Here is a 144179-nt window from a genome sequence, read left to right as displayed (position 1 = left end):
AGTGGAGAGGAGTTGGGATGGGTTTACACCTTCTTGCAATCACATTCATATAATTTAGATTTTGTACCAGAGGCGCTGCTTTACCCGCCACGCCGAGGGGCTGCCGCTGTGATTAGATCACTGCTCGCCGGCTCGCCGGTGTTGGGACCGGGCGGGGGGCACCCGATCCGAGCTCCGTGGCCTCCGACATACGAGTGGTAGCGTGTATGATGCGAGCGGCCAGCCGCTGTTGCAGCCGTGAAGAAGTCCAAAAGCCGTAGGCCAACGTAACTGTTTACTTCATAGCGAGAGGTGAGCCGAAGGCAAAAAAAACAATGCCCCGACGGGCGAGGTTACAATACAGGACTCGAGCACAGCGACAGCATGAATTCGCTGCTCAAACAGGAATGAATTACAGCGCTTGGGCGGCTTCTATTTATACCCAAAAGCCGTAACGGTCAAAACGCCAACAAGCGGCAACACGCCACGAACGTCACAGACACACACAACGCTCTTTCCAGAGTTCGTGACAGTCGGTAGCCTCGGCGCACGTTGAGTCCGAGAGAGGGGAAAGAGGAGGACTCCGCTGAGATCGCGGGGCCTCTGTGTCCTTGAACAAGTCTCGACGTGCCGCTGGCAACCGCCGGAGTTTGAAGCGCGTTGAAACGTGCCCCGCCCGGCCGGCAACCGTCCAAGTTTGAAACGCGTTGAAAGCGAGGCGTCTGGCCCGGCTTGTCGAAACTTGAATGAACATGCTGGCGCCTGACGGCTGAAAGGCGCACGCAGTGGCTTCGCCGCACAGCCGAGGAGTGATGCGGGAAGGTACGGCGGCGCTGGCCGATTCGTAACACCGGCCAGCGAGAATGGTTGTAAAGGGTCCCTAAACAGGGTAGCGAAGGCTGTAAGGCCTGGATCTTTCTCCCTTTCATCGCGCCTCAAAGTTCTGTGGATGCTACGAGCTGATAAGCAAGGAGCAAAACAACGTAGAGGCACTTGTCAGGGCTCTTGCGCTCCGAGGTACGCGCCGCCATTGGCTCTGCTCGGTGGTCATCTGGCTTTTCCTTTTAGCGGACGGCGCGCATGCTCCGCGTACTAGTGACTGCGCGGCACTGCTTTTCGCGTCGGCCATGCAGCATAGGGGAAACGAGTGTTTGAAGGTCAGATAGGGGGGCCGCAAAACAACATGCTGGCTCATGTCAATAACTGAAGATTTTCACCTACGACTAGCGGTCCACTTGCGTTTCTTGCATGTGACGCTGTCGCGGCGAACTAATGCCGGGTCACGCAGAAAAGATTAGCACCGGCGCAGTTATTTGTTCACCGTTTTATGAAATTGCGCCGACGACGATCCCCAGATCCCCAGCGCCGTCTTGTGTCCCCTCTTCCTCGTCGTCGTGTTGTCAAGCGCTGTTTAAGGTGGACGATCCCCAGCACAATCTTTCACCCAATTATCACCCCCTCTCACGCATTTGTAAAGTGGTTTTGAGCAATAGTCCGAATCTGGTGAGCGGCGACGAGTATTAGCTGAGGCGCTGTGCCCCGATCCGCGCGCGGTCCTTGTCCACCGTGCAGGCAGATGCTTGCCGCGGTCGCGCGCGTAGCATTTGCGCCTGCAGAAGACGCTCCGTCTTTTTCAGCGTTATTCATATCTTGTAAACGACGCGCTATATCAACAAACCGAGCTGAGCTCGTGTGACGGACGGTGATGATCGGCATTCGTCCCTATAAAGATACGTCATGCCGGAGTATCGCTCTCTTAGACGCCACCCGAACCGCCTAAACCATGGCGGCTTTCCGGAGAGCCGGAAACGCTGCCTGGCTGCAGCGTTTGATGGAACCAGCCAATAGCGGCGCTGTAGTATTAAGTGCCAGCTGCGTCAGAGAGGCTACGTCAGAGGCAAAAAGCTACGTCAAAGCACCATTGAATGGTGGCGAAAATTCTCATTTAGACAAGGGAAGAAAACACTTATCTAGCGATTAGGGTACCTTTAGGTTGACACACTTGTGGCGGTATGCACGCTACCAGAAGTCACCGCTCGTATTAATCACTGCCACTGTAAAACGTCTACCACGCACCTCCTTTTCCACTTGCACAGGCAAGGAAGGGCCAGCAGAGCCCAATGGCCCATACCAGTCGGTGAAAGCCACCGTACAGGGCGCTGATGGCGTCAGGAGGGTAGTGGCCAGCATTCCATGGTATCGTGATGAACATGACAAAGCTGAGAAAGCCAGCGGACAGGAGCCAAAGGAGAACTTGCGTTCCCTAAAAAGAAACAAAGCCTGTTTGACAACGAAAGTTCTCGCTCAGCTGCATCCAGCGACATCAGGAGGCGCCAGAAGAAGGGCCTCGTTGTTTTCGCCAAACAAGATTTCGAAGTATGCAAAAGCGGGCAGCTGAAAACAACTACTTGGCGGGACTTTTACTATGCTAGCTAATGCGGTGACCGAATTTTGACTCCATTCGAGAGATTGTCGGCAACGCACAGATATTTGTCCAGTTTTCTTTTTCTTTTGTTTCCCCACCATCTTCAAGGTTCATGTGCGCGTGTGTGTACACAGTAAACCCCGTTATAAAGAAATCCTGGGGGCCCCTGCCGGCTTCGTTATAAAGGACACTTCGAATAAAGCGATAGCTATTTTTCGTTGATTGTTTGTTCAGATTTAGCTTGGTTGTATACGTTTAGCTCTTTGGAGAATTCGACAGGCCCGATGGAGACGACGTCCACGAAGATATTATCGACAAGAGAATGCGCGTGTTGCGGTCACATCCACCATGATGGTCCAAAGCTTGCCGTCAACAGATGACGCTGTAAAATATCTGCTTAATCTAGAAGCAATGCCTCGGCCTGTGCTACACCATTATATGGGAATTAGTCACCGTCAAAATTGTACTCAAATGATGTTTTGAGGTCTGAAATTGATTACGAACGTAAAATAACGCTTTGTGGTTTAGGAGAAAACCGATGCTTGAAAGGCCACTAAAAAAACCGTCATGCGTTTACCTGAGACCTGAAGGTTATCGAAAAGAATAATACATAGCGTATATGTATCTTGTGTACATCTTCTAAATGGTACAAGGCAAACTTGGGGAATATGGATCGTCATATCTGAGAAAGCGCGGACTTTCATTCATGCTGCCTAAACCGGAGCGACAAAATTGTTCAAAGCAAACTTACAGCAGAAAATGCAAAACGACTCTACACTCAATGAATGGTGTGGACCACCATAAGACCCATAAAGCGGTATGCAACGCACACGAGAATATTAACACAAACATTTATGGTGACCCATTGAACAAAATATTATTGAACGGGCCTGGTTTATGATAGCACGCATTGTAAAATATGGTGCGTGCATACCAGGTACATAAGTTATTTATGCACTCGGAAATAAATTTAGAAATAACTGTAAATGGCAGAATCCAAATTATCTATAGACTTGATTGAGGTTGAGCAGACTAGCGTTCGAGCTATGATCTAGGGGAGATGAGGTAGACACAAGTTGGCCGATGTTCAACGAATGGTAATGTGCGCCTGCTAAAGCGGACTTAAGCATTAATCGTAGCTATTGGGGTATGCTGAGGTACAAAAAGCTTATGTGAGTTCGAGGTGAGGTAAGAGCTCGCGAGGTCATTAGCACCGAGAAAGTTAACTTCAAGGCTGTGGAGGTGACGAAAAGAAGATTAGAATGCTGGTGGACGAAAAGCAGAGAGGGGAATATTGCCTAGGACAGTTACCACCTGTAACAGGAAAAAAAAGTATTTTGTGCCCAATAAGCTTTTTGTGCCTGCCCTAAGGAGCGCTAGTATTAAGCCAAGAGTATAAAACATATATATATTATTCCTTTTTGGTAAGATGACACGTCATCACACCGTTACAAAGGGGAAACCAATAGCAATCATCAATCGTCATCATCAGTAGCATATCTCTGGCGCACGCAGCTGACTTTGTGGGCACGCTCGATCGTTAAGAACAAAAAACGGAACCTTCAGATACTTTAGATGCCCCTGCAGAATCAGGAAGCAAAAATTGTATACGGTTTTCCAAAATAAACTGGTTTAAAAATTGTTCAAAATAACACAGCGCCTATGTTATGGCGTATGACTAGAGCATTTGAGTCGCATGTGCACCGGCAAGCGACAAAGCTAGCTTATGTGAACCATAGCACTACTGTATAAAGTAACCAAGTGGGCTTTCTACAGGGCAAATTAACTAAGTGGGGCTTTCTGCAGGGCTAAGATGGGAGAGGCGATGACACGGACACGCATTGTATGTTCGGTATTGCTCTTTCGTGAAGAGCCACTGGGTTCATTTTACTTGCTGCGCGCTGACCTCAGCGAAATGCAGTTTTTGTTGGATTTGGTTCTAATGAAGGAATTCGTAAACAATAATTTGAAACTTTTTTTGGTAGCCCTTGATGCGGGTTACATAAGGCTAAGTCTGGCAGTTTAAATCAAAATGATTAATCATGGCCGTTTAATTGTTGCTCCCGCGTTCGACTGCGTTTCAGTTTTTTAGTATAACGAATGGCAGCACTACCTTACGTATATATTCGACTTATTTGGATGTCTGAAGAGTGGTCGGATATATGTTAACTTTTCGATTACAAACCTGATGACTTATGTGGAAAAAGCTTGAATATCAGTTAGCAGCTCTATCAAGCCGTGTAGATGGGCGATCTACACTAAAGCTCGGCTTCTACTGCGCACATGTACGATTAATAGATACCTGTCGCAGTGACGTCACCTTCAGGTTTCGGGCGACAGAGCCGCACACGACCCCGCAAACATACGTTGGAATGTGGACGAATGGCTTGAAGTGGATGTACTCCAGAGTATCTGCAAATCTCCTAAACACAACAACAAGAAAGAAATTCAGGAATGCTTGCACTCACGCGCAAGACTTGAATGACGAAGCGGTTGTAGGTGAGCATGGCTTCTAGAGAATGCGGTGGCTGTGGTGACTTCTCCCAAGCAGGGTGTCCTTTCATCTTTAGCATTAGCGCTAGAGTTTTTTTTTTTTACTTTTACATGCGTGGTAGCGCTTGATGACAGCAATGGTGTGTTTCTTTTTTTGCTAAAGCCACTGCGCGTGCCGAGGCCGCTCGGCGGTCGCCGCAAGGCACACGCTCACGAGAGCTGAGTATTTTCTTGGTATTTTTCCTGCAAAGGCGAACTTGCGGCCAGTAACAACAGCTCCGCTGTTAAAATTAAACGACATTCCTACGAAGGTTACTTGAAGGAGCGCGCGATACGGACTTGTTTAATCGCGTAAATATGGCGCAGATGATTGTTAGCCTCGCCTGATAACACGAGTTTGTATGATATGGCAGTGCAAATGTGGGCACGCGAACTAGCAGAAAAAAGTCAAAACTCCGGAAAGACAGGAGTTAGGAGACCTAAACCGCTTTACAATAGGACGTAATCATTGGTGGTGAAGCCATGGGCAATTTCCGCCAATTACTGCGTGGCAGACATGTGGTAAGCAGGCGAGTGCTTGTCGCTTTTCTTTAATTTAAATTTCCTTTAATGCGGGAACATTGAATGGGCCATTGAGCGATAAAGCGTCGGCGTCTGAAGCCGTCAAATGAATCCTGACACACCTGTATGGGAAGTTTCACACAGCGCAAGGCATTTCATAGCGTGAACCTAAACTCTATAGACGTGACGGGCGGCCGTCCACGTCAGTATACCGCAGACGGAGGAAGGAGCGGCAGAACGCATCCATATGCGTTCTGCCGAAACGACTCAAAGAAAGGGTTATGCGTACGCTTGGCATTCTAATGGAAAGGTGTTGCTAAGAAAACGATCTGGTGAACCATCCATCGCTATTCGAAGAGAGGAGGATCTGGCCAAACTGGGAATGTCGTAATGGCCTTCCCGTACTCTCACGTTGACTTGGTTGTCTTAGGTACAAAGGATGCCGCAACATTCAAATTTTTCTTTTGATGTTAATTTATCAAAGCATGAAAAACGTTTTTCTCTTTTTCATTTAAATACCAGGAGCCTCAGAAACAGAGGTGATGAGGTTGACTTGTTTTTGTCCGATTTAAATTATTCCTTTCACGTATTACGCTTCGGTAAAACCTGGTTTATGGGCGACGATGATTGCGTATTATTTTCGGGTTATGACTGTATAACAGCTTGCCGGGCACACAAACGTGGTGAGGTGTCGCTATATATGTCCGGTCAGACGTTCCTTATCAAGTACTTGCAGACTTCAAAATAAGCGATGACAACTTTGAGTGTATTGCCATCAGATGCTACGATGTACTCATTGCTGTGATGTACCGCACCCCATCTGGATCAGTGAGGGATTTTTTTCCAACCTTTTGAAAAACTTGTTGAGGCTGGTATTGAATTAAAACTTCATATAGCTTTTATCGGTAATTTCAACATAAATATCTGCCCACAAAATCAAACCTATCTAACTTTTGAAGAGCTGTTGAAATCATATGATTGTCACAATGCGATTAATGCCCTAACAAGAATAACTTCGAACTCCCAAACAATCTGAGATCTCTGCATTACTAGTTTTCCCCGTGACAATATCCTATCAGGTACGCTTGGATTCAGTATCAGTGATCACCTACAAATTTACTGCTTACTTCCTTCGAAGAAACCGTCGATGTCTAGGCAAAAAAGTTTTGGGAAGAAGTATAACAGAACATAGTGTTAAGGCGTTTGTTGACCGTGTCTCATGTTTGGAATGGGACAACGTCATACAATGTACAGATGCGAACACTTGCTATGAAACCTTTCTGTCGTATTTCCTTCCTGATTATAACGCGTCCTTCCCACTCAAAGTAATTAATCAATGTGGAATACGACGCCAACCATGGATTTCCGCAGAACTGTATGAACGAATAAAACACAGAAATGGGCTATTGAAAAATTTTCTAAACCCCAGAAGAGAGAGCGACCTAGTGAAGTTGAAAAAAGAGCGAAATAAGTTAAATAAAGATGTTAAAAAAGCAAAATACGATTATTGCATGGAGACATTCTCTGGAGCGACAGTAGATGCGGGTTTAGTATGGAAAACTGTTCACGAAATAACGTCAAAAAGTGCGGTGACAAGACAGTTTAACTCCCAACCACAAGGCTTATCCGGTGCTGATGTCGCAAATTTGTCTTATGATCACTTTGCAGCTGTTGGATGTCCACAACACCAGGTAGTACAAATACCGCGCGAAAACTTTATCACCTGAAATTGTTTCAACACAGTATATATGTACCCGACAGATGAGCATGAAATAATTAGCGAAATTTTGTCTCTTAAAGGTGGATGTTCTTCCGGCGCAGATGAGATAAAGCCGCGACCGTTAAAAGCTGTCAGTTCTATAGTGAGCATACCACTGGCGCACTTAACTAATCTTATTCTTTCCACTGACAATTTCCCGGATAAAATGAAACTGCCGCGAATAGATGCTATCCATAAAGGGGGCCCACCAGACGATTTAAACAACTATCGACCGATCTCCGTGCTCTCGATATGTCCAGAAATAGTTGAAAAAATTATAAATAAAAGAATCGTGGGGTTCTTGACTTCAAATAACTTAATGAAAAAGGAGCAATATGGTTTCACAAAAAATAAATCACTCGAGTCGGCTTTACTTGCTATTAAAAAAGACATTATTTAAAATATTGAGAAAAAGGCTTAACACTGGGCATATTTCTAGACTTGAAAAAAAAAGCGTTTGACAGCGTTCAACACGACATACTACTGAAACAGCTTCCTTGTTTTTTTCATCCGGGGCACTGCATGGTCGTTTCTAAAAAGTTATTTGTCTTCAAGAACACAATATCCGGTAGTAAACGGTCACAACTCCGAGATAGCAGCAATTAAATATGGAGTCCCTCAAGGGTCAATACTTGGGCCTATATTGTTTTTATTATATATTAATGCCATTGTGAATATACAAGGGAATGCTAAATTTGGCCTATACGCAGACGACACCAACGTATTTTTTTCAGGCGTGGACACTGATGAACCTTTCACGTGTGCTAACAATTGGTTGTCTGGCTTGAATACGTGGCTTACAGCTAACAAATTACAGCTAAACACCGCAAAAACAAAATACCTACTTTTCAGATCTAGATGACAGGCTGTACCCGCCAACTTCAGCCTAAAATTCAAGAATACCTATGTCGGCCAATCACAAACAATTCGATATTTGGGTGTTCTGTTTAACGAAACCTTGTCCTGGACGCCACATGTAGACGCCTTGCGGAAAGACCTTTCTCGAGCAGTAGGGGCACTGAATAGACTGCGAAATTATGTTCCGAATAAAATTAAACGGCAGATTTAATATGCACTTGTCCATTCTCGACTAAGTTACTGTAGCTTTGTGTGTTCCACTACAGCACAGACAACTTGAACTACCTTTTTTCGTTACAAAAACGGGTGGTGCGGGCTATAGATAACATATTGCTCCCGGAGAGTTGTATGCCCTACTTCGAGGTAAATTGGATACCAAATATCAGGAAACTATATAGGTATCGGCTGTCTTTAGAAATATATCGTAAGTACCAATGTGACAAACATAAATTTAACACTAAGTTTCATAAACCCCAAAGCCCATATGAATTAAGTACAAACTTAATCGCGAAACCGTATTCAAGGACAGGTTATGGGGAGCAGCGATTGGTTTCTCAAATACCCTGGTTACTGAATCAGTACCCTGTGATCTTAGACCTCTTACATACCTATGTTTCAAAACATAGTTTTAAAAAACTATGGAAGCTGTCTTCATTGCGGAAAATTGATTTAGTACTGTTCTGTTTTGTCTGGTTTATATCGAATGAAAACCTCCTAACTGTGGGGTCACCTTATGGTCCTTTGTGATTTCTGTTCTGCTTGTCTGTTTAGTTTTTGACTTGTTTGTGTAAATTACTTTGATTTTTCACTATTATGGTATATTATGGTATATTATGGTATATAATATATATAATGGTACATATAACTCTTTATTGCGTGCATGTTCTCAAAAGGGATTTCTCGCTGTGTTACTGTTGTAGTGTATCGGCATATTTTGTGCGTAGTTGAGCAATTTGCTTTCGTTGTCAATTTTTTTTATGCTCACAGTTAGTGCACAGCATGATGGGCTGTCTCCAGTTGCTGAATGGGTGTCGTGGCCCCGTCAGGCGTTAATTCTGCCTTTAGCCACGTCACCCAAGACAAACTTGTAATGAGGATTGTCTTGAATAAACTGAAACTGAAACTGACATAGAGCCAGCCAAACAAGTGAAGAGAGCCAGCGAAATTCACCATCGTCATCAACTCTCCCATTACCCGCTAGCAGGAATGAGCACCAGCCCAACGCGCAGAAGACAGACCGAAGCCATTCGACAGCATTAAGACGGAAGTAGATCTCGAAGCAAGCCGTCCCAAGCGGCCCCAGGACGAAGCCCTCCGACAGCGTGAGGACAGAAGCAAAGTGTCTCAGGCATTCAGTCGGGTGTTAATGCTTTCGCATTCACAACCCATAAAAATGCTTATGTATCTTCTGATCTTTTTTTTTCTCTTCTCAACATTTCAACGTCAACCGGGAGCCGTTGGCGGGTATAGGCGGCCATAAACAACCCGTCACAGATATTAGCACCACTTGAACTCAACTGACTCAACACCTCCCCCGCTCCACCCCCTTTTTTTCTTTGTTCGTGTTGTGCAGTTATATGGCCTCTTTTTGCTAGCTTTTAGCCTAGATGCAAGGGTATACATCATTTTTTGGGTTTTCACCCGTAAATCCCGTTCCAATGTGTATTTTACACAAAAACAACACTTTCTTCGTCGGTTATTTACTGACGTTTTTCTTGAATTGTATCCAAATTTTTCTTCCCGCTCACCTATACATGTACAAACCTTTCCACCAGTGCTGGTATTAAGAAAAATTGTTTGCCTACACACTTCTTCTTCATGCAGACTGCAAATGATAGGAGTGGTGATGCTAACTAACTCTGCTTAAAATCCCAATGTTAAAATATGTAAGTAAAAAGGACCACGCAATAAACTCGCCCTCAGTTTCCAAAAATATGTTGGCCACAGAAAAATACTGAAGGGGGCATAACAAAGAGAAGGTATACAGGGCCATTTTTCATCACGTTGCTCCGACCTACGGATTTATTGTTGAGGTTTTTGGACTCACCGCATTGCCTTCGAAATGTCAGTCTAGTAAATACCTTACATCGCTGTTGCCAAACGTGATGGCGTGAAATAGGTGCCAGTTGTAAGTCTGCACCGCGGCTAATGTTGCGAATGCAACTGAGATCACAGCAGCCGCGGAAAAACCAACTCTTCGATTTCTGAAGAACAAGAAGGGGTGTGAAATGAAACGGGTGCAAAAGAGAGGCAGAGTCACATCATAGGTCTGACAACAATGTGTTCCTATTCATTTTAATACGGCAGAGCAACTCACCGTTTCAGAAGCATTGTCAGTGGTAGGGCAATAGTCGCAAATATCTGCATGTCTGCAGAGACATACCACAGATGGCGCAAACACTGCATGAAAGAAGCGCTGATGTAATGAGCAGATAATCAACAAATGCGCCATTCTGTTCCACACAATCGGGCTATAATAGCGTCTATTGTGCAGTTCATGACATATATTTAACAACTGTAGGCAACGAGAGCCCAGAAATATGGCAAGGGGAAAGAAGTGAGCGTCGGGTTTTCCCCCATTGTCCAGTCGAGCTTGGCGTTGTTTTCAACCCATTCAGATACCAAATTCAGCCCATATGATATTACCAGCTTTCGTTGTGGTTTGCCTTGCGGGGCCCAGACAAACTTGGTTCACAGTGTGGGTGCCTCGAACATGCTAGCGTCGATGCCTTTGTCGTCTTCGCTGGCGTGTATATCTAGGAGAGTCACGTTAAAATCTTGAGTTCTTTAATTACGCGCCAAAGCTGCACCTGCAGCTACCAGGTGCAGCGTAGGTGACTGCTCCGAATTAATTTCGACCTGCTTTGACTGTGGAAGCAATGTGGCGTGCCGCGACGGCTCATTACTGCTATATCGCCTGTGTGTCACACTGGTTTGTCACACAACCGTCCCAAGCGGTCCAGTTGATTCTGGGAAAAATAAACTTGAATTAAATGAAAAAAACTTGAATTGAATACAGTGTATAGTTCGGAATATAGTTCTCGTACACGTAGTTCCCGCTCAAGGAAATTGGCCAATGTCGATGACAGCTGCCTTCAGAAGCTCACGTCCGATTCACCAATTGCCATTTCGCTGCGAACACAACATACCACCTCCTCCTTCCGCAACCCCAGCTGCCCACTCAGAGGTTCCGTGCCGTCAAGTTTTCGGGCGGAGGTCGCGACACCTGACGGCGCACCGCGACATTAGTGGGTCGGCCACGAAGCCAGTCGTCCGTACGGCCAAAAAAAGATTGGGCAAACTTAGCCGTGGGAATCCAACGCTGGGACTGCAGAATGGGAGGAAAGCCCGCGTCCCCAACACCACGAATTATCGGTGGCAATACATCATTCGGCACTGTGCCCCACATGCGCTGTGTGTGAGAATACAAAGCAGTTGCTGTGCATCGGTCGTCGATTCACCACTGCGCCAGCAACTACAGCTAGCTCCCTGTCTCGTGTGCGACGGTGATGCAGGCTAGAATTCCATCATTTTTGTACCCTGGGTCAACAGTGATGATCCTTCCTTAGCTTCCCTTCTCTTCCTGAGGAACTCTGAACTAGAAAACATTCTTTAGTTCGTAAACATTGCAAGTGATCCAAGATCACTTGTTCGGGCACTGATTTTCAGGCTTGTTCGGCCTCTGATGTCAATATTTTTCTTTTTCTTGGTTGTTGTTTTTCTTGGCAGTTTCTCCTTCAAACTTTGTTTGTCTTCCAATTTCCTTGTATCATTTTCCTGCATCTCATTTTCAATGTTTTTGGTTTGCCTTCTCACAACTGTCTTCTCAATGTCCTACATTTACCCCGCATCACTGTAAGCATACCCACCTGGGGTAGCAAGCCCTTCTGCCAGCAGGGCTGACCTTACCCGACCACGTTAAGCAGCTCTTGTTTCTCTCTTTCTCTCTGTGCGACGCCATAGTTAAAGGAGCCATGAAGACAACATACAAGTTTGTGTTATTCGAAAGATTTCGTGTTTTATAGTGCCCCCAGCGCTTGTACGAATGCAAACGATGCTTCATTCACTGAGAAATTAATTAGTTTAAGTTAAAATTTTTATTTTCCCGCTGAATCGTGCGTTTTCGTGGTCTGCAATGACATCACAGGAACCGACCTCTCTGCAGCCGATTGGGACACGGCCGGACTGGAAGACCGGCCGGGATTGGGAAGCCTTGTTTACCGTTAGTGAACGTAGATTGCGCCAACATACCGTGGCAAGCCGTTTTCTGCCTTTGGTGTGTTTTTGACCGTTTTTAAAGCTGGCTTGTTTTTGTTCAGGGAGAAAATAATCGTTTCGAGAAACATAGTGCTCGCTCGACAAATATGGTCACGTAAGACACCGTTGCTTGCGTCAATCTGCCAGTGTCGTCTGAGACAACCCCAAAGCCCCGCAGTCCTGTGCAGCTAAACCAAGCACAGTGCGTGCGGTACCAACAGCAGTACGCACCGGTACTTCTATGTTTACGTGTGCTTTCGTGACTTCCACTGTTTGTCCCACCATTCTTACGGCTTTAAAAAGCATGTGGCCTAAATTTCAGCCCATATAGCTCGTTCGGCAAGCTTATAAGCTCTGCCTAATTTGCGTTTGCTTTTACCACCCTCCGCCAATCTCTGAGCTGGCTGGTATGACATCATAGGTTCTGTTCCGGGAAATGAGCTAGTGGGTCGCATGGCCATTCCTTTTTTTCCTAATTATGTAGCTTATTCGAGCGAAGTTTATGTTAAAAGTGGTGTCAGTATGATTCTAACGAACCAATCTTTTGGATGAACCTAACTTGTGTTTTCTCTTCATGGCTCCTTTAACAAGGGTTGACCAAGGGTTGACCAAGGTGTGTTAGCGACATGTACTGAGGAAAACGAGGAATTTGAGAAGCCAGGCAAGTATCAAAATATGTTTTCGCTATGCTGGAGTGATTGACCACCTGTTTCAGACATAAGAAAAAAAAATACGCAAAAGCAAAAGGATAGTGAGCGTAATAAGAGATCACAGTTGTACAAGATGCGTACCGTGTAATAAGGAGTAGGGGCTTATAAGGAGGAGGTAGCGCCACTGTAGCCACTAGAGCACTGCACGGGCCTGATTTTAAGGCCCGAGCCCGGCCCGAGCCCGCTTTGTGAAGCCCGAGCCCGACCCGGGCCCGTAACACCGAGCCCGGGCCCGGCCCGGGCCCGGGCATTCATAAGTGAGCCAAGCCCGGGCCCGGCCCGGGCCCGTCGTCTCACGCCCAGGCCCGGCCCGGGCCCGTCGTCTCAAGCCCACGCCCAGCCCGGGCACGGTCTATTTTTTTTTTTTTGAGCCTAGGGAGGGCCCGCATGTGTGTGACCAGGCCTGGTCTTAGACGTTGAAGAAAATTTGTTTATTATATTTGGTCGAGTGTCTTCGTAGTGGGAAATCAGACGGAGCATCTAGTCTGTACAAGCACGCCCTGAATTGTGACGCAAAAAATAAGGGTTTAAAAGTACACGTAGTTTAGCTCACACCATCTGCAGTTCACGCCACATGGGAGTAATAATAGCTCGTATTCTTACACGAGAGGCACCATCACCCTTGATGACCAGACTCTAGGCAACTTCACGTGGTTGTTTCGGTCACAAGTTGGTGTTAATGAAATTTCTTGCTCTCCATTTGAATCCACGAGTATGTGCGTGCGTTAAAATATTTTCCCTAGAGTGGTTGTTAGGCGGTGGCGCTTCTCTACCACGCGAGTTTGATTTCCAGCCACGGCAGCCTAATTTAGATTGGTTCGACATCTAAAACACACGTACATAGGCATAGGTGCACAGCTCCAGGGTGGCTTAATTAATTCCTTCCCCGCTAGGACATTCCTTGTAACCGTATCTTTGATATGTTATACACGAAAATATAAAATCTTGATGCAGTACATGAAATGTCATTAAAGTTGCAGTATAGTGACTATCAGCCCTAGCAAAACGCGTTTTTAAAACAATGTGTACAACTAACATCAAGAAGCGCGTAAAAGTATACTCAGAATATTCAATTTTATGCTATCTTCTACACTTCACGTCGGAACTATTAACGGCCGGGCCTATGAATTCAAGCCCGAGTTCGGCCCGGGCCCGTGGCGTCGAGCCCGAGCCCGGCTCGGGCCCACGGCACTGAGCCCGAGCCCGGCCCGGGCCCGCGGCACTTAGCCCGGGCCCGGCCCAGGCCCGCCGATAATCGACTTCGGGCGGCCCGGCCCGGCCCGCGGGCCGGGTCGGGCCCGGGCTTTTGGGCCAGCCCGGGCCCGTGCAGTGCTCTGGTAGCCACCTTATCATGACTGTACGGAAATTGAGCGCGCTCCCTCTAACGCGACTTTTTTTCTTCGAATGTCCTCAGTTCGGTATCCACGACGACAGTCTCTGGACCGTTTATCTCAACAGCAGCTGTAAAACGTGGTCGCCCACGGAAATTCGGCATCTAATAGCACCGGAGAGGTGGAATGCGGCGAAGAGATACACTCTGCCATACCCGTTCGGCAACCGAAAACTAACGCTATTGCATTCACTAGATCTGCTTAAGTGTCGCAGAAATTCAAATACTTGAGCGTTCCTATTTGGTGTATTCGAGGAAACCCGGCGGTTCGTCTGTACCACTCATGGGTCGCAATTTTGCCATATAGAAAATGGTATTAATTAAAGACCCTAGCGTATTCACTTTCTCGTGTTAGACCGGACATATTTCCCTTTAAAGATGTCTTCTCAGCAATGCATGTGTGTACAGTAATGAATCCGACTTGAATGGATCCCGATGTGTAGCACTTAATTGGGTTGGAATACATGGGGCTTTATGGAGGTACTTATTGAATGGTTCTGGAGCCTTCATATTTCTACAGAAGGCCTCTTATGTTGCCACAAAAAAAGTCTTCGCAAGAATGCATTGGTGCGAATTAGTGAAGCCGACTTTAAAGGGGCTCACTTTGTATATCATTTGATAGGAATGCGTAGAGTGTTGAGGAGGTATTTATAAAGGCACAGAAGCCTTCCTACTATAGTATCGAACTGCTGATATTGGGCCTAAAGATTTCTTTACAGTAATACATTTGTGTATATTAGTGAAGCCAACTTTATGTATTCAGTAATTGGCACTAGGGCCTTCCTATCTTCGTATCAAACTGTTTTTAGTGTGCTTGAAAATGCCTCCGCTGCAATACAATACTGTATATTAGTGAAGCCAATCTTAACGAGCTTTTTATGTAGAGCTCAAATAACATGGGCTTTTATAAAGGTAGCCAATAAAAGGCCCATATCATTCCGACTTCCCTATCATGCTGCTTATATGTGGCCCATGAATAGGCTTCCTAGCAGTGCATTTGTGTATCGCAGTGAATTCGACTTTAATGGGGCTCAGTTTTATATCACATTTCTGTGAAATGACCCTCCAAGGGTTCCCAGACAGTTTATCGAACGCCGTTTTATCGAACGCCGTTTTATCGAAAAAATGCCCGTTTTATCGAACGCCGTTTTATCGAATGCCGTTTTATCGACCCACCTACGTCCGTTTTATCGAAAGTGCGGTTTTGCGGCTTGCATTGTAATTTTCGGGGTTTATTTTGTTTAACTGGCCATCGCATTAACCTAACCTGCAGTAACCTTCCTCCTACATTGTCTCTGCCGTGCATTACATAAAAAAACCTATCTATATATGTTGACGCGCCTTTACAGTGCTTTCGATAACCTTTGTTTTATTAAATTATTTTTACTTTTTGAGTCTTTATATTTCACTCAAGCATGTATGACCCCCTTGTTTATATTACAGAATTTGCCCCTATAGTACCAACCCGAACCCCGTGGGCAATATTCCTTAGATGTGTATCGGCGTGTTTAGGTTAGTGTTGAAAAATATATCCCTTGCGCCATGGTTCATCATTACGTGATCCAGAGTCTTGTACCCCACAATTGTTCTAGTCACGTGGTTTACCCGCGACTCCTACTCGGACCTTGGGGTCACACTGTTTGCATCTGGAGAAATGTTGGGCCAAGAACTTCTGAAAGATTAGTGCTATGTGACTGGAACAGGGGGGTTCCGACAGTGATAGTGAGACCCCAACAGAGGTGGTGGAGTCTAGGAGAATCGTCACAAGGGAACCTGTCACAACCAACTCGTCATAGGTGAACTCGTCAAGTAGCACAAATCGTCAGAGGTCATCTCGCACTAGGGAAACTCGTAAGCTAGTACAGCTGGACAATTGCCCATCCCACCACAATTTACGTTTTTTGTTAATCATGCTCAAAAAAAAAATAAAGGATTTCGTATAATTTTCTACTTTCGCGTCAACACTCTTAGCCCCTCTTTTGATTCACCAACCTTACGTTTTCGTGGTGGCCTTGGAGGAACACGCCCGACCAGGCAGCGCATTTTGTTGGTTTTTTGTGTGCCTTGTTGAGGTATAATCGCACGGGCCATAGTATTGCTCGTTCTCATTTTTTTAATTTTTCCATTTTTACTTAGAGGTAATCGGGTCACGACGCTGTATTTTGAGTAGACCTTCATGATTTCTCCATTTTCGGTGTTTACTATTTTGATCTTACTGTTTTTATGCCTTATGATAAAAAGGCAAGAGCATGCACCCCTGCAGACATGCTGGGGTGCAACCAGAGGGAGATGAAAACGAACCAACCTGCAGTACGGTGACAATTTTGTACCTAACGTTTTTCTCGTTAGTTCATGCAAGGCAACGAGAACAGTAGTACAAGGCTTGGTAACCTCTTAGCAACTGAACTCAGATCCCATTAAGAATTAGGAATGCAGAAATCGGGAGAGACTTTTGCTAGCGTTCCAGTTAGGTTTTTGACATTGGACCCTCAAGCGCCAAGAAGTGCTTTACAACATACGCGGCGAAATAATTAGATTATGTGTCGGCACAAAAGCGGTTTATACAAAAAGGTACGAAGCATATCGAGGCATTTTAATCAATACGCCACAATGCCGTGATATGCTTCGGATCAGAGGGGATAGAGACACAAGGAGATTCGTTATGGCAGTACCAGTTGCGCAATGAACACAGCAAAAAATTCTGGTGACATATTTCGCGCATCACAAAAACAAACGAAAAAAACACGCAGGAAATAAAAGTCAACTAGAAGACAGACTATAAATGTTTTTAAATAGGCCTGCTGTGGAGACAAGATTTGCAAATTACATAGCGAGGAGGAAATTAAAAAAACGTATCGCAAATTCTGTTACTCGAAAAGGCCGAGAAAAACACTTTCGATAAAACGGCTTCGATAAAACATCCGTCGATAAAACGGCGTTCGATAAAACGGCGTTCGATAAAACGACTTCGATAAAACGGCGTTCGATAAAACGGCGTTCGATAAACTGTCCGGATCCCCCCTCCAAGATGTATATGACCAAAAATGACTCCGCGCGGGTACGCCGAACTTATTAGGTGATTCTGGTTGACCAGTTTCAACTATGCCTAGTCTTCATCTTGAGTCAGATTTCGCTACAAATTCCGTCAGGAGACGATAGACCCCTGCCGCCCTTGCCCCGTAAATCCTTCTCCGCTCCCCCCCCCCCCCCATTTCCTGCCTCTCCACTTCCCTATCGCTCCTCTCATGATGAATGTCACGGAGGTTTGTACAATTCAATTCAATGTTTTAACACTGGCACTGGCCGCGAAACGTCGGTTGGGAACTTTTGTTTCTGTGGTTTTTGTAACCGCACGAGCGGACAATTGTTTTAGTGTTTACTTTTATCTTGGCTGTCTTTGACAACGTTTTTAAAGTGTTGTTTTTTTTACTTGCTCTCGTGAAACTCATGCTAACATCTATTTTTAATTAAAGGCACTCGGCCACTCTCGGATAGGTACTTATAATTTGCATCAAGTACACCTTAGGTGTTCTTTGCACTGAATAACGGGGGTTTGTATGAGCCATCGAGCAGTTTTAGTAGGTTGGAACGGTTTTTCCTATACAGTAGCCGACCAATTTTTCGGACCTGGAGGGGAACGAAAAATAGTCCGAATAAAAAAGCAGTCCGAAAAACCCGCGAGTCGCAAAAAGCGACTTTATTTCATTTATGTAGGACTGAAGATGTCATGAATTGTTCCTCGTCATGAATTCCTCCTTCGTGTGAAAACATCTACTTGAATCTCTGCAAGCGTCACGTTTTCTTCGCAAACATTGCCATAGACATCAACGCCAAAACGTTGGCAATTCTTACAATTGTGGTTGCGGGCGGTCGCGAGTGCCTTCGTCGGAGTCAGAGTCGCTTTGCGGCAACGCAGTCACTTTGCGCACGACTCGTCGTCCGTTAACTCAGCGAACCACACTATGTCGCTGTCCACTGCAGCAACAAGGCCAAAGTTTGTTACCCTGTGTTACGAATAGGCCAGCGCCGCCGTACTTTCCCGCATCACTCCTCGGCTGTGCGGCGAAGCCACTGCGGGCGCCTTTCAGCCGTCAGGCGCCAGCATGTTCATTCAAGTTTCGACAAGCCGGGCCAGACGCCTCGCTTTCAACGCGCTTCAAACTTCGACAGTTGCCGGCCCGGCGGGGCACGTTTCAACGCGCTTCAAACTCCGGCGGTTGCCAGCGGCACGTCGAGACTTGTTCAAGGACACAGAGGCCCCGCGATCTCAGCGGAGTCCTCCTCTCTTCCCTCTCTCGGACTCAACGTGCGCCGAGGCTACCGACTGTCACGAACTCTGGAAAGAGCGTTGTGTGTGTCTGTGACGTTCGTAACGTGTTGCCGCTTGTTGGCGTTTTGACCGTTGAAGCTTCTGGGTATAAATAGAAGCCGTCCAAGCGCTGTAACTCATTCCTGTTTGAGCAGCGAATCCATACTGTCGCTCTGCTCGAGTCCTGTATTGTAACCTCGCCCGTCGGGGCATTGTCTTTTTTAAGTGCGATGCACTTTATAAGCGACCCCAAACCATCCACCGCCGGCGGCGGCGGCGTCCGCAGCCCTGCTCTCCCTAGCAACGGCGCAGAGCGGAGAGGAGCGTCGGTAGCAACGGCGCAGTGACGTCACTCACCACGTGACGCCACGCCCTCACCGCTCCCTCGCGGCGCGGCGGTGTGCGCCGCGCGCATCCCTCTCCTCACCCGCGCCGTGACGTCACGCACCACCTCCTCTCCCGGCAGCTCCCGTGCGCCGCTGCGCGCGTCTCCCTCCCCCTTCGCTCGCTCCTCCTCTCTCCTCGCTGGCTGCAGCTGCGCGCGCACCCCTCTCTCTCGCGCGCCCGCCTTCTCTCTCAGCCACCTGGCTCGGCGCGCTCAGCGCGGCGTACCCCCCTTTATATGCAGCGATAAACCGCCAGACCTCCGTGGGTCGGCTCGCGCGCGCTCTCTCGCTACAGTCTCCTGCTCGCTCTGCTCCAGTTTAGACCGTTCGCTGGCTGGGCGCCTCTCAAGGCGATGTCAGAATTACTACGCCGTGTACTCTCGGCGCAAGAAATGCATTCGCACTTCCTCACGATTCCCTTCGGGGAGGTGGGGGCAATTTTTTTGGCTTCGGCTCTCCTCTCGCTATGAAGTAAACAGTTACGTTAGCCTACGGCTTTTGGACTTCTTCACGGCTGCAACAGCGGCTGGCCGCTGGCATCATACACGCTACCCCTCGTATGTCGGAGGCCACGGAGCTCGGATCGGGTGCCCCCCGCCCGGTCCCAACAACTGCTGGCAGCGGTGGGATGGCAACTTCGTAACACCTGAAGCCAGCGGTGTGAGACCCAATACCACGGACGTCAAGGCGGCTTCGGACTTCGCAGAATTCACGGCGGTCAAGGGTGAGTGCGGGACTTTTCTTCACTGAGTTTTACCAGGCTTCTGAGGATAGCTGGTAGAGCGTGTGTTTTTGCCGCGTGGGTTATTTGCGCAAAACATTTTGGAGCAGTGAGAAAGCAGTACTCTAGACCGGCCATGAATTTCAAGGCGTTGAAAAAACCGCAGTTGTTGGAGCTTGCAAAAGAGTTGCGCTTGGATGTTACGGACGCGCTGAGAAAGCCAGAGCTGATACAGGCTATACTCGCTGTTGGGGCTGACGATGACGAGCTGCCTGAGTGCATTGAGACGATCAATGGCAGGGAGACCGCTAAACGTCAGGCTGCAGAGGCAGAGGCTGTGCGCCAGCGTGAGGAACGCGAGGAAAGAAAGCGAGAACAGGAGATCGAGAGGCAGAAAGAGGAACGCGAGGATAGAAGGCGAGAACAGGAGCGACAGCATGAGCTGGAAATGAAGCGTCTAGACGTCGAGGCGTCTCGACCTAGGCGTGAGAGTGACAGCAGCGCGCCAAGCGTGCAGTCTGCGGCGACTGAGCGACCTACGTTGCGAATGTGTGACCTAAAGCGACCCTACAAGGTTGGAGAAGACATCGGTCTTTTTTTGCTCAACTTCGAGCGTACGTGTGAGAGGGCCCAGTTTAGCCGAGACTCATGGCCGCAAAAGCTGCTGCTTACACTTTTGCCAGGTGAGGCATCCGACGTGATGGCCCGCTTGCCAAAGGAGGAGGCGGAGGACTACGAAAAAGTCAAGTCGAGCCTCCTGCGTAAGTACAGGCTGTCAGCAGAGGCGTTTCGCCAGAAATTCCGTGAAGCCGAGAAAGCTAAGGGCGAGTCGTACTCGGAGTTCGCCTATAAGCTGAGGGCAAACATGGAAGAGTGGCTCAAAGAGGCAAAGGCTTTCGGAGAGCACGACAAGGTAGTTGAGTGCTTCGGTCTTGACCAGTTTTACCGCCGTCTACCAGAAAACCTGAGACTCTGGGTGCAAGATAGGCCAGGGGTAAATACTGTGGATCAGGCAGCTCAGCTAGCCGACGAGTTCGTCGCACGACGAGGTGCGCAGGGGCCGAAGGACGGCCAAAAAGAGTTCAGGCCGAGGTCTGATAAGTCAGGGCCGAAAGGCAGAGCTCCCCAGGAAGACGGTGGAGCAAGGGAAATCGTTGTCGTGGATAGAGAAACTGGCCACGATAACGAAAAGAGAGCAGCAGACGCTGAGGAGCAGCGCAGAAAGAAAGCTTTTGAAGCGCGCAGACAGGCTGCGTGTTACAACTGCGGCGAGACGGGACATTTCGCTGCCAGTTGTAAGAAAGGAAAACTCGTCTTTCACGTACTAGATCAGCGTGAGGACAGCAGGCAGTTTCTGAAGCCTTACGTACGTGAGCTTGTCGTCAACGGTAAACCGTGCCGAGTTCTTCGCGACTCCGCGGCGACGGTAGACATGGTCCACCCTTCGTATGTTGAACCGGATCAGCTAACGGGGCAGTGTGTTTGGGTGAAGCCAGCCGTAGGAGCACGAAACGTGCGCCTGCCGATTGCTAAGGTCAGCATCGCAGGTCCGTTTGGTGAACTTGTGACGCAGGCAGCAGTATCCCCTCAACTTCTTCCGGAGTACAAGTACCTATTCTCGAACAGGTCGGATCAGCTGTTAAGCGACAAGGGGTACAATTTCGAGAATCTGCCGAGTAAAGAACCAGCTGGGCTCGCTGCGAAGTGCTAGTATTAACTCTATGGAAGTGCTAATGTAACGTTAGTGTCGCCACCTCTGTGAGGAATGGCGAAACTCAGACAGACAGCGATGATTGGGCATTTCCGGAGGCTCACGACAGAGGGCAGCGTAAGTACACTGTGTGTAAGCAGTGTAAGGCCCCTACCTACTGTGAGCAGAGATGTTTCGTCACCATGTTCGAAGTGTTCGAATTCGCGGGAGGTCTTGAGAGCGGCTACCGGTCTGAACATGAAAATTTCGCGAGATAGCGAGGTTTCGCTGGAGTGCGTAAACCATGAGGCTACCGAAAGGCAACACGAGTCCGCTGAAACGGAGGTTGTTCCTTCGGACGGTAATGCAGAAACGAGCGACGTGGTGGGAAAGCCTGCAGTCGAAGCAGCCAACGGTTTGCAGGGTTCAGTTGGGAGTCATGACGATCTCGCCACTGAGCAAGCCGATTCCGTCCTGCCACCAGCTCAGGTAACCAACCTCGAGCAACGGCCAGCCGAGCTCGTAGAGATTCAGGTGTCACGGGCGGCTGAGCCGTCTTTTGAGACAGGGCACCCTGGTTGTAGTGTAGTTCTGGCAGTGAGGAAGGAGAACGGGAACACGCTTCGGTCTTCGCGTGCCGAGGCTGTCACTGAAAGCGCGAGGGACGACGAGGTAGTTACTGTTGGGAACTACAAGGTGTCTAAAGAGCTCGTCGTGCCCGTTTCACTCCCAGCTGATGCTCCCGATGATAGGCCAACATCGGCTGAGCTATTGAGGTTCCGGTGTCGCCTGTGGCTGAGCCGAAGTCGCGCACCGACCAGCCTAGAGGAGAGAACGCAAACGCGTTCCGATATTCGCTTGCCGAACGCGTTCGTAAAAAGGCGAGCAACGAGGAGATAGCAAAAACTTTCGCGGGTACTTGCGGCGCGTGTTTGAGTGCGGGCACGCCGAGGGGAAAAGCCGTTAGCTCGCATCGCGCCAAGGCAGCCAAGGGAACGCCGCCTCCAAGGAGTGCACGCCTAACGTATGAACGGTGGAAAATCCCGCTCGCTCCTCCGCGCGCTCGACTGTTCTCGAAGGGACCGGCCAGTGTCCTCTCACGCGGTCGCAGTCGCTTTCAGAGAGCAGCCACACCTAAAGTGCGGTACAAAAAGGGAAAAGCTCGGGCCAATGACGAGAGCTCAAATCGCAGTCCTCAGCGCGAGAAGTGGCCTGTAGACGCCTGACTTTCTCTATTGCGTTGTTTTTCCTGAAGCAGGTTTCGCCCTTTACGATTACGTTTCTTTTTGTGGGACATTTCCAATCACGTGAAATGTCCCCTTTCAAGTTTGTGCACTTGCCTAAAGTACTGCTGGGCTAAAATTTAACTAGTGTAGTTAGCTATTAGCGTATTTTATCGCAACTAAAAGCCTGGTAGATCTTCAGTGTGGATTTGTCTTCGCACTTGCCGGCGATGCGGTTTTGTCTTCCTGTGTTGTTCTGTTGCTTGCCTGACCAAGCCAGCGACGTTCTTGGGGAGCCACTACTCGTCCAGTGACTGGCCCTGTGAAGCTCCAGCACGGTGTCGTGCAGCCCAGGCCTGGAGTCGAGCGTCTGCCTAGCACTTCACTTCGAAAGCATCCCTCCGGACAACGGTTGAAGACCCTTATCCATCGGGATCTCGGACCCCCGGCGGAGAAGCTGTTACGAATCGACCAGCGCCGCCATACTTTCCCGCATCACTCCTCGGCGGTGCGGCGAAGCCACTGCGGGCGCCTTTCAGCCATCAGGCGCCAGCATGTTCATTCAAGTTTCGACAAGCCGGGCCAGACGCCTCGCTTTCAACGCGCTTCAAACTTCGACGGTTGCCGGCCCGGCGGGGCACGTTTCAACGCGCTTCAAACTCCGGCGGTTGCCAGCGGCACGTCGAGACTTGTTCAAGGACACAGAGGCCCCGCGATCTCAGCGGAGTCCTCCTCTCTCCCCTCTCTCGTGCGCCGAGGCTACCGACTGTCACGAACTCTGGAAAGAGCGTTGTGTGTGTCTGTGACGTTCGTGGCGTGTGGCCGCTTGTTGGCGTTTTGACCGTTGACGCTTCTGGGTATAAATAGAAGCCGCCCAAGCGCTGCAACTCATTCCTGTTTGAGCAGCGAATCCATACTGTCGCTCTGCTCGAGTCCTGTATTTTAACCTCGCCCGTCGGGGCATTCTTTTTTTTGGCTTCGGCTCACCTCTCGCTATGAAGTAAACAGTTACGTTAGCCTACGGCTTTTGGACTTCTTCACGGCTGCAACAGCGGCTGGGCGCTCGCATCATGCACGCTACCACTCGTATGTCGGAGGCCATGGAGCTCGGATCGGGTGCCCCCGCCCTGTCACAACACCCGGCGGGAGTGAAGCCGACCACCATCCCTTCCGCAGCTAGCCGGGTGGCTTAGAATTCAAAATGACGTCGTCCTGGGGCGGTATTCTCGTGGTTTGTCCCTTTTGTGTCCCTTTCAAAAATGTCCTTTTTGAGCGAGCCCTGATTGGCTAAAAGCAAACAACTGGATGTGACGTAACGCAAGCGCGGCGGACCTACTGCGTTTGACCGCGGCTTCTTCGAACAGGCGATTTGAATTTCAAACAGACGGTTTTTGGAAACAGCAGTGAATGCGCCGATTATCGCCGTGTTGTTGGCTCGCCGGCGGAACAACCGGTCGAGAAGCAATGTAGACGCGTTCGATATGCCCCGAGAAGCATTCCGCCAGCATTTCCGCCTCTCAAAGAGGACCGTGCGGTGGCTGTGCTACGAGCTCCGGGACAAACTTGGTCGGCGGACGCGCGGGTTCAGCGTCGAGGACCAAGTGTTATGCGCCCTTCGTTTCGTCGCTACCGGTGGCTTTCAGTCAGCGGCCGGTAACGAAGAAACGCTATCGCTGTCGCAGCCCTCCGTGAGCCTGTGCATCATACGCCGCCACCATACAGTGAAATAAGGGATCGCCTGCGAGCTAGCTAACGGTCAGTACGTGCAATGGGATAAACGATCGTCTGCGAGCTTGATAGCTATCGAGCAGACGAACAAAATTGCACAAGCACTCGGCGTGACATTTATAACTTTGTATTGGTACTTTACGAACACACATACCAGCTTAACGTTCGTAGACTTCGCGCGCAACAGGTACGTCGTTAAGAAACGAAAATCCTCCCCTCTTACACATTTTTTTCACTCGTAGAGCACCACAAAAATGTCAACGACGTAAATCACCATTCCAGGTCCTTGGAATAGCCCGCGTCGGCATGCCACAAGTGCGTCGATGCCAAAATACGTAACTGGACGGTTATCTTGATACACGGGCATTGTCACCGACCTCAAAACTGAGTCCAACCGCGAAAAACTGAGTAGCCACAGCATTGTTTACACTTCACTGTCACAAGGAAACAGCTGGCTGCAGCTGTCATCTGTGGACGCATAGAGTTTCATACTAATATATACTAGAGGGAAATCTGGCACTGCATTCGCGGGCTGCCATGGGCGGCGCCATTGCAGCTAGCGACGTTCCTCGCCTCCTTGGCTTGGTAAGCCACGTGGCTTCTATTTCGTCTTGAAGCCAAAATCAATAAAAACTGGTAACATTATTTTTTTGTTCATTTTGCATGAAGCTTCTAAATATTCCCTGACGAATGCATCTTTCTGGAGCTTTAATTTTATAATGATAAAACAAATTCGATTAATCTTCTGCAGTAATATTGTTGCATTTTTGCAGCCAGAGGCGACTTTCCAGCCTGTTCGTGAGCCATGCCAAGGACAAGTGGAACGTGCCTGCCCGGTACATGACGGCAAGCTCTCTTAAGCGCGGCTCCCCTAGACGGTGGCGCCAGATTTCCTTGTAGTGTATATTAGTATGAAACTCTATGTGTGGACGTTCCTCCCCTTGCGGTGGAAACGTTCAATGTCGTAACAAAAAAAAATTCATCGCATTTAGTTTTTCAAAATACGTTCACATAAACACATAAAAGATACTCTGATACGGTTTTAGTTCTTTAAAATGCGTTTGCAAGAACAGTTACGGTATTTGAATCAAAGGCCCACTGCTTAACCGGAAGTACGTCACGATGAAAGGGACTCAAAAGGGACGTTTTCTAAAGGGTCAGTTACGAGAATACCGCCCCAGCTCTGTCGCGGAAAATGTGGCCTAGAAAATCGAACGTATAGCTTTATTTTGTCCGAAATGTCCGTTGTTCGTATACATTTTTTCAATTGGAGAACTGGCGGTTCCTTGGGTAACTCCAAAATACCCAGCAAGTCCTAATTGAGTACTTCGAGTTCAAGTATTGAATACTTCGAGTTCAAGTATTCTTTCAGTTGATTTTTGGCCGGGCAGTTGATTCGAACAGACGCACCAAATTTTTTTCTGTTGTGTAGCCAAAGCAACACCGCCGTCTTTGAAAAGAAAACGCACGCTGCTAATACAGTGGTCGGCGTCCTTGCCGCGCCTTTAATCTCTCCGATCAGTACACCGGCTGGCGTGCGACCATCTACGACAACGCACGAAGCCCTACAATTTATTGTTGAGTCGGAATTGCATGTCCAGAAAAGACCTGAAGGACTGCGATAGCGCAGAGCTAGGCATTCCATCGTGGGAACAAGCGCTAAAACGAGTTATCAACTCAAGTGCGATAATTAAAAGGCGGGATCATGCCTGCTAAACGAATTTCAAGCGTCACACAATCTCTTCGAGACCTGTTGGCAAGAAAGCTCTAGAGTGCATTTAATGCACGGAGCAAGGATGCAAAATTGGTTTACTTTGCCTTTCACTAGCGTTTAGAACTAAAAGCTTTACTGGAGCAGCGAAGTGATTTGGGGCAGCGCATCAGGCTTCCGACTGCGTGGCGCATAGGATGCGTCACTATCACGTGGGTGCCCGTTGACTGATCCAATATCTCCGTGGTAAGACAAGGCTATTGTCTTGCGTCCTCTCCCTTAGCACGAAATGATCGCCCGAAGAGAAACTCCGGGGATACGTAAGGGCTTCTTGTGAACTGTAAATGCGGAAGCATTAGTGTCCAATCGAACTCACTAGGGACGACTGGGCGCCGAACGGATATGCCGGTATTGTAGGAGCCGCCATTTTCATCGGCATCGGGAGAAACAGAGGCCGCCGCAGCGCCGCAGGGAGTGCGGCGGTGCGCCAACCAGAGCGCTCTGAATCTATGGTGAGTCCTGCGCCTGCGAGGTGAGGCCAGCGCGCCCATTGTTCCCCCTCCTCCCTCCGCTGCACCGGCACCAGTTCAGCTGGCCCCTCAGCAACGATGACACTGTTGTTATAGGGCCGCATGACACGTCGCCGCCAAAGGGGAGGTTACGCCGGCATATGCCCGCATAACAACCACTAGGACTCCTTGTGGCCCCGTGTCCCTCATGTTCAAATTACCTTTAATGTCCTATCATGCGTAAAGTCAGCACAAAGGAGGGGTTCGTAGACTTAGTTCGTACCCAATCCCTGCTACGGTACCTCTGCTACAGACTCCACGCTTTTCTCTCAGTGGGGAATTTGAGGCTTTGGCACGGAGGGCGCAAAGCTGTGGAGTGAGCAAGTGCCCCTCCACTGGTGTTTTCTTGAAACTTACCGCTAACAGCTGCAGCTCACCAATTTTTTTCATGTTGACAACTGCAAAATACGCCGTCAGAAAACTAGGATCCCGTTCAATTCTGGTGTTATGGCCGGCATTGTTATTGTTCCGGTGTTAACGTTGCTCCCTCACTTTACTGTCTAGGTGCTGAGCGCGACGCCAGCAACCGGCAAGAATCGAGCAGACGCGGCATGGCTCCGATTTCGGAAGCATGGTAAGAGAGCTTCAAGTTTCAGAAATATCAAACAAAATTATCATTAAATAGGGGGACACTTGAATGAGTTAGTAATCAACAAAAGTCTCTGCATAGAGGATAGAAACTGCTGCTGCCAGCCAAAGTTTCATAAACTCCCACTAATCGGCAAAGGCAATCGCAAATTAATGAATAGTAAGAACACCCCTTAACTGCACTGAAAGGCACCATCTGTGTCACACACCCTGTCCATTGACGAGGCATTATACCTCGCACGGGATATGCATCTCAATGCGGTATTTGCATGGTATAAAGCTCCGCACGAACCCGGTGAATATAATAGAAACAGCGCGTATTTTGCTGGTATCTGGTACTAGAATTGCTTTCGTTTCATTGCCGGCACAAGACTGGAGAAAAACCCCAATGCGGCAATACATTCTCTCTTTTCATAACGAGAGGCATAGGTGCGTTAAGCTTTTCACCTTTCTTAAGTAGTGGATTTACTCGATTCTAAGCACCACATTTTTTTCCACGATGGCGATGGTCAAAATGAGGGGGGGGGGGGTGCTAGATTAGAAAAATATAAAAAGACCCCCCCGTACACACGCACACATATACACACACTTTTCGCGGCGGTATCAAGATGAGACATCCACAAGAAATGCTTTATACAGCACACAGTTTAAAAATAAGCACGGACAGTCAATCAACTGATCATGTCTGATTTTCAGCCACTCTCACTACCGCTCGAGTTTGTCGTAAGGTTTGAGCTGCTGCTCTGACAGCAGGTCGTTTTCTGTCCCCTCGAAGTGGTTTGAAATTCAACATTTGTTAAAATATGCGGCCACAACGTCAACTTAGACCCGCTTCCACGCGTCTGAATGCAGCTTGACGGTTTACGGGGAAGCTTTTTGCAACTTTCTCGTCGTGCTGTGTTTTCTGTTGTGTCGTGTTGGAACGCAGCAACACGAGACAGAGCCGACCAACCTCAGCGGGCGGGAGAGCACGCGCGCCCCCTCTAACCTGGCCGCGCACGAAAAGCCAGCGAAGGCGCCGCTCTGACAGATCTGGCTAATGAGCAGGGCGAGCAAGCGCTGTTGCCGGTTTGGGCAACACGCACTTTCTCGTAGAAAAGGGGGTGCTGAGATTGGCATGCAAACTTTTTTACTGATTTTTTTTTCTGAAAGTAGGGGAGAATGCTTAGAATCGGGGGATACTTAAAATCACGAAAATAAGATAAGCCTCGCGGGTCTTAATTTTGAAGAAAGGTTTAGAAGTGCATCAGACTATTATTGCTTCGGCTAGATCAGATTGTTGTCGAGATGAGCATAGTGCATTGGCTAGCGTATTGCAGCACCTGTGCAGCGATCATTTTAAAGGAAAACCATTCATGACTGATGCATCTCATTCTAATTCCCTACTTCTTTGGGGCCTTCCTTCGTTGCGCTCACCGTTCGGGGCCGAGGGATGAAGTCGTTGACGTGAATCACCAGCGACCACCAATTGGAATAGCAGCCACTTAGCTGCTCCGGTAGGAGCTCCCAGTCCGATGGGCCGTCGGCAAGTAGGGGAACGATGAAAGCCATGAGTACAACCACGAGCACGGGAAAAGTCAGCCTGGAAGAGAAAACGCTCGATAAGCGCCGTCCACCTGCCTGACTGATTTGCTCCGCATTTGTTTCCGTGTATGTGTAGAGGTCTATCTATCCTTGTTATTACTGCGTTAGCAAGTGATGATGTATGACGGCTAAAATTTTCTCTGTTGATCCAGGCACACGGAGCGAAGGAAGAACAGAGAACGAAAGAACGCATGGGGAATGGGTACATCGAGCCGAGCCGGAGGTGGCTCTCGAGCTTGTGTTTGAGATCTTGGCACTGTTTCAAAGCGTTGATGCGTAGTGTGAGATGGAACGTGGAGCGACTTCAGGGCCGAGTAAGAGGCAAACAAAAAAAAACCCGGAATGTGATCGATGGCGAGAGAATGCCGAAACTTCTGGACAGCGGAAAGAGCGGCAAGCATCCAATGTCACCACTAAGAGCGCAAATGGGACCACAGAGACTGCGGCACACCGCAAAGCTATCTTGGCACAGTATGTGGATTCGGCTTGTGGACGGCGTCCGACCCACGTCGAGTTGCGGGCTTCTAAAACGGGAGCTATAGTCTTTCGCGTGGGGACGATCCCGAAGTTCGCGAGGCAGACGCAGCTCTGAGGGCAGTGAGGCTAAGCCATTACTAGGAATCATTCAGTACCTCTTTTATATACGGTGTTACGACAATAAATGAGTTAAATATTTTTCTACTCATCTCTCACACCTACGTCGACATTCCCCCAGACATTCGAGACCAACTGGTAATTCACCCCCTCTCTAAACACATGCACCCGATTCATAACGAGGAAAGGCGCCGAGCGAGGGCGCAGGCTTTTCACAAACAACACTCCTCCAACCCACAAGCTGTCTACGTGGATGCTTGAGAATACCCAGGACACGAAGCCATGGCGGCGGTCGTAGTTAATTCCTCCCACGGAACACTAGCCGCCCTCTCCTTCCCTATCCAATTTCATGTCCAACCAATAATCTCCAACCATTAACCTCCATATCCAACCATTAACCTCTATAATAAGCGACTCCAAATCTGCCATTACCAATTACTCCAACTGGCGAGTTGACCCCAGAAGTTTGCGCCTACTCCTGCAGGCACACCAATTCCCAAAACAAAAAATATACATCGTTTTAGCACCGGACCACTCCGACCTCACTGGAAATGAATCGGCACGCGAGATTTCTCGAGAACTGGTCATCCGAGAGACCGGTGACGCTGCAGATCTCCTCAATGGTTCTCACATAGGAGAGAACCACCTCTTACCTACCTATCCGTACTCGATCACTACCGACTGTCCAGAGCTCGCTTCCCACCACACGACCGCTCCCTCTCCCGCCGCCACGCTGTAGTATGGCGCCAACTTCCAACATCCACATTTCCAACCCCTGCCCTCCTATCACTCTACTAGCCCGAGCTGCACTCTAAGCAATGCTGTTTTTGCCATCAATACGCAGACCTACCACATATGATTTGGTCCCTCGAAGAAAACCTCCTACAAACTCTTAAAAAGCACCCCATTTTATGCCAAATTAGGAATGCGGAGCAGTGGGAGGCCGCGGTGCTCAGCAGATTCTCTGACCCAGGCCTCATAAGCCCAGGTGGCCGAAGGCGCCGCAGAGTTTTATATGAATCCTGTCGTCGCCGGAAGGACACTGAAGTCGACCTGAAAAATGTACCACCTGTGGCAACAATAAAGTTATATCTGATCTGATCTGAGCTAACCGCTTCTCCGTTAGCGCAAAAACAAAAAGTCGCATTTTGACGTCTATTTCGCTCAACACCCAGAACGGCGACGGAACTTACATGCTTACTACGAAAACTAATGAAAACAATTTATTGCATACGTAAAAGCCGGCTGCTGTCTAAAACCTTGGGACCACTTCAAACGGCGACGCCACCTGAGTGGCGCCGCCGCAACAAACCAGCGATTTTTCTTCTGCCGCCAAATTTGGCTTCTTCCTTCCTGGAAGGTTTGTGCGTTTTGTTAGAAATTCCACAAGTGGCGGCGGCGTTACGAAGTTGTACGGACGTCTGAAATGGCCGCCAGCTGTCCCATTGGGAAAGTGATGTTTATTTATTTACGTATTAAGACGGTAAGTGCCGTCGACAATTTGGTTTAAACAAAACAGACTAAAAATCCGACCTCCATGTAAAGTTTTCGCCTGTACGCAGAAGCCGTTTCCCAAGAAAAATAATTTAATGGCCCTCATTTATCGTCGTAGCATCCTACATAAATATGCTGGTCCCTGTGCGAGGTCTATCCTCATAACAAGGTCTGTGGGTCTACCTTCTGAATTCAAACGTACAAACGAACAATGCGTGACACTTGCCTTCAGGGCACTGGGCTTTTCTCGGCTACACGTGCGCTCGGTGTCCATGTAAACTTACATCGAAGTACTTAGCTTGAGACCGAAAGAGACGCATACTACCTTCCTGCCGAACTATTCAACCATTTGCCCTCTGCTGGGTCGCACAAGAAATGTGTCCTGTGGGTCATGTTTTGCGGTCAAACATAGCATTGATATTGGCCTTGATAATTGGGCCACTACTTCTGGAGCACTCGCTGCCGCTCTGCCGAAGCAGGAAAGAATACCCCTCTGGAGTTCTCTTTCGCTATCGCTCGAAACCGTAATAAATCTGCTAGTAGTCTAATCATCTCGCTTTGTGAAAACATTCCTTTGAAGTGCTGCAAAGGGTTCGTTGTCAAACTAAAATATCATTCGAAAGTCGGTCTTTACGAGAAAAACAAGGCAATGGGTACCATGTAGCAAATGTTTCTTTGTTTCAGCTTACTCGGGTATCGGATAATGATTTTAGCTCATTGCCTGCTGAAATTACTTTTATCGTTGCTGTTTGGATGGTGCATGACGAAATCCCAGGAGAATTCACACCATAAGCGGGTTAATTGGGAGCAGTTAACACCGCATGTTGTTGTGCGCCCCCAACTACCCTAACTCATCTTGGACCAAGTTGGGAAAGTCAGAGGTGAGACAAGGAAGTGCTGTCGACTCTGGTTAATACGAACTCACTTGAGCCAATCCTTATGTAAAACGAGCCGATGGACGTAGCTCCCAAGGTTTTCCACTGAAATTATTTTAAAAATAAAGGTCCCTTAGCATCAATGGTTGCCCTGTTCGGCATTTTATATTAAAAAAATATTGCTGTACTTCAGAATACTTGCACCCTTTCAAATTGACAGTCGCTTACTGTATCGATGATCGTGCAGCGCTGGCAACCGACTTGAGAGGGTTGGCTGGATGAATTTATGAAAGGTAAAATTACTGTATTATTTTATCCTATAATCCTGTTCAACTAGATATTCCCTGACAAAGCGGTCTTAAAGACGAAAGGCAACTGGTTTCGCAACTGTCATTGTGCATTCATGTCGCTTGACATTTACAGTGATTTTAAAACAGTTACAACTGCGATGGTTACAGGGAAACTTTGAGCAGATATTGTTAACGCCATATACAGTCAAACCCGGTTATAGCGAACTGCAATATGCGCCATGATTAGTTCGATACATCGAGTAGCTCGAAATAGCCGAACCCGCCTACAACGAGTTTTTTGCTACGAGTTCCCAGTACGCGGGACCCCATCAACCCCACCCCTTCTTCCTGCCATCGCCGCATGCAGAAACGAACACAATAAAGTATGTCATTACCATACACAAAACTATCTATTTATTGCAAGCAATAAAGCTACTTTCCGCTGTAACTACCTACTTTCCCAAAAAGCGGTGATTCTTGTTTTCACTTTTGTTTTGGCGGCGTCAACTAGCACAGCATTCTGTAAATGAGACATCATTTGCATCAGTTGCAGTCTGTGTCCTTCAATATCGAAGCAATATTGGTGGAGCACATTGACTGCCGAAAGCGCTTCATTAAGCATCGGACGGCTTTCACTGGCGACATCCTCGGTGCCTCCAGCAGCGTCCGAGGGCGTCCGAGGGGCTCACAGTGAAGGAAACGTCGTCGTCGACACTCGGGCAATCCTTGAGGGCACTCCTTTCAGCACAACATCGGGAACGTTGACGAGCTCTGCTAACAGTTCATCGATGCAATGGGTACGGACTCCCTGACTGGGAGGGTTTAATCGTGAGTCAGGCGCGTCGTTAACAGTTACGGAAAGTGCCGGAAGTCACGTCGCTTCATGGGAGGCTCAACATCTCCATCGCGGCCAATCAACATCGTAATCGCCGCTCCGAGACTATGCATTTTGGCGGCAATTGTAGGCGCGCCGAGTTCGATATATCAGCTGTGAACTTCGTTATAAGAAATATGTTTCACGTGCATTTCCGTAACTTATCTTTTTTGTTCGATATATAGCATAATGTTCTCTATCCGGGTTCGTTATAATCTGGTTTGACTGTAGAACTATCCAGTAATTAGATAATGAAGTATAACAGGACGAATGACAACCCCGATGGTCTATCTGTAGAGTTTAGGGCGAAGAGAGCAACAGAAAGAGATATTATTTTGCCCAACCCCACGCATAAAATTCCTATGTGGCATTCGTTCACAGTGTGAGTGATTTAACCTCATTTATTGAAAACAGCAAATTAGGCCAACCCAGCAAAATTTCCTTCACAGTTCCGCTTAGCCGATGTGATTTCTTCAGTGCCGCTTTCCCTCCACCTTTTCTGGAGTTTATGATTATGGGATACGCTCGCTTATATACAGTCTATCGTGATGAGATTGTGCACTATCTATAAACATAAATTATCAGCTTGGTCAGCCACTGTGAGGAAGGTGCACAATACTGTGGGACTTAATTAGCATTCATTTTTACTGATTCTATTTTAGAAAAATGAACCCGTGGTGTGCTCATTCAGGTCATTAACTGCAATGTCGGGCTTCGCAGATCAACAAGGACAATGTCCTTATTTCAGCTCAGTAAAATAAAATGCTAAAATTGGAGTGTTTGGCCTTATATTTTTTTCTCAAAGTTCATTTGCTATACACCTTACTTTAAAAAAAAATAACTGAAATAAACGTTTTTCTCCCCTTAGGTATTTCGATCGATAACTGTTGGTTTTGCGCGCCTTGAAACAAATTCTTTGGTCGTGCGTGTTAGGGCCTTTAAATAAGTGTATAACACAACTGTAGCTCTCCTACGCACTTTAGGAAAACGCTGTTACCTTGCAGAGATTTTACATTAAATATCAAGCAAAATACGAACCACTACTAAATATACACCCCTCATTTAGCAAAAATACCTATAACAGGGGAACGTAGTTTGGTCTTAAAGCTGCCTTCCCTTCCAAATAATTTAAGCTACAGTGTGCTACTTAGCATCAGCGAACAAGCTATTTAGTTGCTTTATTCTGAAGGAATTATACTTTGTTCGTTGGACACTTCCCCAGCGTGCGACGCTATCCTTCCACTTGACCGTCTTTCGTTACGAGCGTCCGTCCTCGTTTCTTTATCGTCCTTGGGTGCTGGGGTACTGCTAAAGAAAGTATGGACCAGCTTGCATAGCAGTGTCTCTTTTCAAGGCTTTATACGTACCTGATGTATCGCCGTACAACAGCGAGCAAGAAAGCACGGACTGTAGGCTCCGACCCAGCCGTTGAAAAAGATAGGGCGAACCCGCTGTAGGAAACAAGTGACAAAGAGAATGTGCATCCAAAACCGAAGGGGTTTGCGCGCGCGTAAACGCTTACAAGCTAGTTGGAAATAAAATTGCGCTACAAGCACGGGACGACAGAAGAAGACACACCACACAGCGCAATTTTATTTCCATCATGTCAGACCAACTAGCCCGTCAGAATGCTTTTACCAGCTATAGTGTGCCAAAAACGGTAGCAGACAAAATCAGTATTTGAAAGCACAGCCGCGGCATATTTTCGCGCAAGTATGTTCATCCCATCGGATAGCGCAGTGGTGATTTCGTGCGGGAATGCGAACTTGCGCGTTTGGTAAAGGGTATACGCCTGCACAAACGAATGCGGGGCTGAAGAGCGAAATCATGGACATGGCTCACCACAGGCCTCAGTAAATAAACTGGTGACGTACCCACCGCTAGGCCTGTTGCTCGCAGTAACTGCTAGAGCGAAAATTTCCCTAGAATGCGGACTTGGGTCGAAGAAGATGATGCCTCAGATGTTTGATAACGCAACCTGAATACGAGCTCATTTTCGAATCTTTGTGCATGCCTCTTCTCCTTAAGGTAGTGCCCGAAAGACAAAGAGATGGACATTTATTAAATGCTAAATGTGTGGCAACTCATGGTGGTTGATCTTCTTGCCTTGAAAGTGGTCCTGATTGTCACTAAAATCAGGAAAAAACAGGGCGTAAAGCAATGTTATGCTCGCTCGATTGCGGAAGTAACCACTATCTGTACTCTGTCATTCGGACACTGACCGCAGAATCCAGGAACGATGAACAAACGTTGAAAATAGCGCATTAGGATGCAGTAAGGTTAGCATGAAGATATCCAGTTCACTCCAACCCTTCGATTTCTTACAGCAGCCATAACTTACGTTAGAGGACGTCACCATGTAACTGAAAGCGATAGCACTTGATACCTTTTGCCTATATACATTGAAACAAGCTTTTATGCAGTATGCCCCCTTTGTTGTTTGTGGTCTCTTAAAAATTGCGCTAATTGGCAAGCATGATGCAGCCACCGCACATGAAAGTTATGTGAAGTGCCGTAGCAAGCATTAGTTGCGTTCTTCCATCTGGTGCTCACAGCACCAGATAGAAGAACGCAATTGAACGTCACGGGGGGGCGATGCGCTGTTTCCTCGAATAAACTAAAGCGCTCCTGCAGACGTCAACTCGCAGAAGAGCTCACGAGTGAGTCAGTGACCAAACTTTATGCAACCTCAAGCGCGATCATCGGGCGCTGAAAAAAAGAGCAGAGCTTGCAAGGAAAAAGTGATACCCAGAGGACGATATCGGAATGCCATCCATGCAAACCATGTAGAGAACAACCAGAGAATAAACTTTCAGAATACGCGCAAGGTATGAGTTGATCATGAACACCGGGTGGAAAAATCTGATCAGTACTTCTTGCTCACTCCAAAAGCAAGTGCGCTGTGCCGACATCCACGATGACTCGGTTAGGCAGCCAAGCTCTGTTGATGCAACTGTAACTCCATAACGCGTTTGGAGGACGCTGTCATGGAGCCGCTGTTCAGACGCTAAAGGTTCTATTCCTGGTTTAAAAGAACTGGGCGCCCCAAAGGGTCCCACTTCGTGCATGAAGACCACGTATGTGCGATCATCAAGTGCAACGGTAGTAGAGAGCAATTATGAGCAGATAGCTATCAGCCTGTAATCCGCCTAGGTTAGCCCAAGCCCTGCTCTGAAAAAATCTGGCTCTGGCCTGACTGGCCGGAACACAGACGTGTTCTTTGCCAAAGATCGGAAGTAGGTGTTGGGAAGAGAGAAAGAAGCTACCACCCTCGTGGTGCGGATAACGATATTCAGAGGTAGAAGGTATGATGTGGCGGCCGGGGGTGCCGAGTAGCGCGGTATTAAATTCGAAGTTGCGCGTTGGCTGCGAAGGGGCGCGGCGTTCTATTCTGCGCGTACATGCGTGGGTATGCGCATACCTGATGATGATGAGAGGACTTCTTGTACATGTACAACTCGTAAGGAATACTAAGGCATCCCGATGCAAAGGAAAATGATGACCGTGATTATGAAACGTTTCGCGAAATCAACAACCGCAAAGAAAGTGGGACGGGCAGCACGGCGAAACGTAACGGTATCGCTCGCTAGTTGGCCTTAAGGGCGTCGAAGAGCAAAGATGCGACGAAATGAATCCTGAAGCTTCCATGCCTTCAGCGTCGTGAGCTCAAACGTCAAAAGGCTCGAAACACGGCTCCGGCTTGTGAGCACAATATACGCATTAGAGCAAAATGCAATCGCACTGAAAAGCGCACGCAGAAGCAGTGAATTGCTCTGCGTTCGCATTCACTACATCGTAAAAAGTGCTTAGGTGCCTGCGTAGACTTCCTTCTACTTCTCGCACAATCTCCGCCTAAAACCTTAAGGGAATATACGTTCAACTCGTTGTAGCAAAAGACGAGTACACATAAGCCTTTAGCCAAATTTGTGTATAAATTTATGAACATCCTCGATTAAATGACCGAGAATCTAGTGGGACAGAATTCTGAGTAGTGTCCGTTTCAATAATGTAAATACCACGTCCGTTTGAATTGTGACGCACATGCACTTGCAAGGCCTCTTCTCAATGACACGCACAGAAACGCAGGTACTGCCTCTCTGGCGCTGCATCACATCCCGGTCGTCTTCTTTCAGCTAGTCAAGGCTCGTTCGAAATTGCCAGTTGTTAATACGACATAAAATGGACAAAACTGAGAACTCTCTCCTTGAATGTATTTCAGTTTGACCACTCATTCGGACTTCAGGCAGAAACAATCAAATCTCAAGCAGCCAGCTTATGAAGTGAAGCACAATAATAGATTTTGTTCGGTCTTGTATTAATCTTACCTCATGTAGAAAAACGTGGTCACACTTAGCACACCATTGGTAACAAACTGGAACCATGGCTTCGACGACAATCGCATCAGTTCAAACGGACTATCTGAAAAAGAACGAGATAAGGACAGTGATTTAAATTGCGCATTTTAACAAACCCAAAAAAGTTCAATTGTTTTGAGACGATTTCAATTACGCAAGCTTTTTTTGGTCTCTGACACCTCCTCAACTCAGTCCCTTTACGAATGAATGCGTCAATTTTTTTAGTGCCTTTGGGGGTTTTAATTTTTCACAACTCGTTACTCGGCCTGCAATAGTTAGGTTCACAACGTCGAGTGTTTTAGACCTTGCACCTATTTCTTTGGCTGAAATCGTTTCTCCTAATACTTACCTACCTGGTTGTTGTGACCATTTAATACGGTACTTTACGGCGAATTTTCCTATTTGTTGTCGTTGTCGCACGAACCACTGCAAGCAAATCCTGGACTATAAGACGGTAGATTCTGTCGGATAAATCATGACCTTGCTTCCTTTCTCGACAGTTTTCTACTTGGCTTTGATGGTAGATTGGTTAATGACAATTGTAATTTATTTAAGGGAAAAGTGGCGTCTTTTTCACATCTAGGAGGCAGGTGCCTTGGTATAACAGGCAACTGAAAAGACTGCGCAACAAAAAGCAACACTTCATCCCATTCACAAAATTATCGAACTCGAACTCTGAATCCCAACGGCATGCATACAATTTACCCGCCGCCCAGCACAAAGTTGCACTGAAAGAGGTTCGTAGTTCGTTTTTCAAAACAACGCTACAATGTATGCTAGTAAATATTTCCAAGCAATTCTGCATTATCATTAACTAAAATAACGATAGTTCAACGATAATTATTAAAACTCCAGACGGCGTAACGGTTCCTGGTGATGAATGTGTTGGAGTCTTTAATGATGTGTTCGCTTTTGCGTTCTCCACCTGTACTGTCACCAGTTATCCGGCATAGCAACTTCCTCTTGAGGTACTTCCTATGGAACCAATTGTATTTGACATCTCTAGTATTTTACGCTTAATTGTAAAAGTTTCGTCATCATGTCGACTTGACAACATACATTCCAAATTTATTATCAACACAAAATTGTAGTGTTGTATATTCTTGACAAAAGTGTTCTCTCAATCACTTGAAACTACCTGTATTCCAGATGATTTGGGGGGGGGGGGGTAATGATTGGAAGGTCGGGAAGGTGTTTCTCTTGCCAAAGTCTGTCGTTAAACATTTCCCGCACCGTGTCATTAACTGGCATTATGTATGTAAACTCGGGAACGCGTCGTTTATTCTCACGTTGCAAAATTTTTGGAGTGCAATTTATTTTTCACTCATTCACAGCCAAAGTTCAGAAAATCATTAATATCTGTAACGTTTTACTCCTAATATCCACTCGGTTTTAAATGGCGGGTCGATTACGCACTGCATATTTCTTGATTTTGCGAAGGTGTGAAGGACTTTGACACTCTGCCACATGAATTATTATTTCTTTAACTTTTAAACCTTCACTTGGATACTATCGTGCTTGCCTGCAGGTGATGATGCTTCTTAACTAACCGCTCACAATTAGTTACCGTAAATAACTTCGATTCCCCTCTACATGCCATATTATCGGGTGTTCCCCGGGACTCTGCGTTGGGGCCTTTTTTTTAAAGTGAAGATTTAGAAGCTTTTAAAGTGAAGCTCACTGATGGCGTCTGTAACACGAATACGCCCTGCAGGGAAGCCAACTTTCAATGAGGATGATGATGATGGCGGACGAAGCGTAGCAAAATTGAAACGCTTCACTGCGAAGCATGGCGACAGCTCCGTTACGGCCCCTCCGCTAAAGGCTGATGCGCTGCAGAGGGGGGAGGTGACACAGGCGTGCGACAGCTCGACGTAAATAACGTCATGTTCTGAGGTGACCATCGACAGCTGTTATTCACCGGGCGACGACAGGCTGTAAGCCACAAGGCGTTAGGTCTAACTTCCCATATCGAGGTTTAGGACGGTAGGCCAAACGTGATATCTTGGGGTTTCACACCTACAACCGGCACCCACTCAAAAAATTTCTCACTGAACGCCAAGCAGTAGGTACCGATTAGCGCCGTACACCCCAAAGCCAAACATTACGCCTACTGAGTTCCCGCCCGAGAGTTTCTGTGGGTATTCTAGGAAAGTGATGCGTACCTCCAGAGTATACCACATACTCGGAGTGAAGGATTGGCCAACCAAGGGATTCATCACGAGAAAGCTTCGCGTTTAACCATCGTCGTCGTTAGACGGAGGGGTGGATGATTTTTTTTATCTACATCAATGACTTACCGACTAACATTTTCTCATCAGTCCGCCTTTTTTTCTAATGATTGTGTAAGTTATCAGGAAATAACTAGTACATCTCAGATACTTCAGTCTGCTACTAGTCAAGTTATGGGATTATGCAAGTTGTGGAAGAAGAATGCTTATATTAATACTTGCAATGCACGCACGTTTCTCCAATTCTACAGCACCGCACTACTTTCTTAAGAACGCCTCGTTTAAACTATCTCATTTATAAATACCTTGGCATCCACTTAACATCTGGCCTTTCATGGAAACTTGACATTGATTATGTCATTCATAACACGGCCCGACTCAAACTATCTTGAGCGGGAAGGGAGCGTGGGGTCTGGCCGTGCGTGGAAATAGTGGCGGTGACTGAGAAAACTTCCGAGGGGGAGGAATGGGGAAGAGAACTCACTACGCACGCATCCGTGAAATGCTTACTCACAACAAACTAATGGCGCTTCCTTCTGAGGCAGGCCTCTACTTATTCTGTAAATCATGCATGGAGCCGCATGTTTCTCACGTACGTGGCTACTTTTTTCCCCGGTGTTTGCAAGCAGCACATTCATTGGTTATATAGTGACAAGGCAGATAATTGAAATAACGATACTTTGTTAAACCAAAAAGTCTAAAACTGAAAAAATGAAAACAAAAAAAAATCCAATAACGGAAGAGAGAGAGAAGAAATAAATAACAACATTCGTCTTCAACGTATCAAAAACGCGAAGACAAAAATAAAAAAAAGGCCGGAGAAAAACGGCGGAAACACGAATAAAAAAATTTCCCAAACGGGCCAATCGTGCAATGCCCTGCACTAGCACAAAAATGCATAGTTGGCAGAAATACCGCGTTCAATCGTTATAATAGCATAAATTGAGATAACCATTTCAACGAATCTGAAAAACAAAGAAAAAAATTAAAAGGACTAAAGAAATTATACACTGCACTCCAGCAAGATACAACAAATTTGAAAAGAGAACCCACGTGGAGTTTTATAGAATCATTTTGCCCGCAAAGGTGCCTGGGACCATTTGTTCCGGGACCATAAGTTCCGGGTCCATTTGGTCCTACTTTCGAGTTGGGGCCATTTGTTCCGGCACCATAAATTCTGGGACCATAAGTTCCGGGGCCATTTGTTCCAGGACCATTTGTTCCGGGGGACCATTTGTTTCTACACCCTGCCTATCCAGATCGCATCCAACACGTCTCAAAGATTAAATAACAAATTAAGTTTTTCGCGCTTATACGGCTCCACACATGCGTGGAACTTCTCTGCGCTTCCTGTTTCAAATTTCAAATTTATTCAAAAAGTACAAGGTTGTATTGACATAGTGGGAATTTACAGGAGGAGGTCCCAAGGTTTCCGAACCGCAGGCGGGACCTCCTTCACTTGCCATTCACTTGTGGAATAGCCTTCCCGACAGCATTGCTTCCGAAAACAATCAGGAAAATTTTCGCCATCTCTTTCACGAGCATTCTCACAGTCTATAATTAATGCCATCATCTTGTTTCTGTCAGTACGCAAGAGTTTTTGACCTGTTTTCGATTTTTAAATGCAAAGCATTTCTTAGCCTCGCCTCTTCCTGCGTCGGACGGCGTCCACAGCTCCGCGTCCGCAGCAGGTGCGCCTCTCCTCCTTCCCTCCTCTCTCTCAACAGCAGCTGGCGCGCGCATGCGTCGTAGTCAGCCCGTTCGCTCCGTCGCGGTCTCGGCGTAACAGGTGCGTGATAGCAGCGCGGTGGGGCGTGGAAGGGCGCGCGCTGCTTGCGCATGCGCGCTCTCCCCCCGTACTGCTCTCCCTCTACTGTGCGCGCTGCAAATATAAAGCGGCTAGCGGTCGCTCGTGCTTCAGTCACTGCGTTGCTCCTTCCTTCCTTGGTTGACGCTCGCTCCACCCTAACGCGACTTTACTCTCCTCTCTCTACCCCAAACAAACACCAACGCAACTACGACCCAACTACCCACCCTAACGCGACTTTACGCGGCGTTAACGACCCCCAATGCTCTGCATTTACTCGTGTTCCCCTCGCGGGAAGGCGCGGGAATTTTTTTTTTCAATGTATGCCCTATTTCCTTGCTTGTATTCAGTTTCCTTTACGCGCGTCATATGTTCATTGTATACCCAGACTATGTTAAATTCACACTTTTTCTCTTCTCAAATTTTACTGCAAGCTTTGTATGTCTTCTTTGATTTGATTTGTCTGTATGGAACCATGATGTATCTTTGCGTTAATTTCCCTCATATGCCTACCTGGATTTTTTTGTTTCAGTTAAATTTGTCTGTATCGCAGTTCCAATTCCTTTGAATATCTGTTATGCCTTGCGTGGGCTGCTTGCTCTTTTTATGTTTTTTCATGTAACACCCCTCACTCAATGCCCTCGGGCCTGTGAGGTATTCCAAATAAATAAATAAATAAATAAATAAATAAATAAATAAATAAATGAATAAATAAATCCCGACAAAAACTTGGTAAGGAGGAGACGAAATTTTATTGCATTAACCCGAAAGCCCCTACTTAGAAGTGTAGAAAAAATTCTACTCACGTAGAAACTCTGGCTGGACCGCTATGTATTCGTGGTCGAGGAGAACCCAGTAGGCGCAAAACACTTTCAGTCCACTCATAAATAGCAGTGAATTATTCAGCCCCGTATGGCGCGTTTTCAGCAGGGACCTCGTGTTGGATATTGCTGAGAAGAACACCAACACATTCAGAAAGCGTGCTGTCAAGAGAAAAGAAGCGGTAATTTCAATAAGCGCACTGTCAATCCTGCGCTTTCAGGGTACCTTGCTGATTTTAGCGAGATAATTATGTACTGTACACCGCATCCTTTGACTTACAGGCTTTTGAGAAAGAATTGTCAACGTCATCAAATTCTTACTTGAATTCTTGAAAGACATTGGGAGGGGAGCCAAGGCCGAACAGAAGCAAGTGATTTAGACCACCGGCTGTGTGTCCGGTCGGTAAAATAGGAACACGTGGGAGCTCCGGCGGAATCGGGGGGACAGCGGGTCGCGGCTTCAGAGGACACCGAAGGCCGGCTTCTCGGAACCGCGCGGCCGTGGCGGTGCGCGCGACTCAAGACCTTCCGAGGAGAGAGAAACTGGAGAGTCGTCTTTGGGCAGCGGTAGAGAACGGCTGTCCACGGAATGCTCGTCCGGACTACGAAAGGCCGGGGGCCTCCTTCGTTCGGATGTAGCAAAGAATAAGCGTCCCTTTCATCGTCACCGGTCCGCACTCTGGCCTACCTCGCAACAATACACGCGTTATTGTCGTTTATAAATACAGTCGTTTATATATACAGTCGTTTATAAGCGAAATGTGTCGCCAAACAAATACGCATTGCGGCAAACGTTGAATTTCACGCAGGAAACAGCAGCGACCGCTGTCGTGACGGTTTTAATTGCGTTCACTGAAGGGTCTACTCAAAATTAGCGATTAAAAACGGCTTAATGGCTTCAAAATCACCAAGCCCGTAGCGGTGAATTACTTCTCTTATAGCTGATCTAAGATATTAAAAAACACCCTTCGTTCCTACTAAATCTTATTTATCAGTGCCGAGAGTAACCCTTCCGTTCACAACAATTGGTCACTTATTAGCTACGTTGAATAATTTGTTCGCTTCAGCATTGGGCATTGTTTCCTGCAAAGTTTCCTTACTGAATAACAGTCTAAGCGAAAAGTAAAATCAGCAAGTATTTTTTGTCCGAAAATCAGGCTGCCAAAATTTTCTGCCCGAGAAACATGTACTGGACGCATCGAAATTGTGTTTTCCGGGAAATTTTCTTTTTTGTTCAAGACACACAGATTCACACACTCGCGCAGACATATTTACACATGCTCGCTCGCACGCACGGCACACACTCATTCGTATATATGTGCACGAATTGCAACATTATTCCGGCAGACCATTACAGTTTGGAGAATGGAGTGTCTATGGGACCTGTATCCCGCTTCTGACCCACTCAGTAATGACGAGCACATACGCTTTGTATTGAAACCATGCCTAAACAATGCCCAGGCTGCAACTGGTGGGAGAGGTATTCATTTGCATGTCTATATAATGGTCGCTTAGTAGAAAAGATGGTAAGGTGCCTATAGTAGCAGCTTCTCAGTCGCCTGGATACCCTGTGCTGAACAGTTGGGTAAGTAGGCAGGATCGTCTACACACTCGCAATTCACGTCATCTTTGCAACTGTGTACTCGGTCCGGACGTGTTGTCAGTCCCGTTCTCGTGGTTTTCGGTTTGCTGCGCGTTTTGTGTTTATTTCAATTGGGTGAAAACGGTGGCCTATGTAAATCATATACGGAAACCATACGAAAAATATTGAAACGTTGATGAGAAATAGCCCGAGATGATGGCACAAAGGAGACAGAAAATGGAGCGCACATAGGGGGGCAGAAAGTTTTGCGAAGACAGTACCGACAAGAAAAGTGCCAGCCAGCAGGAGGCCTTAGTAAGAGCATCGGCCGTACCAAGAGCGTCCGCATAGACCATACAAACTGGGACGTAGTCCTCGCCATAGTCACGTACGCTTACAATGTTGCGTCACTTTTTTCCATGGGCTTCTTGCCGTTTTTTTATTCTCTACGGTCGTGACCCGACTTGCCCCATATGCACCATTCGTCGCTGCGATATACCGTTCCGAGATAGGTACAAGCCAGGTACTCCCAGTGCGATTCAGAACGTTAATTAAACGTATTGATATGACGCTCAATGCACTTAACCAGATCTAAAATACAAAACCACCCTTATTTACAAAAAGGAATGCGCAGAATTGAGCCAAGAGAGCATTTTACAGTAAAATAACAAAGGTGCGGGTCTCACAATCGTTGTGGCACTGCTGGGGCTCGATACGAGGCCGTCCGCGTAAAAACCCGTAATCCTACCCCCAGACTACCGAGGACGAACAGCGGGGCTCATTTAACAGTTGCTGAAAACCGTAGAAGGAGTGTTCGAAGCAAAGCAGCATTATTGGCGCTGGGTGCTTACAGTAAGTGGCGGGCTTGTATCCACAGCGGAACAGAACCTTGATTCTTCCGCACCGAGCGGACGCCACTAAGTATTCAACGGTTTTTGAGCTCTTTGTACGGTGAAGAATGTGGTTTACTTCACGGCTCGTTTAATTCCGAGGATCGATTCACGCAAAAGCACCGCCTTGAGAGCTGCGTGCCAGCCGTGACATTCTCGCCCGGTTCTCATGGTAAGGCTGTGGGTGCCATCCACACACCCCATCCACTCTGGCAAGTTGCTAACTATGACGGCCCATATGACGCCCTCAAGCGTAGGTCACGCTACATCAGTGGCGTAGCCAGAAATATTTTTCGAGTGTGTTTAACGCCGCCGGTAAAAACACAAAATGAGGAGCTCCTGCGGCCCAGCACAATTTTAGTCATTTTTCGGGTTTAATAAACCGACACCCTTCTTTTTTTTTTTCATTATAATGCATCGATTCGGTGTGTACATAGGATAGGCAAAAAAAGAGCGAAATGAAGTGGATGGAGGGATTTGACGAACAACACTTTTGCTCTCTTGTAACGTGCAAAATGCAAAAACTAACCTCTGAAAATGGCCATGCTGACAAAATATAAGTTCGCTTTATTCGAAAGATTTGGTGTTTTATAGTGATTTCAGCGCTTGTCCGACACCAAAGGATTATTTTTTCTTTCTAAGAAATTAAACAATTTAACCAGAGTTATGATTCTCCCAATGAATCGTGTGTTTCGTTACGTCTGCGATAACGTATCCAGGGGAAGTACGGAAGCGAGTGTAGGTATGCGGACTGGGTCTGAAGCGAACGGCGGAACGCCTTCTTTGCTGTCAGTCCTTCTAGATACGCTACCATAGCGCTCGGGACCGCAGCACACCATCGTCTTCTTTTTGACCGCATTTGGTCCTCGATAATGTTTGTTACGGTTAAAAGAACTCGATTCGTTAAACATTGGGCATGCTCGACAGAATCACAGAAGACAATGTCGCTTATACCAGTTGGCCAGTTAGCCAGTGTAAGCTCAACGCGCCGGACAGCTGTGCAGCAATAACCAGCACCGTGAACGCAGTACGCACTGGTGCTTCTCTGTTTGCGTATGCGTTCGCAACTTCCCTTGTTTACCCAACCATTCATACTGCTATATAGAGAATATGCATTAAATTTAAGCCCAAATGGCCCGTTCTGCAAGCTTATAACCCCTGTTTAATTTGCGTTGGATTTTTCCGTCCGCAGCCCATAATAAGTTATAGGTTCTAGTGCGGGAATGAGCTAGTGGATCGCATGGCCATTCTCTTTTTTCCTAATTGTGTAGCTTATTTGAGTGTAGTTTGCGTATAAAGGTGATGTCAGTGTTATTCTCACAAGGCACTCTTTCGAATGAACCAAACCTGCATTTTCTCTGCATGGCCACTTCAAGATAAATTTCTGATAATACGGACGAATTTTCACGGTCACTTCCACTACGTCGTAACGGGAGTTTACTGTATATATAACCGCCGTAACACGTCGACTTATAACACTGGTTGCGCACTTAAACTGTTTTCAAATTGAAGACAAGAGCGAAATTTAAACTAGGGTTGTTCAACGTACAATTGAAGGTTACAGCTAGGCCCAGTGCCAAAATTTTTCTCCCTTGCTCGCCTCGACTCAATCGTTCAAAACAGCGAATAAGAAAAAATACAATGACCGTGGTATTCAGTCAACTACAGGCCAATTGAGTCAGCAATGGTAGCAGTGGCGTTTACATTTAAGAAGAGGTTGTGAAGCCGACTGAGCAACTTACCTGAAATTTGAGAGCGACCCATGCGCCACCTTTCGGCCGCCGTGCCCAGTAGCACCAGGCAACCAAGGGTGGAAAGAATAGCTCTGCGCAAAATTGGAGAGAAACCATTATGAGCGACTGCGTTCTTCTTTTGCGGGCCCACCAGTGGTTCTTTTTGGTTCGTTTCTCACATTGACAGAACTTGAGCCCAACTCCATTTCTTGTCTTCTCCCGACCTGCAACCTTGTACTGTGGCTTCGATTCCGTACTGCTGTAAAACTAACAACCACAAAAAGGATTGATTTAGTACAAATCTAAATTAAACTTTTGGCAGATCCTGGTTGCGTTAGCTATCCCAAGAGCAGTACACACAACGATGTGACACGCAAACACTAAACACAATAGCGATTTTCCCCTCCAAACGCAGCTTCAGCCGTTCTAAGTTCTCTTAAGTAAATGCGAGGCCATTTCGGACCATATGACTAGCAGCATACCGGTTGTATTATTGTAGTATCTTCAGCTCTAGGTGCCAGTTGTTCTACTTTCAACATCTGTTTTGCTTTATTTGTTGTTGCCTGTGAGGCTGTGGCCGGGTGTTTTATCTACACTGCGTCGGCAACAACAACAAGCCAGGCAGGCAGGCGACAGGCATCCGTTGTCAAGCCTACTTAGGGAGCTGTTGCCAAGGCTCCCACCGCCGTGAACGTCAGCAGTCTGGGACCAGCCAGCCTGGCCTCTACAGAGGATAAGGTAGGCCTTACAGTAATGGATACAGATGACAAAGAATGCAGTGAAATGGTTGAGTACGCCAGTTTGCACATGCATGCATGCTCGAACGCACACGCACGCGCCCGCCCCCGAGTACACGCACCCACACACGCACACACACGCACAAATGCACACGCCCACAAAGTTGGGTGTCGATCATAGGCGCATAAGTTGTGGTAGAGGCCGCAGATTGACAAGCAATGGGAGGGGCCAGGTATATAAAATTTTCGGTGTTTTTCTGCGCCGGTCGGAGGAGGACTGCCTCATCGTGAGTGTAGGATGCGCTGAGGCGTGTACATCGTGCGCTGCGCGCCGGAGGCACCACGGTATGCGGGCTAACGGAAACGTGGCTGTGCATAAAGTTTAAAAGGTGCTGGTCGGGTGCCCGGTAATTAGTCGCTCGGGCCAGTGTATGTGCCCGCTCGTTTTCTGGCAAACCCTCGTTGCCACAAGTCCAGAAGAATGTCTTGGATGAGGCGGAATAGGCGTTGGTGCAGGTCCATGGAGTAAGGTGCAGGTCGTTGCAGATTGAATATATGGGTGTTTTAGAATGAGCAGTGTGGGTTGCCGTGAACTTCACGGTTCTAGCAATCGAACGAGTTTCCAGGTCGTCGATGGCGTACGCATCTCGTTCCAGAGGGACAAGCTCTCTTTCTCTCTCTCTCCCCTTCCTCTCTCTCTCTCCCCCCTGTCTCTCTCTTTCTCGTAGTTCAAAGGTGCGAGGACCGCCTTGGTGCTGGTAGCTCCCTTGCCTTCCCAGAATGTGCACGTCAACGTAGTACGAGTGGTGCACGGTGTCCAGGAGCCGCAGAGTTCTGGCGTAGACGTTGGCTCTGCAGGCGGCGCCGTTATTGAGCGCTCCTGTCGGAATCTGCGATTATATAGGCAGGGGCCAAAGGTGATTCGTGCTGATGGTGATTCAGTTTCCACGGAACTTGGCTTGTAGTATGCTGTTAGCAACGCAAATTCAACTCAAGTTGCCCTTTTGATATAGATATAAATCATTTTGAGCATTCTGTTATCAGCTCGCGGTATGTTTTACATGTTCTGCTCCAGAAAACACAGACATATTCGAGTTTGGGAGGCAAGCAATTGCCTGCGCCTTTGAGATAAACAAAATTGGACTGCCTGCGTACCCGACACGGAACGCTAAGCGAGCCCTGTAATTTCTGTACAATGTGAAGAAAAGCTGCGCTACAATAAAGCCGCGTTAGAAATACATCAAAACAAATTCCCTCATCAAAACAAATCATTTTCCTTCTGCGTTCTTATTTAGATATAAATGGCAAGTTTGTTTCGTGTACGGGAGGGTCAAAAGGATTCTACATTCTTATGGAGAGCACAGCGTTTGGGACCCGGGTAAATTTGGTGAGTTCGGAAACTGACAGCAAAAATACCCGTATGAACGCACGGTACATTAGTAGGTGAAGCATAAAACTAATATGTGTTGAAATAACCTATTTAATGTCCATTGCTGCTCCTACACAATTGATTCAAAGGTTATTTTGCCGTCTACCGAGTCTAGTACCGTCGTCTGTATAGTAGCCTGTATGGCTGTCATGAACGATAATTTAACTTTGATTGCTACTAGCCCATAGTGAACAGAATTCTACCCATTCATGTGAACGCTGGAAAGCTCCATTACGGATAAACTACGCAAAGCAGGGGTAATTGATGTGTATACCTTAAGGGCCTGCAATTTTTGTATGAGTATTAGTCACAACCTACAACGTAAAAAGCGTGCAGAGGTCCCAGTAACAACACACAGCTGGCCTCTTTCCGGAACAGATTTTTTTTTTTTTTTTTTTTGCGCAGGGCATGAGACTTACCAGGTTGGTTTTCTCATAACACCCGGAAAGGATTACGTGCGGCTCATCACATAGTTCCCATGCACCATGACCCAAACTTGTTCTTTTTTAGTTTTGGAGGGGAAGCTGGGTGAAATGTTTCCCATTCAAGCGTGCGAACACACATTGGCAACTTCTCAAGCATTTGTCGAATACGTTATAGGCTTAGAAGATAATACCGCTCGATGCGAGGATGCTCAAATCGGTGTCCGTGCATGCGGATGGCGTGCAGATGCCGAGGCGTATGCTTTGTCTTCCATCCTTGTTATCCGCAGTTGCTATGAGTGGGCTGAACCGACCCTGAAACAGTTTAAATCAGACTCTTACAACTTCAGCATTATATTTAAAACGGAAGGAAAAACATATCGTATAAAAAAAGCTGCATAATGCCAGTGATTGCTAGAACATGAAAAACCCTAAGCTCTATTTACGTAGCAGGATAAGCCCAGGCTTCGTTGAGCATCAGTAATTATACAAATACTTATACCAATAAGGAGAAATAAATAAGCATGGTTGCGTAACTATTAAATTACACGGATGTAACTGTGAAGAAACGTGGGCGTGTTGATACACTAAGAATAACACAGAAAAAAAAACGTTCGCGTTAACCCAAGTGACGCAACTATTCAAGAAGTTTGACAATTTAATATTTAGCAGACTATCGAAGAACATTCAGTTTAAAATTGTCACCCTATGTGTATACCAATGCGAGGAACACTGCAACGCCGAAGCCTGAATCCCCTTGTGGTGGGACAAGGATGACATAGCGTCGGTGCAAGATCAACTGTGCAATGCATGCATATTTTCATTGCTTTTTTTTTCGTCATTACATCTTTTCATTGCGCTGCAGGGTCACCGCAGGGTCACCGCAAGGTCACCTTGCGGTAACATATTCAGTGCCACCTCGGCTGACGCCTGCGTCTATGGCACGATGGCGTTCAACCACTCCGGTCATTAAAACCCAGTCACCAACATTACCACCACAGCCACCACCAAAATCAGCATAGTCGTCATCATCATCATCCGAACTCAAGAACCCGTAGTTCCTCTGAACTCATTGTCATCACGTGCCGTACGGGGCTCAATAGGTAGTGCTGCTGTTTTCCACGCATACCACCGCAAGTTCGGTTTCCTGTGTGACTCGTTTTTCTGGGCCACAGACAGACAGACGGACAGAGAGACTAAAAATTTCACCATTGCCTATAGCCTTGTCTATAGCCTAAGCAAGACGATCCTCATGAAAAAGAACCTTTCTGTGTTCATCATGCGTAAATGAGGGGACGGCGGCGCGTTTTCCAGCCACGCGGGGGAATAGCCCGCCTTGGTTCAGGCATTTATGATGGCGTCTGTTAACCTTGCTCCTTAAAAAAAACGGAACAGAGATGCTCCTTGTATTGCCATCTGCTCTGCACTCCACGAGTCAGTATGAGTTGCTTTTCCGCTGCACGAAGGCTCAAACTTCTTATACTAAAACCTGACTGTAGCTACTAAAGGGAAGAAGACGCTCCCTGAAAGCTGATGCTTCCAAAAGAGTTTGCAATTTACGACCATAGTCAACTAATTTATGGTCAAAGTATCTAGCTAGTTCACGAACTATTGAATGCATTGAACTATTGCTGATAGCTGGAGATAACGATACATCAATAACGATAACGATACAAAGATAACGATAACGATGAAGATAACGATACAAGCTCCCTAGACTGTGATGAAAGACCAGGTCGTTCTTTAAAATAGCTTGCTGGCCTCACTTCGCTGAAGACACTCAACCGAAGTTTCAGGCTGCTCACGGGCCTCACTCTTTTAAGAGAGCATTCATTACTCCTGTAGAAATTCTGGATATTTTCCCTCGGGTCTTTTCCAGCCCTTGTCATAACCGCAAATTTAATTATACTCTTATTCATCTATTGACACTTCGCTACAAAATTCAATGAAATTAGCAAAACACCATACGTAGCGACAAAGAACGGACGGAATCTAAGCCGACATCGAAATTGGGGCATAAAAAAACAGGTCCTTGCCTGGAGGTCTCCTTGCTCATTAAAACGGCCAACAAGTTCAACCATGAACTGGCGGGGTGGCCTCAAGAAGAGCGAGCAGTACTGGCCTCGTATGCGCGCCTCGCCGTCGACGTCGCGGGAGCTGGTGTGTAGGCACTGCTCGTATCCTCCGAGGCTCACAACGCCACCTTCCAGAAGGTTGCTGGGCAGAAAACCATTGGAAAGTAGCACTGCGTTCAGCCAAAGCGAAGAATTAGGAAGCTTGATGGCGACAGGCACGTTTTACCGGTCACTGCGAAAAGCGACAGAATTCAACTACACGTGAAAGGTATGGCAGTTATCCGTATACAAAAAAACCCTCTGTGATGTCCAACGCAAGCATAAACTAGGCTGCTTTGAAAAAAACTAGACGATGGTACAGTCCGCATACGGATGGACAAGTGTATATGAAGGCTGCACTACACGGTCAAACACAAAAATAATATGATCGGAGAGACCAGAAACCAACCACTGAAAAGTTTATTTCCGTAGGTTCCGACGCATGTTTGCAGAGACCCTTCTTAGTTTAGTAATTTGGAAGCCTTTATCATGCTCGTGAAACTGGCCATAACTGTAGAGGAGCGGAGAGACACAAAGAGAGATGCCAAGTCCTAGCCTTTGGATACGCGGCTTTAAGTACAGCATGCAAGTATCAAGTTGGCGTGAATGTTCGCCTGCGAGCAGCCGGAACACAAAGCGAGAGAGAGGAGAAGCAGGCGGACCAATTTTTGTTTTGGGTAGCCCATAATTGCGAGTTTAGGCGGGGAAGGGTGGGCTTTTTTTTGTAGAAAACCGAGGACCACAGAACCCACGCACCCTTACTTGGCGCCATCCTGTCACAAGAAAGAGCCCATAAAGAATGCATGGGCTCTGAGCTCCTGCGTTTTCCACGAAAAAAGCCGTGCCACAATACAGAGCCCATTAAGGATGCGTGAGTTCTGTGCTCCTGCGTTTTCTACGGAGAACAGACTTTCTCGCGGTGAATGCAATTTACGTGCTAACTTGCGCTGTATCACACGACCGAAAGCATATGGCATTACAACTTGAAAATTGGTTCAATCGATTTATTACGAGGTTTAACGCGCCGGTGCCTAATTTACCGAGGTTTAACTACTTTTTTAACCGTTAACACACCGGGTGTCGTTGACGACTATATTTTCAATCACGAGTACTTGAACGCATTCATTAACATAAGTCCTGGGTGTACAGTTATGGAAAAATCGTAAATGAAAATATGTGAATCCTGTGTGGCATATAGCATGGCATTTTCTATAGAGCTGTAGAAGGGCTTCGTACTTTGCTACCTGTACATCTAAGCGCCAACTTAATTTCACTACCATTCACTCCCGTATCGGCTAATATTACGTGAGCAATAGATAAATAACTTCGGCAAAATGTTTTGCCGTCATTCTGCGGACAGATAATGGCAATGCGCCAGCGGGGAGGGTGACGTCAGCCTAGAGGGCGGCGACATTGGCTGTGTGTGACGCTTAGTTCGCACCTTTGCCGACCCAGTTGCTAGGGGGACGTCGAGTGGAAGCACGGCTCGTCCTCTCCCTCCTCCTGTCACGTGGTGTTTTTACGCGTCCTGTCACCACTTGTAAGGGTTGTAAAATGGAGTGTGCCGCAAGTATGAAACCGAGTAGGCCGCAAAAAGAGAACTGTATGGGAATGACGGCGACGAAATGCTGATGTTCGCGGGCAACAAAGGGAGCAACCGGCAGCCAATTCTGCGGCTAAGGCGACCAAAAGTGACCACAAACACGGTTACAACGATAAGCACAGTTAGCATGGCATGCGATGCGCTCGCAAGATACGCCGTGTTGCGGGCTACTGAAACCCGAGCAAGGCGTCCGCATTGCGCAAGGCCTCAAGTTCGCGATAGGGAGGGATGAGGTGTTCACGCATTTTTAAATATTGTCGACTACATTTTCCATTATGTTTGCCTGCTAGTGCGGGGTAACTCGTAGAAATACAACAGTCAAAGACTTCACACCACGGGGAGAGAGAGCAAGAGAGAGAGAAAATTTTATTATGAACATATCGTTTAAGAAGAGGGGTGGGAAAAATTTGTTTCGTACTAAAAATAACCGTGTATGAACATACGTTCCCCTACTTGTGACTGCATCGCGGAGGCGGGCAATTCATTACGTATAAACATTTTCACCTTCTGAATTTTCTTTCTTTTTTTTCTCAATTAGAACGGACCGCGATCTAGTTTATTCAAGCTAAGTGGATTCTGAACGTCAGCGCGGCTTTAGGCATAATGTTAAAAAGAAACTGAGAAGCAAAACGAAATATGGCGAAAAAGTTTGGCCTGCCGGTACCTAATATTTTAAGCAACAGCCGGAGCTCATTGACGTGATAGATGAACTACCGACCCCACGTGTACTTAAAAAATACTTAACAGTTTCCCAATAGCATGCGATACTTGCCCTTTTCTTTATGTCGGTTAGGGTGTACGCAATGGACACGTATATCAACCTTTTTTTCGTCCTTGTTGATTGGCTGTGCGGTGCCTTGTTTTCCAAAACACGTATAAAAACGCTTCTGTATACCTCAAAATAGTCATAGTTGATGCGGCAGGCTTGGGAATGGTGCAGTGAAAGGCTTGAAGCATTTTGGATTTAAAGAACCGAAGCCATTTCGGCATTCTGGGTTATGAGGTGCGTGATGTGCCGTAGTGTATAAGGCTAGGCACAAACCACGCAAGTTTCTTTGACGTACGCCGAACTGTCCGGCTCACGGTCATTTCCATACTTCCCCTTCATCACAACTGCGGCCATGTATCGAAGCTACGGTGCACAAGTTCGCACTAAGTGGCACAATGCCTTACCAGCGCGCCACAATACGCCGGATCTACAACATACGTAATTTCGTCGCATCATCTGCTTTCCCGCACTGCACATTAATTACGAATCGCTGCCTCCAAAAAAGCAACTTTGACAAATGTCAGGCGCAATGCTGGTTCTCATCCTTGGTTTGCAGTTGAACCTGGATGTAACGAACATCTATGTAACGAATTCCTGGATTTAACGAAGTTTTTTCAATTCCCCATTGCCAGTCCCCCTGAAACCCATGTGTTTGCGACCTCTATGTAACGAAGGCGTTGCGACGGTTAAACTCGACGTAACGGTTTGGCTACGCTCATAAGGCATTGCTGTTTGCACTTTTTCTGAAAAAAATTGGCTGGAGAAATGCACTAAATTAGCGATCTTCGCCCGCACCGCCAACTACGGTGTGTCAGTGTCAATGTGGTGTCGGTTAGGTGCTAGGCCTGCCTTTCGACGTGTAGTCGCGAGTCTCCACTGCTACCTGTGGTATCGGTTCGTCGGTGATGAGTTCCGCTGCCAGAAAACGAAAAGCTTTGTCTTTTCAAGACCAGTTCGCAATATTAAATACCGTCGCCCCCTGCGAGGAAAAGTGCGTCGAAGCCCGGTACGCTACCCCAGCTAGCACCATCTCAACAATTATGAGTGCGGAAAAGAGCATCAAGTCCCCGAAAAGGCGCCCTTTAAGCACAATTTTGGTCCTTGAAACGGGTTAAGCCGGCGAAAATTGTCAAAAGGCGTAAGTGATACTTAAGCTACGTTTTTGAATACGGGGGTAAGTGACCTCGCTCCTTTGGAGTGTCGTGCAGTGACTAAGTTCGCGGCAAAGTAGCAGGCGCGAATAAGGCAGTTTTTACTGTATTTTAAGGGTGAGCTCACCATCACTGAAGTCTAGCATTTTAGTTTGGTTTCTGCTTCATTCATGCGAGCCGTAACTGGAAACCTGCATGTAACGTGCGAATTTTTGTCAACTTCGCTATATCCCAGTTAAACTGTATACTCTTACTCGCCCCGTTTTCTAGCAATTATTGCCCGTCCAGGCGTGTCGGTTGGAAACACATGTGTCTTTGGGGGGCTCATGGTAGGGGGGGGGGGGGGGGGTACGCTGGAAATTTCTCACTCCTAATACAGAACGCACATAATTCTTGCGTAAACCACTTACTCTTGATGAGCCACGGTTCTTGTCTCTTCAAAGCGAGGAACATCTTGAACAACGCAGACGTGCACGGTACGCTGACGTTGTTCCCTGTGGCTGCTTCGGAAGCAATGGGCCATACCGTTCTTAGCAACAGGTCCGACACATGTGCAAGGTCTCGGGTAATATTGGATGCATACTGCGCTTCAGGCGGAACCGGGGCGGAACTTCGCAGCGGCAGCTGACCCATGATAATAAGCAAGACCGCCAAAGTCGCCATCACGGCTTTGTCTGCCGTTGGTCGCTGAGCTCCCTGAGTTCTGAGCCGGAAAACCTTGCGAGCACAGCCAGGAAGCGGCGACGTCTATTGCTTCGCACACATTCATTGTTTGATGAAGCTTCTACGATCAAACACAAACCTTACGCGGGACTGTAGTGTAGTTCTGAAATTCTCTCGCCGTGTTTTTTTCTGTTTCAATTGCGCGCAATTTGTACGGGCTCCGCGTTACGGTTTTATTAACTAAATAAAGCCAAAAAGCTTGTAGAAAAATGTGCCGCAACGAAAAGTACTCAGATGACTGGAAAAAAGGCTTTGGAAAGCTCGAAACAGGGAATTAGTTGTTTGTAAAAAAGCTCAAAATTAGCCATATAATCTAGAATATAGTAATATTTATCGAGCACTAGTTGATTGTGAGCTTTACCGCGCCGTCGTTACGCAGGCGACGAGGCGCGCCGTAGTGGAGTGCTCGGGATTAATTTTGACCACCTCGGGATCTTTAAAATGCGCCGAAATCTCGTACACACGCGCGTTTTTGCTTTTCGCCTCCAGCGGAAACGCGGCTACCGCGGCTGGGAATCGAACCCGCGACCTCGTGATCAGCAGCACAACGCCCTAGCCGTGGACCTTCAAGGGCCGTGCTGCGCAAGCGCGAGGAGCATTTAGTTGGATTGGATTGGATTTGGATTGGATTAAATTGTATTGTATTGTATTGTATTGTATTCCCATTTTGAGTCCAGGTGAGTAGAGAATTGGGTCTGCACATTCGCCGGTCTGCGCATTCCAATGGAGTGACGTCATAGCCGCGGCCGACGCACTGGCGCCGGCGCGTGCCCAGCTGTGCGCCTCAGTTGCGCAGTAGCCAAGTCTGACGGTGCGCCGGAGCCGCTTGATAGCCGTTTCGCGTGGCTCCTGGAGAGCCGTGCTGCGAATGCGCGAGGAGCAGGGACTGGACTGGACTGGACTGGACTGGACTGGACTGGACTAGACTAGACTAGAGTAGACTAGACTAGACTAGACTGGACTGGACTGGATTGGATTGGATTAGATTGGAAATCGTTTTCAGCGTACCCGCCGCGGTGGCTCAGTGGCTAAGGCGTTGCGCTGCTGAGCACGAGGTCGCGGGTTCGTTTCCCGGCCGCGGCGGCAGCTTTTCTGATGGAGGCGAAAAGCAAAAACGCCCGTGTGTACGAAATTTCGGCGCACGATAAAGATCCCCAGGTGGTCAAAATTAATCCGGAGCCCTCCACTACGGCGCGCCTCATCGCCTGCGTTGCGTCGGCGCGTTAAAACCCTCAATCAATCAAATCGTTTTCAGCAGCAGTATGCAGGATAATAAGCTAATCCTAGGCAACAAGGAAACCTTAGAATAACCAGCTGAACCTTAGCTCACGCTACGTATATCCTGGCATAGCCGAGCTAAGCCACTGCTAATTTTTTAGTTGGCTGCCTGGCGCCAATCATTGTTTGCCGGAAAGAGCTTGCGATTGTGTCAGGTCAGCGAAAACATTCAGGTTATTTTAAAATTCGTGTAATAGGACGCCATACACCCCGTGTTGTTTCGTGTTGGGACACACTTTAGTTGGTTTCTGGTTGCAATCTAGGCTTTCTCTTGTTTTTGCGAACCTGGCGTTATTCTTTTGCCGATGTTCTATCTAGGTGACACAATGTTGCCGCCAGCGTCATTTTTGGTCGTCGGAGAGGTGCTTTGGTGGTGGCGTAAGTTGTGGGCATGACTGGCAAACGTGTGTGTCAGCATGCGTCTACACAAGACGCCTAGAACTAATTTCAGAGCGAAGCGCGACGCCTGCTCAAATGGCGTATCCTTTCTTTTGCTTCGGCCGCAGTATCATTGTCCGCCTTTCCACAATCTAATTGCCTCTCCTCAGCATTCCCGATTCCGGCGAGCCCTCATATCTGGCTGCCTCAGCTGTACCTTCCTGTTGGCACCGATGACTTATTTCTGCGGACGCTTGATGAGAACGGCTGATACTAGCGCACGGCTAGGAGCCACGGCAAAATCCCAAAATAAGCTTCTTAACGCTCAAAAGGGCATCTGCGCAGGGACATATTTAGTATTTGTTACCCCAGTATTTATTCCAGTGCAGCCGATTTACAATACGCCACTCCGGTGCTCCTCCTCGCCACCGCCAACCCCTCTTTCACAACTTGTATTCCCCTCACCACCACCGATGCCTCTTTCACTGGTTGCGCAATCAGCTGACGACAACGGTACCGCCGTTACCAGGAGATTGCTGAGAATCAACACAAGCGCGCATGGGCGTACAAAGGACCGAACGCGGCCGCTGCCGAGCATGCAGCCGCCGCTGTTGCCGCCTTAAACTCCACATCGTCGAGTAGCTCGAATCCCGCCCGGTTGAAGAGCAGCTTTAGCCGTTTGGTACGCCGGCATGAGCCCATAAGTTTTCTTCAGCTTCAAAAGCTTTCCGAGCCACATTTCCACCGTGGTATATCACGCCGAAGTACGCACCCATCACCGGTTGCTGTGTGCGCAGGTCGGGGGCCAAAGGAGAGCGGCGGGCGCGTGCAGCTGGGCTTCATGCCTTTACCGACAACATGCCCATTGTGCTGGTGGGAGATTTAAAAAGTGAAGACTCAAGGCTCAAAGCGCACTGTCCGCTGTCATCTGCAATCTAGCGATTTGGGTCTGGGTTGGTGTGAAGAAAGACAGTAATATGCCTACAAGGGGGAAAGAAACGGAGAGCGGCATGTTTGTGCGCTAGAATAAAGCTCGAGGCTTTCCAGGTTTTAACTCGCTATGGGCCGGACGTATATCGTTCGCTTGTAGGAGGAAGAGCGGGAATTGAAGAAGGAGCCATAGCCGAGCTAAGCCACTGCTAAGTTTTTTAATTGGCTGCCTGGTGCCAATCATTGTTTGCCGGAAAGAGCTTGCGATGGTTTCAGGTCCACGAAAACTTTGAGGTTATTTTAATACACCCCATGTTGTTTCGTGTTGGGACACATTTTAGTTGGTTTCTGGTTGCAATCTAGGCTTTCCCTTGTTTTTGCGAACCTGGCGTTAACCTTTTGGCGATGTTCTATCTAGGTGACACAATGTTGCCGCCAGCGTCATTTTCAGTCGTCGAAGAGGTGCTTTGGTGGTGGCGCAAGTCGTGGGCATGGTTGCCCGAACAGAAGCACGAATGGGCACAAGAACTACGCAAAGCCGCTGTAGTCGCCATTGCCGCCTCAGGTTCCAGCTCGTCGGGTAACTGCGAAGCCCTCTCAAATGAAGAGCAACTTGTTCAGCGCAAATATTACTTGTTCAGCGTAAAGAGAACTCAAAGCGACATTTTTGATGGTGTCTTTCACTTCGAAGCATGCGCACATAACCGGTTGCAGGTTTAGGCGTACACCGGTTGAGGGCAATAGGAGGGGCGGAGGCGTGCACGCGCAGCTATTGGTTTCATGCCATTTCTGATGACATGTCTGTTGTGCTGCCGGAACATTTAAACGGGGACGTCAAACGGCCCACGCTGACCTGTCCGGTGCCCTCAGTGGTAGAGCGCATTGGGTTGGTGTGTTATACAAACAACCGGAGAGAGACAACAGACGGATAATGTTTGTCCGCTAGAATAAAGCTCGCTTCATTCCAAATCTAATTCAGTTAATTGGGTAGGAAGTATGCTAAGTTCCCAATCACAAACCAACTTTCTTGTTTCGTGCACACCGGGGACTGCGTCCAGCTTCGCCGGTCATCCTTCTTCACAGAGTGCAAGGGCACTAATTTTTATATTCACTTAATTTTTTTTCAATCTATTTCCCACCAGGTGAACAACGGGCATAAAGCTCCTTGATAGACACCACTAAATATGAGTATTCGTGAGGAAAATACTGCATATTGCTAGGAACAATGTTACAGTGGCCATATCAAGTTTGAATAAAATAGTATAAAGGCAAAGAAAAAATCCCGGGCCATTTCCACTAAAATGAAACCTGGGGAGGGGGGACGCATGACGTATATTCTTGGCGCCTTGGCGCTTTTGCCAACGGAGATGTAACCGTTTGGGGTAGAGATATACAGCTTTGCTAAAAGTCTCTTGTCTTTGAAGCACGAAGCTCGCAAGCGCGAGGCGTAAACGAGTGTGCTGGTGTTTTAAGTGCGAATGCACTTTATAAGCGACCCCAAACCATCCACCGCCGGCGTCGGCGGCGTCGGCGTCCGCAGTGCTCCTCTATAAAGAAAAGAAACAGCATCCGGCGCCAGGTTTCGATCCGCGGACTTTGCGGCCGCAGCGCGACGCTCTACCGACCAAGCCACGGACGCGACGTGATATCAGCGTTAGTGACGCGCCTTATATCTTTAACGCATTCAAACTACGTCGTCAGCGGCGTGCGTTGGCGACTCAGCGGCGTTATAGCGGCTTGATAACTGCGTGGTGTACACGTGATACTACAAACCCGATGGAAGAGATGGAAGAGAAGGCGGCGAGGCGGTGGGCTGCGGGGGCCGAGCGCAAGCGCCGCAAGCGGGCCGACAACCGTGCATTCGCACTTTCACATTCTCCCCCTCGGGGAAATGCGGGGGAATTTTTTAACTTTTTTATTTTAATACGCGTTACGAAGCGCTCCAGAGCGAGGCATAAACGAGTGTCCCGGTGTTTTATTACCGTGAATGCACGAGATGACGATTACGACGACGACTGCAGGAGACGCCAACAGCTCCAGCCCCTGAGGGGCTTCGCAACTAAAATTGAACAGAATGAGAGCGCTAGGCACACAATAGTACAGGGGCACATTATATTTATATATAAATAAAATGGATATATAAATTTTATGTGTCCCTGTGGTTCGATTGTGTGCCTACCGCTCTCATTTAATATGCTCCCATTGTGTGTCAGTGCGCATACCTATAGGGATGCACAAACGGGACATACTTACAGAGAAGCTCAGCAAATGTGCAGTGTGTTGGTCGCTCAATTAGAGACTCATCTAGTGGGTCTGAATCTCGCATAGCGTTGGGGACAAATAATACTGAAAAAATGTTGTTCGTACAAAAGCATTAAATGCGGAAACGATACTTTGCTAGGATGGCGAAATTCTGCACCGAGCTGGCGTCAGCAAAGGGTGCCCAGCAGCCGCGGTGGCCCGGTGGCTAAGGCGTTGTGCTGCTGAGCACGAGGACGCGGGTTCGATTCCTGGCCGTGGCGGCCGCTTTTGTGATGGAGGCGAAAAGCGAAAATTCCCGTGTGTGCGAGATTTTGGCGCACGTTAAAGATTCCCAAGTGGTCATCCGGAGCCCTCCACTAAGGCGCGCCTCATGGCTTGCGTTGCGTCGGTGCGTTAAACCCTGCAATCAATCAATCAATCAATCAATCAATCAATCAATCAATCAATCAATCAATCAATCAATCAATCAATCAATCAATCAATCAATCAATCAATCAATCAATCAATCAATCAATCAATCAATCAATCAATCAAAGGGTGGCCAGAAAAGCGAAGTCCGGAAAGCACGCCACCTCTCATACCGGAACTGGCGTTGCCGCCAACGCCTGCCGCAGCAACACTCGATGCGCGCTCAATTTTCGTAACTTGCGACGCGTTCCATAGCGCTTTCATCAGAGTACGCACACACTGACCCAGCATCCAGAAAGGCAGCGCTCTCTCCCCATGCAGTGAGTCCTATATCAAGACCCGCCGCGGTGGCTCAGTGGCTATGGCGTTGTGCTGCTGAGCCCAGGGTGGCGGGTTCGATCCGGGGCCGCTGTGGCCGCTTTTCTGATGGAGGCGAAAAGCGAAAACGCACCGGTGTTCGAGATTTCCGGGCACGTTATAGATCCACAGGTGGTCGAAACTATTCCGCAGCCTTCCACTATGGCGCCCCCCACAGCCCAGGTGTAGCTTCGGCGCGTTAAACCCCACAACCAATTAACCGAGTCCGATATTGAGTTTGCAGGCTTTGTGAAGACATCGTTAAAGGAGTTGTCCATGGACGTATACGTACCTAGCCAAAAGATACACTTCAGTGTTTTTATTTGATACGGATGTGCGTAGTGATCGCCCGGAAGTTTTTTGTGCTAGGCGTACACTATATTTACATCAACGCAACAGAGGCTAAAGGAACTCCTTCAATTTATATCTTTAAAAAAAGATTGCCTATGCATATGGATCGCTTTAGGCAGCAGACTCCCTCACTGTCATGCTTTGCGTCCCCTGCCCTTTACAACCATGGCTGCCTGCATTTTTGAAGTGCCTTTACTGTCTTCAGCCACTTTTGTTTTTGCTGTGAAGTTCAGTTCAAGTAAAGAGACCGAACGGTGCACGATAACTTGCTCGGTTACAAAATTTGCCCTTACACATACTAACAAAAACTTCGCGTTATAGACCCTTTGCAAAAAGGCGGACAACACTGAGAATTCAGCGGTGGTAACACTGGTGGTGAGCGCGACGACGCCATTAGAAAGGAAGCAGGTCGTATCAACGCCGTTGCGGTTGCACGTTTTCGCCCACGGCTTCACGAGTCTGTTGCCCCACGAGTCTGTTGCCCCATCGCCGTAGTCATATTTCTCTCCTAAAGTGGTGTTTTGCGCTACCTTTCGAAGATTAAGGCTGGTCAAATCGCTTCCGCTTATCTACCCCGCTGCACAACGGCTCGTCTGGGGCGAGTCGAGACGTGCCCTTCTTTTCTCCTATTTCTTCTGTGTTTGTTCCTTCCTCTGAGTTCCTCTCAAGGTCGACTGCCTCTGCTCGCTGCTGACGCACGCGTGCGACCTATCGCTCCCGCACCGATCGACCTATCGCACCGATCTGCCAATATTGTACGCATCGGGCATGACTTATAATGTTACGCAAGTTATGATTGCAGTCATTGGGGTGTTCGGTAAACTGCACCACTGTGCAGAGTTGACTGGGTGCTCCCTTCTGCCTTTTCAAGCGCATGGGGCTGGCAGTGTAATCTGTGGTGCAGCTTTTACGAGCACGTTCGGCTGGTCTCCGTTGGGACTACGGATCCATTCGTTCCTCACCCACTCCTGCACTTCACTGGGCTGCACCGCCATCACTGACGCTAACATGAAAGAGGAAACATCACTTCCGGTGATGGTGCTACGGCTGGCGTCCCTAATAATATGATATAACTTTCAAGTATCACGGCAACAAACTTGTATACAATACTGAAATGCGTGCCACGGGCTGCACGGACGACACCTTGCAGTGACACCCGGTTGGAGATAGCTTACATCTGCGCGTGCGCGGCCACCCTGATACAACCAACATGATTTTGCGCTTTTGGCCACCGCTGCTACGTTATCAGGAGTGTTGTTGGTCGCACCGGCCAGGAGGCCCGCCCGCGCCGCTGCTGCTTCATGATTCGTCTTCCACGTATGTACGGAAAAAGCTCCGCCGCGTCATCGTTCCGTTAACCCGCTACGTGTCATCGAGCGTAAAACGTTGTTAATTTATGCGCCTGAGTTGGTAGCCGGTCGACGGCGTCGAACGTTGCATCTTCTAGAGCTGTTTTTATCTCTCAAGTGGCCATGCTTTCACGTCGATGACCACACTTAACAAAGTGTGAGCGTATGGTTGGGTGCGATTATAGCGTATATTTTCCAGCATATATGGAAGAGGTCTGCTGAAGCACAACATTGTTACCAGGATAACTTTATTACATGACACAATATTTTATGGGATCATGATAGCTATAAGATAACGCGACATCATTGTTTATTCATTCAGTCGACCTTCGAAATCCTTGAGTGAGAACTGGCGTCGACACCTGTCGTATAAAAAATCCCCTGGAAGCCTCAATGAATTGAAAGGCAGTTAGAGCGAACCAAAGTATGACTGGGCATTAGTGGATGAACCTGCGAATCAAGAAGGACGGCAATGCGAATTAAGAGTAATGAATGTGAATTTAGAGAAATAAAAGTGAAATAACTGGAACGAAAGTGAACTAAGAAGACGCAGCAAATTAACAGGGATACCGTACAATGTTAGTGGAAAGAGGCTAATACTCCTTCAGTTTTTTTTTTCGTAAAATGTTATATGAGTGTGTGATCGATGCACCTAAAGGACCAAGAAAAAAAGACACTCCCCAGTGCTGCCATATCTTTTTTCTTCCCGTGATGTCCGCTCCTTTCCTTCGGCTCCCCTTGGTAGCGTCTCTCATTTCATTCTGTTTGTCTTGCGTGTAGTAATGTATTGCATCTAAGCATGTGCAGTCGCGAACAAATGAAATGCGAACACGAAAATATGAACCAGAACACGAAAAACTGAAAAAATACTGTTCATGGAGGTTCAACAATGGCGCGCTATTAGTATATTTAAAATGCCACACTTCCCAACTTTGACACTGTAATTCAATTTGACTTGCATAGAAAGAAATCGCACTCTTTGCGTGTTCTGGTTCATATTTTCGTGACCGCGTTTCATTTGTCCACTACTGTAAGTATTGCATGTAAGCAAAATGAACCAATTAGTACAGCGTAATCTACGTCTGCACTGTTTTTCATCCTCTCGCGGAATGTGCACAACATCAGCGTTTTTGTGAATTTTCTCAGGTTTGACCTATTGTTTTTCGTATGTCGCGGTGTCAAGAAAATTACCCAGCTTGTACTAGAAGTGCAAGGCTGGAGAAACAGCAGAGCTGGCGGCCCCTCTCCCTTCCTCGGAGACCCGGCTGTTGCACCTCACATGGATTTCCGAACTTGCCGTTTTCAGTTCTCCATGACTGGCAGGCCCGGATCGTTTTAAAAAAAAAAAAGTCCGCAAGCTATCACATATCTCCCAAAGTGGAACGCGTTAGAACGCGCTAGAATCCGCGGCAACGGGCTTCACGAACTCGGCGTCTGTAGCGGAAGCTCGGCGTCCGTGCTCCCCACTTCAGGCGCGAACGCACGTGAACTCGCGAGGAGAAAAGCACGCGAGAGATCACGCCACGAACGCAATCGCATAGAAGCCGGTTTCATAACGCGAGGGACCCAGGTTAGATTCCGACCACAGGAAGCGTTTTAGATGCAAAGCTTGCTCTCGGCTCCGTCGTCCGTCGTCCGTCCATCCGCCGGCCCAGGAAGACACCGGCAACACTGCCGCTCCAGGAGAAGCGTGCTCGTCTCGTGCCGGCCCAGGAAGACACCGGCAACACTGTCGCTCCAGCATCTCATGGTCGGGGCTATGTCCCTTCCTTGTTGTGGTGCCGTCCACACCCCCACTGCGCATGCTCGGCTCATCTCGGGCCGGCCCAGGAAGACACCGGTAACACTGTCGCTCCAGGAGCCATTAAAGGGTAAGACACCACCGGGCGTTCAGCAAGCCGAGCATGCGCAGTGGGGGTGTGGACGGCGCAACAACGACCAGGGAGGGACATAGCGCCGTCGTATCTAATAAAATTACACCATCTTCCCGTATAGGGGAACCCTGAGTAGTATGCGAAACAGCCATGGGCTCAACGCAATTTCCCATTTCGTAGTTCCGGTAAGTGAAAAGTGTGGTAGTTACCATGGAAACCAAACTAAATATAACGGTAGCTACGTACCTCAACCTAACGGAAACGACGAACTGAAAACTAATGGGCACTTGAATCGACCCCATGGCTGCTTTTCATACTACTCAGGGTTCCCCTACGGGAAGATGGTGTAATTTTTTTCCCCTGGTTTGTCTTTTTTTTATTTCATGCGGTGCTGGTCATATAATTTTTTTCTTGTGCTTTATTTAGAAGTTAAGTTACCGCTTTTTCGTTCCTTTATTATTTATTTCGAGTCTCCCAAACCCCAGTGTGCATTTTCCTTCCCGTCTTGTAATTAGGCGGCCTGGAAGGGCGAGATGCACTCGCGTACGCAAGCGGGAGGGCCGAGGGGGCCGTGGCCCCCTCCGAATTTTTGGGAGAGGGGATGATTTTCAATGCTCGATCAAATACGAGCCATTATTTTGTTTTTGGGTTTGTTCGTTTTTGCTGTTTTTGTTAATAGTTATTAATTTTGTTTGTTTCTTTGTTATTAATATTATTTGGTAATCTTTGTTTGTTATTATTTTCTCCATTTTTTATGTACACCTCCCCCCCCCCTCCTTACGCCGAAGAAAAATTCTGCGTATGCTACTGGCGAGATGGAATGGTTGTTGCACGCTGTGCGCCTAAATTTGTTGTTAGGTTTACTGATTTTTTCCGCTTCAAAATTAACCCATTTGGCTCTAATACTGCGGAAAACGCCTATCCGGACTTTTCTTCCTTGTAGGTGTTGCGCGCTGCGTGCCAACATAGCCTTTTGTTCTTGTCCAATTAGCTGCACAATTTATTGTTCCACCCCACTGCTTACCCGTACCCCTGAGACCTTTCGGGTGGCCCAGTGTTAGGTTGCCGGTTTCACGGCGTTAAGGTCCCGGGTTCGATTCCCGGGACCTCCCTAACCACGTGGGGGTCAGCCTGTACCATTTCGTGTTTGAGTAGGTCTCCTCTGTTGCAGCGAGTACTGTCAAACAATTTTGCATATACAAAGAAACTAAAATAAGTAGGATATTAATTATAAAAGCGATGGTAACACGTCCCTGTCCTACCATGTGACTTAACTCCGCTCTCAGCCAATGCAGACATATGGAGGACTTTACCCTTCGGAATGACATTTATAGCGTGACATCCCCGCATTCAGTTCCAACCCCTAATTTCTTCAAAAAAGCCATCCACCGCAGCAGCGTGCCACGTACATACGTCATTAGCGCAGCGGCACGACCCAAGCCTCTCCCGGCCATTGCTCCCTCTCTGGCGAAGCCATCTGCTCTGGCCCGCTCCCCTCCCCGCGAAACTCTTAATGACTACGCAGTGTTGCCCAGAGAAAAGAAACGGACTGATTTCTACGGTGGCACACCATGACGAAGGCGTGATATGAGGCTTCTGTACTACAACCCGTAATAAACATTTTATTAACCACCTTTCTCTTGTGGCTTTGCTCACAGACGTATAATGCAACATTGAAATAGACACGCGCAGAAGGCCACGAACACGTCCACTGACACCACTTTGTCTTTCACTACATCACTATCGGAAGCACTTTTCCACGAAGTAGTTGGCGAAGCAACCAGCAGCGCAAACTCAGTCAATGCACCACTATTGTACTCCACAGAGAGTGTCCTGGCTCCAGTGCCGCAAAATGCAAAAAAACAGGGTGTTCCTTGATGTTCTCTATGTTTAACACCTGGCTGTTTCCTTGATTAAACATTTGTCTTCCCATCGTGTGACTTAGAGCTTGGACTTTTCGCTCTCATAGGCCGCGTTGTCAATGCCAGCATTCTCCATCTTCTTAGCTTCGTTCTCTATAATGATTTTGGTCTCAGTTTCACTGCGCACTTTCTTAACTGCGTCATTGCCTGTCAGTGCCACTTTCTTGGTCCCGGACATCTTGGACGCCTTCTGGGCTCTGTTTACGGTGGTTTCGAAGATCGCATTCTCGATGCGCCCCACGGGAGCCTCCGTGGATATGTAGAGCAAGTAGCCGAGGAAGAGGCTCATTCCAAACAGGCCGATGGCAGTGTTGAGCTGGAATAAAGAATTTCAGGTGTTAACTCAATGCATTTCAGAGCGGCATCACACGCGGACGAAGATTTAGCGTACACACGACGAGAACGACGGCGGACGACGGGCGTCTTTCTTGCCGCGTGTTCTACATCTTGCTATGTGTCCTACCAACTACCACACTTTTAGGGATTACCAATGCAGCCGCAGGCGAATGTCGAAATACGAGGGGAAACATTGGCTCACACGCTGTGTGTGTGTGTGTGTGTGTGTGTGTGTGTGTGTGTGTGTGTGTGTGTGTGTGTGTGTGTGTGTGTGTGTGTGTGTGTGTGTGTGTGTGTGTGTGTGTGCGGACGTGTGCATGTGTGTGCGTGCGTGTTTGTGTGCGTGCATGCGTTCATGAGTGCATGCGTGCGCACCTGTGAGTACGCGTGTGCGTGTCAGAGTGCGTGTGTGTGTGCACGCGTGTGTATGTCTGCGTGCGCGCGCGTGTGTAAACACGTACGTTAATATATCTGTATAGGGCACAAACCAAAACAAGACTAAATAGGGACAATTCAAGCTTGGAAAACCTCGTAATACTCTTTTACAGTTGCCATGACCAATTGCTCATTGGAAACAGCTGGCCTCAACGTATTAATTAGGCAGGTTGATGTCAGACCGGAAATAGAACGGCCATGATTATTACTTGCCCCTAAATTGGGGGCTAGCACGTAGCCTTTTAGATGCGGAGCGTCTTATGCTCGGGGGTATGTCCCGCGGCGTCGGCGGTGGTCCGGCGTCCGCACACCATAGTTTCTTGGCCAATCCCCCACGTCTTATACTCGGGGGTATGTCCCGCGGCGTCGGCGGTGGTCCGGCGTCCGCACACCATAGTTTCTTGGCCAATCCCCCACGTCTTATACTCGGGGGTATGTCCCGCGGCGTCGGCGGTGGTCCGGCGTCCGCACACCACCGTTTCTTGGCCAATCCCCCACGTGGGTACGTGCCATAGAAGAGGAACAACAACATCAACAACAACTCCGGTTGTGCTTGCGCTTGACTCCGTGATTCTTCAGATAAAGTAGGATGGAAGCAACAGCCCCGTCAGTGAGTGTGGTGACGCAATTAAGTGAGAGAATCAGCGCAAACACTAACAGCAATTACACCCAACTACAATCCACGGAACGTGTATCGATCTCGTCTTTACCAACTGCAACGGCGACGACTGCATACAACCGCTACTACGAGATCCACTGACTGTGCACTTCAGCGACCATAAGGCCGTCATACTCACAGTAAGAAGACGTGCAAACCTAAATAAATACCCTTAGATACGACTTTCACTTTAGATACCACAATCAATCTCACTCGCGTATATACGCATACAATAAGGAAAATTACACCCACCTCCCCGAAGGGAACCATGAGTACGATATATGAGCATTACGGGGTTCACTACATTTCCATCAAATTTGGCTAACAAATATAACGGAAACGCAAACGGAACCCCCATGACGCTCCGCATCCTACTCATGGTTCCCTTCAGGGAGATGGGTGTAATTTTTCATAAGACGTCGAGGAGCCAGCCGGAAAAACTCGTTTACAATGGTATTGGTTTTCCCATCTTACCTGAAAAAATTCATTCATATTGATATGTGTCTTGATGATGCCCATGCGCAGGTATAGAAGGGGAACATGCACGAGGTAGATGCTGTAGACTAGCCGTGATATTGGCATGAACGCCTTCCAGGAGAAGAAAGCGTTCAGCAGACCTGCGACAAAAAAAAAAAAAGACCCCAGAGGGCATGATTGTTACTTCCAGCAGACATCTTGTTAGTCTTGAGTTTGCTTCCCATACCTAAAGGGGTTGGTACGGAAGACTATTTGCCTATACGCCTCCAAATGTGGTGTCACGAAGTAGCATCTTGAGCACTAACTAGTTACTTGTAACGCGTTATCGGTAACTTGCTACTTTTCAGTAACTTGTAAGTAACTAGTTACTTTTAAGCTAGAGTAACTTGTATCTGTAAGACATTACTTTTTCACACAGTAACTGTTTCAGGAAATACCGTTAGAGGTGCAGTTACCATTACTCACTTTTTATAAAAAAATATTTAATAGCAATACTAATTAAAGGCCGACGTGCACATCGCGCTTTCCACTTTTACGGACTTTCTTTTTTTCCCATATTTTCTCCACCTTTCACCTTTCCGCAACACGGCTCCCATTGAAGTTTAGCAGAGGAGGATTATTTTCCCTGCAGAAGAACGAGATTTGAGGTCGGTCTTCAAGCTCATTATATATTTGCCTTCGTCTCGAGGCGAGCGGAAACAGGAAAAAGAAAACTGGCGATTAAGCGTCTTAAAATAGAGCAGCTCTCGGATGCCAACTTTCACAAACAGCTCATCCGAAGTTACAATGCATTTTGCAAATAAATTACCCCACACCAAGGGTGCACCGACAAAAATGATAATGTAACAAAATGAGGCGTACACAATGTTTGTTGGGGTTGGGATTGAGCGTGCTCCCTTTTAGGTTTTCTTTGTATCGGGTTTTACCACGTGCAATTTTGACTACCTGAATGCCCTTGTACGCTTCTAATAATAAACTCTGTCATTTTGTTTGGGATCTATTACTTAGTTTTATACACCAACGAAAAAGTAACCTCGTTACTTTTCCGCAGGAACTGTAACTGTAACATAGCTTCTTTTTTGGCTTAGGTAACTGTAGCTGAAACACTGTTACTTTTCCCCAGTAACGTGCCCATGACCGCCTAATTGTAGCATTGAAACCACTAAAACGTAATAATCACCCGGATGTGAAGTTCACTTCAGAGGAGTCTTTGGTTATAGTTTTTATTGGACCTAGTCTGCATACTTGTGGCGCGAGATGAGCATGAATGCGCCTTGCAGAAGGCACCGTAAAAGAATAAAGCCAGACAAGGGCAGCCAGGCACGAGTCATTCTTATTAACCCTTTCTTCCAAGACTTTTCAATTTCAAGCAAAACAGTGTTTCCTGTGTGTTTACGTAAATTTTAGAGTCCCATAAGAACACAAACGAAAAATAGCGCTGCAAGTAAAAGTAATAACAAATTTATTAATGAGGCATATAATTAAGACATCTGGTAATTAAAAATTTTGTGCAGAGCAATGAGATCACTTTTGTACATTTTCCTAAACGTTTTGAGTACATGAACCTACAAACAAAATTTCGGCTTCGTAGTGCACATATTTATAGATTTACAAGCTTGGGAATAGAACTGAGACAGCCATTTTTTTAGCCTCAGTGTCGTAATTTTAACTTCACCGGAACTTTTACTTTTTTTGTAGCGAGTAGCTCCACTAAAATGAAACAAGAGTGATATCTATCGCAATTCGCAGCTTTCACGAACAGTGGCGCCGCCGCGCGGTGGCCGCCGGAACCAGTCGAAAGATTATACGCCGCTACGTCGGCTGCAAACGCTGCACCCAAACATCGATTTTTCTCTATATGTGTTTACGTTTAGTTGAGTGTGGCTTCGGGCTGGTTGTTGTCGATGGTCCACGGTCTTGTTTAGCGAAAAAAGCATAAACACAGGCGAGAGACGCAGGAACACAAGAAGCGCAAACGTCGCGCGTGCGTTCAGTCCACGTTAGTAAAAGCGTTGCGTACCGCAGTGCCGCGGCAAGGCAAACCCCCGTTTGTTTCCGATTGATGTCCACCTCAAGAAGGAATGGATTCTTACAAGATTCGAATTGGGAAGCCTATCACGCACTCATAAAGAAAGGCCACGCTACGTTGGCAGGCGTTGAGAAAGCTTGCCGCAGTCGCGCGCTGCATCGCAACGACGCCGCCACGAAGGAAGGCGCAGTGAAAGTGCCGTATTCGTGTAATGAAAGGGTATCGTAATGTTACAATGATAATTGTCGCACCCTGAAAGCGAATCGCTAGTTTTCGTCTCATCGCAAGCTGCGGTCGTCTCGTCGATCCCACCACGAAGGTAGGCACCGTGAAATGTTGCTGCAGTCGCCGCGCACTGCCATTGTCGCGTGGGCGACGTCGCAAAGGCAGGCGTCATGAAACGGCACCGTATAGTCGTCACGCGTTCTAATGAAATCGCGAAGTTACCATAGTATACGCAAACTGCAATCGTAACGTCGAACCTGTCACCAGGGCAGGCGTCGTGCTCGTGCAGTGAAAGCTTAGTACAATATATGGTACCCTAGACGTCACAAACTACCTTAGTCGCGCCGATTCTGCCACGAAGGCAGGCGCCGAGAAAAGCACCACAATTTCGCGACGCCTGCCTTCATGGTGGGGTCGACGCGAGGTAAAGACACGATGCGATACGCTGTCAGCGCGCGGGCAAGACAGGCAGTCTGGGCGGTGCACTCCACGGAATTTCTTGGCGCCAAACCACTGCACCAACAAATAAATAAAACGTAGCCGCAGCCAGAAAAAGTAGGCCTCCAAATAAATAACCACGCAAAGAAGCAGCGACATTTCGTGGAGTGTGCGAAAAAAGCAAGGAGCAGCACTCAGTTGCGGTAAAGGGGAGAAATCACGACGCAAGCCAAGCCACTGCCGCCTTTCAGTCAGCAACATATGTAGCACCCCGCGCCACAAACTTTTAGCCTTCTGCAGGGGAGCGTTTCCTTTCATCCGTCATATTGGCGTTAGTCGCGCATCGCTGCGGCTAGGCGGTGGCACCCCACTCTGTGCACACCTAGCATACAGCGCATACACTCCGTTCAGCCTTATAATTTCTCGAACGGCCATATTGGGTTTCTCGTGGAGCCACCTATAGCGGTTGAAAGTTGCGAATAAGCATCATGGAAGGACAATTCCCCCCAAAACTAGCAGTTTTGGTTTTGTTCTGTATGCACTAGAGGAACTACAACGTGATGGCGTCAATTGACGCCACCAGGGCCGAAAGGGTTAATTATAGATCATACCTTAACAGCGCAACAAAAACACGGACTTTAGCTGAGGTACAAAGGACGAGCGCTGACTTTCAACTGAGCTTTTATTGGAAAAACACATATTTATACCCCACACACCTACACACACGTGCTATAAATGCACACAACAAAACAATCGATTCATCATAGCGGTGCTATGACGCGCCACACACGCTCTACAAATTCCCATTAAGAACACACGCACTTGACTGATAATAAGCCCTCTCAAGCCATGACACACGTGTCGCGCCCCCAGATTACTTTCTATGTTGCGTTCCTTCCCCCTTGCAAAAATACAAGTTCCTTGGCTGACAGAGCAACCGAAGGTACGCTGACACATTTTTCCCCCAACCTAGCGATTTTCGCTGCCTCCACTATCTCCCTTGTCATCTGGTCACTATGGCGCTGAATGACTTCGCATTTGTCGAACATGGGAATGCACTTTCCGGTGGTGCCTTTGCAATCTCGGCAGTGAATGCGTAACTGCGCTAACTGCCTAACTGCCCTACGTACGTTGTTGCTATGCTCCCGGAGCCTTGTATTAAGACACCTTCCCGTCTGGCCCACGTACTTTTTTCCGCATGGCAAAGGAATCTCATAGATTACCGACTTTGCGCATGGGACGAACTTCGTTTTGTGCTCAATGGAGCACTTGTGGGAATCCTTTCTCGGGAGGTACGTCTTTTTGCAAAGGGCCCCCAGTTTGCGAGGGGCGGAAAAAACCACTTGTACGTCAGCGGCATTCCCTATTTTTTTCCAGCCTATGGGCTATATTATGTATGTATGGAATCACTGCAACCTTCCTTTTTTCTTTTTCCTTTTCTACCGCAACCGTGGCCTCGCCCTCGCTCCGGCGGCGGTTCTTCTTCAGCTCCCTCAGAACCTGCCCCGCCACAGACGTCACCACGTCATGTGGATAGCCAGAGCTATGCAGGCGCGCTTCTTGTGCATGGATGCTATCCTGCATCCTGTGGGGGCACGATCGTCTTAGTGCATTAGTAAGGCACATCTTCACTATCGCCCTTTTCACCAGCTTGGAGTGACCCGATGAGAAAGGAAGTAGTGGCTTATTACTACGGGGCTCATACTGCCAGCAAACGTGGTTCTAAAAAAATTGCAGTCGCAGGTCAAGGAACCTCAAAACGTTATTCTCTGGTACTTCATGCGTCAACGTCAACGGGTGAAAGCATTTCTGGAACACACCTAACACTTCCGGCACCTGCTCGCCACCGGGTGCACCCAAGCAGTCTAGGAACACTAAAAAATCATCTACGTAGCGAACAACCTTGAGAACACCCATATCCCCCAATTCACTGGCCACTTTTCGTCCAAGGCATGCCAAATACAGGTCGCTGAGAACTGGGGCTATACAAGAGCCTATACACACAGCATTAGTTTGTAGGTACACATTGCCATCCCACTTCGCAAACGTAGAAACTAAATACATAGAAAACAGGCTAAGAAAACCTCTGGCTGACACTCCTACTTCGTTTTGAAATGCTACCACACCATAGTTATCAATTCCTTCTTCAACACAGGTCATCAACCCTTCATGTGGCAAGGAGTAATATAGGTCCTTAATGTCTATTGAGAAGGCTGAAACCCCTGCGGTGCTGCCAGTTGCTAGGAAAGTAATTACATCTTCAGAGTTCCTGAAAGGGTCGTCTAACATCAACAGCCCTAGCCCTTTTTGAAGGTACATGGACAAACACTTCTGCCATGTTCCATGTTCAGAAATGATTACCCATCAGCGTCAGCGTACCTTCGGTTGCTCTGTCATCCAAGGAACTTGAATTTTTGCAAGGGGGAAGGAACGCAACATATAAAGTAATCTGGGGGCGCGACACGTGTGTCATGGCTTGAGAGGGCTTATTATCAGTTCAAGTGCGTGTGTTCTTAATGGGAATTTGTAGAGCGTGTGTGGCGCGTCATAGCACCGCTATGATGAATCGATTGTTTTGTTGTATGCATTTATAGCACGTGTGTGTAGGTGTATGGGGTATAAATATGTGTTTTTCCAATAAAAGCTCAGTTGAAAGTCAGCGCTCGTCCTGTGTACCTCAGCTAAAGTCCGTGTTTTTGTTGCGCTGTTAAGGTATGATGGATAACCAACTCGCCCAATACTGCACTTTGGTTAATTATAGGTTTTAACGCACCGACGCAACGCAGGCGATGAGGCGCGCCGTAGTGGAGGGCTCCGGAATAGTTTTGACCATCTGGGGATCTTTAACGTGCGCCAAAATCTCGTATCGAAGGGCATTTGTGCTTTTCATTCTTACAAGCGAACAACATCGTGAATTTAAGCCCTGGTGCTGGTAAACTGTCTCAGTGGAGGTTGGACCCGGTAGCAGCCTATTCGCCCAACGCCAGCAGGGAACGCCATTATTACGTAGAAACCATGCAGCTGCAGCGCGTTTTGTCATAAGCAGCCCTGGGCATAGGTTAATATGGCGACTCATGGGGAGAGCGCGCCACTGAGCCAATGCACGGGAACCGCTCTACACGCAAAAGCTGCCATGATCCAACAATGTCAAGGTTGTCCGCTGTGTTTGGTCTCCTGTGTGCTAAAGACCCGTCACAGGTCTCCCGCGACGGGTGTTTAGCACACGGTTGCACTGGAAGTGGAACGAGGAGTGGCGAATACATGGACAGAAGAGAAGACTGCCCCCTTTTCTCCTTCTCCAAAGCGGGACCCCAGTCACTCTTCATAAGCAACAGTGTTTTGTCATTCAGCTAAGTGGAATGGTGATCCCCGAGAAGAACTGCCAGTTGGGCGTGGTTCTATACGTTCATGACGGGAAAGGCGCTATTGAAAACGAAAGCACCATTGAAAGCGCTTTGTCTTGTGTTCTTGCTAACTCATCGCCTTTAACTGCGCCTGCACCATCACGTACATGTGATCCCTCAGCTGAAAAGAGAAAACGGCATCGTAGCTTTGTGTGTGGGTTTGCACAAGTACAAAAACACTCCATCACCTGTCTGCACAACCTATGGCGTTGTGCGTTTCGTATAAAGAGCAATGAGCCCTGGTGCTTTAACATCACGTTTGCAAAGAATCTCGTAAAAGAGGAGCTCTCAAAATGGGTGCCATTCAAGCTGTTTCGTGAACAGACATTGTATCGTATCATCAAGCACCCGCGCTACCCCACGCACCTCCTCTGCCTGTAGCGCATGCGTACGAGGGCCACGCGAGGCCCAGGGCCCAGACGAAGCGGTGGAATCCCGCGTAGATGGCAGTGGTGATTTCGTCCGGTGGGTTGCCTCTGTTCCACGGTAGTGTGATAAACAGCACGAAGCCAGTGAGCGCAAGAGACAGGATCCAATGGGCTAGTTGAGTAACCTGCGCGAGAGAGAAGATTGATGAGAAAGGAACAGCAAAATATAGAACCCTACTCATACTAGTATTAAGCTTCCACTATATACCAGCAACTGATATCCTTTTTCCCTTGAAACTAAGTTTGACTGCATGCATGTGGTTTGCAGCAATAGGAGTTTGAAAATGTCATCGGCAACTGTCTCAGAGAACGCCTACTTAAACTCAATTAATGTGTCGATACGGGCTGGTTGGCATGCCATCATAGGCGTTGCGCTGCTGAGCACGAGGTCGCGTGTTCGATTCGCGGCCGCGGCGGCCGCTTTTCTGATTGAGGCGAAAAGCAAAAACGCCCGTGTGTACAAGATTTCGGCGCACGTTAAAGATCCCCAGGTGGTCAAAATTAATCCGCAGCCCTCCACTACAGCGCGCCTCATCGCCTGCGTTGCGTTGGCGTGTAAAACCTACAATCAATCAATCAAATCAATGCCATCATAAGAATTGGGTTGAAGCGCCAAGCACAACTTCAGGAAAAAGATATTGATAGGACAGAGCCGCACTAACTACACTTTATTTCGCATTTAGGGCGTTTATAAAGCTGTGAAAACACATGTCATAATGCTCCAAAGATACTTGTAGAGGCATGACGGCAGCTGCGCACTCTAATCGTCAAGATAGTCGATCTCGCAAGAATACATGTCCGCGAATGACTTGCCAACACATCTGTCCTCCATCGCGTTGATCATGTAGTCCTCAGAACTTCCCTTTATCGCTGTTTACTCTACGCCTTCAATACTCTTGTCTAGTCCAATTCTGGCGTGCAGACGTTGGTGGTGCAATGAGTCTTGCCATTTAGCGCCGAGTGGCTTCCTGTTTCTGTTTTCAATGTCGCACCATGCTTCAGCAATCGTTCATTGAGGCAGCGCCCTGTTTCGTAAATTCGTAATCCAATTTCGTAGACCCCATCCTTTTGACATCCTACAAACGGAGTAAAATGTGTTTTTGTACATACAGGTCGCCTGGGCTCCCAACGGCTCACTTTGCGGCACATAGAACCCAGTTTGTTTGGTGCACTGAAAACTACACGTACAACGGCACGCTCTACATTCTTCTAGTTTCGGTGCGAAATGCTATGCAGGTATGGCATCACGGCAGCCTTCTCGGCAGTATTCTGTGGGTTTTCCCTTTTCAGCGCTCCAACATGCTGCTCGCTTAAAAGCATTCCCAATAACCCACATAACATAATGTTTTGAGGCCTACGTGATTAACAAGATGGAGGGTAGTTGCGTTAGCAAGTCATCCGTATATCTCTTTTCTTCCGAGATCGACTGTCTGAGCGATTAGATTGCGCAGCCACCGTCATGCTTTTCCACGTGTCTTTGGAGCACTATAACATGTATTTTAAGAGCTTTATAATCGCCGTCAACGCGAAATAAAGTGTTAGTACGCCTCTGTCCTATCAACATCTTTTTCCCGAAGTCGTGCATGGCGCTTAAACCTAATTCGCATGCTTACCTAAACGTATGGTTTCATTACAGGAAGAACACGTAACGAAGGAGGATGAAGTCCGTATTATGACCGCATGAGGGTAGCTCTATGCACACCGCAATCGGCGCGAAGATTTCAAAAGGGCACTTATGGCAGACCTTACTAATACATAGCCACGACGCGTGGAGACGTATTACTATGCGACATCATACACATACGCTCTTCCGTAGGTTTAGTAATAATTCTGCTAATGACAAGCTAACAATAAGTAATAATAATACACTGCTGTAAAGGAAGCAGCCAGTCCACAGCCATGTGTCCACTAAATGGCGCTGCATTTCGCCCGTGTTGCGGAGACACGCTCAGCTGTTGCTGTCCCATCCTCACCCATCGAGGGAGGACGTTGATGGATTTAGTTTGAATATGTCATTCCCACATAAACAAATTTAGCCCACAGAAAAGAAAATGTTTGTGGTAATCACCTTACTCAATATGACCGCTTATACTTTGCTTTAAAATCCACTGGCCCACCTCGAAGCCTTGCATACGCACGGGGCAGGTGCTGATTTTATCCACAGGTAAAGCCAGTAGCAGGAGTGGATAAGTCTTTAGAACGAAATTTCTCTTTCCGCCAAAAGATGAGCCAAGTAGTATATCCTCGAATCCTCCTACGATAATTGTATAAATTGTGGGCGGTGTAAGAGCTCCGCAATCATTTATTCATGTATTAAAAAAAACAAGAAAATGATGATTATCTAGTTTAGTCAATTGGTGAAAATGGTTCAAAGAAAAAGCGCATCACTGAATAAATCATTATTAACAAATGATCAGTGTAAAGTAATCACTAACAAATGAATACCCATAAATCAATTATTTCCTACTACGTTGTTGTTAAACAATCCATTGGTGGTTGATGACCTACTTATATTGTTTATTGCAATGGTTTATTTGGTTACTGAGTTACGTAACTATCCTCAGGGATAATGCTGTGCTTAGTAATATGAGATGCTTTGCACTTTTGGTAGATCTTCACGGACACAATGTTTACAAGAATGGGTTTCGTTAATGACTGGTGCCGCAAGAAGTAGTTCAAGCTAGAACAAACTGACAACACCCAATATTTATTCCTGATTTTTTCTCGACGACCATTTGATTACAAGTGCATCAAAATGAAATCTTCCTTATTCAGGCAACCCAATCGATATTAACTCATAGTTATAACGTACCGGCCCAATTTTCGCTTCGCCGTACCGAAACGTCACGTAGCCCATGACGACGCCGAAAATGTACGTGCTCACGTGTGTAAATGGCCGGAGGTAGATTAGTTCAATGGTGTCCACAATCCGTCTAGAAGAAAAAAAGAATAAAAGCTGCATGAAAAAATTCTTTTCTAGTCCGTTACGTCACAGAGATAACGTAAGGGCAACTAATACGTGTTACAAGATAGTTTTGGGGGCTTTTGAGCCTGCAATACGACTGGATTTGGGAGATGTGCACCTAAACCATGTCTTCATGGTACAGTGCAAACAGCCTGAATTTCTTGGTGTCCGCAATCAGCAAATTTTCCTGTGGTGTTGGGCCACCTGAACAAAAGGCGGCGCGAAAGTAGATATCGCCAAAGGAAAGATTCGTCCAAGCTGCATAAAAACGTCGGCTATAGGGAGCATGTACCAAATGTATTATCTTTCGTTAAAAACGTTTCCGCACCGCGATTGCCAGGCATGCCCCTTTCTATTTCTCTACGCGTTCTGTCACCAGGAGCGTTTTCGGTAATTTTATTGACATTTTGTTCTTTCCTACCATTGCTGGTGTACAATATTCAGTCGAACAATTTTCGTAGCTTCTTTTACTGTTGTAGCGTATTTTAGCTGTGCAGAGATATCAGATAGACAAAATAAACGGTGGGGTGACAGAATGGCCAAATTTCCAGGACAAGCGCAAAAGGTTGCACTCGGAACTGAAGTGGCTACAGGCGGCTACGAAAACTACCGTCCCTGTCCACGCCCGACTATTTCCTCTAGCCTTCTGCCACAGGAAGGCAACCTGAATAAGGAGATTGTCATAGGCTTAACGCGATGATGTGCGCCATTATACAACGATTTTTTTCCTAGTGTAGGATAAGGTATTTTGAAAATACAAATAAAAACCCTATTACCTCTAACAGCTTAGCAGGTTCTTTGAAGTCAGGTAAAAAACTATTTTTTTTCTGTTATCCAGCACCATCTAACAAAACCAAAAAGTAAACAAAGGTTTTACGCAGCTCACAGTTGTGAAGCGTGGCCGACTATGCCTCAGTTCAAAAATAGGTCCCACATGTTAATACATTCTGTTTTGTTTCAGGGTTTCAGAATTTGGTGCACCTTACTATTTATTTATTTATTTATTTATTTATTTATATTTTATTTATTTATTTATTTATTTATTTATTTATTTATTTATTTATTTATTTATTTATTCTTTTTACATATCCTGCCCCTCTGCATAGAAGTAGTGTGGAAGTTCATACATCGGGAAACAAACAACAGTACAGCCATTAAAACATAACGCTGTCACGATGCAAACAGCAACAGAAAGAAACCAAATATAAAACTAAAAATCACCAGTTAATTAAAATAAATCTTGAGGGACATCTGCACTGAAAAAACTTAGCCAGAGCCTACAATTGAACAATGAAAAAGTAACGCGAGATTTCTTGTATTACCTACATACTTACACAACGTCATTGGAGGTGGTTGTTCCCGAGTAAAGTAGGTGCCAGAAGTGAGTTTGCAGGGATACCAGAATACAGAAGGCTACTATGATGACACTGGACGCGAACAGTGCGAGTTTACGATGCCTAAAAGAAATAATAACACAATAGAAACTGTAACTTGCACTCATGCGCGGTATGGTACTCGAAGTACGTCACAAGGAGACAAAAAGAAGCCTGCAAGCCGTGCAGCGAGTCGTGCACATGCATTTTTTGCTGGGTGATGATGTTGCGGCATTTGTTTCAGTGGGAGATTTTTTTGTGTGTGTGGATACCTCATGTTCCCTCCAGACAATAGTTCACTGACGCACGCCTGCAAGAACCCCGCAACACTTCACGAAATTAAAGACAAGGGATTATAAAGTACAACAAAGGCAACATATACCATTGCTCTATTTCAGATAAATTCCCTGTGGTAATTCGTTAAACTCTATTTTGTCTCCGGAAGAAATTTGTTTCCGTGAAAAATTATCACCAGTATTTACTAACTTCGAAATTTCGTTGCCAGTGACGTCCTAACAGAAAACCAGAAAAAAGACCCATCAGGGTGTGAGCTTTATACTAGCATTAAAGTGGTCCAATCGAAAGGAACCAGATGCGCCCTCAATAATCGCATAGTCATACCGCGAAAGAAGTCCAGGGACAGCGCCAAGTTCAAAAACGGTGGTCTGTGGTGCGCCATGGCACAATGCAAGAATGACTATTTTTCATGACTTTTCTGCGATCCGGCCTCGTCATTCCCCAAATTTACTTCTTCGCAGGCCGCGGTTGCTAATTGGGACGCGCTGTGACAAATTAGACCTGCCAAAGGGTTAAGGTAAGCTGATCACACTTGCACGTCAAATAATGCCTTTGAAAACAAAAAAAATTGGCGCAGCTTGCGCTAATGGTGCAAGGCTGGAGTATCAGCAGAGCTGGTGATCCCTACCCCTTCGTCGGAGACCCGGCTGTTGCACCTCACATAGATTTCCGAACTTACCGCTGAAAGTTCTCCATGACTGGCAGTTCCGGATCATTTTGTTCGCATGCTTTCGCACCTCTCCCAAAGAGGACCGCGTTAGCACGCGCTAGAACCGGCGGCAACCGGCTTCGCGAACTCGGCGTCTGTAGCGCGAGCTGTCTTGTGCTCCCCATGCGCTTCAGGCGTGGGCGCATGTGGACTGTTTCTTGGTTGTTTTTTGTGAGCTCCTCACGTGGTGCAAGGCCACGCGTAAGTATGGACGACGCCGGGCGGCCACGTGCGCTCGGTATTTTTTCTTGGTATTTTTTTTGCGAAGACATTTTGCGAACGCCGCTGGACCAAGCTCTAGCTTAAACAGCCTTGCTGTTAAAATAAGATCTTACGTATGTATGTATTACGCATTAGGTGCGGTTACTGGCCCCTAAAAACAAATAATTACTTTTGTAATTACAAATACAGTAGATTCCCGTGAAGACAAACTCGCTAAAGCCGAATTATCAGATAAACCGAACAACATGGGTATGTTTGTTTGGTTTTCCACAAACTAAATGCAAAAAAAAAAAAATCCGTTTAAGACGATCCTTTTCACACGTATTCTGTTAAGACGAACTTTCGCAGTTGCCGCTGAAGCTTGGCGGGGCACTCAGGCAACCGAAGTGAACACAAAAAAAAGCAATGAAGAAAGAAAGAAAGAAAGAAAGAAAGAAGGACGGAAAGAAAGAAAGAAAGAAAGAAAGAAAGAAAGAAAGAAAGAAAGAAACTGCGTAAATGGCGCGAAGCGACTATCTCCGTGCCTCGGAACGTCACTGCGAGAGAAGCAAAGAATGAAAACCCCCGGATGAATCTGCCACCCCCACCAACCCCCACCCGCGGAGCCGGCGGTAAAGCGAAAGAAAAGAAAAAAAAAAAAAACAAGTGGCCGATCAACCACACATCGTACTCGCAAAAAAATTCCAGCCCCTTTCTTGATTAAGAGAAAGGTGGCTAAATCGCGAAGCTTCCTCCCATGCAACCTGAGTCAAAGTAAAAGCCCGAAATGCAAACTGCTTCGACGGCGTCGGAATTTGTCGCAATACTATACATGTCGGCTTCATAACGCGAGCGACCCGGGTTCGATTCCGATGACGGGAGGCGTTTTTTTTTTTTTTCGTGAGGCGCGTCGTGTTTTATCATCATGATCATCATGTCCCCTTTGGGAAACCATGGTGTAAACTTGGCTTTCCTGCAGGGCGTTTTGGTTTTACGCGTAGCTACGGCGCAAATGACGCACCGGAAGCTTCACGTTAAAAAAAGAAAAACAAGGCGAGGAAATAACGCGACGACGAAAACTTTTATTTGCGAGCAGAGAAACTCGTGAGCAATGCCATCCCTCAGCGGGAACATGTGAGCCCGCGTCACCGCCACATACCGCGCCACGGCTACCTGACTTATCAGCCGCGGATTCTGCGAGACTACTCTTTGTGCTTGCCATGCCTATCAAACCAGGCATACGGATAAAGCCTACGTCGGTTTCACCTCCCCATTTGAACAGGGGAGCGGTTGTACAAGCAGTAATTTCGGTGTTGCAGGAAAAAATACCCAGTAAATGCGGAGCGTTCGTTAGCACAGGCCTCGCGGCGACCGCCGAGTCCCCGGCTCGCGCAGTAGCTTCAGCCAAATAAAAAAAAAAAAACTCCAGCGCAGTCGTCAAGCGCTACCGCGCATGTAATGCATGAGGAACACGACAATATCGATGCATATCACGATGACTACTGGTAGTAGCAGAGTGCAAAGCAACGACGGAACATGTAAATAAACAATTTTAAACTTGTACAAATGCGTGGTGATGTGTCCTTCAGTGCTCACATATAAAGACATCCTTCAGCTTCACTATGGTTCAAGTCTTGCGCGATATAGTGCAAGCTTCGCCAGTTGAGCTGGTGGACTACAATGCTGAGGATGACTTTGCATCCGTGACTCGTCGCGAAGAAGACGACGACCTCTTCGCTGCATATGACGACGATAGCGCCGCAACTATGCAAATAAGCAATGAAACTGAAACGTAACTACGTGTCCTCCAATGCTCACCTACAAAAGCTTCGCCATTCAATTATTGTGCGTGAGTGCAAGCTTCCCCGAATTTCTTCATCTTCAATAAAACGCTTCTCTCTCTGTGTCTCGGCTTCACAAAAAGGCAATATTTCAGCAGAAGTGAGAGCTATCGAAGACCGAGATAGGCACTTCTGTTAATACGAGCTTCTGGAAAGACGGACAAGTTTGCATGGTTCCTTCGAGTTTGTCTTAACGGGAGTCTTCATTAGTAACACAGAAAATTCCTTAGAGCTGCTTTCCGTTCCGAAAGTGCCCTAAGACCAATTCAAGTACACTAGACTCATGTCCCTACCATAGCAAGACACTTTCAACGTTTTTCATAAAATTCAAGAGGAGATGGTATACAAGCAAAAATGCTAAAGGCTAGAGTGGGGCAAATTTTTATTTTTTGCGTGTATTAAACGACACAGTCTTAATATGTCGGCCTGAGAAGCCTGCTTGGGGGCAACTTCTAAACGCCCACGCCTTTCTTCTCATAAAATACTGGATGACAGTAAACATGTTGCATAAGCGGTGATCATATATAAAATCATCGGTGATCTTTTCTTTTATCACTAGAATTACTCGTGATTTTTAAATAAACCGCCTTCCTTCCTCAGCGAACTTGAACGTCCTTTACATGCCTGTTTGAGCTACGGAAGGAATGGTGCTCAACGTTCGTTTAAAAATTACATCCACACCAGATCACGCGTCAGGGCTGAGTCCGTCAAAGCGTGCACGGGGACACTTTCAGGTGCTGGGGGCCTTACCTTAGGAAAAGGATGGTGAGCGGAAATGCTATCACGAGGAAGATCTGAACGTCCGTGCTCACGTACCACAGGTGGAGCAAGCACTGCACCGGGGATGAAAAACGAGGGGATGGGATGGTTATATCGGGGCAATCAAACGCTTTCACCTCCGTAAGAACCAGAAACATCACATGCTTAATCGTTGTAGCAAAGTTTCTGTAAAAGTGCAATAAAACCCTAAAGAATTGAAGCGCTAGGACAGGGACAGGCACACGCAAGACGAGAAGGCACACGCAAGGCGTAATTCCAACAGTTATTTGCAGACGAATACATATGTATACACGTGAACACTGGGCCACGTCATAATACAATTTCACCATGTCTATTCGCCTGTCGCTGTTGTTCTAGCGCTTCAATTCTTTGACATGAACCACGCATGCTTTACTTCCACCGCGTGGAACTGACCCCCCCCCCCCCCCCCAGTGGGCTCGCTCGTTGGGAGAAGGTCGTGCTGCGGAGGCTTCGGGTTGGGGTGGCGTTATCCCCAGCAGTTACACACGCTTGGCCTTCCTGCTATCACGCGCCGTTTGCGGACACGTACCCCTTCTGTGTGCTTCCTGCGTCAAAAGCTGACGTTGAACATTTGCTCTGGACTTTCCCAGGCCTTAGAGACGCCCGAACGCAACACCTCCGAGGCACAGGGCTCCATCCTGAATGCCATACCCCCAGATCAAAAGCGCTAGATATGGGGGTCCCAGCACCGGTCTCTTCTTGAATTTTTGCGCGCTACGGGTGCAGTGTTGTACATCTGAAAATATTTTCTTATGCCGTAAGGCAATCTTTCGCAAAAAAAATTATTTGCAATGTTCTATCAACAGGCCCAAACCAGCACTCTCGTGAATAAAACCCCGTTGCTGTAAACCATTGGGTAAATCGGTAAGAATCTACTGGTGCGGAAGGTTTATTTTAGGTGGCCCAGTTGAAACACCTATTTAAGTAGCGGTCATTAATTTGTAGAGCTCTATTCTTCAAACAAAACACCGTACGTAGTCCAGGGTTCGACGGAAGTCCGTCTGGTCAGGTGGTAAGTTCATAATAAAATTGCGATCACTGACCAAGTCAAAAGAATAAAATTGACGTTTCGGATCCCCTACGGAATCCTTGTTCACAATGAGGCGAGGCAAGACGTCGTCGCGGTTTTCATGCTGTCAAGATGCGTCGTAATGATCGTGCGTAAATACCGGGCATATTCCCTCTGTCCGGTTGATGGTATCTGATGTCGTTTGAATAAAAAGTGATTCAACGAGGAGCCTGGTTGTTGCATTTCTTTCTTTGGCGGTGATTGTGGCACTGTCCCAGTCAATTTGGTGATTATGGGCTTCCGCGTGTTCTGCGAGAGCATTCGCAGTGGCGTTCTTTACAGTGCGAATGCACTTTATAAGCGACCCCAAACCTTCCACCGCCGGCGGCGGCGGCGGCGGCGGCGTCCGCAGTCCTCCTCTCCCTAGCAACGGCGTGGAGCGGAGAGGAGCGTCGGTAGCAACGGCGCGGTGACGTCACTTCACCACGTGACCGCGCTCGCTCCGCCTCCTCGCCGTGGCTGCGCGGGTGCGCGCCGCTCCCCGCGCCGCTCCTCGCACCGTGACGTCATGGTATGACGTCACAGCGCGCCTTCTCTCCCCAGCAGCTGCCGCGCGCCTCTCTCTCCACCGTGACGTCACACTCTCTCCTCTCCCCCTCGCTCGGCTGTAGCTGCTGTGCGCCGCTGTCCCTCTCCCCTTGCGCTCGCCTCCTCTCTCAGCCACCTGGCTCGGCGCGCTCGGCGCGGCGTACCCCCCTATATATGCAGCGATAAACTGCCAGACCTCCGTGGGTCGGCTCGCGCGCGCTCACGGGCGAATGCCAACGGATTTTAACTTTACTCCCCCTCATAGCATCACCCCGTGCATTCGCACTTAACCATGTTCACCCTCGGGGAAATGCTTGGGAGTTTTTTTTTGTTTACGTCACGCTGGTGTTCTTTGAGGCGTCTCGGGAACTTTCCAGTTTCACCAACGTATACGCAGTCGCAGTCGCCACACGGGATCTTGTAAATGACACCAGGGTACTTTTCTTTCGGTAGCTTGTCCTTCACGTTCACTAGCTTGCCGCGAAGTTTTGCGCAGGGCACGTGGGCAACACGCAAGTCATAATTGGAAAATACCCTGGAAGCGACCCACACAGGCCAGTACCTCAACTTTGCCTCCTGCCACCCCGTTGGCCACAAGACATCTGTTTTTTCCTCCTTGGTAACCCGCGCCAAGCTCATTTGCACCGGGGAGAAGCAACTAAAGAAGATTCAACCAGAACTACCTCAGAACGGGTACCCGCGGTAATTCATCAAGCAAATCGAACAGCGAATTTTGCATCCTGCCGAAGATGCACCGAGGCGAACATTCCACTCCAGGGCGGCAATCCCTTACGTCGCCGGCGTCAACGAAGCCCTTTCCAGGGTATTTTCCAATTATGACTTGCGGGTTGCACCGGCGTTTTACCGGCGAAAACGGGGGTGTGCTACACTGTTTACTTCTTGGTGTTTCCTACATCCACACATATTCTTGTTTAAAGGCACACCAAAGAGAGCCGCGAACATTGTCTCAGTGTCTCATCACATTAGAGTCTAAAATACGTGGGCTGTGTTCTGAATTCCTGGCTAATTTAAAAGTACTTGTCAACTAGAAAAGTGCGTTCGAAAATGAGGCTTCCCTGGCACCATGTTTTATGTGGATTTTACAGAATTGCTAGTACCAAGTGCTTAACATAGAGTATTGCTAAAACCTGCAACACCTTTACGCAAGAAATAACATATGGATATTGCGAGGAAATGGAGTAAATCCGCCAAGATGAGATAGCATCCACCCACTCTACAAACGAGGGCGACGCCGCTATAGCACCTGTTGTGGGCGTTTTCCTCGTTCTGCTCATCACAGAGAAACGAAGCCCTCTGCTTAATAGTGAAATAATGCATGCTGCAAGGTAAACTTCATAGCGAAGGCACCTATAGACTAAGTTACTTCAGGCTGGGTAACTTCGCCATTGCGCCTGGTGCGCTATATAAAGGCGAACATTAAATGAGCGCTGTGCGGCTATTCACTGCTCACCAGTGAACGAGCAACAGAAATAAGGACACTCGTGCGAATAAGAAAACATGGCGATCTGGAACTGAGATACTTCCTTTGAACAAGTCGCAGCGATGCGGAGGTATAGGAGCGGGTAAGTTTTATAGATTAGATAGACGACCCTGGGCTTGAGTCACCTGCTATGAACTAAAGTTCTTGATTAAGTAAACATTCTACCTGCCACAATATGCTCACTACCTCGGGTTCTGTTCCCCACAACTTCCTCTCTGACGTGCAGTTTACTACTACTTAGGCTTAGTCAAACGACACGCAGGGTGTAAATACGGCTCCGGTTTGTCCTAGCTAGTCTCTCGAATTCTTGTATTGCGATTGTCGTTCGGTCACATTAGAGCGAGGAAGGTACGAATAGGACTGCAAAGCTATAGCGCGATGCTGCGCAAGAAGCCTCACCATTTTGTCCACGGGATAGAAGTTGTTGAAACTGAGCAGCACTGCCCACCAGCGGTGTTTGCAGCCGTCGACCTGCTGCTGCAAGAGTTCATGGTTGGCGGGGCCGTCGGCGAAGTGCGGCAGGAGGAAGGTCGCCATGACCACTGAAACGATGGGTCCCATCAGCCTGCATATATGTGATGGCTAGTTAATGTCTGATATCAAGGGCGAATGATGACACCACCGGCAGCGAATACAGCGATTAGGACTGATACATTGTACACGGCGTGTGTTTTTCACAGTTCGGGACTGTGAGGGCGGTTGCGTGAACGCAATTACGCACGTGGAGGAGATAGAGGTTCGGAGACAGGGCACGACCAAATTATGTTGTTCGCGGCCATGCTGGCGGTACGACTGCCTGAGGAAATGCCCTTGCTCGGCATTCGTATGGGGTCATGCTACCTTGTACGGCACGCTCCCGGTTCCTTCTATATACAGAAGGTATAAAAGCAGGCAAATACATCGTTTTATTGCCGTACTTCAGACGGGCTGATAGACATATCGTGAGTGCTAGAGCCAGATAGCGCTCATCTCGCATCGCCACAATTTGTGCAATAATTATCAAATAAAAGCTTTTTTCCCTCGCACTCTTTTTTTCTCTTCCAGGTTCCGATACCTTAGGGAAGCACTGACACCCAACCACCTCATGCGGCTCCTTCGAGGAGCTGCTGTGGACTTTGTTAGCAAAAAAGGTCACGCAAGTGCTGATGAGAATATACGAAGAAATTTTCGCCACTCGAGTGAGTCTAACATGGGTAAGGTAAATACGAACGATACCGCTATCCCCTCCCACCACCCCTATTAATCACACTGCGAGCGCCACAACGGTCCACCGCCAGCTTTACGGTAAAAAATAGACATTTTCACGGAACCATGGCGTGCTACAATACCTGAATTAATGAAGGCGCTTCGACGTCTGATATTGATACTGAGCGGGTAGGTCAGAAGGACACTGGCAAACGGCGAGGGCGTGCGCAGTACAATGTTGTGTTGCGCGCTGTTAATTTTCTAACCTCTTAACTACCCAACTACAGTTAACTCAACCGCCGAACTCAACTGAAAACCTAACTAACCCAACTAACCAACACTCTTAACTTAACTAACCAACTACTTTTGTTAACGCGGTACTGTAAAGCGTAAGGGCACACGAAGATTTTTAAAAAATTCGCTTATATCAAACACGTAACCTTAAATCATTAGCGTTTAGACGTAGTGGGACACTGCCTCCCTGTGGGGAGCCGAAGACCAGTGCATCGCATCGTCGAGCGCATGGGACAAGCAGAAATCAATGCTGCTCTGCGCACCAAACCGTCCATCATTTTTTTTTTTGGAGGGGGGGGGGGGGGGGTTCGTGTTTCCCTGCAAGGACTTTGTAACTTTTCGCAAGGTATTGCCCCGGGCGAACTAATATATGAAAGGCACCATGCACGTCTTTCTTTACCTGATATAACGTCGCACAGCTGCGGTAACGTAGATGAGAATAGGGTTTTGCTTCCGCAGAATTTTTCTATTCTTGAGCATGGCATACGACATGACGAATCCACTGGAACAATAAAAACACACGAGTGAGCAGCGTTCTTGCAAAAGCCGTTTCGAATTTTACTGAAAAAGCCAGTTTGCACAAACCTCAGGTAGAGAAACGTAGAGACGGATAGAAGACCGTTGAGCATGAGCTGAAACATGACCTTTGATGATAGGTCGACGAATAGAAAGGGACTCCCTGCAAGAGTTCATGCGAAGTGTTTAAAGAAAAGTATGCACCTCTCAGAGCGATGTCTGAATATATTGGGAACAAGACAATGACCATTGCTGATTAACGGGGGCAGGTAAATATACTAATATAATAACACACAAACTAAATAACTAATTACCTTAGCTAGCCCAATGGGGATCAGTGGTGTCTCGCGCTGGCGGCTGTTTTGCGAAAGTTCTCCGTATAGTGAACTCGACGCCGTTCTACTCGAACGCGGGCCCGTAGAAGGCGAACAGAACCCTCATTGATTTGGTTATGAGGTTTAACGCGCCGAAGCTACACATGGGTTTATGAGGAGGCGCGCCGTAGTAGAGGGCTCGGGACTAATTTAGACCATCTGGGAATCTTTAACGCGCGCCGAAACCTCAACGCATGGGCGTTTTTGCTTTTCGCCTCCAACCAGACACTCAACACTGAACCGATTGGCGGAGGCATAGTATCTGATAATCGCATTATATATCTGCAAAGCTGGAGAGGTTCACTTGCGCAATGAGAAAGAACACCTGGGCTAAGGATTATAATACACTTCAACTATTGCCGATGCAATATATATAAGGAAACGTACACTCGTGGGCGACATTATAATTAACAAGTCGCATAGCAAACTGCACTGAACTTATAACAACGACTGAAGAAAAAAGACGAAGAGGAAACACATCGCTAAATTTAATAACACAAATAGGAGGCCAGCATCACTAACCAAAAATAAAACGAAAGATAGTCTGAGTGAAGATAAATGGTAGGCACCTCAGGCAAAGGGAAGTTTTATTATACCAGGATTTGTAACCGTTTTATGTACACATTTTTTTTTCAAGACGGCTGCTCACTTCTTCTCTACTTCCGCTCAACGATAGAAATTTATGGTAGGTTTAGTTGATCAGCAGGATTAGTGACTGCACGTAGGTTCTTATCGAGAGCACTAAAACCAGTTGTCCTCTACTTGAGAGCCTTGCGAACATCCACATTTGCGGCGAGTGCTGTTGCTTAAAGGGAGGTACTTATGCTAACGGCGGGCGCCAGGGATTATGCGTCATTGTCTCCTAGAAACCAAGCCCGAGAGTGGGATCAACTTCCCTGCTATCATAGCGCTTACATCCCCGAATGCTGCACTAAAAGTGGTGGTGGCGTTCTAGATATATTGATGACGCAGCGAAAAAAAGAAAAAAGGGCTGCGTCTATGATCGTTTCTCTGCAAATATGCCGAAAAACGATAGCGTTGCTCCCGCCCTTGCCACGTAACGCCCTTTTCCCTGGCTATTCGGGATATCTTTGGATGTAATACTTTATGTCTCCAAAACATCTCTTGCCCCAAGAATTTGTAAATTTTGTTCAGCCTGTACATACTTTATACAAGACGAAAAACAGCGTTCGCTGTATTATGCGTTGTTTCTAAATGTTTAACTTTTCAATCTGCAACGAAGGCTTTGCGCTCTCCCCTCGCGGAGCTGAAGCAGGCGGCAGTGAGTTTCCGTCTTGACCGAGCTCCGATATATAACAGGCCTGAGCATTTCGTTTCTCTCTCTACAACTCGGAGTGCCATAGTTACGGTGCGCTGCACGCAAGCGGAAAAGTTCAGGCCCTTGTGCCCTTCCGAAGGTTCTTCTGGTGCTCAGTAAGACTGCGTTTGCGCCTGTTTCTAAAAATTGTTTCGCGAGGTTTGTGGGCGCGGAAAAGTGGCCACACTTTATATCAAAGTGGTTGTGCAGCGGCCTTTCGGACAAAAACTCCCACCTCCCCTCCCGGGAACCCCTGTGTAGATGCGACGCATAGGGTGTTCACGTTGCAGCGTTGGACAGCGGAGGAACGGCGCTGGAACGATGGAGCGGAGCGGCGCAGGCACCGCATTTTATAGCGCGCATAACGGTGAGGGGACGCGCCGGCGCCAGTGCGTCTGCAGCGGCTATGACGCAACACAATCCAACACAATCCACTTTAATCCAATCCAATCCAATCCAAGCCAAGCCAACCCAAGCCAAGCCAAGCCAAGCCAATCCAATCCAATCGAATCCAATCCAATGCCCCTCGCGAGAGAGTGTTCGCTATCGGAGAGGAGAGGGGGGGAGCGGCGGAGAGCGCAGCTCGCGCGGCGAGGAGAATGGGGGAGGGGCGGATGCCGATGACGCCGGATGCAGGGACAAGGCGAGTGAATGAGATGCAGTCGCATCTAAAAACGCCACTTACGCGCAAATTCCGGCTGTATCAGAACGTAGCAATGCGCATAAATCACCCAGAAGATAAGGAACACTTTGAAGCCGCTCAGGAAGAGAAGGTTCTGGTTTTCTGCCCTCGCTGTGGTCTTGAGGAGGCGCTGCGTGTTGCTGATTGCTGAGAAGAACATGAACGGCTTGAAGGGTCCCCAGATCCACACTGTTCCCGGCCAGGCAAAAAGGGGAGAAAACACGACAACAAGATACGTTACAAAACCAACGAGACCCCACAACCTACACAATGTGTTTCAGAAAAGACTTTGGGTAATTAAAAAAAAAGGCTTTCGGAGGTAACATTGCTTTTCTTGCGCGAAGTGGTCAGTGGCCGTTGCGGACGAAATAAAACGAGTCCCAGTTGCTATTTAGGGCAACCATTAACTAGTACTGGTTAATTAACTTTTTAATTATTGCAGTTAGGACTGTGATTGTACTGCGTAAATTGTAGGGGATCATCAATCAATCCGATATCTGACGTTAGATTTGCGAAAATGTAAATGCCCGCAGAACTATGCGCTGAGTACTTCAGTCCTCCGGACGCGCGCATCTGGAGCTCGGCGGCTGCAAAGCGCCGCAAAACCATGTCCACGTGTTGACGTAACTTTTCGTTCGAGGCAAGATAAAGCCACGGCCGGGCAAGAGCGGAGGCGCTCACGTGCTCTATCCCGGCCGTCATAAAGCGCGGCGTACGTGTGAGGTGTGCAGCTCTAGTTTACGTCAACACGTGGTGGAAATGGCTTTGCGGCGCTGCCCACCGCCGCGCTAACGATGCGCGCGTCCGGAGGACTGAACTTCTCAGCCCATAGTTGTGCGGGCAATTGCATTTTCGCAAATGTAACGCTGTATATCGGGTTGACTGATGATCCTCTACAATTTACACATTACAACCACACGCTTAACTGCAATAAGTAAAAAGTTAATTAAGAAGTACTAGTTAATTATTGCCCTAAATAGCAAAATTGGAACTCGTATCATTGCGTCTGCCACGGCCACTCTTCACTTCGGTCAAAAAAAAAAAAAAAACAATTTTACCTCCGAAAGCCTATTCTTTAAAATTATCTAAAGCCTTCCCTGAAAGACCCTGTAGAGGCACCACCATCCATGCTTGGGGCGGCAGCTCATAAACGAGGGCATGCAGAGGACACGACGTGGTTTAATCAAGCGAAGCTTTCTTGGGCTCTCATCCCGTTGTTACGGTGGGCTCCTGCTGCTGTTGCTCATGCTTTCTGGTAGTGGCCGCCGCGGGTTTTTACGCTTGATAACGCTGGATTCCGCATATCGCGCCCGCGGGGCCGCGAAAGTTACCCCGGGGGCGGGAGTTCACCCTGGGAAGTTACACCGGATAACACTGGCCTCCTCGTACTGCTCATGATGGGCCAGCCGGGGGAGCAACTTGCCAGGGGGGGAATTGGGGATGGCTTGGGAAAATCCCAGTGAATTCGTCTATCACGTTCACTGCGCTTATAGCGTCTTCCCAATTGAAGTTTGAGACGTTTACGGTCTCAGTTACGCCTCGTATTTCTTGAAGCACCCGGCACTGCTCATCGTTCATGAAAATCAACTACGCCAAGCAGAATAACGCTCTAAACATTTCACACCCATTTATTTTAACAAGGATGGTGCGATGAAACCTTCGGGTTTCGTCGATTCCTACGTGTGAGTGGGATCCGTCAATTTTTTAATTGCCACTTCAATACGGCTGAAAGAGCACTGGCAAGAGAGCGCTCCTTGTTGCGATTTATAGTTGGACGTTACTTTGCTGTCATCGTGAACTTCGGCGTTTTAGTCGCTTATTGATTGCAAACGCTGGGGCGACTCATTCAACTCTTGCGTAAAGAGTTCTACACTTTTGGGCAAAAAGGATCGAAAGGTGGTCTTCTGGGGGACTAACTGAATTTGCCGTAATTATTACACTCTTTGGAGGCTATCTCTGAGCGGGCGAATGGTTAGTCCGGAACCGGTTGGTCCGATCCGATACTTCCCAAGGAGGAACTGCTGGAAGGGAGTCGCAGAAAAAAAAGAACGGCACCCCCAGCTGAAATCCAACCACTGACTCCCGCAATACGAACCAAATACGTTACCACTGGACCACGTGGCCAGACGGTAATTTTGGCAGAAAATATGGGCTAAAGTGTAAAGCGTGCAGTACTTTGCACGACGCGACATTTCGTGATGAATGGGAGCGCAAAACTGGACGAAGAACACGCCAGGGGAGGACACAAACAGACGCTCAGCTCACAACAATAGCCCAGCTTATAACACTCATGCGACATTTCATTCTCGCTTGGGTCGGAATTTATAGCCGTACAAGTATATGTTGCTCAGTTCGATTCTAAGTAGAGTCTCACAACCATAGTTTTTTTTTTCTCTTAAAAAACAAACAACTGGTCACTTAGTTGTGACGAAAGGATGGGTAATCGGACGATTCATTTGTTTCGACCTAAATTAGCGTCAACTAAGTATATTCTTAGTGTTCCATATATATTTTAAGTGCTCTCAGTATCGTATGAGAAAGCGGTCGTCTGCGTGAGTGTCAGAATGGGGAAGCAGGACATTTTTACCTGAATAGGCGAAACGCAGTTCGGCGTTGCTTAGCCTGAATTCTTGAAGTTAGCGTTGCTAGACTATTGGGGCTGGGAAATGCAGCCGGGTCTTACTGCAGTTGCGGCATTGCATAGCTTCTGCAAGCAAAGCAGTTGCGTACCGAGAGAAAAAGCTACCTTCAAGACGCTTAGCTATATCGCGCATTTTTAATTTGCTGTTGTCATCATCCGCAACTAATGCGTTTTTCTCGTCTATTAAGTATATACATATTCATTACGCTTAGCGAGCTACGTTTGATATTTTCACGAACACCTGTCTTATTGTGTGACGCGATTGAAATCTTTTATTGGCCTTTATCACCTCGGGCGAATTCCGTGCAACCCAGCGTATTAACAGTACTAACATGACGTCACCAGGAAGCATTTGTCCATCGCGCTTCGCCGCTCCTTGCCCTGACACACCGCTAGATTTAGCCTAGGCGCTGTTCTTATCATTAAAATTGATATTTTCTCACATGACACTATGTGAAGGACCCACTGACTGCAATGACTTGTGTTTTGATAATCAAAAACTGTCCACAGACACATGCGCCAAATCGCAACGACGATGCAATTACAAGGAATTCTTGACGCAGCAACGAAACTGAATGTTGCATTTCGGCTTCCGGTTGCTCTTTATAGATCTGTGGGGACGAATATTTAGTCCGCATTTGTGCACACGGCACGCAAGCGCACTCTGCCACAGTTATTCCACTTGAAGGCGAACGGTTGCCCGCGAAGACTAACGGCTGTTCTTGGTCCCAATTTACTTTCGCGTTTCTCCCTTTTGCGAAAGTGTAAGAGGACGACGATGTGCTTTTTATTGGGTACTAGAAAAAACTTGAACTTTCCTCTCGACTTATTAACACAAGCCCCAGGACTGAAGAGCGCCGCAAGCACACGACTACGGGTGGAAATCAGGTGACCTGAATTATTTTACAAGCCGAAATATGCGGCTACTGGGTCCACGGTTGCACGCGTGACCTCGTGCGTAGTCGAAATATCACAGCGGAACAACCGCGGGCTCCGGTACATTTGGACTGGGAAAACAAAATTGGCCACGTATCTGCTGCTTTTGTTGCAAATGTCGACAAAAGGCGATGGTCTGTCGTCGACATTTGCAGCGCTTTAATTATTGAATACTTATGTTATTTACTTATACGGTAACCCCGCTTTGTCTTTATTGTACACTCTCGAAATCTCGTCCCAGTTGCCGCTTATTTTGTGGTAGTGCGAATCTCCCTAAGAAGCAGCTAGATGGAAAATGGGTTTAGCCCTATCCATTGCTGTCATTCACTTGTGGAGTTAATAGGCAGCAAAAAAAGGTCGGATTGGAACGGCAAAGGAGAGCAAGTATTCAGGGGTAAAATACTAACTGCGGCTGGCTTCCACGTCTGGCGACGGCAGTGCGATCACAATCCACTCGATGAGGGTTCCGACGACCACCAGCAGTCCAAGGACACCCAAGTAAATGCTGAAATAATGCATACAATAAGGAAACTTGGAATTCCCCCGGCATCAGAGCAGTGCAGAGATTATATTTGGGCAAGCCCGGCCGAATAATATTTTACTATCTTGCATTGTTCAACACGTGCACCATTTTCAGTGGATTGGAATGGAGGTATTATCGACATCCAAATTTCCCCTCGAAAGTTGGGACTGAATGTATTTTGCTTGAAAACTTCGCAGCTATAATAGATTGTTTACCAGGAAATAAACAAACATTTTATAACATAGGGCATTACCAAGGAGTACACTCTACGACAATCCTTTAGTTCAGCTTCACCGCAATGCTCTCGACTGTCCAGTTCCTGCGGCCAACAAAGAAAATGTGGCGGATGACGTTGTCGACCATACAATTTGACTCAAAAGTTCAGTGTGGTGTACGAGATTTCGGCGCACGATAAAGATCCCCAGGTGGTCAAAATTAATCCGGAGCCCTCCACTACGGCGCGCCTCATCGCCTGCGTTGCGTCGGCGCGTTAAACCCCACAATCAATCAATCAAAAGTTCAGTGTGTGCTGTGCAATCACGCATTGCAACAATGACATCCTGTATTGCATAGCGCCACAGCGCAGGTCAGATTTTCGAGTGCAATGGCATGCGCGCTGCTGTCACTCGGAAAGTTTACTGCATTGGCGGCATCTAATAATAACTCTAGTGCATTGTGGTGAAGTTGAACCACGGAATTACCTTAGAGTGCACTTGTTCGACGATTGACTGACTGACTGACTGATTGATTGATTGATTGATTGATTGATTGATTGATTAATTGATTGATTGATTGATTGATTGATTGATTGATTGATTGATTGATTGATTGATTGATTGATTGATTGATTGATTGATTGATTGATTGATTGATTGATTGAACTTTATTGCAAAGAGCAAACGCCATGCTAGTGCGTCAGCCCGCAATAGCCGTGCTTCATCCTGAATAGTATTAAGACGTCCTAATTAAAAGACGTCCTTAATTAAAACCCCATTAATATAATCTACAGAAAGACAGTAAAGGTTTTAATGAAAACTTTGAGGCTAGTCCCACTAACAACAGGATTGGAATTTTATATCTGGGTGAACAAAGGGAGCTGAACGAGTGAAAAAGAAGGGGGTGGGGAGTACGTTTAAGGCCCTGTATATGAATCGCGACATAGATAAACACGATGATAAAACAAACTAAACCACCGTGATACAAATCACGATGTTGTAACAGGCAATCTAGGTTCGTACCAAAATGCATACATGTTTAAAGGATGTAAAAGGGCAAAATATATGCCTCGAGGAATAACAGGACCTCACTCAGCCCTCGGGCGGGATGAGGTGAGCAAATGAAAGTGCAATGAGTTCCTGCCCCTAGCGCAGCGTGCCGTTGCTCGACTCGTTTGCCCCGGGAAGGCCTGAGACAAGAGCCGTGCTCTGTACGACAGCAGGCCCCTAGGGGGTCCCAACCGAGAGACGGGACGGCTCCGCTGACATTAGAATTATACGACACGAAGCCAATCAACATTCCGCCATCACTAGCAACCACTCGCCGGAGACGTACTTCATCTAGCAACCACACGCATGGTCAAACTCGTGCGCTATTTCCGTTGCGCACTTAAAGTTTCCGCAACCAACTAAGCAGCTTTGGTCACTGGAAATGACGGCTGCCGTCAGAAACTACCGGCTGACTTACCAATTCAGATTACCGCAATGCTTTCGCGTGTAAAGCCCGTAAGCCGATTCACATATTCACAGTGAATGGTTCGAATATACAGAACAGGGTCCTAAACTAATGGACTGTACAGAAACATAAAAAAATAAATATGCGTGAACTATTAAATTGCAGCAATCAGACATAGAGTACAGATAATAACTCCAAATACATATTGACAAGACTTTTTTATTAGGAATGCCATGGTAGACGTTAAGTGCATTATATCGCGCATGAGCATCAAGATAACAACAGTGAACGCAGTAGATAACAAATATGTAACAAAATGAATAAACAAGAAAGAGCGAGTTTGTATTACTAACGAAATGCAAAATGCAAATGCAAATACTTCGTTTTGAAGTCGAAATACGATAACGCACAGGATACTAGAATGCGTCAAAAACAGGCACGATCGAATAATTATTTACTACCAACGGTGTTATTAGCAGGGAAACTACAATAAATATAACCGAAAGCTATTAATTCAATTTGTATGAGATTGGGGGAGGGGGGAAGGGGGCGCTCGAGGAAACTCCAGTTCATGCGGGCAGCACGTTCACTGGGCTTCTTTATTTATTTATTTTACAGATACTGCTCTCTCGATATCCGAGACATAGCAGGAGTGGGTACATCAGAGAAAGAAAGGAAAAAGAACATACATTAGGCAACATCAAAGAAACATGCAAAGCATTTAAAACATCCTACAAAATATGGTGAGGCAGTTCTTTCAAAAACAGTTCAATTGGTTTTTCGCGCAGGGAACCTTCTAGGTTGTTCCAAATCTCAACGGCTGGAAAAACGGAATGCTTAAAGCAATTTACTAATGTCTGGAAGGGAACAATGTTGAGTGGGTGAGATCGGCGCGTGGCTCGTCGTGCTGAATGACTAAAAGTAATCGGTGCTTCAATGCAACTGCGGCCGTGTACAATCTTATGTAGCAGAGTGATACGATCAAGTGTGCGTCGAAAATCAAGGGGTTATAACGACGATGAGCATGCGTGGGGTAAGGGGGAAAAATTGCTGTCATACTGGCGGAAAATGAACCGTATTGCTTTGTTCTGTATGCCCTCGAGCATATTTATGTCAAGCGCAGTATAGGGTGACCATACCGCTGAGGCGTACTCTAGTATTGCCGCAAAATTTTTCCACGACAAATTGTTACAAAAATTGATGGATCCCACGCACAGATGGGAATCAACGAAACGCGCGAAGCTTTTATTGTTACATGCCTGCGTTGTCACAAACATGCGGGTGACATTTTATTGCGCTTGGCGTAGATATCGATTTCTCTGAACGATGATTCTGAACGATGGGCTTGGGGCTGGTGGCGTCTTCGCAAAGTAAGTTTGACACGTTGAATGATTCTCGTTCCGTCTCGTATTTCTCGAAGCACTCGCCACTGCTCATCGTTCAGAAAAATCGATATCTACGCCAAGCGCAATAAAATGCCACACGCATGTTTGTGGCAACTCAGGTCTGCCACGATAAAAGCTTCCCGCGTTTCGTTTATTCCTATCGGTGCGTGGGATCCATGAATTGTTAGTAACAATTTGACGTGCAAATATTTTTGCGAATTTTTCGCCTTATTAGGCACTCTAGAATGCTGTAGCAACCGAAGAGCATTTTAGAACCGAACCGAACCGAACCAAACCGAACCGAACCGAACCAAACCGAACCAAACCAAACCAAACCGTACCGAACCAAACCGAACCAAACTAAACCAAAGCGAACCGAACCAAACCGAAGTTGTAGAACCGAAGTTTAGTTATAGTTATTGCGTCCGCTGGTGCCTAGAGTATGCGAATAGTTCATGTTTTTCATCAATTAAACAATAGAAATGAGCTGTCAGTTTTTACTCGTCTTGTCTGCTTCTCTTTCGGGCCCTGTATTCTCGGGCTGGTATTTAAGTTGGTTACCCCTCCTTCAAAATCCCGTGAAAATCAGAGCGAGGCCGCTCCGAAAAGATACTACGCGCGTGCGAAATTCGATTAAGTCCTCGAATATGCCCACGAGAGAGGATGTGTCAACATTTTTGAAAACGCTTCATAGGTGACGCCTTAAGGACTGACTTCGATGCCGAGTTTGGCAATGTGGATTGCCGTGATAGTCTTACCATGACAAACGGTCACTGTTTGCCATCAGTTGCTACATTTGGTACCTGCGTGTCGGCATATTGAGGCTGAGTAAATTGAAGATAATTTAATAGAAAGGCCGCGTGGAATCGAGGCACAAAGTGTGAGCCGGCGCATACGCAAACTACGTAGGACTGTAGTTAAAGGCCCAACCACATGCACGCGTAAAACCGACGTACTCGCGCAACGACGTAAACCGGCGTAAGCGCGTAAGGAACCGGCGTACTCCGACGTACGCAGAATGCATTGGTACGCGCTTGTTACGCCCAAGTCAGAGCCCGCCGGACATCGACGCAAACTTTCGGGCGCACGGTGTTGACGTAGGCCTCTGGCGGTGATGTTATCCCCGGTCAGGTCGCATAAGAAGACAGCGAATTGATAAATAAGCCAACTTCACTATTAATTATGCGATAAAACGAAGTAATTTGTAAAACACGGAGACCAAACAACCGGACAAAACACGCGAAGCAACGAGCAACTATGGGCGCAAGGCAGTTTACGCCAAATGTAGCGGAGGGTTTTGTGCCTGCCAAGTACGCATACTAATCCTTAGCGTTTTTTAATATCCCAAGAACTGTTTTAGGTGTTTCTGTATTAAATATATGTACTTTTATGAGAATAGGCATTCTTTGTTTTCGTCGAGTTAAAATGTAGTTGAACTGGTCGCCACAAAGTTGAGGCCGAAGTAGTCGAGCCACACTGCGCGGCGCATTGGTTTGCGCGCCCGTTGCGGCGATATATGGTTACTCGCCCTCCCCGAGAGAGAGAGAGAGAGAAAACACTTTATTGGCTGAGGAAGCGACCAAGGAGAATTGAAGTCCTTATGTTGGCGACGGGTAAGGGCTGAACGTCCACCCCACCAGGACGTCTTCTCCTTGAGTTAGGTGGAAGTGCTCGTGGTGACCGTAGGCCGATGCCTTTCGGCGACCTCTTCCGCCCTCTTGACCAGGCGTACCTGTAGGTCCGGGTCGGGGCTGCGAAGCGAGGCCTCCCACCTCTCCTCAGAAGGGATTTCGGGGAAAGGGTCCTGGGGGCATGCCCAGATGATGTGGGCCAGGTTTGTGCGGTGGCGCAGCGCTCTCGCCCTCCCCGACGTCGTCGGTCGGCGTAAAGGCAGCGGCGTATGTCGCCGCAGGCGTACGTCGTTGCGCGAGTACGTCGATTTTACGCGCGCATGTGGTCAGATCAGAAGGGATGAGGTAGCAGGGCTGGGATTGTGCTGTTCGCATCATGAAGGGGGAAACGTGCGTGTAATAAATAATTTATTTATTTATTTAGAAAAATTTGGCGGCGCTAGTGAACCGGCACAGAGATAGTAGGAAACAGATCATCGCAAATCCTATCGCGGACGTAGAAAGATGGATCCCGGCCCTGCAAAACGGCATCAAGAAGCGCACTCGGACAATTCAGACCTCTACACAAACACCCCTGATAGACAACCGAAGCCTACATATATGGGAAGCCCGTCATATATATATATATATATATATATATATATATATATATATATATATATATATATATATATATATATATATATATATATATATATATATATATATATATATATATATATATATATATATATATATATATATCGAGTTTCCAATTATGCTTCTCTCTCGTCCATCTCCTACTGTAGCTGTGACGGGCTTCCCATATCGAAAGGCGTGGGTTCGGTCCCCACTCTGGGCGCGTGTTTTTCTTTCTTTCTTTCGTATATTTAAAAAAAATATAGTAACTTCATTAACCGTAGTAAAAAAAAAAGAGCCTAACTACACCCCTATGCCTCCTTTGGCGTTGTAGACTGCCGACCTATCTTTCTGCATTTCCCCAACGAGCCCCTCATTTCCTTACTATATATATATATATATATATATATATATATATATATATATATATATATATATATATATATATATATATATATATATATATATATATATATATATATATATATATATATATATATATATATATAAATATCGTCTGTCTTGCTGGGGACAATACGGAGCATGCAGGTGATCTGTGTGATAGTAAGGTCGTTCGGATCTTCTTCGCTGTCATCGGATCTTGTTTGCCCATGTGCTCGGCACAGCGTCGGAGGGACTTCTGCCGCCGACAAATGTCGTAAGAAAGAGGCGTTTCCTTGTTGATGGAGCATCCTTAAAAGCGAAGCTGCACGTAAAAGAACCAGAAGGAAGAAGAAGCCCACACAGCTAAGCAGGCCGAGCCGCTCGCATTTTAGATAGAGATATCCGGTTGGCGGAAGTACCAACTAGCAAAGTATCGGCATTATTAGAGTGGCATGTGACGTCAGGAGCAGACGACAGGTGGAATGCGAGATTTTGTTCATTGAGGGGGAAACCAATTCTGGCTTGTGATTTTATGGTCTTTCTTCTCTTAAATGCTTAAGCTTATAATTTACAGTTTTGTGTAGCGCGTGCATTAGCCCTCCTTACGCCCGATTTCTGTACCCTCCCCCCCCCCCCCCCCCCCTTGTGGGAGCGTGCCGTGTTACAAGGAACACCACGAGACGCACGCTCACGTGCGCTCGCCATTTTCTTGGCATTTTTTTCTGCGTATGGACGGCGCAACCAAGAGCTCAAACAGCTCTGCTACTGAAAACTGGCACAGCTCGCAATAGTGGTGCAAGGTCATGGAGAAACAGCAGAGCTGGCAGCTCCTCTTCCTTCGTCAGAGACCCGTCTGTTGCACATCGCATGGATTTCCGAACTTGCCGCTGAGACTTCTCCATGACTGGCAGGCCCGAATCGTTTTAAAAAGTCCGCAGGCTTTCATATCTCTCCCAAAATAGACCGCGTCAGCACGCGCTAAAACCCGCGGCAACCGGCTTTGTGAACTCGGCGTCTGTGCGCCCCACCTCATGTGCGAATGCACGTGAACGGAAAGGAGAAAAGCCCGCCAGAGATCATGCCACGAACGCTGGGCAGTGTTCTCGAAGGTCGCGCTTGCCGGTACACGACCACTCCGGTACACGACCACATTGGAAGCGGAAGAAACTGGCATAGCACTTACCATCGCGCACATCGACGCACCGGCCATCATCACAGATTCCTAAGGGGCGTGTAGATCCTTCACCAACCGAATACTTTCCACTACCGTATTGAAGCTCCTCAAACAACGGCCACCCAAGCGAAAGGTCACCCTCATTTGGACACCCGCTCACTACAGTCTCTGCGGGAATCTCGTCACTTACACGAGTGCCCGAGAAGTAGAGAACTAGAAGAGGGTGGACCAGCCCCTACTTACATACCAGGCCATAACCCAACACTATAGACTCCCCCGCAAGGTGTACCCATTGGGCCACCCTTCCCTCATGACAGAGCACGAGACGGTGCTCAGACACGTTCAGGCAAACACTTTTCCCCATCCCACCCGCTTACACGCCATTTTCCTACAATTTACACCTCACTGTGAAGTTTCTGCGATACTTTACCCGATGGTGTGGGCCTGTCAACGGAACACGGTAATGGAAACAATACCCAAGCCCAGGCCCAGGTGCAAGCAGCTGGAGAGAAGAAGAAAGTAACTTCATTTCCACCAGGATCCACTTCTCCAGAGCTTCCGGGATAGTCGACAGAACCATCTCTGTGTCTTCGATCATTGCACTTCCCTTTTCACTTCCGCGCTAGAGCCGGCCAGCCACCTTTCCCATGGAGTGGGGGCAAAATCGGTATGAGGGGAAGTTGGGGGTTCTGTGTGCAAGTCGAGAGCGTGTGATAGATGCTGGGGTAGTCCCAGCAGTTATGACTCTTGGGTATCCCCGGTAGTCACTGGAATCGGTGTGTGAGGTACAGAGGTAGCGTGTTTATCTGAATCTACCTAAGTAATGCGGATTCCCGCCACGCTTGTGTTTTGTGTGGTGTTGTTGTGCTTCTGTCTGTTTTGACTGGCTCTGCGTAGTGACCAGCTCTCGCCCTGAAGGCCAGCTACGGCTGGTGCATCGAGTGATGATGGCAGCAAGATCAGCCGGTATTGTGGACTAAGGACTTCGCCTGCCGCGCACAATGCTGCAACAATAAAGTATATTCCTCCTCCTCATCTTTAGGTCAACCGAGTTATAAGCCAGAAAACACGTCATGATTAACGAATTTCCCGGCGAAATTAGCGCATGTGCAGTAATAGTGCATTCGCACGAAGAAAACATTGAACACGCTGTCCATATCACTTTGGTTTTTATTTGGAGGTGCCACTGCACTCGGTCAAGGACAGAGTCCACTGCTTCAGCCACTGCACTGCGTCAGTGGCCGAAGGCAGCGGCTGCAGCTCCTCCCACTGCATTCAGCGATGGGCTGAATGCAGGAGCCGCAGATTCTGCCATGACGCTCAGCGACTGGCCGAGGGCAGTGGCTGGAGCTTTTGCTGCTCGTCTCTTCGCGTGCATTGAGTTTTCTATTTAGGGCAGCGTTATGTACACGGGGAGGGGCTGTCAATTTACTGAAATGTTGTTTTAGTAGGCGGCACGACAACAACGGCAAGAGAGAAAACGAATGCTACCAACGCCTGGTCACCCATTTGTTTACGTATTCAATGGAATGAGAACCTGTCGTGTGCAGTAGATGGAGAGCAGAGGAGGAAACGATACGACAGTAGACGAGGCTCGTGCTCGCGACGAACGGCGGTCAATTTCGAGGAGATGACGGGGATGTACGCGCTCGCGAAAACGATGAAGTGCCAGCACAGCGCAGAGACAGTGCCGAGATTGAGGAAATTGAGCGCGCACAGATAGATATTGCGACACTTCGATCACGTTAATCTTGATTGTTGATGTTTAATCGGGGCATCATCGGCTGTCAACGGTTTGTATTACCTGCATCGGCAACGTGCCTGACGTTTCTCCGTAAACTTTTATCTGAAATAATCCTTACATCGCGACAGCTTTTCGCGTGGACTACGTGCCGTTGTTATTGCGTAGAATGCTTTGCCTGGTAGCCCCCAAGCCCCATCCATGTATTCTGCAATTGCGCAGAATAGCATAATTGGAGGAGTTAGGGCACTTCATCATTATAATAACGTATAAGGAAATAATTGGACATAGGGAATTTTAAAAAGAGAAATACAAAGAATGAAGGAAAGAAATAATGTAAAAATGAAATACCAAACTAAAAATGTGCATCTTGTACACCGCCGCCCCTGCGACAATGAAAGACATCGACAAAGTTGGAAAGAGCCCCTCCCCAAAGAAAAAAGAGACGGAAGCACGAATAGAAAGATCGTGAAAACGAACCAACTGGTAACGCCATGCATTTGCACAAAAATGTATAATTGGCCGAGCAGCACACTTAATCGTTATAATTGTGTATATGGAGGCAACTGGCGAAGCGAATTTTAGTAGACCTTTCCCATGCACAAAAACATATAATTGGCTTAGTTAAGGCACTTCACCGCTATAATTGTGGAAATGTATATCACTGCAAAAAGGAAACACAGGAAAATTCCCGAACACTGAAATAACCCAGCGTATATGGCTGATGATGGCCAAATCTGGTTATACACAATTCTCAACGAAGACAAGCGGTGTAGGAGTGCTTACGCATGGGTAGACGATTCTCTGAATTTGCGGGCATTTTTTCACGAGGTAAAACATGCTAAACAATATTGTACACCCTTTGTATTGTACATCTTGTACGCCCTTTGCTAACAGCATCTAGGAGAAAAAATTCACCATCCTAGCAAAGTATCGCTTCCGCGTTAAATGCTTTTGTACGAACAACATTTTTTCAGTATTATTTGTCCCCAACGCTATGCGAGACTCGAACCCACCAGATGAGTCTCTAATTGAGCGACCAACACACTGCACATTTGCTGAGCTTCTCTGTAAGTATGTCCCCTTTGCGCATCCCTAGAGGAATGCACAGTGGGGACATACTATATGAGAGCGCTGGGCACACAATAGAACTAAATTTATATATAAATTTTATGTGCCCCTGTAGTTCTATTGTGTGCCTAGCGGTCTCATTTTGTTTAATTTTAGGGGCGACGCCCCTTATGGGCTGGGGCTCTTGGCATCTCCTGTTGTCGTCGTCGTCGTAATCGTTGTTTCATGTAGTCACGGTACTAAAACCACGGGAAACTCGTTTACGCCTCGCGGTAGAACGTAACGTGTACTACGCAAAAAACACCGCCGCAGTTGTTCACGCCTCGCGCGGGAACTCTTAGTAACGCGTACTAAAAAAACATCGGGACACTCGTTTACGGCTCGCGCTAGCGAGCTTCTTGCTTTAAAGACAAGAGACTTTTACAGCAAAGCTGTATATCTCTACCCCAAATGATTGTATCACCGTTGGCAAAAACGCCAAGGCGCCAATAATACAGTTATACACTGCATGCTTCGCCGCTCCCCAGCTTTCACGTTGGTGGAAATTGCCCGGGAAAATTTCTTTGCCGTTAGACTGGTTTATGCGAACTAGATATGACCACTGAAGATCTGTTCCTAGCGATGTGAAGTATTTTCATCACGACTATTGATATTTTTTAGCGTGTGTCAAGGAGCTTTATGCACGTTCTTCGCATGGTGGAAAATAGTTTGAAAGAAATTAAGTCAATATATAGTGGTACTCATTCTAGGGTTAAGTAACGTGTCCGAAGGCACAGCCGATTGGTCTTTTTACTGGCGCAAGAATGCAAACAAAGTGCATTGTTACAGTGTATTGTTACAAAAAAAATGAAACATGACAACAATTAAAGCCGTTCCACTCAATGTGAAAGCTGTAGGAAGTGCAGAGCAGTGATTCACCATAATGGGCTGTAGCGCCGTAATTTGCTCACCGCTACCATTCAATGAAAGTCAAATTTCCCGCATTCGCGGTGCTCGCGCGACCCCTGCCTGAAACTGCGCCAGCGGGAGTTCTGTTTTTTTTTTTTGTGCTTGCTTTTCTTTCCGCACGTGCGGGCGTAGCGCTGCCACTTTTTTTCGCGTATTATCGCAAAAACCAACCCAACGAGCATTTCTAGCTTAATGAAAGCAGGCGCTACCGGTTAATTACGTATATTTTGCCTGAAATGTACACCCTTTGTCAAAATTTTGTGCGCCATTCCTAAGCCTTTTCGACCACAAAGAATTCAAAGAATAGGCTGCACCTTTAAAACTTGACAAGAATATTTTAAGGCAGTAAGAAAGAAAGGTGTTTTCTTTAGCTTTCCTGCGTAAAAAATTTCAGCCTCGCTCGGGACGTAAGCTTGTACATTGAATTTTTTGTATCCTGTGCGTTTCCGGCTTGGTCCACAAAATTTTGACGAATACGGTACCTATACTTTTCTTTGGCGTAATCAACGGGGAGATGTAAGCGAATGCCATTCACGGGTTTCGAACGCGTATGAATATATAAACCGCTTGGCTTTCGAAGCCTCTGTGTTACGCCGCGACAACAGTGGCTACGACGGAACGCCCTTTGGCTCTACTTCGGTCGATTGAGCGAGCTACGACGGCAAGACGAGCGCCTAAAGTGCTGTGCATTTAAAACTGTCAAGACACAACAGAAGAAAAAAAAAACTTTGTCCCACGGAACAAGGAAACACGTACTCCGAGTATAACAGCGTATAAGGTGAAGACAACACTTAATAACAAGAAAAACATAGATGCAAAGAAAATAATGATAAATTATTTCAAAGGTAATTAGTGCATGACAAGGAGACCTATTGTTTTAGTTGTCGTTTTAACACTACTGCACGCTGCACTTATTTGTTTACCAAGAGGAAACTTCTAGTAGTTTATGTGACATGCCTTGTTCCGGCCATACTCACATGGACGCCTTCTGAAGTTGAGACAGCTCCTTGGGATCGTCTGTTCTGCAGCCGGCAACGGTTGTGTTGGCGCCGTACTGGCTGAAAACTGAGGCGAGTGATTGCGAGCATAAACTTTCCCAGTTGTTAGAGTTTGAAGAAACGAGGAAAAAAAAGAGTTTTTGCTATAAAGCAATTTTGACAGTTTATAAATTGATAAGAACAAACAGTTTACCTCCGTTGGCGAGGAAGCCCATTTCTTTCTCGGAGCAGGCGTTCAACGAGCATAGTCCGATTCTCAGCGCCTTCTTCCCAATCTTTTCATTTGTTGTGATTGTGAGGGGGTTCAACCTTCCCTGAAAAAGGAAGCGTTTGAAAATTTCAAGAACAAAACTTCTGGTAATTGCTCTTGTTGGCAGGAAATGACTATGTAATATGCTTTCGAAGTTCCACTTCCGTGAGCGTTCTGCGCTTTAAATTATTATGTTCGTTTAACGTGCATCGATACGTCACTGCTCTAATACCTCAGCATACGTAGAAGGGCCATAACCGGTGGAATATGCACACAATACCGTGACATCTATCTAATACGCGCATTTATTTGTGTTACGGATTGTTTTCGTGGTTGCATTCGTTTGGCACGCACTTTTCAGGCAAAAATACTCGCAGGACCCTCTATGCAAGCCACCAACCTGCCATTCTCCATTATAGCTGGAGAGTACGCAGAATAGAAGGTATTATATCATTGTGAATTCGTAGCGGGGCAGCCAGAATATTTCTCGAAATAGAGTGCAGTTATACTGAAAGGGACTCTAAACTGAAAGCAAGTTGGCCTAAATGGGGAGATTAGACAGTTGTGGCCACAAATATACCCCTCGCAGCAGTAGCAGTTGCAGTCGATAGCACTACAATTTGTGATATCACGAGTTATCAGCGTATGAGGAAGCGAAAATGGCAGAGCTTGCCTTGGAGTTTTTCTGAAACAAACCCTGAGGCCGGGACATGTACGGCTAAAATAAACTTTTGCGGGCACTTTTCCAGGTCATCCGATTTTTAAGACAAAAACCTCAGCTAGCAAACATTTTAAAATGGAATGCCGCCCTCAGGCCAGGCGGTAGGCTTGATTTCAGTTTCAGTTTCGCTGAAAGGTTTCGCCTTGCGTACAAGTGCAGTCGAAGACGTGCATCCGGGTGATCGTGAGAGCCCACCGTACCTCATGACCACTCGCCCATATATGTGAAACAGCGATGGGAAAACATATAAGCGAAATCGACTTGAAACGACGCGGCCCCCAACTTGTTCGATCAATTGCGCGTGTATTTTTTATTCTAGTTGTACTATTCACTACTTCACGGTGAACTACGTGATGAAGATAAGTTTGTGATACTGGGAAAATGTTAGATTCGTCTTAGCGGGTAATTGCTACGTAAATTGGTTCGGGATAGCTTCAGTAAAACTAGCCTTATACCTGTTTCCTGTAACCATGCTCCCTCCATGGATGGACATGTATTGACAACAGCGGGAGTTCTGTAACGTTTGCAAAGTCACTGCGGACTAAAAAATGAAACTGAAAATGACAAGTAACTGAAACTCGGCGTGGTAAAACAGTCGTCCTAGCGGCATATTTGAGTATGATTTTTTTTAAGATACTTTCAGCAGATAGACAGCGACAGGACATTTACCAAAGAGTTGGCTTGGCCGCGAGATTCACTTTTGTTGAGGCGAATGTTCGCAACTCGGCCGACGCGTGCTTTTTTCATAAGAACCTCGCCTATAACGCGGTCTAAGAAGTCCCCGTAGGTCGTCTTCACCACAGCGCTCCGGGATTACCAATCGAAGTGACCAAGCCTGCAAATTCGGTAAATAAGGAAGCACAGCATATGATTTGCCTTTAAGATGTGCATGTGTGCAGGGACAACACGCGAGGTGCGAAAGGCGTTTTGCAGTGCAGAATATCCCTGCGCCGATGCCCTTTCGAGCGTTAAGAGGCTCATTTTTGGATTTTGCCGTGGCTCCTAGTCGTGCGCTAGTATCAGCCGTGCTCATCAAGCGTCCGCGGAAATAAGTCATCGGTGCCAACAGGAAGGTACAGCTGAGGCAGCCAGATATGTGGGCTCGCTGGAATTGGGAATGCCGAGCAGAGGCAATTAGATGGTGGAAAGGCGGACAATGATACTGCGGCCGAAGCAAAGGAAAGGATACGCCATTTGAGCAGGCGTCGCGTCTGCGCACTGAAATTTGTTCTAGGCGTCTTGTGTAGACGCATGCTGGACACACACAATTACCAGCCATGCCCACAACTTACGCCACCACCAAAGTACCTCTCTGACTACTGAAAACGTCGCTGGGAGCAATGTTGCGTCACCTAGATAGAACAAGGTCAAAAGATTAACGCCAGGCTCGCAAAACCGAGGAAAGCCTAGATTGCAACCAAAAGCCCAACTAAAATGTGTCCCAATACGAAACAACACCCTGTGTACGGTGTCTTATTACCCGAATTTTAAAATATCCTCAAAGTTTTAGCTGTCCTGTAACCATCGCAAGCTTCTTCCAGCAAGCAATGATTGGCGCAACGCAGCCAATTAAAAAAAAGCCCTAAAAATAGATTAGCATGTGATCCCGTAAAACAGTCGCGTAAGAATCCTCGCCTTGGCCATACACAGAAGAGGAGAAGAGACAATCGCCAAAAGCCAGGAAATATTTTAACATTCGGCCCACGCTGTAAAACGCCTGTACAGAGGAGGAGCAGGGAATGAAAGAAGAAATTACGAAACTTTCTCAGGCACTGACCATAAGCCGATCATCGTTCAGCCTACCGTACCAGAAACCTATCCGCACTCAAGAAGGCCAAATAAACACCATAATCGGAGCAACGTATAAGGAAGCCCTCAACCTCCCTATTTTCCCAAGGCTCTAAATTATGCCTTATTACACCTTTGAAGAAATCAGAGAGGCCACTCTCCTAGCACAAAGGGAGTGTCTGGGAAAAACAAAATTGGGATCGGTTATCCTATTGAATATAGGCACACATCCAGAGCAAAAAAGCTGGGCGCCATGATGGATATGTCACCGGTCCAACGACTTTCCATAAATATCCTCCCCCTACCGATAAACATAGATCGGAACCTTCGCGAGGACATACGACAAGCCAGGATCAAATACTTCTGTGAAAGTTCGAGAACAATGCCAACACAGTATACGCCAACGCCACCACGTTCGAAAGTAGAAAGTCAGCAATTGTATTAGTGGTGTACGGTGGCAATGGCTGTGATTTTGTTACCCTCCCACACATATGAACGGAAAAAGAGGAAATCCGAGCAATCCTTTTTGCGATCCGCCTAGCCTGACTATCACATAGCTGCTTAAACATTGTTATACAAGCTCAAAAGACCTTGGCTGCAGGCAAAGTTTCTTGGCTGCAGGTAGAGTATTGTGGCAGCAGGCAGAGTACCTGAACGCTTCACAATGGTTCTCCCATCCCCAATGATGAAATTTCACACCGCATTAACACCCAGGCACAAGTATCTGGAAAGAAGAGATGAGAGGCAGCCGTTCAAGATCCACTGGGACTCAAATACCATGTTCCCTGTTGACCACGGCTTTTACACTCCCCTCCCCCAAAAATATGGAGAACGACTCTTCATACTACGCCTAAGAACACCATCCTTCCCCGTGCCACACGGGGATCTCATCGCTTAATCGCTTAAGATACGCCAACTCTGTGCAGTACAGAAACCAAAACATATATCCACAAATCCAGATGGGCGAACATGTTTGGTAGGAAACGCCCAACATTAACTTAAAACTGTGCTAAACACGCAGAAACACCTACTCTCTCCCACAAAACGTGGTCATATCCAAGGATATGCTGCGGGGTGAGAAACTAAAATATACATATTCCACTTATATCGACACACAGGAGCCTGTCCTAAGAAGCTTGTCGCCTCATGATCATCGTCAGCTGATTCTGGTGGCTTGGAGAGTTCCACCTTTGAGCTCCGCTTTCCGCGCGACATTTTTTCCCGTGTATTTCACGCTTAACGACGCACCCATCCCCGGTTGCTGGTTTATGCGTGCAGTGGTTCTGGGTGGAAGGAGGGGGTCATGCCGCTAGCGATGACATGCGCGTGGTGCTGGTGCTCAATTTAAACGTGGAAGTGTCGCAGCTCAATGCGACCTGTTAGCTGCTCTCAATGGTCGAGTGGTTTTGGTTTTGGTTCGTGTGTTGGACAGTGAGGTGCCTACGACGCGGGAGGGACACGGACAGTCTTATGTTTGTCCACAGAATAAAGCTCGAGTCCGTGAAGGTTCTATCTCCCTATAGACAGACGCGTATCGATCGCTCGCAGGAAGAACAGATGAAATTGAAGGAACGCCTGCCTGAACAGAAGCGCGAATGGGTGCGTAAGCAACAGAAAGCCGCTGCCACCGCCGTTTCCACCGCAAGTTCCAGCTCCTCAAGTAGCTGGGAATCTCTCCCGGGTGAACAGCAACGTCTACGTGAGCCAATAATTCTTGTTCAGCGGACACGAAAATTTTATGATCCATTTTTTTGCCTTATCGATACCTAAATGTCTGGGGAACCTGAGACAGCACTTTAAATAGTTCAGCGCGCGATAATTAATTACATTGAACGGTCTGAAAATCGTTTGTTACAATTTACCGCGCTTTCAGCCCGAAAGGCGTATATATGACAGAATCCCGGCATGACCTCACCGCTTTGTGCGGACGTGAAAACACTGAGGAGGCCGGTGGGGGCGTTGTTTCGACCGCGACGCCGCCGGAGCTGAACGGTTGAGCTGCCTGAAGGGGCTAGGCCTACAACTGCGTCGGAAATTCGATGAGCGCTTTTAATAAAAGTCGTGATGGCGACTTCTATTGCGATTGCGGGCTGTATTATCGCTTCCTTTCCTGTGTGTTGAAATTAATTTTTGCCAACAGTGCTATTCTCGGCAGCGGTTATGCCTGTAGCTCTGGCTACGTGCACCCGTTTGTGAATGCGCCAGCGCCCAGTCTCCGCTCGCGAGGCCGCGCGCGTGAAGTGACGTCACTAGTTTTTTACGAGCGCTGTCCGCGTCACTTTGGCTACCACGGGATGATGTCACGCTGATGCCCATTTTCTGAGTGCCGCTCCGCGTGCACTCAGCATAAATGAGATCCAATTAAAGTATGTTCTTCGCGTCGCACGCCGCTCATATTTCAGCCAGGGTATTCTGTTGACTAAAGGAAGCCATCTGTGAAATAATATTAACGTCGAAAATTGGTGTCAGTACCTCTTTAAGAGTGACAAATTTGGCGGTGCCTTTCACTTCTAAGCACGCGCGCATAACTGGCTGCCGGTTTATCAGGCCCGAGTTTGGAGTGAGGGAAAGGGGGGGGGGGGGGGGGGGGGGTCCAGCGCAGATATAGGTTTTATGCCCTCACTGATGATGTGCGTTGTGCTGGCGGGAGGTTGAAACGTGTCCGCCCACCGCCCCAATGCGACCTTTCCGGTGTCCTGAGTGGTCGAGCGGATTGGGTTGGTGTTTTACGCAGACAGTGAGAAGCCTATGACGCGGGAGGGAAGCAGACAGCTCCGTGGTTGTCAGCAAGAATAATCTCGAGTCCTTTAAAGGGACCCTGCAACACTTACCATCGACTACTCGGAATGTATTTTAAGGTAAAGGCTATTGTCCCAGCAATCTCCTTCGTCAAGTATTATGAAAATCCGTTCACTGTCACCGAAACTACGCGCGATGAGAATTCGCGCATAATTGTTCCCTCTCAACTCGACCGCGGACAACGCGACGAAAGCTGCGCGCTCTCTCCCGGAGAGGGGGGCGGCTCCCGGCGTCTTCTCCGGCGGCCTACGATATATGATAGGCCGGGGAGTTTTCCCCTTTTCTGCGAAACGTGGAGGGGTCTATTTCCGGTTTGTTGCCCCGAAAAAGCAGCCACGGCTGCCTGCTCGCGAGTCGCAAGCGCACGCTCAGGCTGGTAGGGCGTTTTTAAAGCAATAAATGTTTGTTGTCATGTGATCTGGCTGAAAGGGGAGTATTAAGTTCGTCACTCAAACTCCATGCGCACTCAATACACAAAATAAACGTCAAAACTGTGCGTACAGGCACAGGCATAGAAGAGGTTGGTACACAGCGCCGACAACGGCGGATCGTCACAGGAAATGCGAGAAATAAGCCGCGAAGCGCACCAGCGACAGCCAATAGGCAGCCATGGCCTCAATGACGTCGTTTAGGCATAATGAGCGCGGTTGCTTTTTCCGCGTCTTTCACAGCGTTTTGCGCGCTCACCGCTTCACGTGCGCGTGTAATATTTGTCTCAGGTATTCCTGACAGTGTAATCTAAACGTCGCGCAGGTTTACTCGCACTGCTCAAAGAGTGTTACAGGGTCCCTTTAAAGTTTCATTGGGCTGGGTGCTAACTGCTCGATCGCAAATTACAAACACGTTTTGTTTCGTGCATTTCGTGTACTGCGTCTAGCTTCACAGGTCACCCTTCTTGACAGAGTGAAAGGGCACTATTCTTTTTTTTCGTGCTGAGTGTTCAACAGACGATGGAAAGACGATGGTCTTTCCATATCAAGGTTGGTCATGACTACGCCGCCTGTATAATCATTGCCTAACGCGTGAGCGAAAAATGGCCAAACAGCCACTCTCCTGTTGCTCTCTCCTACCCTTTCCCGCTCCGTAGCGTTCCTGGGTGCTTTCATGTCCATCGGCCAGCGCCGCTTCTCGGAAACTATGCAAAATAGTTGAAAGTTGGTTTAGCGTTTCCCAGGCGGCGCTCCTACGCCTACTTGTTTTTCACCATACCTGTCTGTCTTGGTCTGTCGCTGATAAAAACGCCTTTGCCACGGACGCAAAATCGCGGGTTTGCGCGCTCACCTATTTGGATCACGGGACCAAAACTTTCTGAGCAGGGCATCCCCCCTCTGTCCCCTCCGCATTTCGGCGTTGTTTTGTCCCGGCTGTTCGCACTCCGCATCGGCACGCACTTTTAAAATTGGAAACTGTACCGTAGAAGCGCCCGGACAGCATGGCTAGGTCGTCAGCTGCTTATTCTTTTGTTTTCTATAATCTTCAGAAATTTACAAGCGCGTGATATTTTTGAAAAGTAATGGTAGTGTGAGCGCCTGAACAAAAACTATGACCACAATTTTTTGTTCCCTAAATCCTCGAGAGAGAAATAGCAATACAATAATGGCTGCACCATCCGAAAATATCGTTTTTCTGTTCGCTATTTGTCTATCCGACAAACAATATGTTATTACACTATTCTAGTTCCGCGTCCTTCAGTTATCTTTCGAAAAATACAGCAATTATGAAGCCAGCGACACGCTGAACGAGATCCCCATTGCGCCCCAGAACTAGCGCCCCGTCGCGGCTAAGATGTAAGTGAAGCGGCTCTTGAAACCCAACAGGCAAGCTGACAGGCACATGTCGTAGAAGTGGGTGCAGGGTTCGCGACTCGCGAGCAGTGACGCAAGGCGGGATGTCCGCTGGAGCGCGCCACGTAGCGGATGAGTGGTTGAACTAAGCGTCCCTACCCTTCCCATTGAAAAGTGCGCGACGCGTTAGGCAATGTTTATACAGGCGGCGTTTGTCATGAACTCTCGTAACTTGTTCCTTCTGTGCATACGCGGCCCGTCACCAGGAGCGCGACATGTACTGAAAGCCATGCGGTCCATTGTTCGTATTTCAATGTGTCACGATAGTACTTAAAAGCTGTTAACAACAGCACGGAAGAGTGTGAACCGATACTCAAGAAGCCGGCTTACGATAGTCCCCTGTGTAACCAGGGGTGCTACACACACGCTCTGCACACCCACGGCTTCAATACAGACCACGTGAGCGACGATCAGACGCTGAAGAAAGCTTGTTTCTGAAGCTGCCGCAGTGTGCATCGAATATGAGTCACTTCTTTGCTGTTGTTAACAGCTTCTACGTCTGTACAGCCTTAAGTTTCATGGCAGTACACGCCGCAGCGTGTGTCGCTCGGTTCAATCAAAACAGTCTACCAAAGGGTCTGTGCAGTGCCCCGCATGAGTACGGTGCAGTTCCAGCTCTTCACAGCGCGGGCGTATACTGCCTGCTGCCGTTGATGTAGCACCTGCTGCTCTGTTGCCGATATCACCTCATGGCTTTCAGAAATGAACACGTACCCCAGCCACGTCTAATAGGAGACAGCAATGCTTTTATAAGCTAGATGCATGAGATACGAAGGCAAATATAACAAGTGTTTTTGGGTTAATAAACTTTACTATTTTAGCCCCCGATCGGAGCAAGGCCCGTGTGTTGCGTCAACCGAGGGATAACAAACTGTTGCAGGAAACCGCAGCGCGCATGCGCCCCTGCATTCTTTGCCCTACACTCTGTTATGTGGCAGAAAACACGGTGAATATTCGAGCTGATGGCACCGACCAAGTTGAATTCGTAAGTAACGTTGCAAGGTTGCATGCTAAATAACTTCGTAGTGGATTTACCGCTGTAGGCGCGCAGATGTGAGAACAAATGCAGATATAAGCATTTACAAAGAGCACTCTAAGACAGCACTTCTAAGAAGCCGGCACTCCAAGCATCATTGGGATTGCGTTCGTACGGCTCAGCCGTCGCCTGCTCAGCCATGAGCAGACGACAATTCGGCCGCACGGGATTGGGGGAACATCTGGGTCGAAAAAGGTCGACTGCCAAACAACTGGTTTCCACGGCGTTTCACTGCTGTTCCTTCGGCCGCCGCGTCTCGCTTTTTGTACTCTGAACACTCGAAAAGGCGCTGATTCATTGGAGGTTCACTGTGGAACTTTCACTGAAGGTGTCAAATTGCACTATTTTTTAGGTACGGCGAATAAACCAAACCAGGTCTTTGAATATCTGCACATATTATATAGGAGCTAAATAACGCTCCTTACTACGCAGCAAGTCGCCTAGGAAAGCGCTCAACCAACTTCGCATAGTAAATATAGGAGCTAAATAATGCTCCTTACCGCGCAGCAAGGCACCTACACACAAAACACAAGTTAGCCTGAATGGGAGTTTCTTGGCTGGAATACGTCTTTTAAACTCCTCACGACAGACGGCCTGCTCCCACGTGTGGTAGTATGATGGTGGAAAAACTGCCAGTTTACACCGGGGGCCACAAGCCGTCGTAAATAAGCGCATTTACCACGGTTGTACCTCTTCACAAAACGCAGTATCTGGCTGTGATTACTGCGTTTGTCCTAATGGGAGTATTAAAAACTCCCACGCCACCTCCATTTCCTTCTTCTCCTCCTTCACCCCTTCCTCCTCTACGCGTCCTTACAAAATGGCTGCCAGTTGGTGTCGTGTGTCGTGTGAGCTCCAGTGTCCCCGAAAATTTATTGCCAGTGTGAACTTGCGGCCGGACGAACGGGTGTGAAGTGCTTCCCAACAACCGAAGCTCGTTGCGAACATTGTGGAACCAGCCTGGACTGACGTGCGACGGACTGCAACGTCGCCTCCGTGTCACCGACCTTCGAGCCGACGGAATACGCCAGCGAGCCGACGCGAGGCCTAAATGCAGTGATCGCTGAGAGTGGCTCGTTAAAAACAACGCGGTTGTGCCTCTGCGAGGTGGTTGAAGGTAAGATTTTCACGTTTTTTATTGTACGCAACATTTTGAGAGACTTGTTCCCCTTCTAGCGTCAAATAAACTCAACGTGTTTCCCGCGCCACTGCACGGGCGATTCTCCGCCATTGGAGGTGAGCGTTGTGCGTGAAAGACGGCACCATGCCCGGAACGTCATTGGGGAGGCCGAACAGTGTGAAAGCAATGCGTATTTGCGCGGGTCTCGAGCAGAACACTCACTCATTCACACTCGCAAGCAGAATGAAAACTGTCCGAACTCTGGACGGCTGTTGTTAGGCTGTGTCTGTGGCTTACTGGCAAGCGAGGGTGAAGTTGGCTGGTCAAACGTCGCAGGGCTGCCGCTTTTCTTGAGAAGTAGGTGTGGTGCCAGCCGCGCCTGCTACGAGGAGGGTGACTGCCGCGTGCCGCCGGCGATTAATTGCTTTCACTGGAAAGGGAGAAGGTCGGGGCCCCGTGGGAGCTCTCCGTACGCTAGGCGCGTGTAACTATAACCAGCAAACGCCATTCGAGGGATCATTCTGTAGAGTCGACAGACGACTGCTTATTATTTTTTTTTTTGAAGGGGGGCACGCGTAGGCGTCACACCGACCGAAATTTTTCCGTAACTTTCGGTGAGGGGAGAGAGGGGCAGTGCGGGGGGTAAAACCTGAAGCTCGTTCCCAGAACACTACACGCAAGGAAAAGAGGGAAAGGAAGCATTTTGAGAAGTTCGTCGCCACAAGGGTCGCGCACCTTTTTGAACAGCAGAACACTTCGTTTTGACGAACTAGTGAGCGCAGGTGTCTCGGACAGAAGTGCAATTCTGCGTAGCTTTAAACAAACATTCAGACATTACGGAAAGTTGGACACAAGAGTGACAAGTTCAGCGTCTTTACAGTGCCGTTTCTTCTTTTTTTTCAGGTCAGATGCCCAATATGCTTATGTATTTGTTAACGCAGATTTAAAGCGTTTTGCTATCCCTCTAATGAATGTGCTGCTGTGGCTTCCAGAAGAACGTGCCAGGGGATGCGGCAACGTCAGCGTTTGGGAGGCACGTGCAAGCAAACAGCGCACCGACGACATGCTGACCTCATTGTTTGCAAATGGCTTACATTTTTTTTGTTGAGGAGTGTTGTAGTAGATAAAGTTCTTACCAAGATACCTTGTGTTCTCGATGTAGGTGTTTTGTTGATTCAGTGTTTTTATTGTCTTATTAACGTGTTCACACGTATATCGTATTCATGTAATTTTTATGCAATAAATTGACTGTGCAGAAAACAAACTTTTCACGTTTCGCTATTCAACGTTTGAAGCGAAAAAAAAACTAGAAATTACGTGATCCCCAACGAAAAATAAAAATGCGGCCTGTGCCCTTATTAAGAACTCCCAAATGCAGTAATAAATTCCACTGCAGCGCATATATATGAAGCGCACAAAAACACACACAAAAAAACCTCGAATGCAGGTCAACACTGCTCCCAATGCACCCCCTGAAAACTCCCAGTTGGAGGAAACAATACACTCCCAATGGTACCCCTGGAAACACCCATTGTAGTGGCAGTAAAATGAAACTCCCATATGCTACTGAAAAAACTGCCGCAATAATGGGAGTAAGGCGAAACTCCCATTGGAAGGAGTTTTGAAAACTCCGAATTGGTACTGAGTTATGACACAAGCCATTTACTCCCATTCCGGCTTATTTGTGTTCTGTGTGTAGCAACTCCCTCAACCAATTTTCATTTCTTCCCGCATAGTAAAAGCCACTGGATTCATTGTAAGTTTCTGTGGTCACAGCGGCCGTATCCCTGCTTTTTTCCGGCTGCTTGCAGGGTGCATCAATAAGAGAATCAGATCGGCCGTAGGCGCCATTGACAGCGACTGCAGCAAGTGGCAAAACAGTGGCTGCCGGGAGCGTGGCCACCTTGTGATCACAACGCGCATGCGTGGTATTGCGTCAGTACTGGTGACACGGCCTTTACTGAACCCAGGCAGACCCACCAGTACCTTCGTGAAGCTGCTGAACACACACAAGGCGAAACATTTGATCGAAATTAAAACAGAAAGAAAGCCTGTAGCGGTTGTTATCTAGGCGACCTGTTTAATATAGTTTACCAACTTACCCTTGTGTAGACCTTTATACTGGGGTTTTACGCGTCTAAGCTACACGTTGGCTGTGTGGCGCGCCGTGATGGAAGGCTACGGATTAATTCTGACCAGCTGGGAATCCTCAACGTTCCATGAAATCTCAACACGGGCACTTTAGTTTCCCACCTCGATCAGAAAAACGGTCGTCGCGGCCAGGATCGCACCCGCATTGTTGTGTTCAACAGCACAACGCCTCAGCACAATGCCTCAGAAGCGCAAGGCCTTATTAACCACTTAGCAAACTTGGGCTGAGCAAGCGTGCTGCATATCTTTCTTTGTTGTTTACATCTCGGTACCTCGCTATTTCTTCCGGAGAAAACGCTGTCAAGTTTCGGCAGTTTTGTTCTGCCATTCATAGTTGGACCTTGAAATAAACCCCGCAAGGGCCAACGCTGCACAAGCTTTGAATGATACCGTTACTTGAAACGTCATCTAATTTTAATATCTAGCAAGCATTTTTTTTTGTTTCGTGGCGCAGTCATCTAAACACTTTGTAATGGACGCTGTAGAAAAGAAATTTCCTATAATATGCGGGAAGTTTTCTTTGTTTGCGCGGTAAATAACGTAGAATTTGAAGTCTGCACAATTTTTATGAGAGGTAATGTGTTCATGCGCTACAATACTTTGGCGCATTTTAATGCGGCCGAGTGCGCTGAACATGCTCCATCTGCCCATATTACCCACTAGTTCAGTGCTAACCACACTTTACGTTAGACGCTCGTAGCGTGTGTCGTCAAAAATTCTGGCACATTGAGGAATGCATCGTAAAACCATACACGGGGCGGCCATGTCACCCGTAAAATGTCAGTAGTGCAGACCGAATAGGGACGCTTGATTATACCTCGGAAAATATGGAGAGTGAGAATAAACAAGAGCCAGAGGTTGCAATCGCAGTTGAGCAGCTCTTGTGTTGAAATTCGTTTTCTCGTGCAAGAAGTTTATTCTTGTACAAGTTGGCGGCAGATCGTTATGTTACTGGTAAGAACCGGAGAGTTTTTACCTACAAGTTGATAGCTTCACCATACAAGAATTACAGCTATATAATATATAATACAATTATATATTTCACACAACCTAAATAAGGTATACCCCATTTTCTAGCTCTCTTATCTGATGGCTCATTAATGTGTCTGGCAGGCAGCTACTGCCTGCCAGCATGATCAAGAGTACTACTTTCTGTTGTGTGGCTCATCGCACCCGTGGCAACCGGTTACTGTGGCAACCAATGGCCACGGTTACATGCCCTGCCACGCGATCACATTAGTCCAAAAATGCTCCGCGTAAAATCTGACAACAAAAATTTCGGGAGGATTACAGCTATAGATGCTATACGACCAAGTCAGACACGCCGCTAAAAGTACCTCCCTTCCTTGCCAAGACTTCCTGCCAATTTGAGCAAGTTTGGAAGGATAATTCACTCAAAGCACCGTTTATTTTTGCCGCTGTGTCAGGTATTTAAACGTACACGTGCTCAATTTTGTTTATTTTTGACAAGGCCCATTCTTATGAGTTCTGCAGTGACCTCCAAACGCTGATTGATTGATTGATTGATTGATTGATTGATTGATTGATTGATTGATTGATTGATTGATTGATTGATTGATTGATTGATTGATTGATTGATTTAATGTTTAACGCGCCTACGCAACGCCAGCGATGAGGCGCGCCGTAGTGGAGGGCTCCGGATTACTTTTGACCACCTGGGGATCTTCAACGTGCGCCGAAATCTCGGACCTCCAGACGCAATGTTTACTACACCGTGGCAATGCTGGAAGAAATGATTCTCTATACAAGAAAGCTCCGCCACAGCGACCCCATGCGATGTACCTTAAATTCTCCGACATCTTGGAACTTGTGCACGAGCTTCTCCATGAGGGACCACGGCGGGTAGACGAACATGCTGCAGTACTGGCCCTTGGCCTGAACCTCCCCGTCGGGGCCGTACACCCGGGTCTTGAGGCACTGCTCGTAGCCGCCCAGGTTGATCAGGCTGCCCTCGAGGATATTGTTGGGGATCAGTCCGTTGGCCAGTATCACTGCGCCCGGGTTCAGTGGGAGGGAAGAAAACTCAGTGGCACTCAGGCGCCCGACACAGGACCACGACTCCAAGCGTCCGCATCTATAGCAAACTGTTATTTAGGTATGCCCTCCCTTGATGCACTTCAATTAACAATCGCCGCGACAAAGGGAGTAAAGTTCGCAATCGAGGCCCAAAATCTCGCATGAGCTATGAAATAAAGCTATGCAGCAGATTGGGCTAACAGCTCACACCGCGACCACATTCTTAGTGTCGAATAAAATGCTGGGTTTTTCATTGGCCTATTTGTCCGCTTTGATATCTCTAATTTAATTTTTTTTGTGCAATTGCGAGAAATCATTTCCAAGTCAGTGTTTGATATGGTCGGGAAGACAAAATACAAAGTTGGTAAATTAAAAACGCCTTTGTACCAAAATGACAATGTCAGCTTTAGCCCAGTTTTCTAAGAAATCGTTCATCTTTTAAGGAAAACCGATGAAGCAGTGGCGACTCGCCAGCCGCTCTATCGCCGCACATCATTACGTCACTAGGACCTGTTCGCTTTTAGCGTCCGCCCATCAAAGCCGCCGCCAAGAAACTTAACCCCGATTGTAGTAGCGCCTCCAAGTTCCATTATATCACACCAGTTGAATTATAAGCAGTACATAATGCACCGATGCCTACATTTTGAGTACGCTCCTTATTACGTCACCGCTGAGGTTTCTTAGCGCGAAATTGGAAAGTTTGCCAATATTTCCGACCATTTGATGTTTTTTTTTTTTTTGCTTGAAAACGCCTTTCGGCGCTGGAATGAAGTTGAAAGGGTTACCACAAGCAACTTTCAAGTGGGAGCAGCCAACGCTTGCTAGAGAACCAAGAAGGCAACCTACGGCTTCTGCGCCCATTTATGTCGTGAAAGTATTTGGAGGTTTTCGGTTGCGATTCGCAAGTACGGAAAAAAAGAAGCACATTCTAAATTTGACACGCTAATAGCATGACCGTGTTGGTGTGAACTACTGTGATCTCCGCCCTATCTTTTTTGCCGTTATCTAGTCCATTTGTTTCTCGTACAATCTCCCGCAATATTTTGTTATACTTGCTTTTCAGATTGGATTTTGTGCTCCGAGGAAACGCCCGAACTATAAGGCGTGCCGTAGTGAAGGGCTATAAATTAGCTCAGACTCCCTGGGGATGTTTAATATGAGCCCAATATTGAGTGACGGGCTTCCTTTCTGTCGAGCTTGAATCCTCACCTATTTACGTTGCTAGGCATTTCATGTAAACTTTAATACACCGTAGAGACCCGATGGTGTGGGGACCATCAACTCGTGGCAACGCAAATAGCTATTTATAATCCTGCGTATCATTTAATAAAGTTTTGGTCCATATTTCGATGTATTGGGGCGTATTTGCACCTTCAAATTCGACAGCCCACTAGATCCACTGCAGATCGAAGGCGTCTCTCATGGACCTCCAACCGCTCTTGTCCCGCGCAGCTAGAGTCCGTTCTTTGCCTCCGAATTTCCTTATTTCGTCCCTCCATCGAGTAATTGGCCTTCCTCTTTTTCTATAGACCCGTCTCTCGGCGTCCACTCTGTCACCCTGGTACTCGGCCGATTGTCATTTCGCCTAATTTCATAGCCAGCTCAAGTGAACTTCTTTTTCTTTCTTTGAACCTAGCATATTCTACTCACTGTTTGCTCTCTGATCCAGGAAGCTCATTTTCTGTTTTATAAGTATGACTTCAGTTATTATTCGTTCCATGGCGCGTTGAGCCGACCTAGGTTTGCTTTCAAGTTGTTTAGTAAGGCGCCAAGTTTCCGCTCCTTATGACTTCACCGGCAGGATACATTGATTGTGTATTCTCCTTTTCAGTGATAGAAGTAGCTTACTTTTCATTATGGGAGTGTCTGCGCCGGATTTCTATCTCGTGCTTGGGGTAAGCAGAGACGACCGGATCGAGGTAGTATAATGTTCTACTTGTAGCGTTTCGTTACATATATGAGAGAGAGAGAGAGAGAGAGAGAGAGAGAGAGAGAGAGAGAGAGAGAGAGAGAGAGAGAGAGAGAGAGAGAGAGAGAGAGAGAGAGAGAGAGAGAGAGAGAGAGAGAGAGAGAGAGAGAGAGAGAGAGAGAACGAGCTGTAGTAAAGTCCGGCGATGTTAGCCGGGCTAAAATGCCCTAACTTGCTGCGCGAAATGATGACGTGGTAAAGATGATGGGTGGGGATAATGTTGAAGAAATTGGTGCGCACAGATGCGTTGGGTTATTTAGGCTAATAAATATATAAAGTTGGTACCCTAGTTTCAGCAGTAAAATTAACCAGGGTCAACTCAGAACGTCGTATTTTTTGTTTACCGTAATATTATGAAATATTTTTTTCTTTTTTTTTGCAGTAACCTCCGAAGCGAACAACTCGACAGCTACGAGACGTAACTTCGTGGTGCTAAACGATAGCACTCACCTGAAAACGTGCATGTCCTTGCTGCGTAGCCGCACCCATGTATAAAATGTTAATTTTTCATGTGCTGGTTCTTTGTTTGTGGCGTGTGGCGGTTTTTAACCTTGTGCATCGTTGCGCTGCTCACTCATAGTGGCTGAGTTTGGCCAGACCGTAAACCCTGTCCACGCGTTGGGCAGCGTAACGCGCACTTAGAGGGAGTGTACAGTACTTGTGTAACACCCTGCCTAATGGGGAAGATATAAATGTGCCTGACACGCATGGTCAGAGATACGGAAATCTTCGCATTGAAACACATCTCGCTAAACTTGGAAATAAAATTTGCTCAGTGGTTCAAGCGGAATTTTTGGTTTCATTCCTCAAATCGTGTTGTGAGCGGAAATAACTATGCGAGAAAAAGATAACGTAAACCTTCTCATGCTGCATGCCATGCGCCCCAATACATTTTGGTTGACTGTAGACCGCACCTCGTAGATTGTATGAAGCGGACAGAATTAGATATTTTACTTAGTTTGGATGCTCAATTCACAAGCTTTTTTAAAGGGCAAGTTTTCTGAATGTGATAATCATACACGCGCCTCCGCATTCACAGTTCCCAAGTAATATTTTGTGCGCTGTAACAGCCTGAGTAAGGAAAATTTAAGTTGTAGTTGTGACCCACAAAAAAAAAAAAAGAACTTGTAGATTTATTGGCCCTTCACGCCTACAATATTTTGTAATTTCGGACATTTTGTAGAAAATTATTACAAGAAATCGTTCAAACACTGCCTCAAGCATTTAAACTAATATCAAAAGTCTGAATGGAGGGCGGTACTTGAGGGGCTTCCGAAGTTAAGTCCATTTGTGCTGAAATTAAGAGGTGCGCCGGAGTTGCTACCGGGCGAATGCTCGCTATTGAAAACGATTTCATTCGTCCACAGCTTACTCATTTAATAAGCACCTGCTTTGAAGCTCCAGTTATAAACTTAGGAGGGGTTAACCCTAAATCCTAATCAGTGAGGTGAATTATACTATAAGGGACTATATATACTTCACGCAATGATGGTTAGAGCACACTCGCTTTGGCAGGTAGTTAGTATATAGGAACTTCTGATATTGTAGCATTGTTTTTGTAGCATTAGAGTAGTCTTTCTCCTCAGTAACAGACCTAAGATCGTGATAACGTTTCCCGAAATAGTCGCTAATATCAACCCGTTTTAAAAAGGAAAATTCCCGTGCGATAATTGGACGCGTCAAAAAAAAAAAAAAAAGGAAAGCGACCCGGGTTAGTGCTAGCTCTGACATACGTGCATAGAAATAATGTCATGAAGACTACTTGTCAAATCACCAAAGAAGTGCGCTAGTATCCTGGAGGAGTGAGTAAGAATCTTTAAATTCCACGGAGTTTCAGCGAATACGCCGTATTTATTCGAACATAAGCAAGCCCGCATTTTAATCCGACGGCCAATACACAGAGATCCGTAAAATAAAACACAAATCATCGACTTTGAGCCGTCAGAGGGGGGTATTTTTCGGTGCTGAAAAGTGCATTTGCAATAGTGTGCTTTTACTATTACCTTGTGATCAAGAAATCCGAAATAAGGAAAAGTAAGCTACCTCTATCACTAAAAAAAAAAATATATACAACCAAGTACATACTACCGGTGATGACATACGCAGCTGAAACTTGTCGCCTTACTAAACAACTGGAAAGCAAACTTCGATTGGCTGAACGGGCCATGGAACGAATTATGATAGGAGTAACACTTCTAGACAGGAAACCAGCTTCCTGGATCAGGGACAAATAGATGATATTGTCATGTGTCAAAGGCACCCCCCTGATGCATCAAAACCCAAGAAAAGGGAAAAAAGAACAAAGACACCGAGAGGGAAGAAACCGGGAGGCAAGAAACCAAGAGGCAAGAAACCAGGAGGCGGCAGGAGCACGTGAGCTACAAGGAACGAGCCAGGGGGGACGTGGCCAGACCAACGACTTTGCCTACCAAGCCAGGACGGAAGCGGGCCGACTTCGCATCGGGCTGCGGCATCTTAGGCGCACCACGAACCTGTGTCTTCGCGGCCCAAGCGGTGGCGGTTGGGCCCCTGCGGCCAACGTCCACGCTCCGTCGACCTTCGTTTCGACGGCCCCGAAAGGCTACGTTCGTGCCGAGCCTACCTGGGATCTCCAGCGGCAGTAGGCTACCAAGGGTTAGCCACCGAGGAAACTTCAGGACGCGTGGAGCCCACGCCGTCCAAGGAACGGCCACGCACATCGAGCGCCGGCACCGAGGACCTCCAGCGGGAGCGGCTACCAGAGGGTAGCCACCAAGAAACAAGTCAGGACGCGCGGAGCCCACGCCGTCCAATGACTGACCGCACGCATCGAACGCCGGCACCGAAGCGAGATGAAGACGCCTACCACCGAGTCGCGGCCACGCAAGGGGGCGACCCGTCAGCGCCCGACGACCGGGGTAGGCCAGTCCAATAGGGACGCAGTCATAGGACACAACTAGGGGGTTGTAGAGGTAGAGAGACAACTTAGGACGTGATGAACTGAGGTGATATGAACTAGTTGTGTACAACTTTATTGTGGAGACTTTTTGGGTTTTGGTGTGAATGGTATTTCGGAATTGTTAGTTGAGGTGTGAGTGTTTATCGTTTGTGTGTAGTTTATTTATTAAGTGGTTTTGCTATAAGGGTTTTCCAAGTGTGCATTAAATGTGTGTTTTGTCAAACAAGTCAACGGCTTTCCTGCGTACATGTCTCTGAGCTGGTCAAGACAACCTCACCATCCGTTCACGTGACAGGTATTATAGTTCAAATAAAGAAAAATAAATGGACTTGGGCTGGCCATGTAGTGAGACGAGCCGACAACTGATGGGCAATTAGGGTAACAGAGGGAATACCAAGAGACGGGGAAGGCAAACACGATGGAGGGATGAAACAGGGAAATTTGGTGGCCAACAGTGGACTTGAGAAGCGCAGGACACGAGTGGTTGGAAGTCAAAGGGAGAGGCCTTCGGCCTGCAGTGGACCTGAGTAGGCTGTTGGTAATGATGTTGATGACGTTTTCAAAATGTGCCTCGCTGCCCGCGTCCGACAAGGCAATCGCGTGGTTCAACTTCCCCACAGTGCACTCGAATGACAAGTCCTTGCAGCCAACAATAAAATGTTAACAAATGACAGCAACGTGCATGCCATTTGACTCAAAAATGTGATCTGTGCTGCTGCAATGCGCAACGCAGAACGTTAGGATTTTATTGCGTGATGCCACGGCGCAGACCGAAGTTTTAAGTCAAATCCTATGCTCGTATGCTGCACAGCATAATTTGCCGAATTTTATTGTTGGCAGCGTGCACTGGTCAATCTAGTGCATTGCGGTGAAGTTTAACCGCAGGACAGCCTTAGTGTGAACGACGGACGCTGTTTGCTCATGCCAATTCATGGCTGCTGGAAGGTTCAAAGAGCACTCGGCTGCCAGCCCAACTTTCCGCTTCAGGCGTCACTAAACTTACACCACCTTCGTTGGAGGCCATTTAGTCGTTAGGGGACTTGCACAGCCCCCGCACTAAACCAATCCGAAGCGGAATAGTGAACATGGTCGACATTCGGCCTGGCTCCTGCGCTTTGATTCGGTCACGGCCCAGTACTGATGTCTGCAATACTAACCTCCGGAGCCTTCAGGCACCGCGAACTGCGTCCCACTTTTACGGTTTTGACAAGTATTGGCGCGTTTATTATAAATCCTTGAATAAAAATTTAAGCAGCTTGACACCTCATTACTTAAAAGGCACTGTCAAAAAGAATTCAAATTTAGAGGGAACAAGAAGAGTTCGTTAAGGCGGGACTATAAACTCGTAGTCGGCACCCATGACAGCCCCAAAAAATGAGGACATGTCCCTCCACTTCTCCATACTCAGATTAACCCAAACACCATGCAAGGCAATCAGAGCGGGTGTGAATTTATTCAGAGTACTATATATTTCCCTTTGTTACTTCCGTGCCATAAAACCCAATACAACCAACCAACCAAGAGCTATATATTTTTATTCAAATGCTTTGTCGTACCTTGGACAAGTTATCAGTGCTGATTCAAACTACGATAAAGAAATCCGGTGCGGAATAGGTATGGGCTGTGGTGCACTGGGCAAGCACTCCAGAATAATGAAAACTAAGCTGCCACTATCACTCAAAAGAAGAATTTACAACCACTGCGTCCTGCCGATGATTTCATTCGGAGCGGAAACTTGGTGCCTTACTGGACAACTGGAAATAAAACTTAGGTCTGCTTAACAAGCCATGCAATGAAGGCTACGAGCCTCCTGGATCAGGGAGAAAACTCGATTAGAAGATATAGTTCAAATTAGGAAAAAAAATGACTTGGGCTGGCCATGTAGTCAGACGAAACGACAACAGGTGGACCGCCAGGGTAACAGCGTGCTGGTTACCGAGAGACGGATCTCCAAGAAGGGGGGGGGGGGGCATTAACGAGATGCAGGGACGAAATAAGAAAGTTTAGAGGCAAGGAATGAACTCGGGCAGCGGAGGACAGGAAAGGGAGGAGGTCATTGGGAAAGGCCTTCGTCCTGCAGTGGGCCTATCGACATGGTGATGACTACAACGACGACGACGCCAACGGTCATGTTGATGTTATGTGGCTTATTTAAAGTGTCGCCTAGTTTAATACAAGCGCCCAGCAATTTAATCAAGCTGCCACAAAGGCACGCAAGAGAGATTCTTGGGAAATTGAGCGCAGCCTTGCTGCGATGGAGTTCCTTGGAGGCGCCACCCGACTGCTTGCGCGTTCGTCAGTCTCGGGCACGTTATGCACATTGGCATAAAAAGCAGATGGGTCCCCGCGAGAACGAAGTCACGTGATTAGACCACTATCGGGGTCACGTGTTTCCCGTGCGACGCGAGACTTCCTGTTTTGAATACCAACTATATTATTAAATGCATTCCGACGCAATATTCCAAGAGTACTGCTTGACATTCGTGAAGTGGATCTTTCCTACATGACACATTCCAAAGTCAATTGAACATATTATAACTGCTAGGGAAGATGACACGACTGGTCGTATTGTTTTGAAGGCCAAAAGGTCAGGAGTATGTGCTTGCTAAACATTCTTCGTTTTCCAGGTCACTCACACTTGCCCTTAATTAACGTTAACGCATGTTTCTGTATGTGTTACCCAGTTTTGGCGTCACGAAAATAAAATAATGCCTCATAAATTGGTTGGTTCTGTGACTAATGAGAGAAACTTCTGAAAAAATCACGGATTGTGGCCACACTTATAAAAGGAATAGCAGAAAAAATGCTCCGTGGGGTGTTTATATCAAAGAGCTCATTTTTTGATTTGCGCAATACATGACTAATTGCCTTCGTATTTGAGCGAAGGAGACGTACAATTTTAGCTCCATCATTTCGCTCTTGCCGAATTTGTGCATCACGGGTATGATATAAACGCATTTAAATTGCATGTTTTTATTAGTTATGATACCAATGATTCGGACTTGGGCGAGATGAATGGGGTGAAGTTGTCTGTAAGGTCACACTTTGCTATCAATCCACGAGATTGTTTATATGTTACAATAAACGCACGTGCGTGCAGCGTAGTCATATGGCATTTATAGCCCTTTACGGCATGGCCATGCTGTTACCCGGCCAAGCATCATACATTTAACCCAAAAACATTTTAATTGTTTGTTTATTTACATTGCTGAAAAAAGTTCACGTTGTCATAATGACTATGTGACACATAGCGGCTAGATCTATTCCTATAAAAAGAAGTGCCCGATACACCGACTGACTTACAGACTGAATGACTGATTTATCAACACCCAGCCAAAACAGGGCGACTTCGAGACTTGAAACGTCGGAATCACATTTCTATCACGACGTAGGGGCTCACTAAGGCGGTATTTTCAGAAATTGCACCCCTCACAGATTAAAAGAGGAGAAATTATGTTTTCGCAACTTCGTGATTGTCTTGCTCGCCTTCCCAGATGTCTAAGTGCGTTTTGCTTGTATATGTAGCCCGTAAGAATCTCTAAAAAGTGGTTTTAGGTCTTTGCCGTAAGCAAGACTAATGATGTGAATCTGCATTTTGGGAGGGAACTGGATGTTTTCCACCGATTGATATATCCAATTGTATTTACTAAAAAATGTTACAGATAGAAATGCACGAAACCCATTTTAAGGATTTAGCCCCGCGGCGGCGCTAAAAGGGCAAAAAGATTTTTTTTCTTTTTTTGAAATTGCACCACCGATGGGCCGAAATGGCCTAACAGGTGATGTCACGGGCCAACCAAACTGGTGGTTCTAGCGGCTTCAGATTTCAGGAGTACACTCCTATTGGGGTTAAGGGGTTCAATTTGGCTGATTTTTTCAAAGATTACACCCTCGATAGACTGAAAAGTGCTGAAACCTTTTTTCGCAAATTTCTCTTCTTTGAGGCTTTGAGGCTTCAGTCATAATCTTTGAGGCTTCAGTCACAAGCATTAAAGGGGCACTGACACAAAAATTTTGCATCTTGTTTTTTTTTGTTGCGATAAGTAGCTAGTGACCTACTTATAACCTGTAGAAACCTCCTTTGCTTCAGCGTGCGACGGTTGTTTAATTAGAGGCATTTTCAATGCGGCCAGTCGCAGTTTCGGTTTCAGCGAGTGCCGCGAAACGATGGATTTTGTGGATTTTGTGTGAACAAAGCTGACCACGTGACCGTCGGAGGGATATCACAGAGCAGAGCCGCCGTAGCACTGTCGAATCCGCATCGACGGCAGTTTCTGCGAATGCCCCCACGTACTGATCTCGTGAGGCGCTTAATTAAAAAGCGACCGTGGATGTGACGCAGGCGCTGCGAGTGCAAATGCTACCGCGGCTAAAGAACGACGCGCGACGCGCGCTTGGAGCAGCCGGCCGGTCTGCCTACAGGTCCGCCTACAGATGTGTTCGGCTCAGCACTGCGGCGGATATTCGAGTGCCGCTCTCGTAAGCGGTGCAGATGACAATTTTTAATGCAACCCGCCATCGCATCATTAACTCCTTTCTCATGTAAGCCACCATGGTCGGGACTTGGGGACAATTTCGTGCAGCGGTAACAAGCTATCACTCGAGCTACTTGCGCCGGCCTGGGCCACTTCGCGGCCGTGGCCGCCGCCTGCACAGCGACCGGGCGGCTAGCTCAGTGAGCTTTTCGTGCCTCCGGCGCGTTTTCGCATCCAGTGGTAATAAACAGTAATAGAAACAGAGTGCCTGGAATCGCTGTAGAACTTTGGTCGCGAACAGCTGCCCGATTAGCTGACGAAATCACGGCGCCTCCGCCGCCAACGATCGGGTCATTCGTTCTCGAGAGGAGAAGCTCCGCCCTCCGGCCCTCCGATTGGAGCGGCGAGCCGGGCGAGCCGGCTAAAAACGCCGGTAGTGCGGAACCGGCAAACACAAACTCGTGACGTGTTTGGATGTTGTTTATTTACAATTGCGCGTGGTCCTCTGCTGGCTGCTCGGTTGCGTTTCGCACACTTCAAAATTGATTTTAAATATGTTCTAGGCTGTATTCGCCGCTGATATTTTGCAGATGATGTATATGTGTTCCCACCAATCTATCTCCGAAGTTATCTCGCCTTCAAAATTTTGTGTCAGTGCCCCTTTAAAGGGGAGGGATGCGTGAGTTCACTTCCGTGTCACTCTTTGAGCAGGAGATTGCGTATCTGGCCACAGGAAAATATTGTTTGTGTGTTTCATCGCCTTTTATAGCCGACGCCGCTTTTTAAGCGTTGTTTATCTCGCTTTTCTTTCTCGCACTGGCGTATGATTACGTTTTTTCCTTTCTATTTATTGCCAACTCTAATAAAATTTCCCCAGTTGCTCGTCAGCACTCGTGACTGTTTACCCTCTCTCTGTCCGAGTTTTTAGCGCCGTTTCCTAAGGTGTCACGTGTTATACCAATTATTGTCATTAGTATAGTTGATGACCCGGGCATCGCGGGGTGCTACCGCTAGTTGCTTGCAAGTGGGACGCTCACAAGAAACAGCAAGAGTTTTAAAATTATTACAGTAGATGGCCTGTCACAGTAACCCCAGAATTCAGGAAATAGTCATGTGGCACGCGATGATTTTGGCCTAATGACTCAACTGATATTAACTTCAAGCGTTACTGGGGCGAAATAAATTCATCCAACCTGCTGGATTTTAACCCTAGGATAAGAACTACTGTAATGCGCCAATTAGGTTAACTGGGAAAATAAAGTGTTTCAGAGTATGGCGTTGATATCCCACAGAGGGTATTTTTTAGCATTGTGATGAACATAAATTGCAAGCACACCTCACCTGCGTACATAATTACATTTACTACACAGCGCAGCTGCTACCACTGTGTACTCTATGGTTGTCGAGGGCTTTTACTATTCTTGTTTTAACGAATTATGACGCAGACATATGATAATATCACTCGGGGCCATAATCACTACTTTACTGATTGCACGAAAACTGCTGTTCAGATAAGTGGGATGCTCATATAAAAATGTCTTTTTCTGTTACTATTGCTATAAGCGATAAATCCCAGCCATACCCAAGTGTACGTCATGACCTTTACCCTGCGACAAGTTGTTGCCTCATGGATATCAAACAAATTATTTTAAATTTGTAGGTATTCTAACCGTGAGACTGACAAACTACTCATCCAGTTACATACAACCATTTGAACTGCCAATTGACTCAACCAATTGACTCAACTCAACCAATTCAACTGCATCAATTGAACTGCAATCAAGTAGGGCGTTAGCATAGGTTCTTCCTCCAATTGCGGTGAACTAGAAAGCTCTACTTATTCCTACTCATATCACGTCTCATGCCAATACACCATGACTCGTCCTTTACGCCGCTATGGCTTGTGGGTTGCAAAAAAGCACCTTTAAATCGATTGTTTATATGGCCTATGGTAGAATCTCTTGAAGAAATGTCACCTTCTGATAACGACTTGGACAAACTAGCTAATTATTGTGTACGACCAGTTTTGTACACAGCGACCTTCCAACCCTCGGCCCACCTGCAGAGCACAACATTTATTTTTGCTTGCAGTGCTTCTTATAATATTTTCCGATGCGACCGTACCGCCTGGCAATGTATTCCGAAAGCAGATTGGCACTACAGGGTTTAGGTAGGGCCAAACCATGAACGTAATCTTGAAAAAAACATTTTACAGCCCTCATCCACAAGCAAAAACCACTGCGGCATCTCAACCGTGGCGCGAGATAATTACGAATATGTGAGAACAATATCTCCTCCTTTTCAACCACTGGGGCTGGAATTTCCGAAAATCCAGTCTTCATTACACTCTACGCCAGCATAGGGAATATTCCTAGAATTTTAAGTGTCTAGGTCTAGCAGTTTCGGCTGGGCTAAGATGGATCACTCAGTCGGCCGGGCATTTCTTTATGTATAGTTGACTATCCGAAGTTTGGTGCAAGTCTGCCTCATGGGTCATGCGACCATGCAATTAAATGCTTTCATTCCGGAACTTGCTAACATCAGTGGGGTGCGGAAAAACTCACCACGCCCCATGGAAACATTCCTTGCGTGTGATTATGACTACATTGAATTTCTTTGATTAAAATAAATTCGAAACAGTGCAAGTCATGAAGTCATTGTAGCTTCCTAAAAAATGGCCAGTCTGGGCATCGTTATCAGCTCTGGGAATAAATTAAATTACCGTTTGATGGTAATTCGAAAAGCGTTTCAGCTGGAATGTCATGCCGAACTTGTGTAGCTAGACGCATTTGCTTTGCTATCATAATCAGCTGTTTCCCAAGACGGCAATATGTCCCCTCACAGGACAGACATGTGACACTCTCTGAGCCCAATTAGATTCCTTTGTAGTTAAGGCAGCACAGCTGCACATCCTGCATCCTTAAAAGTTTATACCAATGTATATCGGGCCAACCAGCTCTGAAAAAAACATGCAAACAGTTCGATGGTACCCAAGGAAGTCTGGAATTATGGGTTCTGTTTTGCACGAGACCCTCTTTTACGACTTTCGGTCGGCTGGAATAAACCGGGACCCCCGGGTTGACGTGGGTGGTACTTGGTTTACGTTCACCGGCTTTTGGGTTAAATTTAGTGGCTGTTGCAAAAACCTGTAGCGTTGCGTAATATAAAATTTTTGTTCTACATATTTCCAGGGAACAACGCTGGCACATTAAAGCAAACATGACATCGTCAATCACAGAAGTCTGTGCATGACAATTGATGCGCTTTCTATATTTCAAGGGGAACAGTGCCAAGAAGATTCATGCCACACTGGCCGTTGTGTACCACCACCAGCGTGTCAAAACAAGCGCGCACACCAAGCAAACCAGCGTAGTGAAACAAACTGGCGCATGAAAACATAAATGGCAGCGTCCAGCACTAGACGCTGCCATTTTTGTTTTAATTCCTTACGGTGTTCCGTGGTGCTGTATACACAATATTTTATTGCTTCATTTCGAGGCCGATCGTGCGCACCTGTTATAAACTCAGTACACCGATAAGCCGAACGTAATGAACGCAGGCGTACGCGGTGGCGATGCATCGGCCCTGAATCGTCGAGTGATCGGCACAGGGGAGGCTAGGACGCCGATATGTGAACGCGGATTAGTAAAAATCCTTAATGAATGCGAGACACGGCGCGTGTCTTTTGTGCCCAGAGCCGATATATTGCGGACCCGAAAAGCTCCTGACATGGCTGGGCGGTCTTTTCACACTTTGAGGTTTTTACGCGTCGAAGCTACACGTGGGCTATGTAGGCGCGCCGTAGTGGAGGGCTGCGGATCGCTTTCGACCACTCGGGGATCTTCAACTGGCGCCGAAATCCTGAAACATGGGCGTTTCTGTTCTGTGCTGTCAAAAACAATAGTCGCTGCTGCCGGGATCACACGCGCAGCCCCGTGCTCAACCACAAAAACTAGCGTCACTAAATAAAGCATAGTTTATGTAGTGGCTCTACACGCGCCGGTGTAGGGAAGAGGTCTATGCGTGACTGCGAAAATAAAAAGAAACTCCTCGGTGAGTACAGATATCGGACATAAAGTCAAAGAGTGGTCCTTCTGTCGCAGTGACTAGTTTTCGTGGCAGTTTGCCTTGAGCAGATCTCAAATAAAACGAGCAAAAATTGCGCAACTATGTTTACCAAAAGTTCCTACAACTTTGTTCGTACTGACGTGAAGGGCTGTACTGGCTCTGCTTAATCTGTGGATCCCATTCAAATGGTAGTAAGCACACTACTTGTGGTTAACTTCAATTTTGAAATAAAGAAGTTGGGGCCAACCGCTCTAAGCGTGCTGCGATTAACAGCGGTTGGTGGTGCTATCTTGAAAAATGAACTTCTGAAAGTTTAATTTTATAAAATATTTTGGAAGGATGATGCTCAGGGGTTGAAATGTGCTTTTAGAAGGAGTTAAATTAACGTTCTCAGTAGTGTATGGGAGTGTTGTTGCAGATGATACAACCCCTATGCTTTTAAATGAAATCCCACCCAAGATGATGCTGGTATAAGAAAGGAGGGCGGAGAGTGCACTGCATGTAATAACGCCGTAAATATCTTCAAAAAATGGCAGTTACAGCTACGGCTGTATGACGAACGACACCCATAGGCTCTTTATCGTGGCTACACCCCCGCACAATGCATTACCACCTCCCCCAAGGCACCTAGTTTGTATGGGCGTGTTGAAGTCTTCTCTCATTGAAGCCTATTCCGTGCTTGTACACCATCCTTCCCTTCCCACCACCCTATTTTTCATGCCCGATGAAATTAGAGAATGTGCACCCTCGTACATAATCGTGATTGACGGCTGCCGAAGTATGGGGGCGGCTCTGGTGTCTTATCAGAGTACCCGAGACCTACATGCGGAGCATTACAAAATTGAGTAGCAGCAGCAGCAAATGTACACGAGATCTTAGAACGCCGGCAAAACTGCATCCTAACGGGATATTACCGTGGCCAGAACTCAGTGAGATCCCGTTAAAAAAAGAAGAGTAGGAAAAATTCTGCCTGTAAGAATAATTATATTGAAAATGCCGGCAACATGAATTAGACGAAAGCTTGAAGGGCTTATTGCCTATTCGCATTTTATCGGGGGCATCGTAACAATATGCGAGTAGGGAGACGTTTGGACCGGCTCCATGTTTCTGCCCCTCGTGTTTGCCATGAACATTGTAAAATCAAGAACATTGGCCGCGACAGAACATTGGCTGCGGCAATAGTGCTGTTGATAATGCGCAGAACATTGGACCGGACAATAGTGTTGCTGGCAAGATGCTGCACGTCTGGAGTGTGGTACAGTAAACACATGAGTAGTCCTGTCAGCGGGACTAGAGTAACAGTCACGTAACTATTTTTATGCCTACATAACCATTTCTACCACTATTTTCCTTCTACGTTCCCTAACGCCTAGTGCATTCCGCACTGCTTTGGAGGATAAGCAAAGAAAAATACGGGAGAGCACTCACTTCTTAGCACCCAGGGCTCCCTGGTCCTAGTTGCTTTGAGCACCTTGAACAGGCTTCCGGCGCACTCGGGACTTAGCTCGGGGCTCGTGGCCAATTCCGAGGCTATCGGCATCAGTTTCTTCATGAGCATGCCGCTGATATCTGTCAGCTCGTCTTCGAGACTCTTTGTGGCCGTCTCTTGAGCGCTGACCATGGAACCACTGAACAGCGTAGCGGATCCCACCAGCGTGGCTAGGACCAGTCGCAATGCCGGTCCCATCTTTGTATGCTTGTAGATGCTTGCCACTTAAATGCAAGAATCCGAGAGACCACGGCGTACCGTGGCACCAGTGTCGTACAAGTTTCTCGCCGGGGTCGGTTTGCTTTCAGCAGGAGAACTCCATTCAAATCATTGTGCCTCAACGTCAAACTGCACCTGGACACGTTGCTCGGACATGGAAACGAGAAGTCAACGAGGGGTTAACGTGCCTCAGACCGTGGAAGGTGCACCGGATGCGACTCGGTGGAAGACACAACTGGACGCTGTCCGGCGTGCTAAAGGCTCAGTTACACGCACCAGCAGCCGCTGTCATCGAAGACAAACGTCGCCACCTTCCAACTAATGCTTTGTTTCTACGCTCGCCCGTTTGCCCTCTCCGGGGCACGCGACACCAATGAAGAGAAGGCCTTCCGTTGTGCGCGTATGGCTTCACGGCGCTGCCCCGAAGCCCACCTTCCCCGTTCTCCTCGTCGATAACCTTATGGATCGTATAACGACACAAAACATTGGGTGTCCGGTGAAAAAAAAAAGTATTTCCTCTTTGTCTAGTAGTGAACGCGGAGGGGCATCGTTTAGGAAAAAAAATCAAAGCTTATCGGCGCCACGCGAAGGGAAACGATGGCTTCGGCCATCACACACACGTGCCCTTGAATGTCGAAAGTATCGCTGATTTGGCACCGCGCCTAAATGACCGCTGCCACCACAGACGCCGACCGGTGGCGTGTCGACCGGCTCGTCACCACACGCGGCCCAAGCGGCAACTTGTTTTCTGGTAAATGCTTGCAACAAACGCAAGATTGTATATGTTTCCTTAGGCGCTTTTAAAACAGGTGACCTTGTTTATTTCCCATTTGGAGCCGTGCCCTTTCTTTCGCATTTTTGCGGCCTCCGACCTGTTCCATTATTGTCAGTGAAAAGTGAAACGTGACCCTTTTAGCAAAGCGTTACGGTTTATAGCGATTCTTACTAGCAAGCTCGAGAAGTCTGCATAAAACACAAAAAGTTTCCTCCACCTCTTCTGGCAGCAAAATGCTGCCATACCGATATTTTTTGTTCGTCACATTGTAGCTGTCTGTTCGGATTGTGGCGGCAGGCGCACGTGAAAGAAATATGGACAGTAAGATAGAAAACAATACCCTTTCTTTTGGGCCAAATAGCGAAATGGTTTAGGCAATTTTTAAACGGGAATTCGTGCAGAAAAATTAGGTAGCAAACATCTCCAGGGCTCGTTTCGGTTTTGTATTTCAAGTCAGCGCTTTGAATGCGTCAAGGGATAGGAAGCTTTATAGTTGATATCAATTTTGACTAATATTTTATTTTAACCAGAAGTGGGCAATTTTGATTGATTGATTGATTGTGGGGGTATAACGTGCCGACGCAACGCAGGCGATGAGGCGCGCCGTAGTGGAGGGCTCCGGATTAATTTTGACCACCTGGGGATCTTTATCGTGCGCCGAAATCTCGTACACACGGGCGTTTTTGCTTTTTCGCCTCCATCAGAAAAGCGGCCGCCGCGGCCGGGAATTGAACCCGCGACCTCGTGCTCAGCAGCGCAACGCCTTAGCCACTGAGCCACCGCGGCGGGTAAGTGGGCAATTTTAAGAAGACCGCAAGGTGGCAGGTACAAAATAAAAGTGTGTACGCGACACTGGTAGCCAACTATCAATGCGATATATAGCAAGCACGTGTCAGTGCAGCAGTGGACTTATTAAAAGACCCGAAATCCAGAACAACAATGCAAAATTACGTGTACGGTAAAAACGCATAACGTTTTAGCAGAGATATGCTCACACCAACTTGTGGCACTTCCGAGGCTAACGAACGAAATAAATGAACTTGGTTCTAAATACGTCAGCACACCTTGAATAGCCTTATAAAAGGTGCCGTACAATTCCCATGAACATGTAGCTATTTTTACACCCTTCTTGTTTACACAAATATAGTCATTTATTCTTTCTTACAGCGACAAACAGCTCATCATGGTGCGTACTTTTTTCTCTGCGTAGGCTTGTTGCCTTGTGGTTATTACAGTGTTTGCATGGGAGATGCAACGGCGCGTGCGCGGCTGAGCACAGATAAGAAAAGCAAAACGATTTTGCCAGTTCGAAAGTTCCGGGAAAAGAAACCAGAACCCTCTGTTTCTGAGTGGGGAAATATAACGTAGGTTACAAATCGGTTCTTGTTTTCTCAACTGCATTAAAACTACCCTTGGATGCTCTACGATGCAACGCTATCCACAATAACTGTACATTCAATGACGCGGCCAAGATTGATCCCCATACTCACGATGCCCAAGCTCGTGTCGTTTACTGAAATTGGCTTTTGTTGCGAGGTTGTTAGACTTCGCGGTCAATCCCTTTCACTGGCTGAAAAGTTCAGCCTTTTTCTCTCCATCTCTCTCTCCTATCTATCTTTCTCCACATGCTAAACAGTGTAGTGTACGAAAACATCACAGGGCGAGGAAGAGTTTTTTTTTTGGAAAGCTAGAATCGGGTAGTACAGGGTGTGATGCTAGTACTTTTGTTTAAAGCCAGCAGCAGAACGTTTCAACGGAACACAACATCTCGACATAAAATGAAGCAGTTGTTAAAGGTATCTGGTTGATTTCACACGCGACAGTCAAGAGACCAGTCAGGAAATACCCCCTCAGCATAGGGCCAGGCCTTTTTATCTCATGTTCTGTTCAGACAATCCCATGGATATATGTATATGTCTGGCGTGTGCTCTTCGCGTCGCAACGGTCGCGGTGATGTCGGCAGGTCGTGGTTTTAGTTGTATCGAGAGCCTGCCTGTTTCCTGGCCGTGAGACATATGTGCCTGTCCTTGAATGTTCCTTCTGGCGTAATTCTGTAGGCGACCATGTTTTACATCTGCCGCTGATGTACAAACTCCATGGCCCCTGGCAACAGAGACAGCGCCGAAAGCAGAAACTTGTTAAGTGGTACGATTGTGTCCTCCCGTCATCATCCATCCTTATAAACTTCTTCCCTTCGTGTCGTATCCTTCTTCTCTCCGCTACCACGAATGAAAGGCTTGCCCTTTGCTATATTTTCCATTAGCAAGCTCGAGACACTGTGTGGTGCAGTTATTTCCTTTTATCACCATCGCCGTGATCCTTTTGACTTGGCGTCGTTTTCTTCTCCTCTCTTATTTTCTTCTTTTCGCGCTTCGTAGGCCCAACGCATTCGCTATTTTTCGTAAAGGGGCATTGCTACTTCACTGTTTAGCCTGCTCAAACTACCCCTGCACATCTCAGTACATACATCTGTCATCATCATCGTCATAATCCTACTTAGGTCCACTGCAGGACGAAGGCCTCTCCCATTGACCTCCAACCGCTCTTGTCCTGCGCTGCTCGAGTTCATTCTTTGCCCGAAGTTTCCTTATTTCGTCCCTCCATCTACATAGTTATTGGCACTCCCCTTCTTCTAGATCCGTCTTGCGGTATTCACTCTGTCTCCCCGGTTGTCCACCGGTTGTCAGTTCGTCTCACGACATGGCCAGCCCAAGTCCATTTCTTTTTTCGTAATTTGTCCTATAATTGTACCTTCTACTCGAGTTGTCTGCCTGATCCAGGATGCTCGCTTCCTGTCTCTTAGTGTTACTCCGGGCATTATTCGTTCCGTGACCCGTTGGCCGACCTATGTTTGCTTTCTAGTGTTTTGTTTAGCAAGGTGGCAAGTTGTCGCTCCATTTGTGATACCCGGCGGGATGCATTGGTTGTATATTCTCCTTTTGGGTGATAGTGGTAGCTTACTTTTCATTATTTGGGAGTGCGTAACGAAAGCGCTCTACCGAATACCAATTCTGCGCCGAATTTTTCTCCTGTGATTCGGGTCAGCTCTGATAACTTGACCTAGATATGCTCTTGTTCTAGGGTTCCGTTACACAGGCTGAAGAAGGCGCACTCTGCATGCTTATTCATGATCACTTTATAGATTTATTCATATTTGTCTTTAGTCTCACAGCCTTGCTTTCCGATTGTAGTTCCTCAAGCATTTTTGCAGGTGTTCAGCAGACTCACTTAGCGAGACTATGTCGTCGGCAAATATCAAACTGGTCAAGTGTTCCCTGTCTATCCGTAATCCTATTTTTTCCTAGTCAAGCTTCCTCTATACCCAATCTGTGAATATATGGAAATCTGTGAATAGTTTTGGCCAGATGGTATCTCCCTGTCTAATGCCCTTTCGGATCGGGAATTTATCGCATTTCTTGTGGAGAATTATCCTTCCAGTACATCCGTGAAATGTGTCGTCTAGAAGTCTTATGTAGGTCTCCTCTATTCCCTCGTTTTTTAATTATTTCAGCTCTACGGCGGTGTCTACTGAATCAAACGCTTTTAAAGCAAAGCTTTTTACCTCTACCCCCCAAGGGTCATTTCGCGACCGTTGGTGTCACCAGAAAACTCCCGCGAACAAATAAAAGGATTTACTGCACCGCCAGGAATCGAACTTGGAACTAACAGAGTAACGAAGCAAGAGCCCGTTATCTTACCGATTGAGCTACGAGCCCACGCGGAGACGGGGAAGAAAAGTGGTGCACTCACCAATAACATCTACGGGTTTAACCCCTGCATTCTCGCTGAATGCCACACGATAGCGATTAAAGGAAGCTCACACCAACTCATGGCATCTCACTTCTAGTACCCCAGTGTGCTAAAGCCTGTGGCTTCCAGTACACACGTAAAAATTCTCACCTCCTTGTCGTCCGCCCTCAGGACAAACGACAGCCGAAAGAACACATTTAAATACTCCTTGATGGCCAGGCCATCACTCCAAGCCCCAGCATCAAGATCCTGGGCCTACATCTTCAGACCAACCCCAAGAGTGGCGGATCCTTGCAGCGCCTCAAACACACTATCAATAAAATCATACACATGATCAGGCGAGTTTACACCAAGAAGCGAGGCCTCAATGAATCTGATACGTTTCGATTAGTTCAAGCTTTTGTCCTCTTGAGAATCAGTTACGTCAACTCCCTGCCTTCTTCTCGGCAAGGCGGAATTAAGATGCTTTATATAATGATTAGAAAGGCGGTTGAGCAAGCCATTTGTCTTCCCATGAGTGCGTCCACCGAAAGGTTGCTTAGCACGGGGCTCTACAACACGGTGGAAGAGCGGTTAGAGGGCCATCTTTCTATACAGAAGCACCGAATGAGCAGAACTGCGGTTGTTCGCAGCATCCTTCTCCAGATTAGCTGGGCAGCACAGAATGCCAATCCGCTGGACATACTCCTGGACTTCTGGCGACAAGAAATAAAGATGCTCCCTATGCTTTGAACTATAAACCCCTCACATGACGAGGGTCGCCGACAAGCAGGGGCTCAAGCGGTGAACACCAGCCTCGGTGGGCATCATGCAGTTATCTACACAGACGCCTCCCAACAATGAGGGCAGCAGTACGCCATCATTGTGGCTACCTCCAGAACCAACCTTCTTGCGTGTGCCTCATTAGAGAGCGAAGAAATGACGGCAGCAGAAAAGGCAGCCATCGCCTTGGCTCTCACTCTAACAGGGGTTCGTAAGGTAGTCACCGATTCCAAACGAGCCTACCAGAATAACCAGTCAGGTTTGGTGTCCTGACCTGCACTGCGCGTGCTAAACACCACTCACGAAATGGTTCCATTCAGCTCATCTGGACACCAGCTCACGCTTCCATGGAGGCCAAAAGGGTCATGGTTTGGGCCTGTTGGTGATGCATAATGGAAACTGAAAGCGCAAAATAGACACGGACAAAGAAAGGGGACAACAGGAGGGCAACGAATGCGCCCACCAAGCCTGCACTTTCACCCCCGTGCTATGGAGCTGCACGGGGACAGTCACCCGCTTGTCTCGTTCAGGCACATAACTCAACATTATCGCCTTCTGAGACAGACCCTATCTTCGCCTTGCCCTGAGCTTTACATAGAACATCAAACTAGCCCACGGCTCATACAATCCGGCTCCTTCCAACCCCCGACGCGTCTTCACTTAATTCACCCGAATCGCTACGGCGCTGAATGTAAATTTTGCTCAGAAGTAGAAACACTCTGCCACATAATCGGGGTGTGCGACTTTAGCCCTGAGACCCTCCTCTCTTTCCGTCAACTACCGAACAAGAGGAATGTGAGATGCTGCGGTCCAGCCCATCTCTGCCTACCCAGTTTCAGCTGGTGGGCAGAGCACACGCGGCGCGGACTGAATATGCGCTACAGTGAAGAAGGAACCACTCACCTGGGCGGCACTCTGTGCCGTTCAGAAATTTGAATAGAAGTATTTCCTCATGCTCTCCCTCCTCCTCCTCTTGCTCCTCCCCCGTCTCCGCAGCCGATCTCATCGCCTCCGTCCGCGACGGCAGAGACGGAGAAGTCAGGTCGTCTAACCGGGTTTGAGCTTTAATTTTATAAAAAAAGAGTTTCCAGTCATTTGCTACACCAATACAAATCAATCTACCACCGTTCATGCATCGTGCATTAATTTAACCTTACCAACAATATCTCTTTGAAGTAATAGAGGGTGTGGCTAAGTGCATTCCACTTCTGTCTGGTTTCACTATTTGTAGAACGACGTGAGTGAATTTAAGTGACGTCGCATGGGTAATCATTGTGGGTGTCGTTTAGAGCTTTGCTTTCCAACCACGTTCACAGTGTGGATTGGCGCTAATTTTTTTCAATCCATCAATGTCATGGGAAGGAGTTTGGTGTAATCTGCGTATTTTTCAATTACTTAACTGATGACATGAATGCGATATATTGCTGAGTATCCTAGACGTTTCTAATTTGGAGGCCATAACGCATTCACTACGTCCACGTGCAATGGCGCACGGAATGGGGGTTGAGATCGCATTACGGATCCAGCGGGTTCGAATTCCAGACTAAAAGTTTCCCAATTTTCTGTTCTGTTTGCGCCGTCAGTCATGTCGAGCGGCTGTCGCTCCATCATGCCCACAACGGATTTTCGCGTAAGGAGACATTTAATGCTTTCGTCTAAGGCGTTGCGCTGCTGAGCACGAGGTCGCGGGTTCGTTTCCCGGCCGCGGCGGCCGCTTTTCTGATGGAGGCGAAAAGCAAAAACGCCCGTGTGTACGAGATTTCGGCGCACGATAAAGATCCCCAGGTGGTAAAAATTAATCCGGAGCCCTCCACTACGGCGCGCCTCATCGCCTGCGTTGCGTCGGCGCGTTAAACCCTACAATCAACAATCAATGCTTTCGCGTTAATAACTGAGTAACAGACGAACATCACCCGACTTTAAAGGGACACTGAAGTGATTTGTAAACATTGCGAGATTACTCGCGAAAATTATAGTCTGGAGTCTCTAGGCCATGTTTCAACCACGCTCGCCGCGTTTAAACGACTTTATTCAGTAGAAAAAATCAATTCAAAAATGCTGTCTTCCTCCGTGCATCCTCCTTGCCACTTTGTATGACGTCTCGCATGACATCAGAAAAAAAAATGGCTTGGCTTGACTGCGCTACTGCCCGGCTCGCGAACACTGCGAGAGAATCAGTCGGCCCAGCGTTTACTCGGCCGGCCGCCGGCGGGTCGTCGCTATTCGTTAGCTCAGTTGAAATTAAGCCACGACACGATTTCCGCCTGGAGGAATGTGCTTTTAGTTTGTTAGTTTGTAAACTGTATCGAGCTCTAAGTCCAAGTAGCTCCACACTAGCGCATATTCCACGCTTCGGTGAATGGTACGCTAGTAGAAAAATCTGAGGTGGGAGAAGAGTCATCGAAGTTAATATAAGTACTAAGGAAATAAAATCAACCGAACCTTTACCATACAGAGTCAAACCAGGGTGCAGGAAGCACTTTATTGCGCTGGGTGAACAAGTACAGCGGTCGGCAGCACGACCACACGTCTGCGAACGTTTTGGGGAATTCGGGGGACGCTTACTACACGAGCGCTATACAAGAAGTAGTCATCTAAACTGCTTAAAATGCCGAAACTACGTAAAATTGTCAACTGGCTACACAATATATACTTTACATTAGCGATGCGGGAACCGCTGGCTCTTGGAAGAGTGGTCTGGAACGCTAGGTATAATGTTTTGCAAGTCGGAAGTTCAAATCCCCAAGAGTGCATGCTTTTTTTTGAAGTTGATTTCTTTGTTTTTGGCCAATGTTTTCTATACTGAATTTACCACTTTTGCGCTGTAAAGTTCCTTGCTCCACGAGAGAGTTCGCAGAACGCGCGCAGACTGACACTGACGCGCTAGCGAGTTCTCGTTGGCGGGCTGTTGCCATAAACACCGAGCTGCTGGCGGGCAGTGGGCACAGTCCCGAATCCGACAACAACCTGGTGCGAACACGCTTTTTACGATACATGCATGAGCCAGGCGCGCTCTAAAGATGGGGGAAAAGCGCATCGCATTTGAGCGTCTGCAGTGACGCGGAGGGCGTTCATCCACTGCGTATGCCTCGGCTAGCGATTGCTACGATTCCAAGCTTTGCTGGTAGGCTGATCCGACACATTTCACATCCGAAAACATGGCAGAAATGCGGTATGCCATATACTGAGATATCGAAAATGCCCATGCAATGATAACGTCGCATGCCATGTAGTTTCACAGAACCAAAACCGAAAGTTCTTTTAATTGTAATCTTGGACATCGTCCAATCACGGTGCCCCATTAACTGGCGTGACAACCTTTAGTTGGTGCGGCCGCCGAAAACCGCGCATGGTATTTTTTTCTTCTTTCGGGATTCATAAAATAAATACCGCCTTATCGCCCGGATAAACAATGAAAAGTGTGTATTTGAGCCAGCCTGCGCAGTGCAAACAAAAACAGGAGCTTGACAAGTTAACTTCAGTGTCCCTAAGGGAAGAAAAACGTTCTACCGGCGCATGGACTGCTGCACTTGGGCCGTCAAACAAAAGCAGAGAACACTGTATGAAATCCTTGAATTTTATCTCGTTACGCTTAGGTTGAGGAAGTGGACAAGCAATGTCGTACCCACTGAGATCTTC

At 47.3% G+C, this 144179-nt stretch overlaps 2 protein-coding genes across 3 annotated transcripts in view; both read right to left on the bottom strand.

Annotated features, from left to right (window-relative positions):
- Window positions 1–55395, bottom strand: part of LOC144143398 (nose resistant to fluoxetine protein 6-like) — a 70328-nt gene extending 14933 nt beyond the window's left edge. The window contains exons 1-13 of the mRNA XM_077675161.1: window positions 55123–55395; window positions 51112–51320; window positions 49270–49390; window positions 46667–46754; window positions 46497–46579; window positions 42268–42444; window positions 37394–37487; window positions 34436–34519; window positions 28774–28939; window positions 10393–10475; window positions 10157–10279; window positions 4707–4827; window positions 2056–2242 (exon numbers count right to left, since the gene is read on the bottom strand). Of these exons, the coding sequence (XP_077531287.1) occupies window positions 2056–2242; window positions 4707–4827; window positions 10157–10279; window positions 10393–10475; window positions 28774–28939; window positions 34436–34519; window positions 37394–37487; window positions 42268–42444; window positions 46497–46579; window positions 46667–46754; window positions 49270–49390; window positions 51112–51320; window positions 55123–55375 (1789 nt within the window). The 5' untranslated portion in view covers window positions 55376–55395. The remainder of the gene's footprint in view (window positions 1–2055; window positions 2243–4706; window positions 4828–10156; window positions 10280–10392; window positions 10476–28773; window positions 28940–34435; window positions 34520–37393; window positions 37488–42267; window positions 42445–46496; window positions 46580–46666; window positions 46755–49269; window positions 49391–51111; window positions 51321–55122) is intronic.
- A 10829-nt stretch (window positions 55396–66224) lies between these two features.
- On the bottom strand, window positions 66225–135675 carry LOC144143387 (nose resistant to fluoxetine protein 6-like). Of its 2 annotated transcripts, none has more exons than XM_077675155.1 (15): window positions 134974–135675; window positions 119862–120070; window positions 106543–106663; window positions 106329–106416; window positions 94613–94710; window positions 90632–90817; window positions 88324–88417; window positions 88139–88240; window positions 86659–86824; window positions 83111–83193; window positions 79274–79396; window positions 77859–77907; window positions 74913–75099; window positions 68448–68590; window positions 66225–66860 (listed from the first exon to the last, which is right to left on the bottom strand). In XM_077675155.1, exons 1-15 carry the CDS (start codon window positions 135230–135232, stop codon window positions 66564–66566), a joined length of 2205 nt encoding a protein of 734 aa, XP_077531281.1. In that variant the 5' UTR covers window positions 135233–135675; the 3' UTR covers window positions 66225–66563. The 2 variants fall into 2 exon arrangements, with proteins under 2 accessions (XP_077531281.1, XP_077531277.1); XM_077675151.1 differs by having other exon boundaries at window positions 77787–77907; window positions 134974–135674.
- Window positions 135676–144179: the final 8504 nt, after the last annotated feature.

Source organism: Haemaphysalis longicornis, unplaced genomic scaffold, assembly GCF_048455015.1.
Source record: "Haemaphysalis longicornis isolate Haplotype H1 unplaced genomic scaffold, Haemaphysalis longicornis Haplotype H1 scaffold_1, whole genome shotgun sequence".
In the NCBI taxonomy this organism is placed as follows: Eukaryota; Metazoa; Arthropoda; class Arachnida; order Ixodida; family Ixodidae; genus Haemaphysalis; species Haemaphysalis longicornis.
The sequence above is the reverse complement of the archived record's forward strand: the minus strand, read 5'-3'. Positions and strand labels throughout refer to the sequence as shown.

What these genes read in the sequence shown, in the direction of transcription:
- LOC144143387 (XM_077675151.1), bottom strand. Translation starts at nt 135,232, where the DNA reads ATGGGACCGGCATTGCGACTGGTCCTAGCCACGCTGGTGGGATCCGCT. An exon ending in GGAGCCCTGGGTGCTAAGAA is followed by an intron (nt 120,071 to 134,973) that starts GTGAGTGCTCTC and finishes ACCCGGGCGCAG; the next exon opens with TGATACTGGCCAACGGACTG. An exon ending in CAACTTCAGAAGGCGTCCAT is followed by an intron (nt 94,711 to 106,328) that starts GTGAGTATGGCC and finishes GCATTATTTCAG; the next exon opens with CATTTACTTGGGTGTCCTTG.